Genomic DNA, 144,179 nt, shown 5'->3' on the forward strand with positions numbered 1-144,179 from the left:
GACAACAATAAGCTGGAAAGATATTCCATGCTCATGTATTGGAAAAATCAGTACTAGTATATACTACAAAAAGCAATCTACAGGTTCAATGCAATCTCGATCAAAACACTAATGGCACTCTTTAGAGAAATAGAAAACACAATCCTAAAATTTACATGGTACCACAAAATACCTAAAATAGCCAAAGCTATCCTAATGAAAAACAACAAAACTGAAGGAATCATAATACCTGACTACAAATTATGCAAAATCTATACTAACCAAAACAGCACAGTAATGGCATGAAAAGACACATAGACCAGTGGAACAGAATGCAAAACACAGAAATAAATCCATATCTACAGTGAAGTCATTTTTGACAAAGGTGCCAATAACATACATTGGGGAACGGACCGTCTCTTCAATAAATTGTGCTGGGAAAACTGGATATCCATATGCAAAAGAATGAAACCAGACCCCTTTCTCTCACCATATACAAAAGTAAAATCAAAATGGATTAAAGACTTGAATCAAACATTTTAAAGTATGAAACTACCACAAGAAAACATTGGGGAAAATCTCCAGGACATTGGCCTGGGCAAAAATTTCTTAAGCAGTACTCCACAGGCACAGGTAACCAAAGCAAAAATGGACAAATGGGATCACATGAAGTCAGAAAGCTCTGCACAACAAAGGATACAATCAACAAAGTGAAGAAACGACCCACAGAGTGGGAGAAAATCTTTGCAAACTACCTTTCTGACAAGGGTTTGAGAACCAGAATGTGTAAGGAGTTCAAACAACTCTTTAGGGAAAAATCTTATAATCCAATTAAAGAGAGAGCAAAAAAATTAAAAAGACGTTTCTCAAAAGAACACATACAAGTGGCAAACAAGCATATGAAAAGATGCTCAACATCACTGATCATCAGAGAAATACAAATTAAAACTGCAATGAAATATCATGTCACTCCAGTTAAAATGGCTTTTATCCAAAACACAGACAATAACAAATGTTGGCAAAGATGCAGAGAAAAGGGAACACTTGTACATTTTGGGTGGGGTTGTAAGTTAGTACAACCACTATGGAGAACAGTTTGGAGGTTCCTCAAAAAATAAAAATAGTGTTGCCGTATGATCCAGCAATGCTACTGCTGGATATATAACCAAAAGAAAGGAAAGCATTATATCTAAGAGATATCTGCACTCTCATATTTATTACACCACTATCAACAACAGCTGATACTTGGAAGCAATTGAAGTGTTCATCAACAAATGAATGGATAAATAAAAGGTATATATACACAATTGAGTATTATTTAGCCATAAAAAAGATTGAAATTCTGTCATTTGCAACAACATGTATGGAATTGGAGGTGACTATGCTAAGTGAAATAAGCCAAGCACAGAAACACAAACTGCACATGTTCAGGCTTATTTATGGAAACTAAAAGTTGAAACAATTGAACTCATGGAGATAGAGAGTAGAAGGATGTTTACCAGAGGTTGGAAAGGGTAATTCACTGGTGTGGGGAAGTAGGGATACTTAATTGGTACAAAAAAAAAAATTGAAAGAATGTATTAGACCTACTACTTGCTAGCACAAGAGAGTGACTATAATAAAAATAGTTTAATTATACATTTTAAAATAACTAGAAGAGTGTAACTGGATTGTTTGCAACACAAAGGAAAAATACTTTATGCTGTAGATAGCTTATTTACCCTGATGTGATTATTGTGCACTGCATCCTTGTATTAAAATGTCTCCTCTAACTCGGGGTGGGGAGGTGTTCCAAGATGGCCAAATAGGAACAGCTCCAGGCTGCAGCTCCCAGCGTGATCAAAGCAGAAGATGGGTGATTTCTGCATTTCCAACTGAGGTACCTGGTTCATCTCATTGGGACTGGTGGGAGAGTGGGTACAGCCCACAGAGGGTGAGCTGAAGCAGGGCAGGGCATCGCCTCTCCCAGGAAGTGAAAGGGGTTGGGGGATATCCCTTTCCTACCCAAAGGAAGCCATGGCAGACTACCTGGAAAAATGGGACACACCCGCCCAAATACTGCACTTTTCCCAAGGTCTTAGCAACAGGCAGACAAGGAGATTCCCATGCCTGGCTTGGTGAGTCCCAGACCCACAGAGCCTTACTCACTTCTAGTGCAGTAGTCTGAGATCGAATTGCGAGGTGGCAGCCTGACTAGGGGAGGGGCGTCCACCATTGCAGATGCTTGAGTAGGTAAATAAAGTGGCCTGGATGCTCGAAATGGGCAGAGCCCACCGCAGCTCAAGAAGGCCTACTGCCTCTAGACTCCACCTCTGTGGGCAGGACATAGCTGAACAGAAGGCAGCAGACAACTTCTGCAGACTTAAATGGCCCTGTCTGGCAGCTCTGAAAAGAGCAGTGGTTCTCCCAGCATGGTGTTTCAGCTTTGAGAACGGACAGACTGCCTCCTCAAGTGGGTCCCTGACCCCCATGTAACCTAAGTAGGAGATACCGCCCAGTAAGGGCTGACAGACACCTCATATAGGTGGCAACCCCTCTGGGACAAAGCTTCCAGAGGAAGGATCAGACAGCAATATTTGCTGTTCTGCAGCCTCCGCTGGTGATACGCAGACAAACAGGGTCTGGAGTGGATGTCCAGCAAATGCCAAAAGACCTGCAGCTGAGGGACCTGACTGTTAGAAGGAAAACTAACAAACAGAAAGGAATACCATCAACATCAACTAAAAGGTCATCTACATCAAAACCCCATCTGTAAGTCACCAACATCAAAGACTAAAGGTAGATAAAACCACAAAGATGAGGAGAAAGCAGAGAACAAAAGCTGAAAATTCTAAAAATCAGAGCGCCTCTTCTACTCCAAAGGATCACAGCTCCTCAACAGTGACAGAACTAAGCTGGATGGAGTAAGACTTTGGCAAGTTGACAGAGGTAGGCTTCAGCAGGTCAGTAATAACAAACCTTTCCAAACTAAAAGAGGATGTTCAAACTCATCGCAAGGAAGCTAAAACCCTTGAAAAAAGATTAGACAAATGGCTAACTAGAGTAACTAGTGTAGAGAAGACCGTAAATGACCTGTTGGAGATGAAAACCATGGTATGAGAACTTCGTGACACATGCACAAGCTTCAATACCCGATTCGATGAAGTGGAAGAAAGGTTATCAGTGATTGAAGATCAAATTAATGAAATAAAGCCAGAAGACAAGGTTACAGAAAAAAGTAGAAAGAAACAAAGTGTCCAAGAAATGTGGGACTATGTAAAAAGACCAAATCTGCATTTGACTGGTGTACCTGAAAGTGATGGGGAGAATGGAACCAAGTTGGAAAAGACTCTTCAAGATATTATCCAGGAGAACTTCCCCAACCTAGCTGAGGGCAGCCAGAGAGAAAGGTCGAGTTACCCACAAAAGAAAACCCATCAGACTTAGAGTGGATCTCCTGGCAGAAACCCTACAAGCCAGAAGAGAGTGGGGGCCAACATTCAACATTCTTGTAGAAAAGAATTTTCAACCCAGAATTTCATATCCAGGCAAACTAAGCTTCATAAGTGAAGGAGAAATAAAATTCTTTACAGACAAGCAAATGCTGAGAGATTTTGTCACCACCAGGACAGCCTTCAAGAGCTCCTAAAGCAAGCATGAAACATGGAAAGAAACAACTGATACCAGCCACTGCAAAGACATGCCAAATTGTAAAGACCATTGATGCTATGAAGAAACGGTATCAATTAATGGGCAAAATAACCAACTAACATCATAATGACAGGATAAAGTTCACACATAAAAATATTAACCTTAAATGTAAATGGGCTAAATGCTGCAATAAAAAGACACAGACTGGCAAACTGAATAAAGAGTCAAGACCCATCAGTGTGCTGTATTCAGGAAACCCATCTCACGTGCAAAGATGCAGAGGCTCAAAATAAAGGGATGGAGGAAGATTGACCAAGCAAATGGAAAGCAAAAAAAATTTAAAAATTTAAAAAAAGGGGTTGCAATCCTAGTATCTGATAAAACACACTTTAAACCAACAAAGATCAAAAGAGACAAAGAAGGCCATTACATAATGGTAAAGGAATCAATTCAACAAGAAGAGCTAACAATCCTAAAGATATGTGCACCTAACACAAGAGCACCCAGATTCATAAAGCAAGTCCTTAGAGACCTACAAAGAGATTTAGATTCCCACACAATAATAATGGGAGAGTTTAACACCCCACTGTCAATATTGCACAGATCAACAAGACAGAAGGTTAACAAGGATATCCAAGACTTGAACTCAGCTCTGCACCAAGCAGACCTAATAGACATCTACAGAACTCTCCACCCCAAATGAACAGAATATACAATCTTCTCAGCACCACATCATGCTTATTCTAAAATTGACCACATAATTGGAAGTAAAGCACTCCTCAGTAAAGGTAAAAAAAAGAAATCACAACAAACTATCTCTCAGACCACAGTGCAATCAAATTAGAACTTAGGATTAAGAAACTTACTCAAAACCGCACAACTACATGGAAACTGAACAACCTGCTCCTGAATGACTACCGGGTAGTAACGAAATGAAGGCAGAAATAAAGATGTTCTTTGAAACCAATGAGAAAAAAGACACAATGTATCAGAATATTGGGGACACATTTAAAGCAGTGTGTAGAGGGAAATTTATAGCACTAAATACCCACAGGAGAAAGCAGGAAAGAACTAAAATTGACACCCTGCATCACAATTAAAAGAACCAGAGAAGCAACAGCAAACACATTCAAAAGCTAGCAGAAGGCAAGAAACAACTAAGATCAGAGCAGAACTGAAGGAGATAGAGACACAAAAAATCCCTTCAAAAAAATCAATGAATCCAGGAGCTGGTTTTTTTAAAAAGATCAACAAAATTGATAGACCTCTAGCAAGACTAATAAAAAAGAAAAGAGAGATGAATCAAATAAATGCAATAAAAAATGATAAAGGGGATATCACCATCAATCCCACAGAAAGACAAACTACCATCAGATAATACTGTAAACACCTCTATGCAAATAAACTAGAAAATCTAGAAGAAATGGATAAATTCCTGGACACATACACCCTCCCAAGACTAAACCAGGAAGAAGTTGAATCCCTGAAGAGACCAAAAACAAGCTCTGAAATTGAGGCAATAATTAATAGCCTACCAACCAAAAAAAGTCCAGGACCAGACGGATTCACAGCTGAATTCTACCAGAGGTACAAAGAGGGACTGGCACCATTCCTTCTGAAACTATTCCAATCAATAGAAAAAGAGGGAATCCTCCCTAACTCATTTTATGAGGCCAAAATCATCTGGTTCCAAAGCCTGGCAGAGACACAACAAAAAAAGAGAATTTTAGACCAATATCCCTGATGAACATCGATGCAAAAATCCTCAATAAAATACTGGCAAACTGAGTCCAGCAGCACATCAAAAAGCTTATCCACCATGATCAAGTTAGCTTCATCCCTGGGATGCAAGGCTGGCTCAACATATCTAAATCAATAAATGTAATCCATCACATTAACAGAACCAAAGACAAAAACCACAGGATTATCTCAATACATGCAGAAAAGGCCTTTGACAAAATTCAACAGCCTTCCATGCTAAAAACTCTCAATAAATTAGGTAATGATGGGACGTATCTGGAAATAATAAGAGATACTTAGGACAAACCTACAGCCAGTATCACACTGAATGGGCAAAAACTGGAAGCATTCCCTTTGAAAACTGGCACAAGCAAGGATGCCCTCTCTCAGCAGTGCTATTCAACATAGCATTGGAAGTTCTGGCCAGGGCAATCAGACAAGAGAAATAAATTAAGGGTATTCAATTAAGAAAAGAGGAAGTCAAATTGTCCCTGTTTGCAGATGACTTGATTGTATATTTAGATAACCCTATCATCTCAGCCCCAAATCTCCTTTAGCTGATAAGCAACTTCAGCAAAGTCTCAGGATAGAAAATCAATGTGCAAAAATCACAAGCATTCTTATACACCATTAACAGAAAAACAGAGAGCAAAATCATGAGTGAACTCCCTTTCACAATTGCTACAAAAAGAATAAAATACCCAGGAATCCAATTTACGAGGGATGTGAAGGACCTTTTCAAAGAGAACTACAAACAAATGCTCAACGAAATAAAAAGAGGACACAAACCAATGGAAGAATATTCCATGCTCATGGACAGGAAGAATCAATATCATGAAAATGGCCATACTGCCCAAGGTAATTTATAGATTCAATGCCATCCCCATCAAGCTACAAATGACTTTCTTCACAGAATTGGAAAAAACTACTTTGAAGTTCATATGAAACCAAAAAAGAGCCTGCATTTCCAAGACTATTCTAAGCCAAAAGAACAAAGCTGGAGGCATCATGCTACCTGACTTCAAACTATACTACAAGACTACAGTAACCAAAACAGCATGGTACTGGTACCAAAAGAGAGTTATAGACCAAAGGAATAGAACAGAGCCCTCAGAAATAACACCGCATATCTACAACTATCTGATCTTTGACAAACCTGAGAAAAACAAGCAATGGGGAAAGGATTCCCTATTTAATAAATAGTGCTGGGAAAACTGGCTAGCCATATGTAGAAAACTGAAACTGGATCCCTTCCTTACAGCTTATAAAAAATTAATTCAAGATGGATTAAAGACTTAAATATTAGACCCAAAACCATAAAAACCCTAGAAGAAAACCTAGGCAATACCATTCAGGAAATAGGCATTGGCAAGGACTTCATGACTAAAACACCAAAAGAAATGGCAACAAAATCCAAAATAGACAAATGGGATCTAATTAAACTAAAGAGCTTCTGCACAGCAAAAGAAACTACCATCTGAGTGAACAGGCATCCTAGAGGATGGGAGAAAGCTTTTGCAATCTACCTTTCTGAAATGGGCTAATATCCAGAATCTACAAAGAACTCAAACAAATTTACAAGAAAAAAACAAACAACCCCATCAAAAAGTGGACAACGGATATGAACAGACACGTCTCAAAAGAAGGCATATATGCAGCCTACAGACACATGAAAAAATGCTCATCACTGGCCCTCAGAGATGTGTAAATCAAAATCCCAATATCATGTCACACCAGTTAGAATGGCAATCATTAAAAAGTCAGGAAACAACAGATGCTGGAGAGGAGGTTGAGAAATAAGAATGCTTTTACACTGTTGGTGGGAGTATAGATTATTTCAATTATTGTGGAAGAGAGTGTGGAAATTTTTCAAGGATCTAGAACTAGAATTACCATTTGGCCCAGCAATTCCCTTATTTGGTATATACCCAAAGGATTATAAATCATGCTTCTATAAAGACACATGCACACATATGTTTATTGCGGCACTATTCACAATAGCAAAGACTTGGAAACAACCCAAGTGTCCATCAATGATAGACTGGATTAAGAAAATGTGGCACATATACACCATGGAATTCTATGCAGCCATAAAAAGGATGAGTTCATGTCCTTTGCAGGGACATGGATGAAGCTGGAAATCATCATTCTCAGCAAACTATTGCAAGGACAAAAAACCAAACACCGCATGTTCTCACTCATAGATGGGAATTGAACAATGAGATCACTTGGACACAGGGTGGGGAACATCACACACCAGGACCTGTTGGGAAGTCTGGAGCTGGGGGAGAGATAGCATTAGGAGAAATACCTAATGTAAATGATGTGTTGATGGGTGCAGCAAACCAACATGGCACATGTATACCTATGTACCAAACCTGCTCATTGTGCACATGTACCGTAGAAGTTAAAGTATTAAAAAAAGTCTCTTCTAACTCATAAACATATACACCTTGTATGTACTCACAAAAAGTAAAACTTAAGAATTAAAAAAAGGTGAAGCAATAGTCTAAAATATCTACAAAAATTTAAATATGAAACATATAAAAATATAAGTAAATATTTTTAAATTAAAAGTAATATTAAATGGTGTTGGGAAAATTGGACATTCACATGCAAAAAAAGTGAAATTGGGCCTTTATCTTAGATGACATACAAAAATTAACTTTCATGGAATAAAGAAGGAATCCATAAAAATCCTAGAAGGAAACAATAGAGAAAATAACATTCACATTGGTCTTGGCAATGATTTTATGGATGTAAAACCAAAAACACAAGCATAAAAAGCAAGTGAACTACATCAAACTAGAAAACCTCTAGCAGCAAAGGAAACAATCAAAAAAAATGAAAAGCCATCTTATGGAATGGGAAAAAATATTTGCCAACCATATATCTGATAAATGTGTTAATAATCAAATATATAAGAAATGCCTACAGCTCAACAGCAAAAATTAATAATATCCCACTTTAAAAAGGAAGAAAGGACCTAACTAGACATTTTTTTCCAAGGAAAACATACAAATAGTCAAAAGGCATATGAAAGGCACTCAGCATTATTAATCATTAGGGAAATGCAAATCAAAATCACAATAACATATCACATCACAAGTGTTAGGATGGCCATTTTTTAAAAAAAATAAAAGATGACACATGTTGGTTAGGATTGTGGAGAAAACTGTACAGTTTTGATGAGAGTGTAAATTGTTACAGCTATTTGGAAAACAGTGTGATGTTTTCTCAAAAAATTAAAAATAAAACTACCATATGATTTAGTAATCCCACTTCTAGGTATTTGTCCAAAGAAATTGAAATCAGGATCTCAAAGAGTATTTGTATTTCAATGTTCATTGCAACATTATTCACAATAGCCAAGCCAGGCAACGAAAAACAAACACTATATGATCACAATTATTTGAAGAATCTAAAACAGGCAAACTCACACACACAAAAACATGGTAGTTGTTAGGGGTTGGGGGAGGAAATGGGGAGATAATCATGAAAGGGTACAAAGTTTCAGTTATGCAAGGTAAGTACGTCCTGGAGGTCTACCATACAGCATAGTGCTTATACTTACCAGTACTGTATTGTATAGTTAAAATTTGATAAGAGAATAGTTCCTATATTAAGTGATCTCACAAGAAAGAATTATTATAGTGAAGAAGACAGAAGGAAACTTTGGGAGGTGATGGATATGTCTATGGCCTTGATGGTTTCATGGATATATACTTATCCTCAGACTCATTTAGTTGTATACATTAAATATGTACAGTTTTTACATGTCAATCATACCTCAATAATGTGCAGCCATAAATTAAAATTACATTAATAGAGGCTCATAGAAAACCCAGTAGCCTAAATATGGCTGACCCTAAGTCAGTTTTCAACAAATTCTTGTTTTCCTGGACTTAAATAAAATACATGAGTTATTTCGTTTATCAAGTGGAACAGCATGGAGCCATGAAAACATTGATCATTGAGATCTGTAGATGCCTTACCAATATTAAGAATTCAGGACTTTCTTGGGATTCGGGAAGTATGTCAACAACTTCTCCTTCATTGCCAAGCCCATTAAGACTTGACTTGCAAGTATCTGAGCCTCCTAGAGAAGAGTATCCACTCCCAGAGAGTGAGTATGAAGAAGGCTCGTACTGTCCAATAGTCCTCCAGGTGAACTGTTGGAGTATTTATGAGAGAGAAGAGCTACAAACTGGCTTTTGAGACCCTACCTTTTTTTTTCACATTGCATGACTAAGTCTTTTGATTTGTCTTTTTGGTTGGTTTGTTGGTTGGTTTTTTTGTTTTCTTGTTTATTTTTGTGGGTACATAGTAGGTGTATATATTTATGAGGTATATGAAATATTTCATACAGGCATGCGATGTGAAAGAAGCACATCATAGAGAATGAGGTATCCATCCTCTCAAACATTTATCCTTTGAGTTACAAACAATCTAATTACACTCTTTTCGTTATTTGTACATGTACAATTAAGCTATTGTTAACTATAGTCACCCTGTTGTGCTATCAAATAGTAGGTCTTATTTCTTCTTTCTAACCATTTTTTTGTACCGTTAACCATCCCCCCCTCTCCACCTGCACTCCATTATCCTCCCCAGCCTCTGGAAACTATCCTTCTACTCTCTGTGTCTACGAGTTTCATTGTTTTTATTTTTAGATCCCACAAATAAGTGAGAACATGTAATGTTTGTCTTTCTGTGCCTGGCTTATAACATAATGATCTCCAGTTCCATCCATATTGTTGCAAATGACTGAATATCATTCTTTTTGTGGCTGAATAATATTCCATTGTTTATATGTACCACATTTTCTTTATCCGTTTATCTGTTGATGGGCTGTTAGGTCCCTTCCAAATCTTAGCTATGGTAAACAGTGCTGGAACAAACATATGGGTTCTGATATCTCTTTGATATACTGATTTCATTTCTTTTGGGTATATACCCAGCAGTAGGATTGCTGGATCTTATGGTAGCTCTATTTTTAGATTTGGAGGAACTTCCAAACTGTTCTTCATAGTGGTTGTACTAATTTACGCCCCCACCCAAAATGTACAAGTGTTCCCTTTTCTCTGTATCCTTGCCAACATTTGTTATTGTCTGTGTTTTGGATAAAAGCTATTTTTAACTGGAGTGGATGACATTTCATTGTAGTTTTGATTTGCATTTCTCTAATGATCAATGATGTTGAGCACCTTTTCATATTCCTGTTTGCTATTTGTATGTCTTCTTTTGAGAAATATCTATTTAAATGTTTTGATCTTTTTTTATTGAATTATAAGATATTTCCCTATATTGTTGTTTGAGCTCCATATACATTCTGGTTATTAAACCTGTGTCAGAAAGGTAGTTTGCAAAGATTTTCTCCCACTCTGTGGGTCATTTCTTCACTTTGTTGACTGTATCCTTTGCTGTGCAGAAGCTTTCTAACTTCATGTGATCCCATTTGTCCATTTTTGCTTTGGTTACCTGTGCTTGTGGAATATTGCTCAAGAAATTTTTGCCGAGGCCAACGTCTTGGATATTTTCCCCAATGTTTTCTTGTAGTAGTTTCATAGTTTAAGATGTTCGATTCAAGTCTTTAATCCGTTTTGATTTTACTTTTGTATATGGTGAGAGAAAGGGGTCTGGTTTCATTCTTTTGCATATGGATATCCAGTTTTCCCAGCACAATTTATTGAAGAGACAGTCCGTTCCCCAATGTATGTTATTGGCACCTTTGTCAAAAATGACTTCACTGTAGATGTGTGGATTTTTTTCTGGGTTTGCTATTCTGTTCCACTTGTCTATGTGTCTTTTCATGCCAGTACCGTGCTGTTTTGGTTACTATATATTTAGCATAATTTGAAGTCAGGTAATGTGATTTCTTCGGTTTTATTGTTTTTGGTTAGGATAGCTTTGTCTATTCTGCTTTTTTTTTATGGTTCCATATACATTTTGGAATAGTTTTTTCTAGTTCTGTGGGGAAGGTCTTTGGTATTTTAATAGGAATAGAGTTGAATCTCTAGATTGCTTTAGGTAGTGTGGACATTTTAACATAGTTAATTCTTCCAATTTTGAACATGGAATATTTTTCCAATTTTTAATGTTCTCTTAAATTTCTTTCATCAGTGTTTTATAGTTTTTATAATAGAGTTTTCCCACTTCTTTGGTTAATTCCTAGATATATAATTTTATGTGTGGCCATTGTAAATGGGATTACTTTTAAATATTTTTCAGACTGTTCACTGTTGGCATATAGAAATGCTACTGATTTTTGTATGTTGATTTAGTATACTGCAACTTTACTGAATTTGTTTGTCAGTTCTAATAGTTTTTTTGTGGAGTTTTTAGGCTTTTCCAAATATATGATTGTATCATCAGCAAATAAGAATAATTTGATTTCTTCCCTTCCAATTTGGATGTTCTTTATATTCTGCTTTTGTCTGATTGCTCTAGCTAGGACTTCCAGTACTAAGTATAAGAATAGCATTGACAATGGGCCTCCTTGTTGTGTTACGGATCTTCGAGAAAAGATTTTCACTGTTTTCTCATTAAGTATGATACTAGCTGTGGATCTGTCATATATGGCTTTTATTATGTTGAGGTATGTTACTTGTTTCCCCAGTCTTTTTAGGGTTTTTTTTTTATCATGAAGGGATGTTGAATTTTATTAAATGCTTTTTCAACATCAGTTGAAATAATCATATGGTTTTTCTCCTTCATTTTTTTAAGTTCCTCTGTCAGACCTTCTGTTGTCCTATGAAAGTTTCAATGTAAGTTGCCCAGCAAAATACAAAGTCAAGCTTAATCCCCATAGTATGATATTAAACTGTCTCTAGATAACAACAGTTTGATTCTAAATGGAGAGCACTGATCTGTTTCATTTTAAGGGTAACCTACCGCTTGGGGATGGGGTGACGGGAGAGTATGTGTGACATGCTTTACTGAATCTGTATTAATCACATCCTTCCCCATCTTTGTTCTAATTTTAGAAGCTGGGCAGAGAAATCGAGCTGGAAAATGACCTACAGATATTACAGTTTTATTCTGTGGAAAACGGAGGTTGTCTATTAGTGTGATGGTAACAACCAACTAATAAAATTTAGAGACTAGACTGCTTGTCATGTCTGGGGTTCACTGGAAATAAATGATTCACTGGAACAATTCTCCTGTCAAAAAAAAATATGAGGTTTGTAACTTGCCCTAAGTATAACAAGGGATATATTTTAACAATGGATGTATTTTTTCTTAAGAAGCAACCATTTCTCAGCTTATACATAATAGCAATAATAAAGGCTTTAACCTTATTAATGATTTTCTTATTTAATCTTGATTTTTACAGTTCATCACTGTATTTCATTATGGGAAGATTTAAATATTAAATAGAAACTAGCTAGCTTAGTAAAATCTGAACACAGTTAATGTCTGTCATAATGCTCATTTTAATACATTTCTATCCTTCATTCTGTTGATATTATGTATCATATTGATTGATTTGCATACATTTCACCATCATTGCATCCCAGGGATTGCACTTGGTCATGATGAATGATCTTTCTAATGTATTGTTGAATTTGGTTTGCTCGTAGTTTGATGAGGATTTTTGCATCAATATTCATTACAGATATTGGCCTGTAATTTTTTTTATGTGTCTTTGTCTGCTTTTGGAATCAGGGCAATACAAGCCTTGTGGAATGAATTTTAAAGTATTCCCTTTTCACCTATTTTTTTCTGAATAATTTGAGTAGGATTGGTGTTAGATCTTCCTTAAATGTTTGGTGGAATTCACCAGTGAAGCCATTGGGTCCCAGGATTTTCTTTACTGGGAGACTTTTTAATACAGCTTCCATCTCATGACTTATTATTCATCTGTTTGGGTTTTGGATTTTGTATTAGTCTGTTTTCAGGCTGCTAATAAAGACATACCCAAGACCGGATAACTTATAAAGGAAAGAGGTTTAATTGACTCAGTTCCACATGGCTGGGGAGACCGCACAATCATGGTGGAAAGCTAATGAGGAGCAAAGTCACGTCTTACATAACAGCAGGCAAGTGAGCTTGTGCAGGGGAACTCCCACTTATAAAACCATCAGATCTCATAAGACTTATTTACTACCATGAGGACAGTATAGGGGGAAACCTTCCCTATGATTCAATTATCTCCAGCTAGCCCTTCCCTTGACACATAGGGATTATTACAATTCGAGGTGAGATTTGGGTGGGGACACAGCCAAACCATACCATCCCACCCCTGGTTCCTTTCACATCTCATGTCCTCATATTTCAAAACCAATCATGCCTTCACAACAGTCCCCCAAAATCTTAAATCATTTTAGCATTAACTCAAAAGTCCACAGTCCAAGGTCTCATCTGAGACAACGCAAGTCCCTTCCACCTATAAGCCTGTAAAATCAAAAGCTAGTTAGTTACTTCCTAGATACAATGGGAGTACAGGCATTGGATAAATAAACCTATTCAAAATTGGAGAAATTCATGAAAACAAATGGGCTACAGACCTCATGAAAGTCTAAAATCCAATGGGGCAGTCAAATGTTAAAGCTCCAAAATGATCTCCTTTGATTCCATGTCTCATATCCAGGTTATGCTGATGCAAGAGGTGGACTCTCATGGCCTTGGGCATCCCTGCCCCTGTAGCTTCTTAGGGTACAGCCTCCCTCCTGGCTGCTTTCATGGACTGGTGTTGTGCCTGCAGCTTTTCCAGGTGCATTGTGCAAGATGTTGGTGAATCTACCATTCTGATGCCTTGAGGACAGTGGCCCTCTTGTCGCAGCTCCACTAGGCAGTGCTCCAGTTGGGACTCTGTGTGGGGGCCCCAACCCCACATTTCCCTTCCACACTGTCCTAGCAGAGTTACATGAGGGCTCTACCCATGCAGCAAACTTCTGCCTGGACATCCAAGCATTTCCATACATCCTCTTAAATCTAGGCAGAGGTTCCCAAACGTCAGTTCTTGATTTCTGTGCACCCACCAGCCCAAAACCACATGGAAGCTGCCAAGGCTTGGGGTTTGAACCCTCTGAGGCAACATCCTGAACTAGAGCTCAACATAGATATTGGCCCCTTCTAGCCATGACTGGGACACAATGCATCAAGTTCTGAGACTGCACAAAGCAGCAAGGCCCTGGGCCCAGCCCATGAAATTATTTTTTTCCTTTTAGGCCTCCAGTCCTGTGATGGGAGGGGCTGCTGTGAAGACCTCTGACATGCCCTGGAGACATTTTCCCCATTGTATTGGCAATTAACATTTGGTTTCTTGTTACTTGTGCAAATTTCTGCAGCTGGCTTGAATTTCTCCTCAGAAAATGGGTTTTTCTTTTTTATTGCATCATCAGGCTGCAAATTTTTCAAAATTTTATGCTCTGCTTCCCTTTTAAACATAAGTTCCAATTGCAAACCATATCTTTGTGAATACATAAAACTTAATGTTTTTAACAGTACTGAAGTCACATCTTGAACACTTTGCTGCTTAGAAATTTCTACTACCAGATGTCCTATATCATCTTTCTCAATTTCAAAGTTCCACAGATCTCTAGGACGGGGCAAAATGCCACCAGTCCCTTTGCTAAAGCATAACAAGAGTCACCTTTGCTCTAGTTCTCATATCCATCTGAGACCAACTGGGCTTGGACTTTATTGCCCATATCACTATCAGCATTTTGGTCAAAGCCATTTAACAAGTCTCTAGGAAGTTTCAAACTTTCCCACATTTTGCTGTCTTCTTCTGATTCCTCCAAGCTATTGAAACCTCTGCTTGTTACCCAGTTCCAAAGTTGCTTCCACATTTTTGGGTATCTTTACAGCCACACCCCACTCTACCAATACCAGTTTACTGTATTGGTCTGTTCTCATGCTGCTTACAAAGACATACCCAAGACTGGGTAATTTATAAAGAAAAGAAGTTTAATTGACTCACAGTTCCACATGGCTGGGGAAGCCTCACAATCATGGCAGAAGGTGAATGAGGAGCAAAGTCACATCTTACATCGTGGTAGGCAAGAGAGCTTGTACAGTAGAACTCCCATTTACAAAACCATCAGATCTTAGGAGAGTTATTCACCATCACAAGAACAGTATGGGGGAAACTGTCCCCATGATTCAATTATATCCACATAGCCCTGCCCTTGACACATGGGGATTATTACAATTCAAAGTGAGATTTGAGTGAAGACACAGCTAAGCCATATCAGATTTCTTTCTGGTTCAATCTTGGTAATTTGTATGTGTCTAGGAATTTGTCCATTTCTTCTAGACTTTCCAATTTATTGGCATATATTTGCTCATATTAACTACTAATGATCCTTAGAATTTCTGCAGTATCAGTTCTAATGTCTCCTTTTTCATTTCTGCTTTATTTATTTGGATCTTATTTCTTTTTTTCCTAGTCTGGCTAAAGGTTTGTCAATTTTGTTTAACTTTTTAAAAAACTAACTTTTTGTTTCACTGCTTTTTTATGCTTTAATTTTAATTTGATTTATTTCTGCTCTAATCCTTATTTTTTTTTCTACTAAGTTCTGGTTTGGTTTGCTCTTGCTTTTCTAGTTCTTTAAGATCCATTATTAGATTGTTTATTTGAAGATTTTCTTGTTTTTTGATGTGAGCACTTATAGCTATAAACTTCCCTATTATACTGCTTTTGCTGTATCCCATAGGTTTTGGTATGTTGTGTTTCCATTATCATCTGTTCTAAGAAATTTTTCACTTTTAATTTTTTCATTGATTCACTGATCATTGAAGAGCATATTTTTTAATTTCCATGTATTTGTATAGTTCCAAACTTCCTCTTTTCAATAATTTCTACATTCATTCCATTGTGTTCAGAGAAAATACTTGATATTATTTTAATTTTTAAAAAAAATTTTAAGACTTGTATGTGATCTAACATATGGTCTATCCTTGAGAATTATCCACGTACTAAAGAATAAAAATATGTATTCTGCAGCTCTTGAATAAAATGTTCTGTAAATATCTATTAGATCCATGTGGTCTACAGTGCAGATTAAGTCTGATGTTTCCTTGTTGATTTTCTGTCTAGAAGATCTGGCCAATCCTGAAAGGGGAGTGTTGAAGTCTCCAGCTATGATTGCATTGGGGTCTTTCTCTTTAGCTCTAATATTTTCTTTATATATCTGTTTGCTGTCATGTTGGGTGCATATATATTTAAAATTGTTATATCCTCTTGCTGAATTGACCCCTTTATCATTATATACTTACATTCTTTGTCTCTTCTTATATTTTTTGTCTTGAAATCTATTTTGTCTGATATTAGTATAGTTACTCCTGCACTTTTTTTGGTTTCCATTGACATGGAATATCTTTTGGCATTTTTTCATTTTCAGTCTCTGTGTGTCTTTACAGATGATGTGTGTTTCTTGTAGTCAAGAGATCCATGGGTCTCATTTTTTCATTCATTGAGCCAGTGTGTCTTTTGATTGGAGAGTTTAGTCCATTTAAATTCAATGTTGTTATTCATAAATAAGGACTTTAGCCGGGCATGGTGGTGAGTGCCTGTAATCCTAGCTCCTTGGGAGACTGAGGCAGGATAATTGCTTGAATCCATGAGGCAGAGGTTGTGGTGAGTCAAGATCATACAGCTGCACTCCAGCCTGGGTGACAGAGTGAGATTCCATCTCCAAAAAGAAAAACATAAATAAGTAAATAAGGACTTACTTTGCTATTTTATTTGTGTTTTCTCTTTTGTTTTTGTTTTTGTTGTCTTTCTACCTTCTTTCTTTCCTTCCTGTCTTTATCTAGTGAATGTGATTTTTCTCTGGTTATATGATTTTGTTTATTGCTTTTTTGTGATTCATTGTATATTGTTTGGTTTGTGGTTACCATGAGGCTTGCAAATACTATCTTATAATCTATTATTTTAACCCAATAACAGTTTAACACTGTTTCCATAAACAAACAAGCATAAATAAAACTAACAAAAACTGTACTTTTTAAGTTTGTCCTCCTGCTTTTTAATTTTTTATAGTTTCTATTTGTAACTTATTTAATGACTATGTCTTGAAAAGTTGTTGTAGTTTTTATTTTTTATTGGTTCATTGTTTATTCTTTCTACTTAAGGTAAAAGTAGTTTGCACACCACATTTACAGTGTTATAATACTCTATGTTTTTCTGTATATCTACTATTACCAGTGAGTTTTGTACCTTCAAGTGATTATTTATTGCTCATTAATGTCCTTTCCTTTTTGATTGAAGTGCTTTCTAGCATTTCTTGCATGACAGGTCTGGTATTCATGAAATTGTTCAGCTTTTTCTAGGAAAGTCTTTATTTTTTCTTCGTGTCTGAAAGATACTTTCACTAGATATGCTATTCTGGGATAAGTTTTTTTTTCTTTAGCACCTTAAATATTTCATGCCACTCTCTCCTGGCCTTTAAGGTTTCCACTGAAAAGTCTTCTGCCAGAGGAATTGGAGCTCTATTATATGTTATTTGTTTATCTTACCTTGCCACTTTTATGATTCTTTCTTTATCCTTAACCTTTGGGAGTTTGATTTTTAAATGCCTTGAGGTAGTCTTCTTTGGGTTAAATCTGCTTGGTGTTCTATAACCTACTTATACTTGGATATTGAGACCTTTATCTAGGTTTAGGAATTTATCTGTTATCCCTTTGAATAAACTTTCTACGCCTATCTCTTTCTCTACCTCCTCTTTAAGGCCAATTACTCTTAGATTTGCCCTTTTGACACTATTTTTTAGATCCTGTAGGCAAGTTTCATTTTAATTTTTTTTTTACTTCTATCTCCTCTGTATATTTTCAAATAGTCTGTCTTCAAGTTCACTAATTCTTTCTTCTGCTTGATGAATTTTGCAATTAAAAGACTCTGATGCATTCTTCAGCATGCCAATTGCATTTTTCAGCTCCAGAGTTTCTGCTTGATTCTTTTTAATTATTTCCATCTGTTTGTTAAATTTTTCTGACAGAACTATGAAATCTTTCTCTGTGGTATCTTGAATTTCCTTGAGTTTCCTCAACACAGCTATTTTGAATTCTCTGTCTGAAAGATCGCATATCTCTGTTTCTCCAGGATTGGCCATTTAGTTCATTTGGACAGGTTATGTTTTCCTATCTGGTGTAGATGCTAGTAGGTGTTCTTCGTTGTCTGTGCATTGAAGAGTTAGGTATTTATTGTAGTCTCCACTGTCTGTACTTATTTGTAGCCGTCCTATTTGGGAAGGCTTTCCATATATTTGAAAACACTTGGATGTTGTAATCTAAGCTCTGTCTGCTTTAGAGGGCACCCCAGGCCCAGTAACACTGTGATTTTTGTAGACGTGTAGAGGTAAGCCTTGATGGTCTTGGACAAGATCCAGAAGAATTCTATGGGTTACCAGGCAAAGACTCTTATTCTCTTCCCTTACTTTCTCCCAAACATACAGAGTCTCTCTGTCTCTTCTGAGCCATCTAAAGCTGGGAATGGAGTAACACAAGAACCTCTGTGACCATACTGGGTCACACCTGAAGCTACTACAGCACTGGGTCTTGCCCAAGGCCTGCCGTAACCACTCCATGGCTACTGTCTATGTTTGCTCAAGGCCCTACGGCTCTACAGTTAGAAGGTTGCAAAGCTAGCCAGGCCTGTGTCCTTTCCTGCAGGGCAGTGAGGTCCCCAGGCCCCGGGTTGATCCAGAAGTTCCGTTAAGGAGTCAGGGACTAGAGTAAAAAACCTTTGAATTCTACCTTGTGTTCTTTTGTATTCTGGCTGAGCTTGCACTCAAACCACAAGATGCAGTCCTTCCCAGTCTTTCCTTCCCTTTCCAAAGGCAAAAGATCCTCACCCTATAGCCACTGTCTCCCCAGGCCTTGAGGAGTACTGTAAGACTACCACTGATGTTCCCTTAAGGCCAAAGTCCCCTTAAGTCAGCATTTCATGGATACTGCCTAGCCTAGGACTCATCCTTCAGATTAGTGGGCTCCGCTCTGGCCAGGGCAGGTCCAGAAATATCAACCAGCAGTCACATTTTAGAATTGAGGACCCCAAGAGCCCACCTGGTTCTCTGTCTGTCTGCGGCCATGCTGGTACCTGAGGTACAAGACAAGGTCCCTTTTGCCTTTCTGTTTGCTTTTCTCAAGCAGAAGGAGTTTTGCCCTGAGGCCACCACAGCTGGTAATGTGCTGAGTCTCACCTGAGTCTAGCAAATCTCAGAGGCTCACCCAAGGCCTTCAGTGTAGTACCTGGGTATTGCTGCTGGTCATTCAGGGCCCAAGCGTACTTCATTTAGCAAGTGATAAATGCTGCTAGGCCTGGGTCCTTTTCTTCAAGGCAATTGGTTGTCTTCTGGCCCAGGATGTGTCTAGAAATGTTGTCTGGGGTCTAGGGCCTGGAATGGGGGTGTCACAACTCTGACCAGTGTCCTATCTTGCTGTGGCTAAGCTGGTACCCTAGATGCAAGACAAAGTCCACTCCACTCTTCTCTCTCCTCTCCTCAATTGAAAGGAAGGGGTTTCTTTTTTAGCTGAGAACTATATAGCCTGGTGTTTCAGGTAGGGTGATGCTTACACTCCCTTGGCTGTCCCATCTGATGTTTCAGTATGTCGTGTGCCCCCAGAATCCACTGCCTCTAGGCTTAGTTTAACTCTAGGATTCACGTAAGTGTTGCAGTCCTTATGGCCTGGATGGCCTTTCAAGTTTACTTAGAAACCTAGAGCACTTTGGCCCTCAGTGATGAGGTTTGTGGGAACTTATGTTCGAACTGCTGTGATTGGCAATTCTCTGGCTAGGGCTGGTTTAAATGCTCCTCCTGTGTATGGGTGTCAACTGAGTTTGGTCTGGTTTTTATTTCTGCTCTAACAGGACCCCACTGAGTTCAATGCCCCAAATTGCTGTTTCCCCTCTCCTAGTGCCCAGAGGCCACCACTGCTGGGTATTCAGGGAGGTGTGGCACTGGCAACTCAGGGCTGTTTTTTCTATCTCTTCAGTGTTTCTTTCAAGGATATGAAGTTAAAACCAGGTACTATGAGTGCTCACTTGATTTTTGCTCCATATGATGGTGTTTTTTTGTGTGTAGATAGTTAACTTGGTGTCCTTGCAGGGAGAGGAGAGACGATTGGTGGATCTTTCTATTGTGCCATCTTTCTCCACCTCTCAGCATGAGTAGGTCTTTTGTTCTTAAAGACATTGTTGTTAGCCTAGGCGGCCTGGAGGTGGTGTTATATTAGATTGATAAAGGATATATGTGGCCAATTGCTTTTGCTAATATCAGAGTCCTGAAGACAGTAAGATCCTGGCACTGATGCATGAAATAATTGACCATATCTGAAAATATTTCTTTGGCAGTCAGTTTCAAATAGACAGTGACCTAGTTACTAATCACCTGGTGATGCTTTATGTCACCTGGTGGTGCTTTATGGTATAGTGAAACATGCATCAGCTCTGGGATTAGTCAGAGCTATATTGGAATAGTAACTCTACCATTACTAGTTGTGTGACTTTGAGTCTCATGTTCTCATCTTTTAAAATGACCCATTTCTTTTCTTTTCTTTTTCTTTTTTTCTTTTTTTTTTTTGAGACAGTTTCATTCTTGTTTCCCAGGCTGGAGTGCAATGGTGTCATCTCAGCTCACTGCAACCTCTGCCTCCCAGGTTCAAGCAATTCTCCTGCCTCAGGCTCCTGAATAGCTGGGATTACAGGCAGCCACCACCATGTCTGACTAATTTTTTGTATGTTTAGTAGAGACAGGGTTTCACCATGTTGACCAGGCTGGTCTCTAACTCCTGACCTCAGGTGATCCACCTGCCTTGGCCTCTCAAAGTGCTGGGATAACAGGCATGAGCCACCACACCTAGCCTAAAATGACCTATTTCATATGGGTCATAGATGTAAGCATTAAATTAGGTAACATAGAGCTTAGTAGTTAATATTAAGACAACATCTGGTGGGGGGCACTTTTCACCCCAGAAGCCCCAGAAGGACTGTTACAGTCAGCACTCTTTTAGCTTTGCCATCTGCAGATGGCTTAAATGTTTAATGGCTCAGTGGACCCTCTGCCTTTTCACAAGGGCACAGGATCAGTGTGACAGGCTTCTGTATCCTAAACTTTTGCCTGGCATCCAGGAAAAATCAGGTCACACAAATGAATTGAAGGATAGTAAATTCAGGGGATTTTATTGCTGATGGAAGTGGCTCTTGGCAGGGAGGGGAGCTAGAAAGGAGATGGAGCAGGAAGGTATGCTTCCCCTGAAGTCCAGCCATCTCCAGCTGGACTCTTCTCTGAAGTCCTGCCATAAAGCCATCCCTCTGAAGTCAAACTGCTTCTCCTTGATGTTCAGTTGCTTCTTCTCTTCTCCCCTTCTCTGCTCTTTGCCAGTGAAGCCTGGAGTTTTTATGGGTACAGGATGGGGGGTGAGGGGGGCCAGATGTGGTTTTGGAAAAGGCAACATTTGAGTGGGAAAATGAGGATATAAAGTTTTCAGTTTGGGCTGATCTTCCAGGCTTGAGGGCAGGGCCCTTGCCAGGGACCCCAGCTTTTTCTGCCTAGAATTTCTCTGCTTCCTGTCCCTATCACTGTTTTAAGTACTTTGTGGATTATCTCTTTAAAACTTCACAGCAATTATATGACATGATGTTATGAACTGATTTGTGTCACACCCCTGCCTCAAATTCATATGATGAAGTCCTAATGCCCAGTATTTCAGAATGTGACCTTATTTTGAAATAGGGCTATCACAGATGTAATTAAGTTAAAAAAAAGGTGATGAGGGTGGATGGATGACCTCAGTCAATCCAATATGACTGGTATCCTTATGAAAAGGGGAAGTTTGGACACAGATACATGCTTAAAGGGATGATGTGAATAAATATAAGAAGAAGATGGCCAATAACCTTTCAAACATGAGACAATAAATGTCTGTTGTTTAAGCCAATCAGATGTGGTACTTTCCCTAGCAAACTAACACACATAAGTACTGCAAGTAGCCTCACTTTACAAGGGAAAAGACTAAAACACAGAGTGGTTAAAAAATTTACTCAGCATCACAGAGCCAGGATTGGAATCCAGGCAGTACAACTCCAAAGTCTAAACTATTAACCACTACCTTGTACTGCCTTCCTTGCATAAACATATCTTGAACCTTATAACCCATTTTATATTTGACACATAACAGGTGTTATGCTCAGCACATGTCACTATCCTTCCAATTTAGAAAACTATTGCTAAATTACGTACTATGAGACAGAGGTAAGTGGCCAAGTTGATCAGTAGACTATGAGTCTTTTGCAGACAGTGGCCAGGTCTTAATTTATTTGGAATCTCCAGAGCCTACCAAATAAGACATATCTCATATTAAGTGCTCAATAACTGTTTGCCCTGATTGTTGTTATTAAGGGAATGTAAGTGACAGCTTGAAACTACCACTGTTGCATTGGTGATCTGTATATTAAATGAGCCAGTTGTCACTATTGCAGAGATGGTTAATTAATTCAATAAGAATTAGATGGAGGATTCAGGAGAGTTTCTTGGACAAAAGATAAAACAATGCTTGGCTCCAAACTAAATAAGTCTCACTTAATTCTAAAATACTTTTGGAAGAGAGGCCCAAGTCGAGGCTCAGAAAAGTGTGTTTATATAGAGTAAAACAAGACTTGAGGTCTCCAGAAGCAATTGGTGCTCTATGAGGTTTATGTCCTCCATAGTGAGCATACTCCATAGTGAGCATACAGCTTCTCAGAAATTCACATATCCAATTGCTGGCTGGGTGCGGTGGCTCATGTCTCTAATCCCAACATTTTGGGAGGCCAAGGCAGGTGGATCACTTGAGGTCAGGAGTTCAAGACCAGCCTGGCCAACATGGTGAAACCTGTATCTACTAAAAATACAAAAATTAGCCAGGCATGATGGCCAGCACCTTTAATCCAAGCTACTCAGGAGGCTGAGGCAGGAGAATCACTTGAACCCAGGAGGTGGAGGTTCCAGTGAGCTAAGATCATGCCACTGCACTCCAGCCTAGGAGACAGGGTGAGAATCTGTCTCAAAAAAAAGAAAGAAAAGAAAACAAAAAGAAAGAAATCCACCTATCCAATTGTTTACTTGGCCTCGCCTATAAGGCACCTTAAACTCAAGTCACCCAAAACCAAATTTATAATATTCCCTCCCCAAACATGTTTCTTTTTTATTGTTTCTCAGTGAACGACACCACTATTCATCCAGTTGCTCAAGTTAGAATTCTAAGAATCACCTTAGACACTTCCCTCTCCCTCTCCTTCCGTATTCAATCTGTTCCCTAACTTTGTGGATTGGACCTCCTAAACTTATCTAAAATCAGCCTACTTCTCTTCATCTTCACTTCCCCTACCTAGTGTAGGTTGTAATCCTTTATTGCTGAAGTCCTGCACCAGCCTCCTAATTGGTCTCCTAATTGGTCTTCCCTAATTTGCCACATCCCCTTCCAATCAGTTCTCTATGATGCAACCAAAAATATGTTTTCAAAATGCATGTCTTATCATGTTGCTTCTCTGCTTAAAATGTTGAGTGGCTCCTCAACAAAGCTCTTTGTTTTAATTAATTTATTTATTTTAGAGGTCTCTTTCTGTCACTGAGCTTGGAGTGCTGCGTGATCATAGCTCACAGTAACCTTGAACTCCTGTGCTCAAGTGATCTTCCTGCCTTAGCTTCTCCAGTAGAGCATACCACCATATCTGGCTGCTGATTTATTTATTTATTTATTTATTTATTTATTTTAGCAACATCATCTTGTTATGCTGCCCAGACTGGTCTTGAACTCCTGTCTTCAAGTGATCCTCCAACCTTGACCTCCCAAAGTTTTGGGATTACAGGCATGAGCCACCACATCAAGCCAACAAAACTCTTTAGGATCACTATAAACTCCTGTATAGTGTGGCCCCTTCCTTTATCTCCAGCCTCAACTTATACTACATGTCCTCTTCCTCACTTTCCTCCAATTTTTCTGGCCTCTCCTGTTTTTGAACATGTATGGTCCCTCCTGCCACAGGGACTTTGCTTATGAGGTTCCATCTTCCTGTTCCCTCCCTGTTAGCTTTTACTCAACCTCAGGTAAGCCTTCCTTGATCTCCCTTGCTAGTTCAAATCTCTCATAGCATATAGTATGTGCCATACAGATGTCTGTTTAATAAATAGCTGGATTTCAAGAGGGAAAGGCCTTAATGTTGCTCAGAATCTGGTTCTCCTGGCCCATGGCAGCCAGGAATGTGAACGTGTGCATGACTGTTTTACAGAGGTAGTGAAAATATGTGCTGCCTACTTGGAGAGCATAACTAAGAAAAAATTAGTACTCATTGACTTCGTATCTTGGAGGCATACTCAAGAATAGTGAGCCACGTCTTGGTAATGCTTCATATGTAGCATGCATTAGAAACCAGCAATATGGTAAAAGGGCTCATTATTGGTAGTGTTTTCCTATAGAACCAAATTAGAGGTTGATTGCTTCAGGTTCCATCTAATTGGATTTGTAGAATCCAGGATTCTTCCATGCCATTCTCAATTGTACCATTTATTTATTTATTTATTTATTTATTTATGTATTTATTTATTTATTTTATTCTGAGACAGAGTCTCGCTCTGTCACCAGGCTGGAGTGCGGTGGCGCAATCTTGGCTCACTATAACCTCTGCCTCCCGGGTTCCAGCGATTCTCCTACCTCAGCCTCCCAAGTAGCTGGGACTACAAGCTCGTGCCACAACGTCCAGCTAATTTTTAAAAAATATTTTTAGTAGAGACGGGGTTTCACCACGTTGGCCAGGATGGTCTCAATCTCTTGACCTTGTGATCTGCCCGCCTTGGCTTCCCAAAGTGCTGGGATTACAGGTGTGAGCCACCACACCTGGCTGTCAACTGTACCTTTTAAAAGGCTAAAGATATTGGTTGAACTCAAGAGTTAGAGCAGAAGCAGATATTTTGACAGGCAGAACATTGAAATGGAGAAGTAAATTAGGATTGGGAATGCGGATAGATAGCAAAAAGTAAGGGGCACTACCCTGAAGAAGGATGAGTGGTGGGTAGAGGTCCAAGCTTCAGGCCCTTGGTGATAGCTGGGGTCACTTGCTGCAGACCAGGTGAGAGTGGAATCACTACTGGGGATGGAATTTGCAGAATCTCAGAAACTAGTTAGGTCAGAGATGCAACTACTGAGCAGCCATTGCATCAGTAGCACTAGTGTAAGGCAGAATCATTTGACTTGTTTTACATACCAACAGCAGAAAGGAAAACCTGTACCTATGCCTGCATCTGTGTAAAGAGGATCCAAAGATAACCTGTTCCAAGGGGCAGGGATAAAAGAACTTTGATGTTTTTGATTAAATTATTTTAGAACTCTATAAATGTCTGAGATATCAGATAAAGTATGTAAACTCACCCCTGCTACAAGCAGGAGATAGTGAGGTAATATACTTAGGCTAGAGTTCTGGGAGCTGAGCCAAGAGGTCCGGGTTAGAGTGATGGAGAGCACAGTCCTGCTCAGTAACAGATATATCTTGGGGTATGATAAAAACAGTCCTTTCGCTGGTTCAAAACATGTTCTGTGATAGGAACTCCTAAATAAATTGACTGTTTCCTGTGTACAAAACTGGCAATAAACATATCATCAGTCTCCTCTTAAAACCAGTAACTCCTCTCTTTTATTATAAGCAGATCATCATTCCATCTGAGCAATATATTATGACAATCAAAGCATGTACTAGTGATATAGTCAAACTTAGAACATAAAAGTTAACCTAACACATGTTTACTGGTACATATAATTGCTATCTTGCTTTAGAGTAACTAGTCATAAATAGTAAGGAAGGTTTAAAGACCGATGAAAAATTCAACTTTTTAATTTTACACTAAGTCCCAAAGGGGCAAATCTCCTTCTCAGAAACTATCCACTCAGATTTGTATAGCTGTAAAAGGGTTTGTGAGGATTAGGTTAGGCTCTCACCTTGAGAAAGTAGAGATGTGAGATTAAAAAAATCCATTTGGTTTAGGGAAGAGGTTAACAGCATGAGGCCAAGATCTCACAGTGGTCAAAGGAATTTGTGTTACTTCTTTTTGTTGAAATTCTCATAATATTTTTTAAACGAAATATCAAAAATAGTGTCTTCAAAATTGTGGCATATTTTAAATTTTCACACTAAACAAAACATTTTTTAACAAGCACACATAATAGAATGATATTTACAAGATGATAAAAATATTCTTATATATAAATATAAATGTCATAATGTGCTGTAGAAGTACGTGTAGTCCAATCATAGGCTCCACGTTTGAATTTGTATGATGAAATATTCTTTCAGAAAAAAAGAAATATTATTTCAATGTTGTGATTTGGCAATAAAGGCAGAAGTTTAAATTTAATAACTTTTGGGAATTTGAGGCCTTGACCAAGTGGTTTTTCAGGACCCATCTGTGATAGTCCATGAAACAAACCTCTTTTGAGGCCTCTCTGAGGAGTGGAGTATCATTAAACACAGATTATTAGTGGCCAATTATGACAGCTTCTCCAGCAGGAGGGTCTGTGCGGGCATAGAGATTATTAAAATCAAGAGGTTCTGAGCCCTAAATATTAGCAACTGGGAATGGGCCATTGCTAAAGCGCCAGGCTTGTTTCTTGACCTATACTAAAAATAACCTCCATAAATGGAAAAAATAAAAATAAAAGTACTTCTTAGCTATCACGAGGCTAGTGTCCAGAAATATTCAGATAGGGACCAGTGCTGAAGATGCCTGCTGACCCCTATCCTCTCCCCAATGTCCTCACCTTCTCCCACTTTTTCCCATCCTTGCCCCCCTACTTCAATTCAGAACTGTTGAAAGAATACAAAAATTAGCTGGGCATGGTGGCACGTGCCTGTAATCCCAGCTACTGGGAAGGCCGAGACAGGAGACTCGCTTGAACCCAGGAGGCAGAGGTTGCAGTGAGCTGATATTGTGCCACTGCACTCCAGCCTGGGCAACAGAGCCAGACTGTCTCAAAAAAAGAAAAGAAAAGCTGGTAAAAGGTTGAGACTAACTCTGAACATTGGGGGGCAGTAGAGATTACAATCTGGTATGTACTTGGCTGTAAAACAGGGATAAGAACTCAGTTCCTACTCAGGGTAAAATAGGAATCTCAACGTTGTACTGAGGAGTAAATGAAGTAATGTATGTATAGTGCTAATTTGGTAGCTATTATTATTAGATGCTTTCATAAAATGGAGATTTAAAAAATTAAAGATAGAAAATATTCCTTGTGCTAAAGATCTACAAAATGTACTTCCTGTGGATCACTTGTCGGTTTATAACACCCGTAAAGCAATAATAGAATAAGAGAATATATGTTCCTATTCCCTAAAGAGCAAGACCTAGGCCATTATACTCCAAGAATTGCAATCATTGCCATTAGTCCTCAGAATAGCAACATCAGCATCACCTGGGAATTTGTTACAAATGCAAATTATTGGGTTCCACCCCTGACCTACTCCATCAGAAACTCTGGAGGTGGGACCCTGCAATCTGTGTTTTATCAAGAACTCCCAGGAATTCTTATGCATGCTAAAGTGTGAGAACCATAAGATACTGAAGTTGGTTTGCTTTTGTTTTTGTTTTTCGTGGGTTTTTTTTTTCTTTCTTTTCTCTTCCCTTTTTTTTTTTTTTTTTTTGAGAAAAAGTCTCACTCTGTCGCCCAGGATGGAGTGCAATGGCTTGATCTCGGCTCACTGCAACCTCCGCCTCCCAGGTTCAAGCGATTCTCCTGCCTCAGCCTCCCGAGTAGTTGGGACTACAGGCATGTGCCACACACCCAGCTAATTTTTTTGTATTTTTAGTAGAGACGGGTTTCACCATGTTGGCCAGGCTAATCTCGAACTCCTGACCTCAAGTGATCCGCCCGCCTCAGCCTCCCCAAGTGCTGGGATTACTGGCATGAGCCACTGTGCCCAGCCCAGATACTGAAGTTTTAAGTGCTGTCATAGACTCTTAATTCTTTGAGAGGCACTTGTTTTTCACAAAAAAATGTGCTATTATTCACATAAGCCTTTTATTTTATCAAATGTGTTCATGTTTCTCTCACAAATGTGTATTATACAATTCTCTTATGTTTTTATTCTGCGCTTTGTCATAGTTTATATAGTTATCTGAATAAAGAATCTGACATTTTGGGTTTCCATTTTTAATATACTAATTTATATTCTTGGCAAAATAATTTAAGTTATACTTCCTTATTTGCACATAAGCATAATAAGCCATATTGATTATTTCATGGAAAAAATAAATCTGTGCATTTCTGGAGCTCTAAAATGGGAAAAATAATACTGGCTGGAATCGTCAGAACTAGTTCTGAAGTAAACTTTAAATTAAAAAATAATTCTACAGCAAATGGCTCTTTTTGGTCACCTTGGAAAAGTGCCTCCTGTTTTATTCCAACTTGGATCATGATTAGAGAGGCACCTCCCCTGGCCTTATTCCAACACAGTGTGGCCAATGACAGATATGAACATGCAAAAAGGATTGTCATTTGGCAAAACTTGTTTATAATAGTTCCTTATCCAGACCTCTAGGGTTCATTTCTGAGGATCCATGTATGTCCTATTGTGTCAGGAACTGGTGGGTTCTTGGTCTCACTGACTTCAAGAATGAAGCTGCAGACCCTCGCAGTGAGTGTTACACTTCTTAAAGGCAGCGTGTCAGGAGTTTGTTCCTTCTGATGTTCTAATGTGTTCGGAGTTTCTTCCTTCTGGTGGGTTCATGGTCTCGCTGGCTCAGGAGTGAAGCTACAGACCTTCGCAGTGAGTGTTACAGCTCTTAAGGCAGCACGTCTAGAGTTGTTCGTTCCTCCCGGTGGGTTCGTGGTCTCTCTGGCTTCAGTAGTGAATCTGGCTTCAGTAGTGAAGCTGCAAACCTTCACGGTGAGTGTTACAGCTCATAAAGGCAGTGTGGACCCAAAGAGTGAGCAGTAGCAAGATTTATTGCAAACAGCAAAAGAACAAACCTTCCACAGTGTGGAAGGGGACGAGAGGGAAGTTGCCACTGCTAGCTCAGGCAGCCTGCTTTTATTCTCTTATCTGGCCCCACCCACATTCTGCTGATTGGTCAATTTTACAGAGAGCCGATTGGTCTGTTTTACAGAGAGCTGACTGGTCCATTTTGACAGGGTGCTGATTGGTGCGTTTACAATCCCTGAGCTAGACACAAAAGTTCTCCACCTCCCCACTAGATTAGCTAGATACAGAGTGTCCACTGGTGTATTTACAAACCCTGAGCTAGACACAGGGTGCTGCTTGGTGTGTTTACAAACCTTGAGCTAGATACAGAGTGCTGATTGGTGTATTTACAATCCCTTAGCTAGACATAAAGATTCTCCAAGTCCCCACTAGATCAGCTAGACACAGAGCGCAGATTGGTGCATTTACAAACCTTGAGCTAGATACAGAGTGCCGATTGGTGTATTCACAATTCCTTAGCTAGACATAAAGATTCTCCAAGTCCCCACCAGATTAGCTAGATACAGAGTGCCCATTGGTGCATCCACAAACCCTGAGCTAGACACAGGGCCCTGATCAGTGCATCCGCAAACCCTGAGCCAGACACAGAGTGCTGATTGGTGCATTTACAATCCCCCAGCTAGACATAAAGGTTCTCCAAGTTCCCACTAGACTCAGGAGCCCAGCTGGCTTCACCCAGTGGAGCTCGCACCAGGGCGCAGGTGGAGCTGCCTGACAGTTCCGCATCATGGGCCTGCACTCCTCAGCCCTTGGGCGGTCGATGGCATTGGTCCCCGTGGAGCAGGGGGCGGCGCTCGTTGGGGAGGCTCGGTTGGCGCAGGAGCCCACGGTGGGGGCGGGGGAGGCTCAGGTATGGAGGGCTGCAGGTCCCGAGCCCTGCCCCCGGGGAGGCACCTAAGGCCGGGGGAGAAATCGAGCACAGCAGCTGCTGGCCCAGGTGCTAAGGCCCTCACTGCGGGGCTGGCGGGCCGGCCAGCGGCTCCGAGTGCGGGGCCAGCTGAGCCCACGCCCACCCGGAATTCTAGCTGGCCCACAAGTGCCACGTGCAGTCCCGGTTCCCGCCTGTGCCTCTCCCTCCACACCTCCCCGCAGGCTGAGGGAGCTGGCTCTGGCCTCAGCCATCCCAGGAAGGGGCTCCCACAGTGCAGCCGCAGGCTAAAGGGCTCCTCAAGCGCGGCCAGAGTGGGCGCCAAGGCCAGGGAGGCGCCAAGAGGGAGGGAGGGCTGCGAGGGCTGCCAGCAGGCTGTCACCTCTCACTATGGTCCATGTTCTTTGACTCCAGCTACAATCAAAACAACTGAAAAGAGTGATATGTTATGTGATCTTGGCAAACTCACTTAACTTCTCTCTGCCTCAATTTTCTCCTCTGTAAAATGGGGATAATGGTACTCATAGGAATTAAATAGCTGGTACTCATAGGAATTAAATAGCTTACTACATGTAAAGCACCTAGAACAATGACTGGCACATAGCAAGCACACTATTCACGTTAGTTATTATTACAGAAATGTAGACTAATTTCAGTCTCAAACTCTTACACCAGTTATTATTAATAGGAATAAATAACTTACTACAACCTAACCTACCCCCAACACTATGGCTCCTTGCCATCCCAGCACATTCAGAGCTTTGTAGATGAGAGAAATCAAACATGAACACTGCAATAAAAAGCAAATGAGGATATCATTTAGTTAGCCAGTCGGTGAATTTAGCAAATATTTATTGAGCAACTACTCTCTTTCAAACAATGGATCACATTTGTGAGTAAAGTTCGCCTAGATTCTGCCTTCACAGTAAGGATTCTAGTGGGAGAGACAGGCATAGAAAAAATGATCACACAAATACATAACATACCTAATTACAAAATGTGATTATTATTACTAAGCCAAATTTCTAAGCAGAGAGAAAGATGTAGCCAGGATTTGTGTACTTTGCTTTGCAAAGCATTGTCTTGAGCAAGTGGCAAATCCTGGTTGGGGAGATGAGGCTAGGGAGAAAAGCACAAGCTATTTCTGAAGCCTTTTTTGTTGTTGTTTTTTGTAGATCACATTAAGAGATTTTAGTTTTTATCTTACACTTGTTATTTTTTTTTGTCTTTTTTTTTCTTTTTGTGGAGAATGGGGTCTCACTATATTGTCCAGGCAGGTCTTGAACTCCTGGGCTCAAGCTATCCTCCTGCCTCTGCCTCCCTAAGTGCTGGGATTGCAGGAGTAAGCCATGGTGTCTGGCTTAGTTTTTATCTTGAGGGCAATGAGACACCTTTGAGAAATTTCTGATTTTGGAATGGTAAATTTTAGCTGCAGTGCATGAGGGCAGAAATGGTTAGGGAGACCAATTAGGAGGTCATTTTGATAGTGTAGGTAAGAAATGTTATGGTGGGTCTTGTTACTAGTATTACATACTCGTGCTCCTTGAGTATTCTTTCCTGAAGCTGATATGACCCAGGTAAATGAACAGTATGATAAGATGTTGCTTTAAAAATAGTTCATCTTGTTTTATCTAATTATATCAAAACTACAAATTTGTTAGAAAATTTGAAAAACAAAGAAGTGTAATAAAGGAAATAAAAACCACCATAATCCTTCAGCTACCTACAACTACAGTACTATGTCCAACTCGATTTTTTTATTATAAAAGCAATACATGATCTTTATAGAAAAATTTTTAAGTAAGATAAAATTTTCTTATAATCCTACTAGCTATCCTTTGTTTTAATGTTAAACTGTGTTTGTTTCTGTGGCAAAGATGAATGGCATGTGTGTCGGTCTAGTAAAATGTAAATGATAGTGTAACTATACTTCTATGTCCTGTTTTTATACTTAATATTATTATACAAATATTTTCTGTAGTGATTGAGAATTCTTGAAAAACTTAAATTTTAATGGCTATATAATGTCTATCTCTTACTCTGTTCCTGCTCTTATAACAAAATACCCCAGATCTGGTAATTTATACATAAAAGAAATTTATTTACCACAGTTCTGGAGATTGGAAGGTCCAAAATCAATGTGCCAGCAGATTTGGTGTCTGGTGAGGGCTCACTGCTTCCCAGATGGTGCCTTGTTGCTGCATCCTCCAGGGGGGATGAACACTGCCTCCTCACATGTAGGAAGGGACAGATGGGTAAAAAGGGGTGAACTCATTCCTTGAAGCCCTTTTATAAGGACACTATTCTCATCTTTGCAGGTGGAGCCCTCATAACCTAATCACCTTCCAAAAGGCCCTACCTCTTAATACCATCACATTGGGAGTTAAGATTTCAACATATGAATTTGAAGGGCACACATATACTTAGACCCTAGCAGTGCATCAATCATATGGGTGTACTATAATTTAGTTACCCAATATCTTATTATTAAACATTTAGATCTTTTCAATTTTTTCATTATTATATTTATATCTGGCATGACTGTCCTTTGTTTCCATCTCTGGCTTTCTGGTAATAGAGAAATTTATTCTCACCCTTGCACTTGTTTACCTGGTAAACTATATGGTAAAGCACCTTGGTCTCTGTGAGATGGCATCCCTGGCCTAGGAATCTTTATTATTTTGCTCTAATCAACCAACTATAGGTGGTAAGGGGGTATGACAACTATGTTATGCAAGAGATAGATTATGCAATCAGGCAAATTTACGGGAGAGGACAGAAGGTGAGACCTTTCAGGGATCATGACATAGAAGGAATGGACTTGTTCTATGTTTCTCCAGGGATGAGTCCCAGGACCAATAGGTGGAAATATCAAAGAGGCATATTTCAGTTCAACAAAATAATAGCAAAAATTTATATAGTGCTTGGTCTGTGGCAAGTACTCCTCTAAGCATGTTTATGTACATGTATTAAGTTACATAATTCTCTCAATATCCTGTGTGGTAAGTACTATCATTATGCTCACCTTACAAAGGAGGAAGCCAAGGCCCAGATAGGTTAAGTAACTTGTCCTAGGTCACACAGTTAGTAAGTGGCGAAGTCAGTATTCACATCCAGGCATTTGCAGCTCTAAATTATTCCATTCTACAAATTTTATTACTTGTCATATGACAGGCACTGTGTTCAGAGTTGAAAGCATAAAGATGATTGAACTACTATTAGACTCCTGGCTTCAAGGAGCTGACAGTCAAATGGATAAGACTGCCACATAAAAAGAGAGGTATACTACATTGCAGTGAGCCCTCTGAGAGAAATATGTCAGAGTGCCGTAAGAGTCAGAAGAGGGCCCATTAGCCCAAACTGGAGGTTCAAGGAAGAAGAGTAGAAGGCTTCACCTAGGCTCAGTGGAAAAATGCCATGGTTCTGTTCACAATTCTGCCATGGGCACAGGAGGAGGGGGCAAGCTTGCTTCATATTTATTGATTTCGGGGTTAAACTCTCCTCTAGACCTAGGTGTCTAAATAAGGGAACTCCTGAATTGGGAGTAAAATTTAATTCAATCATGGTTTGCTAAAGTTCAGTTATTTATGTTTTAACTTCATGATTTAGACCATATCTGAGTACTACCTATATCATTATTTACTTAATATGCTTCTTTGAATACACTGACATGTTTTACTTAAATAAATTTCATCAAAAATAGCATTACCATAAATGGAAAGCTAGTTTTACTCTCCATAAAGGTAACTATACAAATAAATATATACTATTAGAAAATATTTATCTATGTACCACCTAAATCACCTGGTATGAATGCCACTGGATGAAATAACCTCTTTGGGTCCTTCCTACACCAACATTCTGTGACTGGGTGACTAAATCTTGCTAGTATGTGTGTATGCATTGTTTTATTTTCAGTATATTTGTGTATATTCTCCCCACTTGTTCACATACTCCTGGCCATTTAGTTGTGTGTTTATATCATGTAAACTGGTATCGTTGCTTATATCCCCATAACATACTAATTAGACTCTCATCTAGGATCAAATAATTTATTTCACCTTAGGAAGTAAATTACTACTGCTAATCTGCCTGGCTTACTCTTTTAAATACCCTGCTGGCCTGACTTGAGAAGGGAATATCCTGTTATTGTGGCTCCAGGGTAAACTGCTCCAACGATATTTGTGGTATTGACTTGAGAGAAAAGGACTACCACAATGCAAGGCCATTTGGGCAAACAAAGGACAGAGGAAATGAAAAATGAGGCTGCAGTACTTCAATAGGTGTGTTGGCAGAAAGGTTTTAAGAAAGCACCAAAGACATTCTCCCCACCCTCTTTATTCTCTCCCTTTTACTTTCTGAGGGAAGTGATAAGACTGCAATGGGAAGAAGGGTGAAAGCCAATCTCCTGTTGGCTTAGGGGACAGTGAAAGATGGATACCACCCCTCTGTTGGGGAAGTGAGAGCTGCTTGTGGTAAGTAACACAAGGATGATAAGCATGAGCCTGCCTTTGGGGGCCTTCAGAGCCCTGGCGCCTCTCTGGATTAGCTCAGTGATAAAAAAGTTCCTGTTCTATTTATGCATTTCCTTAGACAATCTCATATATTTATTTGTTTAATATTAAAGCAGTAATTCAAGTCTTTTTCTTTTTGTTTTTTTGAGACAGAATCTCACTCTGTGGCCCAGGCTGGAGTGCAGTGGTGCGACCTAAGCTCACTGCAACCTCCACCTCCCAGGTTCAAGCAATTCTTTTGCCTCCCGAGTAGCTGGGACTGCAGGTGTGCACCACCATGCCTGGCTAATTTTTGTATTTTTGGTAGAGACCGGGTTTCACCATATTGGCCAGGCTGGTCTCGAACTCCTGACTTCGTGATCCATCCGCCTCGGCCTCCCAAAGTGCTGGGATTACAGGCGTGAGCCATGGTGCCCGCCTGCAAGTCTTTTTCTTGTATACACAATAGGCTCTTTCCCTGACTCAGGAATATACACTTTGGGGACAAGGCCAAGGATGTTATCCCTTTTCTGCAGGTGCAGTTTTTCTGGTTTGACTTGATTGTTGATTATAAAGTCTCTTCCCTCTTCCCTCCTCCAATTTATGGGTGTGGTGGTATCTAGGGTCTAAAATGGAGTTAAAAACCCATACATACTCAACCCCCTAGCCCCAACACACACACACACACACACACACACACACACAAACACACACACACACACACACCTACCTAGTCAAGCTCCTTGCTCATAAAGATAGCAGCCTGAGGCACAACTAAATTTATAGGACTCAGCAGGCCTGCTAGAGCTTGTCTGGGATGGTGCCGTGCCAGAATTTCAAACCCTGGCCACATGTTTCTGGCCCATTGGCCATTCCTAAACCAAATTTAATCATGCCTCTGAATGTCTCAAGCAAGCAGTTTAGTTGCTGATTTTTATAAACTGGTTTATTTATACATACAGTGGCAAGGGTTATGGGGAACACAGGAGCATGTTCTATCTATGACTAGAAAGAGACTCAACCTAAAGCTGGTAGTTTTCACAGTTGCCATTGCTATGAATATTAGTTAACCTTTACTGAGAGCTTTCTTTGTGCCAGACACTGTGCTTTGTAGGCTATAATCTCATCTGGGGCAAATCTAGGTTTTGTGGGGCTGGAAGCTTATACCACTTTGGGGACCATCTTTAAGAAAAACACAATGTTTGATCCCTCCCGGAGTCTTGGAAAGGGGCGTAAAGCTTAAGCTTCATTAATTTTACTGTAAAGCCACCTCTGCATCTTATTTAATCTTTTTGACAATTCTGTGAAGTAATAAGATATCTTTAAAAGAAATAGGTGAGGAAAGTGATGTTTAGAGATGTGAAGGCACTTGCCCAGGGTTGCACAGTTTGCAATCTAAATCATTGTTTTATCCCCGCAATCTCCTTCCAGGCTTTCTTCTCTCAGCTAACTAGATTTCCTTCTCCAAAATATCTTTATCCTTTGCTGGCAGTAACCTTAGTGCTGTCCTCTGGGACATGTGAGGAACTTAACACTGGTTCAACATTAGCAGAGGGGCAAAAGGTCTCCTTCTAGCTGAGCTCGCAGAAGGAATATGCTCTCTGGGGAACTGTGGAATAAGAAGAAAAGTGGGTGAGGAGGACAATTTTGTTCCCACTAGGTCTGAACTATGCCCTGGTTTTAGCTACATTTTTGTTGTTCCACAAACAACAGTGATTTAATGAATGCAGATTTTTCTGTTTATATATTGCTTGACTTCCCTCCCATTCCCCAGCCCAGCTTTACCCAGCTGAGGTCCTAACTCCCCTCTCATCTACCCACCCTTCCTCACTTTGCCCTGTTCTGCCCCACCTTCCTGTCAGGCCCAGCTTCTCAAGCCTTCTTTTTTTTATTGTTGTTGTTCTACTGGGAGCAGAGAGGGTGGAGTCCTCTTACTGAGGATTTTCCTCCTCCCTTCCCTCCAGCCCTCAGACTGGGCTCCACCCTGGTAGTTTGTCAGCTGGCTTTCAGGAGGAGGAGAAGCAGGATGATGAAGAGGAGAAAGAGAGGAAGGGAAGAACAGCATATGTGGGCCCAGAATCGTATCTGCATATTTCTCAGCTGCTTTTCATTAGGTTTCACACTTAATTTAATACTCTTCATCTGATTACTTGGATATATAGAGGAAAGCACAGGCTGCTTCTTCAAGCAGTCTCCCTCACACATAAGGTGGGATGGAAGGAGTTGAAAATATCGCAGGTTGCTGTTTGGTTCATGTTTATTCTAGCCAGCTAAAGAAAGGAGAGCCTGAGGTGCTTCCTAGAAGGACAGGGAAATTTATCAAAACTTCTAGTTCTCCATACCTGCTCCCTCACACCCTTTTGTGTGACATAGACAACACCAACCACATGCTGATTATTTCTATGTGTCAAGAGTAAAAGAATATAAAGGCAAACTCCCGCCTTTGACATTAACTGTGGTCATGGGTTTCATAGCTCCCTGTGAACCATCTTTGGGTCCTACTTTGAGACAGAGGCCATCTCTAAAAGACTTGAAGGGGAAATGTGGACTAATAGGCTGTGTGCGTACAGCGAAATTGAGGGTTCATCCACTGGATCCTCTTAGAATGGATGTTCTCATTCCACCGCCCCCCAACACCTAGCATTGTTCTTGATAAAGCACAGGTGCTCAATACATTTTATTGACTGAGTGGATGAAAGAACAGATGGGAAAGGACCTTGGGTTTGTTTTTCCAAGTTTCAATAACTTCAAGTTTTTCAAAAACTGAATTTGCCATCTAAGGTCTAAGTTTTCCCCACAAATAAAGTTGAGGCAGTATTTCTAAAACAAACAAAAAGCTAGAGCTTAAAATAAATTTGTTAACAAAAAAGACTTTTAATAAAATATAAACTGTTAAGCTATCTGTGTATGGATTGACCTTCTTGAAAAGCTATTTCAGGCTGAAAAAGTAACTCGATGACCTTAAGGCACACCCACTGTATTCAGGGCCAGTAGTGGCTACTCTTCAAAATGTTACTTCAGCAATCTACTCATTTTCGTCTGCACGTCACAAAAATGCATTTATTATTGATATAAACTGCTTAATGTCTTTCACACACTTGAATCTAAGAGAAAACTTTTCAGCATTGCTCAAAACAGTGCTGTAGTGGTGAGAATCCTATATTGGATAATACTCCCCAAATTTTATACATTGAGAAACAAAGGCTCCAAGGAATAAAGTAAATTTTTTAAATGAAGGCGTGGAGAGTTGTACACTTCTCTGTGTGATTCCATCTCAATATATCTTACCTTGTAAGCTTGGCAGGGGTGCAGGTGGTGGTGAAGAGATATAGTGAGATAGAGAGTTATTTATGAAACCCCTACTATAGGGACATTCTTTTATGAAACAAATACATATGCATGTGTATTTATTTAACCTGTCACTAAGTTTCCACATCTGTAAAATGGGGATAGCAATGTCTACTCATAGGATTGTCAGAAGGATTCAATGAGTTAATATACATAAGAGGCTTACAACAGAGTTTAGTACATAGTTAATGCTCAATAATTATTATTATTGTTAATAATAATATAATTTGGCATCCAAGTTACAGAAATGAGATCGTCTGGTGCTTCAGCTCAAGGACTTTATAGTTTAGTAGGGGGAGGCAATACCAACAAATATGTGCCCCGAGGTAGAGAAGGGCACAGAGGAAGCAATGGTCAGTTTTGCCTGAAGAAATTAAGTAAGGAGGGGAGATGACCGTGAGTTAGTCCTTTCAAGAAAGTGGATAGATTCATTGGAAGGACACGCAAGAAAAAAAGGTGGACAGAGAGCTTAGTCTATTTCAGTCAGAGAAAGTAAAGCAACCCAAGGCATAGAGATTGGAAACAGCTTGGAATTCCCAGGGATTTGTAATCCAGTTTAAGCCCAGGAGAACAGCGAAATCTCTGCTGCTTGAGAGGTAGACAAAGGCCAGATCACGGCAGGTTAAAGGATGAGTTCCAGGATGCTGCCTTGGATGTATGGTGGTGCCATTCAGGTAGTTGGTGAACTACAGGAGGAAGAACAGAGTGTTTTGGGGAAAGGAAGGTAGATGAGATGCACAGAAGACATTTAGGCAGAAATATCAACTAAGCAAGTAGACCTATGTGTTCGAAAGTACAGGGCTGTGGCCCTCCGTTTCCTTATTTTTTTAAAATAAAGGGCACAGAGAATATAACAGTACCTAGTTCCCAGGGTTGTTACTGGGACTAAATGGGGAAATGTTGAATGTAAAAGCATCTGGCTCAGGGACTTGCACATATTAGGTGCTGAATACGTGGCAGATATTATTATTTCTCCTGTCTCTTTGCTCTTCCTCCCTCTGCTTTTTTTCTTGTCTCTCTTCTTTTTCCTCCTCTTTAAAAGAATTGTGGTAGGGAAGAGGCACTGAAAATGGGCTGTGGTTGCTTGTGACTTCCTGGCCTCCCATCAAAATGAGCTAGAGAGAGACTTTCAGGCAAGCGTAAAGAAATCCTGGAAACATGGCTCCTATCCTGTGGATTCAGCTTTACGGGGATCTTCGCCAATGCCTGGCTGAGAGGCGGTCTCAGGGGGTTGAGAACTCTATTCTTAGAGGTCTGGTATCTGGGAGACTGAGAAAGCCTTTCTTAAGTCTCCCTGCTGGGCCACGCTGTATTCACAGATCATCTTCAACTCCTTCTTCTTCCCCACCTACTCCTTCGCCCTCACCTCCTTGGCTTATCTCTTGCTAGAAAATGCACCCAGCTCCAATCTCCGTTCCTTTTAGCTTCCTCCCTGAGAAGACACTGTGACCTCGCTGTCCTTGCTCGTGTTACCATGGAGAGGTAGGAGGATAAATATCGCTTCCAGTTGTCAGCTTTTTTGTTTTCTCCTTTCCCCATCCTTTCCCTCTTAGACAGCCCCCAGCCCCAATCCCAATACCCGTTTCACCACCCTCCCCTGGATAATTAGCATAACCGGAGTAAATAGGTAACCAAGCAGTGTGCTTGCAAGCCTTAATTTTGGGACAGATAAGGAACTGAAATTGATTGGAATTATACCTGCCGCTGCTGGAGGCTGAGGAAGGCGACCGCCGGAGGCGAGGCCAGCTCTGTCTGCCCAGGGCCCCGCCCCACCCCCTCCTTCCTCCCTCCTCCTTCTCAGCCCCACCCTTCTCCACCTCCTCCCACTTTGCACTCTCCTCTAGCGGCCGCCTGTCCTTTTTAAGGAACTCCACCCTAGGTGGAGTCCTCACGATAGTCACACCTCTCCTTTGGGCCTAGCAGGGCCAGAGAAAGACGGAATCACTCTACCCACTCAGGTTGCCCAGAGAGCACTTTAGGTTCTGACCCGCGTGGGGCGCGAGGTCCCCCGTGGGGCAGCTAGGTGCCTCCAAGAAACCCCGCCCCAGAGGACCCGCACGAGTTGCTGCCATTTTTCGCTGAAGCCCCTGCCCTGGGGCTGGTGTTCTTCTCTATGATTCTACCAATCGTCGGCATTTTTTTCCTCCCTTCTTTCTTTTTAGGAGGGCTCTGGGGTGTGCGGCGGCAACGGCGGCGGTGAAGGGATCCTCTTGTGGTATCTCCTCGTGGGTTCCTGTCTTGAAGGATTTCTTCTCCGCCTCAACTTTGTGTTCAAGTAGCGCTTTGGGGGTTGGGTTGGTTTTCATAGCCCCCACCCCCGGCCCTCTCCTTTTAAAGGGTGTGTGGAGTTCAGAGGATGGGTGGAGAGCGGGCTTGGCCGGAACTGAATTGGTGGAGGTAAAAGGGGAACGGAGGACCTTAAGCTCTGGCCACTTCGGCCCAGGGAACCCACTTTATTTTTGTCCAAGGAAAAGCTGCAGGGGGGAGGATTCTTTTTAGGAAGTCTACTCTGCCGGACCCTGATTTTTGGGTTGGATGCTTGAGAGCTTTGTTTCCCTTGTTCCGAGAGTGGCCCAGCTGGGTCTGAATCGACTCCCTCCCCTTTCGATCCCCTCCTCATTTTCCAGCCCGGAGAAATAGGGGAGTGGGGGCCCAAGAACGAGAAGACGAGAACGCGTCGCCCTGCGCTATGTCAGAATGGGGCGGGTGTGAGGGGAACAGCTCTCTTGCTATCAGCTCAGGAGTATGAGCCTCCCGGAGGACGGCATGAGTTTTGGACACTTCAGGAGTCCTCAGCTAGTGACATGGTCGGTAAGTGACTCTGGGACTAATACCCACCCACTCCCACCTCTTTCGTCTAGATTCTATCCCCCTCCCAGTCCCCCTGCTCCCCCCACACACCCCACTTGGGGTTTCAGCAGTGGGGGCGGGAGCGGAAGGTTAAGAACACTATGTGGAATCAAATGAAACTCAAGGGAAAATGACTTTGCTAAAGGGCTGGGCAAAGAAGGGCCAAGAAGGAGAGGAGAGAGCTTGGTGGAAGAAGTGAAAGGGGGCAAGGATGGATGGATTTGTCTAGTCTAGTCTTCCCTGGCTCGGCACTTCCAATACTCCTTAAGCGGTAAGGACTGTCTTTGACTTAACCCCACACAGCCAAAGTCACAACCAGAGAGAACAGGATTCACAAGGCCAAAGCTCCCAGGTAACCCCCTGAAGCCATAGCGGGTACCTAGAGAAGCTTCTGAAAAGAGGGAGGAGGGGACAGTGGTTTAAGGTGCAAAGTTAGGCTATTGGAGGCACAGAGTGAGGCCTGGAAGCAGCTGCGGGGGAGGAGCTGCTTTGGGCGTGCCAGCTCTTTAAGGAGGGGCTGAGCTTGGTTGGAGAAGGAAGCCGGAGCCTAGGCTCTGCTCCGGCCCTTTAAGACGTGGCCAAGGCAATTGGTTCGTCTGTGTAGGTGGAAGACTGATTGGGGAGTTGCTGTGATTGCTGAAGTGAATCCATTTGTTCAGCCACTTGGCGGAGCTGTCTTTTTGTGGGCTTTTTTTTTTTTTTTTTTTTTAACCTTAAGAATTTGGGAAAAAATAAATCACATCCAAACAGGTGGCCAAAGGCACGATGTCTTATTTCTTTTGGTATTGTCTTCATCGTGAAGAAAGGCATTTATTAAGCACCTGCCACCCAGTGTGGTAATAATTGAGCAAAAAGAATAATCTTTAAATTTGGATTTGAAACTGATGGAGATTGCCATGGTTTGGGGTAATCTGCTTTGAAACCCTAGTATCACCACGTATTAGCTGCATCACCCTGGGCCTTGCTTTTCTCTTCCATAGAATGCAGATTAATAATTCTATCTCAATAGATATTCGGGTGGATGAAATATCTTGTGTATGTGGCAGAGGCTGCCACTTGTATCTTAGTTTAACTTCCCTTTTCTACTCAGTTTGGAACTCTTTTTCTGGACCACTGCTGATAAAATTAGTGTTTTTCTGTCCTTAAAACACCTTCCAGATGTGGTAAAAGGAAACTTAGGAAGACTGAATTAGTTTATCCAAAGGCTGCAGCTAGAACACAGGTTTTATTTGCTTCTGATTTAACATTGTTTCTGCCAGACTTCATCACTTCTCAAAGAAAGGGCTACTAGCCTGCCTTTCCTCTCATTCTTTGGGCAACTTAACCAGAATGATATAACCAACAGGACTTTTGGACAACAGAAACAAGTGATAGATAAATGACCTCATCCCATTCTTCAGAGTTATGGGGAAGCCCTTGAGAGTTGTTGACCTTTGGCGACTGCTGGAGACACAGAGAATGGGGAGGGAGCAATGTCTTCAGGTAAGCCTGGAGGGCAGACAGGCAGAAAACATAGGAAGAGTAGAAATAATAACCTCAAAAGTAAAAATGACGGGTGCATCTATGTAGTCCACCCTCAAGACCAACTTACTTAATGGCTGTACCTTCAGAGCCCTCAGGAGCTATACATCCCTCTTGTTTAGACTTTTCAGGACACATTGGAAATTGGGAAAAAAATAACCATGTAGCAGACTACCATCACCACTCTCATTGTTCTAATACATGCATTTCTGAGATGGGGTTCTCATTGGCTAAGTGAATTCCAATAACCAAAGTAGCAAACAGAGCCTAGTCATCTTTGATCTTGCCAGATTGTCTGTGCCTGGTGCAGTGGGGGCTGTAGATGACCTTCTAAGATCTAGCTTTACAATGCCATGATTTTGTGAATGAAGGAAAACTTGATTAGGATGATTGACATAGATGATCATCTAGTATGATTACCATCTTATTGTTAAGTAGAGTATGAATAAGGGAATAACATTGTAGTATTGGGCTCATTTGTTTATTCAAAGACAGTGTGAGATCATGTTTGGTATTCTTCCTGATTTTTTTTTTTTTTTTTTTGACACGGTGTTTCGCCCTTGTTGCCCAGGCTGGAGTGCAATGGTGTGATCTCGGCTCGCCGCAACTTTCGCCTCCCGGGTTCAAGTGATTCTCCTGCCTTAGCCTCCCGAGTAGCTGAGATTGCAGGCATGCACCACCACACCTGGCTAATTTTGTATTTTTAGTGGAGACGGGGTTTCTTCATGTTGGTCAGGCTGGTCTCGAACTCCCAACCTCAGGTGATCTATCCACCTCAGCCTCCCAAAGTGCTGGGATTACAGGCATGAGCCACCGTGCCCGACCTCTCCCTGATTTTTTATGCTAATGTTTACTATCCTCAACTGAGTTTCATCATTTAGCCTCAGTTTCCTCATCTCTAAAATGATGTGATAATTTGTGATTATAAATAATGTAAGTAAAGCATTGAACCCAGTGCTTGATATCTAATATGTTTCATAAGTTGTGGTCTCATCATTTTTGTTATTTAAAAAATTTTGTTTTATTTAAATGCTGTTGTGTGTTTGCAGAAGTGAAATGTAGATTAGTGGACAGGAAGCTGGATTTAAATATATGAAAGATGCTAGATGTTCTGTATAATATACTAAAAGATGTTATTTGTGTATTTAGACAAAATAGATGTGATGTGGGCAAACCAAGCTCTAGGATTATTAAGGAGCAATAACCTAACTCAAGAGTCCAATCCAGATATTTCAAATCACTAGCAATTTGACATTTTGTTGTGACCTCACACTCACCATTTCTAATATACAGCCCATCATCACCTCTGGACTCTTCACTCATTCCTCATTCAAGACTCTTCCTTTCACTTCCCTGGTTCTGCAACTTACTATGACCATAGGAATGGTGAACTTATTTAAACTCTGTACTTTAGTTGTACCATCTGTGCATTGGGGATAATAATAGAAACTACCTCATAAGGTTGCTGTGAGGAATAAGTGTGTTAATTTTGTAAACACTTAGAAGGCGGCATGAAAGTGAAGCAGTGGGAAAATGTAGTTGTTGTGGTACTCATGTCCCTTTCCCCTCTTCCTCATTTTCTCATTTAATTAGATGCCAATGGCTGTTGTATTTTTTCCCCTTTGTATCTGGTATCTATTTCTTTATTATTATTCTAACTGCCACCACCTTAATTTAGGCGAGAGGTGCAAACAATTAGCCTACAGACCAACTAAAGCTCACACATGTGTTTTGTTTTCTCTAAAATTTAAAAACTTTCAACTAAAACATGCATTTTCAATTGGTAATGCATTCCGCGTGGCTCAAAATTCAGTATTTACTAAAGGGTGCATGGTGAAAAAAGTCTCCCTCCTATTCCTGTTCTCTAGCCACCCATTTTGCCTCACTGGAGGCAACTAATGTTATCTATTTATTAGGAATCTTTCCAGGGATATTTAGTGTATATCAAGCAATGAATGTGTATGTGTGTGTGTGTGTGTGTGTGTGTGTGTGTGTGTGTGTGTGTGAATAACATTGTAGTATTGGGCTCATTTGTTTACTCAAAGATAATGTGAAATCATGTTTGGTTTTCTATAGATAGATAGATGGATATATATATATATATATATATGGTTCAGGATCTTCTGATTATTCAAGAGAAACTGGAATTCTAGGAATTTAAGTGAAATCTGATTTTGAAATATTGGTTATCAATCAACTTTTAAAAGTGTGGGACTAGGCAACCTGACATACTGACACGAACTGAATTGTAACCCCCCCAAAAAAAATTCATACGTTGAAGACCTAATACCTAAGCTTGTGACTGTATTTGGAGATAGGGCCTTTAGGAAAGAAATTAAGGTTAAGTGAGCTCATATTATATATAATACATATATAATATTACTATATATGTAAATACCACAACAACTGTATTTTCTCACTGCTTACTTCACTTTCATGCCTTCTTCTAAGTGTTTACAAAATTAACACACTTATTCTTCACTGCAACCTTATGAGGTAGTTTCTATTATATATATATGTGTGTGTGTGTATTTTATATATATATATATATATATATATATATCCCCTTCACCTTTTATACACAGATAGTAACACATTCTGCATATTGTTCTCTACAACTTGCTTGTCTACTTAAAAATATACTTTGGAGATATATTCATATATGTACATTTTTTAAATGCCTCATTCTTTTGTATGACTGCATAGGTTTTTACTATATGAATGAGCCACAAATTTTTAAACAGTTTTCTGTTGATTGATCTTTAAGTTATTTCCAAACTTTTGCAGTGTTATTTGTAATAACAATAAAAACTTTTGTAAGCAGTGCATTAGAGAGCTCAGGCTGACATAACAAAATACCATTGACTGAGTGACTTAAACAACAGAAATGTAATTTTCTCACAGTTCTGGAGGCTGGAAGTCCATGATCAGGGTGCCAACATGGTCAGATTTTCGTGAGGACTCTTTTTCTGACCTGTAGAAGGCCACCTTTTCACTTTGTACTCATGTGACCTTTGTACAAATGGGAGGAGAAAGAGTGAATTCTCTCTGGTGTGTCTTCTTAGAAAGACACTAATCCTATCAGATCAGAACCTCACCTTTATGAGCTCATTTAACCTTAATTTCTTTCCTAAAGGCCCTATCTTCAAATATAGTCACTAGGTTAGGTCTTCTACCTATTAATTTTTTTTTGGTGAGTGGACACAGCACAAGTCAGTTCACAGCAGTGTGTCAAATTTCCTAGTCCCACACTTTTAAAAGTTGGTTGATTGCCAATATTTCAAAATCAGATTTCCCTTAAAATTCTAGAATTCTAGGCCGGGTGCAGTGGCTCACGCCTATAATCCCAGGACTTTGGGAGGCCAAAGCGGGAGGATCACCTTTCAGCAGTTCGAAACCAGCCTGACCAACATGGTAAAACCCCATGTATATTAAAAATACAAAATTAGCCGGGCGTGGTGGCGCATGCCTGTAATACCAGCTACTCAGGAACCTGAGACAAGAGAATCGATTGGACCCGGGAGGCGGAGGTTTCAGTGAGCCGAGATCACACCATTGCACTCCAGCTTGGGCAACAAGAGCGAAACTCCGTCTCAAAAGAAAACAAAAATTCTTCAATTCCAGTTTCTTTTGAATAATCAGAAGATACTGAACCAGCATTCTCTCTTGGCAGTAATTGCCTAGAGTTGATGAGCCTCTCCCTCCCTCCCCTTTAAAACAGTACTTGTATTTTTTGTTCACCACGTTACTCATCTGGCCTAGGTGGCCTTAACCTGTCTGACCCCTAGTCTAATATTGAGATTATGGCACCTATGTAAGCTCTTACCGCAGTACTCATAGAATATTGCAATAGCTTCTAGTTCTACCTTGATTCTTTCTGCCCTCTCTACTCTGAGGACAACTGCAAGGATATATTCCTTAGAACACTTTTAAAAATTATGCTGCTCTCCTTCACTCCACAGTCTTTTACTGGGTGTCTACAAAGTTCGAAGCATCATGCTAGAAACTGAGGTGATAGTGGTAAACTATCACTTTAGGTTAGGTAAACTATCAGTTTAGGTGGGACCCTTGCCTTCATGGAGTATGCAGTTTACTTTTCCTCTCATCTGGATTTCCTTTCTGTTTCTTCTTGACTGTCCTAGTTCTTCAAAGCCCACCTCAAAGCAAACCATTTATTTGAAATTTTTTCTGACTATTCCATTCTCAGTAATCTCCTCCTCTCCTAATTATTGCTCATAGCCTCAAATCATAATCCAGCAATGCAGCATCTATTATCTTGTAATATTTGATTGCTATTATTTTATGCATAATCGTTTCTCATCACATGGACCTGGGATCTCAAACTCAAATCGCCAGGGCCCAGTAAAATGAGAAAAGCATGCCCTGTCTAAAGGGGACAGCTATTGATCATCTCCAGCTAATTTTTCTCTTGTGTCAATGTACACTCTGTATTATAAAATCTCTCAGATTTTTTAGAAAAGCAAGAAATAGGATTTTTTTCTTAAAAAATATGAAATCTGCATTTGAAAGGTTGTTAGATGTTTCTGTTTTAATCTTTAACATCACTGTGAGAACCAGGCCGACATCTGCAGTGGGCTGCCAGTTTCTATCTGACCTAGACTGCAAATTTACTGAGGATAGAGGCCAGAGACCATGAAGTTTGTTTTCTTCCTTCTGGTATTACCTCCTCCCTCCTTCCCACATAATATCTACTACAGTGTTGGCTATTTAGTAGGTTCTTGGTAAAGACTTGATTATCATCAGAAAATTGCCCTTTAAGTTAACCATCATGTCTGTAAATGACATAGTAGTTCTACTTTCTCCAAATACTTAAATGTGCCTTTGAAGACAATTATCAGGCTAGCTTTCTTTTTCCCTGTCCCCCTTTTTGCCAGATGTAATCATCTACATTTCTTGATCTAGCTCCATTTTGTTTTCTTTTATAAAAATTGGTTTTTTTCTAGTTTCTTTCTTTTTTTCTGCATTTCTCTTCTATTTGCCATTTTTCTTGAAATATTGTACATCACAAATAAAGTACAGTATCTTCAGAAAGGTCTACATGATGCTGAGCATATATTTAACTTTGATTATTTGGAGCTAATTATTCCATCTCTTGTTTCTTCCTATACGTTCAATGATGCGGTTGTTTCATCTTCAGTTAGAATGGGCGGGGATGTGATGTGACTATATTTATTTCTTGTTTGTTAAACTAGTTCTGATAAATATACATAACAGCTGGTGCTAAAAGAATAATAACATACTTATTCCTTAATTTTGTAGCTAGATCCTAGAATAGATGTGTAGCGTTGAATTGGCTACTGCATTCACCTCACTTTCTGGAGCTCTACAAACTGAAATGGTCCAAGACTCTTCTAGGATGCCTTGTCTTGGTGCTCCTGAGCCACTGCTCAGTCAGTGAATAGAAAGGTTATTCAAGAGCCAAGGTCTCTTCCCTTAAGTACCTGTTGCACAAAACATTGATGAGGACCAATTGTATTGTTACAAATTATTTGTGCTTGCCACACTACCACCATGTTTAATTTATTGGAGGAGATTGTTGCATGAAATAAAGGTATGAAGTAATGAAGAGGATCACATGAGATGTTACATAATGATTCAGAGCAATGAGTTTTTGCTGCTGTGGCTCTTTGTCCCTTAGTGCCATGCTGGAGTTGTAATTCCTAGAGGTTTTGTTTTATAATTAACATAATAATTAGTGGGAATCTTTTAATACTCTGTACATATATTCAATATTAGAGTTTGCTGCAAAGATATAAAAACACCTTCATTATTATTATTTTCAAATCTAACAAACTATTTCAAAGTGCAGCGTAGTAGCAAGTACTTTAAGGAAAAAAAAGAGCTTTGGTATCAAACATCATACCTGGTTTCCAATCCCAGCTCAATAATTTACCAGTTTATGTGACCTTGGGATTATTTAATCCCACTGACTCTATTTCTTCATGTGTATAGTGGGGTCAACAGTAATACCTACCTCACAGGGCAATTGTGAAAATTAAATATGTCCCATTAGAAATGCCATGAAGTGTGCCATACGTTTACCTATGTAACAAACCTGCACATCCTGCACATGTACCTCAGAACTTAAAAATTAAAATTAAAAAAAGAAATGCCATGAAATTATATGATATCTGGGATTTGCATAAAAATATCCATTGAGGTAGGGGGAGTGGGTTGAGGTACAGATGAAACAAGGTTTACCATTAGCTGAAAATCATTGAATCTGAGAGTAGGCACATGGGGTTTTTGTCTACTTTTGTATGCATTTAAAATCACCCATAATTTTTTTTTCGAGATGGAGCCTCGCTCTTTCATGCAGAGTGGAGTGCAATGGCGTGATCTCAGTTCACTGCAACTTCCACTTCCTGAGTTAAAGTGACTCGTGCCTCAGCCTACCAAGTGGCTGGGACTACAGGCATGTGCCACCACACCTGGCTAATTTTTGTATTTTTTAGTAGAGATGGGGTTTCACCATGTTGGTCAGGCTGGTCTTGATCTCCTGACTTCAAGTGATCCACCCGCCTCGGCCTCCCAAAGTGCTGGGATTACAGGCATGAGCCACCGCGCCCAGTCATTCATAGTAATTTTTTAAATGCCATTGGAATGAGACTCAAGTTTACCTGATGGTTTGTAGACAACTTAATCCTTCTTGACATCAATCTCACAGGTTAAGCAGAAACCTGAGATGATTATTATGGATTTTCTGTCTATGTCCTTGTAATAAAATCATATATCATAGAATGTTATAAACTAGAAGGGATCTGAAAAGGACTAAGTAGTTTACTCAAAATGACACTGCTAGGTAACAGTGAAGCCTGATCTAGAATACAAGTCTCCCAGATCCTAGTTAAATGATTTTCCCATTGTTTCACATGGCCTTCTTTAATAGTAAGAGTTTTATCTGCTTATTGCATATAAGATTAATTATGGTTTAAACATAAATATATTTGTTCAATGGAGATTCAAGGCAAGGGGACTGGTTTACGCATCTGAGGTTATGTTTCTCTAATACCTTTAAATCTGTTTTGTCAATTGATTCTTACAAGTATCTTGTGAGGTGAATGAGGAGTTATTTCAACTTTCTACATAAAGTGATGAGACTTGCTCAAGGTCACACAACAATTTACTGATTAAACTAGAACTAAAACGCAGGCCTGGAGTTTATTGAGCTTCATCTCCACTTGTATTTCCAGTTTTAGACTTTTATCATAATTCCTCTTAGCTTTCATCTTTTTCCAGAATGAGGAATCTTAATCTCTAGCACATTCTAAGGTAATTTTTCATTCTGGCATATTTATTTTCTTTTTGTGGAAAAGAAAATGTAGCTTAACATCAGCATCTGAGAGAAGCGCAACTGGCTGAAAGCACTGGAGGCTATGCAGGTGATATTGTAGAACATGAACTCATGGGAGAATGGAGATAAAGATATCAAAAATCATACATAAGTTTGTTACTGGAAATGGTTTACATCTTAAGTATGTGACCGTATCTATGTACTTTTAAAAATTTTCTGACAGAAGTAATCCTAAAAACTTATATGGCTATTTTATCTTTACATCTTATAAGACATTTTTACATGTGTTATCATGATTGGTCTTCATAACAGCCATGAGTGGGGAGGGCTACACTGGTGTATTCCCTTTTTTCAAAGGAGAAAACAGACATGGAAAGGTCAAATGATTTGCCCAAAGTTATAAATCTCTTTTCTGGTATTTCTTATCACCTTATATTTTCAATACCTTACATGACTTCACTACTTCAAGTTTAGCTGGCTGTTGTAGTAATTATGTAATACTAGATTTCAGTCTTTCTGTCACTGTCATTCATACATGTTATGTGCTGTCAGCCTTCATTTATTTTTGTGGCAATATGTTTTCTCCTCTTAAATTCTGTTCTTTTTAACATCCTAGTTTGCCCCCACTTCCTTTTATCTCATTCCAGGTAAGCTAAGAAGGAAAACTACAGGGTTTTTCTGGTTTGTTTGTTTTTTCTTTCTGGTGAAAAGATACACGTAAATTTAGAATTAGTCAGCTGGACTCAGTTTAGACGACCCCAATTTTGTTGGCAACATCCAAAGCATTGTAATCAGGAGCCAGTCGAACATATGCCTTCTTCTCTCCATCAGGTCAAATCAGGGTGTTGATTTGCCACATCAATATCATAGAGCTTCTTCACAGCCTGTTTAATCTGGTGCTTGTTGGCTTTAACATCCACAATGAACACAAGTGTGCTGTTGTCTCCTATCTTCTTCATGGCCGACACAGTGGTCAGTGGAAACTTGGTGATAGCATAGTGGTCAAGCTTGTTTCTCCTGGGGGCACTCCTCTGAGGATATTTGGGCTGCCTACAGAGTCGCAGTGTCTTGGGCTACTGGAAGGTGAGGGGCGTGTGGATCTTCTTTTTTGTGTGTGTGGTTGTGGACACCTTTCAACACTGTCTTCTTGGCCTTCAAAGCCTTTGCTTTGGCTTTGACTTTAGGAGGGGCAGGAGCTTCCTTCTTCCCTTTCTGCGCCATCTTATCAGGGTTTTCTGTTTTACAGCTACTTCTGAGTACCTGCTGTGGTGGTGGTTCTTATAATTTAGACTGGGTACCTCAAGTCACTCTCCAGCTTTTGTGTATGTTGAAACTCTTGCTTGTTTTTTTTTGAGACGGAGTCTCACTCTGTCTCCCAGGCTAGAGTGCAGTGGTGCGATCTCAGCTCACTGCAACCTCCCCATCTCCTGGGTTGAAGCAATTCTCTTGCCTCAGCCTCCCAAGTAGCTGGGATTGCAGGCATGCACCACCACTCCCAGCTAATTTTTGTATTTTCAGTAGAGACAGGGTTTCACCATGTTGGCCAGACTGGTCTGGAACTCCTGACCTCAGGTGATCCGCCTGCCACGGCCTCCAGAAGTGCTAGGATTACAGGCATGAGCCACCACGCCCGGCCCAAAACTCTTGAATAGAAAAGTCATACAGAGTTGCCTGCTGAGGTGCTACAACTGGGAGTTGAGGTTGAGTTTTCCAATGGTGATAGGTGTGAGCCTGTTTGGGGGAAATGAGAGAAATTGGAGGCTCTTGCAATCTCCCTTTATTAAGTAGTTGGTTTATAGCAACCATTTATTCCCTGCTATGGAATCTGCTTAAAACAGAAGCTGGAAGATCCTACTGGTACCCAGGTAATTTCATTATAGCTGCTTTATGTCTCCAGACTACTGAGGTTTAAATCTCCTCTCTGCTGTTTACCAACTTGGTGATTTGGTGGTAAGCAACTTCATCTCTCTGTGCCTTAGTTTCCTCATTTTTAAATTTCATTAAATTCAATTTAATTTTTATTTTCTGTTTTTGAAACAGGGTCTCTCTGCACCCAGGCTAGACTGCGGTGGCACAATCATAGCTCACTGCAGCCTCTACCTTCTGGGCTCACGTGATCCTCTTGCCTCAGCCTCACACAACAACTTGCCTGGCTAATTTTTAAATTTTTGGTAGAGATGGGGTCTCACAATGTTGCCCAGGCTGTTCTCAAACTCCTGAGCTCAAGTGATCCTCCTGCCTTGGCCTCCCTAACTGCTGGAACTACAGGCATGAGCCACTGTGCCAGGCCCACTTTCTTCCTTTTCAAAATGAGGAAATAATGGTGCCTACTACTAGGGTTGTAAGGATTAAATGAAGATATCTATAGATAGATAAATAGATATAAACAGAACAGTGCCTGACACATAGTAAGCACTCAATGAATGTCGGCTGTTATAGTTCTTTTTATCACCACTCCATTATTAATGTCATGCTGTAGAGATATCCTGAAGGCTTTCCCAAAGGCCCACTGCAACACTACTCTTAATTCCTCTGGAAGATGTGCAATAAAATTGTCTGAAAATAAATGTGGACTCTAGTCTTTCTCAAAACCCTTAAGCATTGATTTTTATTTTTAAATAGTTCCAGTACTTCTTATAGGTTAGAGGCCAAAGATGAATGATATCTGCTTGATTAGTTGTGTTGTCCTTAAATATGTTCTTCTTTTAGCAGACAGTTTTTCAGAAAGAAGGTGCTCACCAGATTTGAGGTATTAGAAAGTGGTTGGGGAGCACTATAATTTGAGTCAGAGGACTAAAGTTTCAGTTCTGATTCTAGCACTTCTAAACTATGTGATCTCAGGCCTCCAAATTTATTATGTGTGAAATGGAAATTATATGAAAACTGTGTATTTCCTTACTCTAAAGCTATGTCGATGTATATAAGACATTATTTGAATTGTCCAAATGCTGTATCCTGTCAAAGCACAAGGCCCTTTCTTAGGCCTGAGTCAGGGTTTCCAGTTCTCTGCTTTCTTTTTAGTTGTAGGCTCTAATGACTCTGCTTTGCACCCCTCCTTACTTTATCTCTTCTTTTACCCCTTGTCACTTTATCTCTAGGCATTTTTCCCCTTCCAGGGTTGGCCAAAGGATGGGATGTTTTCTTCTTAGCCAGCACCTGCTCCAGTTCCTTGGAAGCACTGTTCACTTTTGTAAGACAAGCTGATCATTATAGGAAATGCCACTTTGGTATAATATACACTTGGGGACATGAGAAAAGTTACATAATTTTATCAAACTCCTGTAGTCACAGTACCTGGAATGTGGTTTGTGATGTCCTGCATATATGAGACATTGACCCACTGGCGATGGGACTCAATCTTCTTCCCTATTTCTTCCTCCTCTGTTTCCTTCTATAGTACCCCTGCCCTTAGAAGAAGGACCAGAAAGTCCAGCTTGTAGACACAAAGGCTTGAAGAGCCAATCCAAGCAGAATAATGGTTATTACCTCAAGTTGGTAATTTGCATTTCTGGTGTCCTCCTGCCTGAGTGATTCACATCTCAATGGCCCAGGCCATATATACTATAACCCCCTTTTGTATATTTCCTTACCACTTCCCTGACAGCTTCTGTGCAGCTGTCTGGTCTCTCTTAGACACTTAGAGCAGAAATTCCAACTCTAGAGAAGAGCAAGAGGCTCATAAATCCCTCTTAAAAAAAAACAGAGCCTTCTTTAAGACTTTCTGTGGGCCTTAATTTTCTTCAGTTTTCAATTTTGCCTGGGTAAATATTTTTAAAAATTAAATTTAAAAGAGGAGGTTATATACCTTCCCAGTATCTTTCCTTATAGTCATTCCTACCAATATTTAGAATGTTGGCCAGGATTACCTAATGGCTATTCCATTTGGCTGTTTTCTGGGTGAGGGCACTAACCAGAAATGGCTGAGACATTCTTAATTGTCAGCTCTCCCTCTTATACTATTTTACTAAAATATTTGTGATATAGGAGGGCCAAGAAGTATTTTTCAGGCTCCTTGATTGTTGCTATTAAAGCTTTTGAAGATGGGCAGTTATAGTTCTGGATATGGCTCTAGCTTTCCTCATTTCCATGATCATTCATTCCTTTATTCACTGGACATTAGTACACAGTGTATAGGAGATGCTCTGCTAAAAGATAGGGATACAAAAAAAGGAACAAGACTAGGTAACTATCGAAGGGCTCACCTGGTGGTGAAGGAAACAGACAGTTCCTCTTTGTGCCAGGTACTGTTGTAAATACTTGAACATATATCAACTTGATACATCCTCATAGTAACTCTGTGACCTGGTACTATTATTATTCCCATTTTACAGATGAGAAAACAGACACAGGAGGCTGGAAAAACTTTGCCAATCTTCTTACTGTTAAGAAGTCACAGAATCAGAATGTGATTCTAGGCACTCACTCCAGAGCCCACATGTTTTACTACACTTTGAGAGCAATGTGGAGTATTGACCAGAAGGGGAAGGAAGTGACTATGAAATGATGAAGGGCTAGATTTAAGAGATATATCTGTAGGAGAATTATTATAGCTGATAACCAACTGGCTGAAGATAGGGAGAGAGGAGTCAAAGATGGCTGACCCCTAGGTCTTTAGACTGATAGACTGGGTTTATGGTGGTGCTAGAAATTAAGATTAGAAATATAAGAGGTGGAGCAGGTTTGTGAACTCATGGAGTATAAAAGTCTTATTTGATACACAGGACAGATTCTTTGGGCCAGAGTTCAAGATTCTGATAATCAACAATAATAATGGTGATAATAGCTAACTGAGAGTGTTCTATATGCCAGGATTTGTTTTAAGTGTATTTACGTGTACAGTTATTCATCCCTTAATGAAGGGGATATATTCTGCAAAATACATCTTTAGACAATTTTTACATTGTGTGAATATCATAGAATGTACTAACATAAACCTAGATGGTATAATCTACTACAGCCTAGGCTATATGGTATAGCTTATTGCTCCTAGGCTACAAACTTCTATAGCATGTTACTGTACTGGATACTGTAGGCAGTTGTAGCATAATGGTGTATATTTGTGTGTCTAAACATAGAAAAGGCACAGTTAAAATATGGTATAAAAGATTTTAAAATGGTGTACCTGAGCACCACTTAACATGAAGGAAACTTGCAGAACTAGAAGTTGCTCTGAGTAAGTCACTTAGTGAGTAGCGAGTGAACGTTAAGGCCTAGGACATTACTGTACCTTACTTTAGACTTTTTAAACAGTGTACACTAGGCTACACTAAATTTATAAACAATTTTTTTCTTATAAATTAACCTTAGCTTACTATAACTTTTTTAGCTTAAAACACAAATCCTGTACAGCTGTACAAAAATATTTTATTTCTTTTTATTCTTTTATAAGCTTTTTTCTATTGTTATTTTTATTTTTTATTTTTTGCTTTTTACAAGTTTTTGTTAAAAACTAAGACACAAAGACACACATCAGCCTAGGCCTATGAGGATCAGGATCATCAATATCACTGTCTTCTACCTTATATCTTGTCCCACTGGAAGGTCTTCAGGGGTAATAACGTGCATGGAGCTGCCGTCTCCTATGACAACAATACCTTCTTCTGGGATACCTCCTGAAGGACCTGCCTGAGAATGTTCTATAATTAACTTTTTTTTAGTAAGTAGAAGGAGTACACTCTAAAATGATGATAGAATGTATAGTGTAGTAAATACAGAAAACAATAACATAGTCATTTATTATCATTGTTAAGTATTACGTACTGTATATAATTATATTGACTGACAGCACAGTCGATTTGTTTACACCAGCATGAGTAATGCTTTGCACTGTGACATTACAGCGGGTATGATGTCACTAGGTGATAAGAATTTTTTAGCTCTGTTATAATCGTATAGAATCATTGTCGTATCTGTGAGAACACTTGGACACAGGAAGGGGAACATCACACACCGGGGCCTGTCATGGGGTGGGGGGAGAGCGGAGGGATAGCATTAGGAGATACGCCTAATGTAAATGACCAGTTAATGGGTGCAGCACACCAACATGGCACATGGATACATATGTAACAAATCTGCACATTGTGCACGTGTACCCTAGAACTTAAAGTATGAGAAAAAAAAAGAATCATTGTCGTATCTGTGGGTCATTGTTGACTGAAACGTCATTACATGGCATATGAATGTATTAACATGGAATGTTCACATTAACTCTGTTAAGGCAATACCATGTTCCCCTCTTTTGGCAGGTGAAGAAACTGAGGTTCATAGAAGCTAATATCGCTTCTCAGAATCACTCTGCTTCCTCAACTCTGCTGTCTCTTAATCCATAGGAATCGAAGAACAGATTGGAGATGGCTCTCTTAAGTTGTGCTTGCTAGAAATAATGAAGCCTGTTGAAGGTGTTGTGTGAATGCAGAGGGAGAATTGAATCTTCTCCACTCCTACGGATGTTTCTGGCAGCAACAAAGAAAGCTCTCCTGGCATTTTGGTGCCCCCCTGTGGGCTGTATGAGAGTTACCTGACCTCACATTCTTTTTCCACCATCACACCTCCTTTTCCTGTCTTAGAAATCAGAAAAAGCTTAGCTACCCTCTCTACCACCTCTCACTTCATAGTTAATTACACCTCAGCCATCTTTCATGCATAAATTATCTAATTTTCTTTCGTTCTTTTTCACCCTTTTCCAGTTTCTGTACTTGAGAAAACACATTCTCTCACTCTTCTGTCACTGTCATCAAAAACCTTCGGAAATGTGATTAAACACCTACCATGTACCAGGCAATGTTCTAGGGCCTTGGAATACATTAGTGAAAAAAACAAAGACGAAAGTATCTGCCTGCAAGGAGCTCAGATTCTATTGGAAGTCAGTTTTCTTAATTCTGGCTTCTACTATTCTTATTACTTACTACAGTTCCTCCATTAACCTGTTAAAAGAGAAACTTTAGACAAATTACACTTAACAGTTTAATCGAGCAAAGAATGATTCATGAATCAGGCAGCCCCCAATAGATTCAGAGCAACTCTGGGGCTGCCACGTAGTCAGATAATATTTATGGACAGAAAATGGAAGTGAGGTACAGAAACAGCCGGATTGATTATATCTCAGTATTTGCCTTATTCAAACACTTCGAGTTGTTGACTGCCTGTAATTGGCTGAAACTCTGTGATTGGTGCAACAGTTGATTACACTGTCTACACATCCAGTTAGGTTATGGTTCATTATGGATGGGGAAACCTTTAGGCTGAACTTGAAATATGTAAGGAGGAAGCTTTAAGCTAACCTTAATTTAACAAACCCCACCCTCAAGTTCCATGGAAGCCTTAGGGCTCTGCAGAGGATAGTCTGAAATCTTTTAATCATAGATGGACAAGTTGAGGCTTAGGAAAAAAAAAGGCCTTGCCAAAGATTATGGGATGTGAGTGCTGCACATCTAACTCCCAGAAAATCTGGTTGAGGAAGAAAGCTAGTAGGTGCTTCTAGTATGAATGACTGATGGTTTAAGGCAGCTGGATTAAGACACTAATTCCTTTTTTTAAGAGGAAAAACTAAAGAGGAAAGAGAAAACTGTTTTTATTACCCCACCTGGCTTGTAGATTTAAGAGACGTAGACAGATAAAATACGTCTCTAGAGAGATTTGGCCTTGATGTGTAAATAAGTTCACTGGGGTAAATATACATATAGGAGCTTGGAACTCCTTCAAGCAAGAACTAGACCAGGAAGGTAGAATACTGAAAACTGTAGCTATGCTGATGTTCCTATGAAGGTAGAGCATGTTGGAGCAATAGGAAGAAACAGATTACCTGCACGTAGTTTGGTGGAGGGGAGCAGCTAATACTATTGGGGAAAAGTTAGGGCCATCTTGATGAGTAAAATAAATCAGAAGGTTTCAATGACTTATCAGTATCTAGTAAGTACTGAAAGATAAAGGTCATAGAACACACATAACATTAATGGCATACTTATGCATATAGTGGGTTAGATTTTATTCTGAAAGTTGTCTTTTCCTTTTCTCTTTTCCAGATATGGATAAACTCATAAACAACTTGGAAGTCCAACTTAATTCAGAAGGTGGCTCAATGCAGGTATTCAAGCAGGTCAGTTATCAGGAAAATAGGGTACTAATATTGGGCCATAATAGTATTGAATACCTGGTAGTGATTACAGAATTTAAACTCATTTTTCTTTCTATAACATGTTTGGGGATTGAGAAGAGGTGAAGGAAGACATATTTCTAGAAAGTGTATGAATGCCTTGGTTTCATGTTCAGCTGGGGAGTAGATCTGGCCTAAAAGAAACATAGCCTCTGGAATCAAGGCTATAAAGACAAGAGTAGACCTTTAGTAGACAATAGCAACTATTTATATAGCACTATTTCATATTTCAGATAGGATGAAAATTAAATGCATTGTCTTATTTAATCTTCACCATAATCCTGTTGAACAGTGTATTAATTAGTATTCTCCAGGGAAACAGAACCAACAGGATATGTGTGTATGGTGTATGTGTGTGTATGCATATATGTACATGGAGAGAGAGAGAGATTTCAAGAAATTGGCTCATTAGATTGTGGAGGCATGGCAAGTCCAAAACCCCATCAGGGGTAGGCCGGCAGGCTGAAGATTCAGAAGGAGTTACAGTTTGAGTCCAAAAGCAGATTGTGAGAAGAATTCTTTCTTGCTCTATGGAGGACAGTCTTTGTTTTACTAAGGCCTTCAACTGATTGGATGAGGACCACTCACATTATAGAGAGTAATGTGCCCTATTTAAAGTACAATGTTTTAAATGTTGGTCTCATCCAAAAAAATGTCTTCACAGAAACATCTAGAATAATGTTTGACCAAATATCTGGGCATGTGGCCCAGCCAAGTTGTCACATAAAATTAACCATCATTATTCTTAATTTCCCCATTTGATGGAAAATAAAACTGGCCTTGAACACTCCAAGAATTAGGATTCGAAACAGATTATCTGGATTTTATATCCCAGGGCTCTGTGCTAGATGTCGAAGTCCCGTCTTTCTTGGGGTTGCAAATTCACTGCATGAGTGAAACTCAAATACAGTCAAAATTAACCCTGAAAATCCTTAAATCACCTATAGACTTGAGTATACAGTGTTGTATATACAATACTTGTCTGTTTCTTTATTTAATTCATCAGATAAAGTAGGTTACATTTAGGAATCTTTTTGTTATAATTTCAACTTTTATTTTGTTTTTTGAATTTTTAAATATTTATTTATTTATTTATTTATTTATTTTATTTATTTATTTTTTTTTTGAGACGGAGTCTCACTCTGTCACCCAGGATGGAGTGCAGTGGCGCAATCTTGGCTCACTGCATCCTCTGCCTTCCAGGTTCAAGCTATTCTTCTGCCTCAGCCTCCCAAGTAGCTGGGTCTACAGGCACGCACCACCATGCCTGGCTAATTTTTGTATTTTTAGTAGAGACATGGTTTCACTATATTGGCCAGGCTGGTCTCAAACTCCTGACCTCATGATCCGCCCACCTCAGCCTCCCAGAGTGCTGGGATTATAGATGTGAGCCACCGTACCTGGCCTTATTTTTAATTTTTGTAGGTACATAGTAGGTATATATATTTATGGGATACATTGAGATGTTTTCATACAGGCATGCAATGTGAAATAATCACATTATGGAGAATGGGGTATCCATCCCTGCAGCATTTATCCTTTGTGTTACAAACAATGCAATTACACTCTTTTAGATATTTTTTAAGTGTACAATTAAGTTATTATTGACTCTAGTCACCCTATCGTGCTGTCAAATAGTAGTTCTTATTTGTTATTTCTAACTTTTTTTTTTTTTTTTTGAGATGGAGTCTCTCTCTGTTGCCCAGGCTGGAGTACAGTGGTGGCTTCTCAGCTCACTGCAACCTCCGCCTCCCAGATTCAAGCAATTCTCTTGCCTCAGCCTCCTGAGTAGCTAGGACTACAGGCACACGCCACCACGCCCAGCTAATTTTTTGTATTTTTAGTAGAGACAGAGTTTCACCATGTTGGCCAGGCTGGTCTCAAAATCCTGACCTCGGGTGATCTGCCCACGTCACCTCCCAAAGTGCTGGGGATTACAGGATACAGCCACTGCACCCAGACAATTTCTAACTATTTTTTCGTACACATTCACCATGACCACCTCCTCCTCAACACCCCACTGCCCTTCCCAGCCTCTGGTAACCATCCTTCTACTCTCTATGTCCATGAGTTCAATGGTTTCGATTTTTAGATCCCACAAATAAATAAGAACATGTGATATTTGTCTTTCTATACCTGACTTATTTCACTGAACATAATAATCTCCAGTTCCATCCATGTTATTGCAAATGACAGGATCTCATTCTTTTTATGGCTGAATAGTACTCCATCGTGTATGTGTACCACATTTTCTTTATCCGTTCATCTGTTGATGAATACTTAGGTTGCTTCCAAATCTTAGCTATTGTGAATAGTGCTGCAACAAACATGGAAGTGCAGGTATCTCTTTGATATACTGATTTCCTTTCTTTTTGGTATATACCCAGCAGTGGGATTGCTGGATCATACAGTAGCTCAATTTTCAATTTTTTTGAGGAACCTCCAAACTGTTCTCCATAGCTGCTGTACTAATTTACATTCCCACCAACAGTGCACAAGTGTTTTCTTTTCTCCACATCCTCACCAGCATTTATTATTGCCTGTCTCTTGGATAAAAGCCATTTTAAATATCTCATTGTAGTTTTGATTTGCATTTCTCTGATGATCACCGATGTTGAGCACCTTTTCATATACCTGTTTGCCATTTGTATGTCTTCTTTTGAGAAATGTCTATTCAAATGTTTTACCCATTTTTAAATTGAATTATTAGACTTTTTTCTATTGAGTTGTTTGAGCTCATTATATATTCTGGTGATTAATCGTTGTCAGATGGGTAGTTTACAAATATTTTCTCCCAATCTATGGGTTGTCTCTTCACTTTGTTGATTGAATCCTTTGCTTTGCAGAAGCTTTTTAATTGATGTGATCTCATTTGTTCCTGTTTGCTTTGGTTGCCTGTTTTTGTGGGGTATTGCTCAAGAAATTTTTGCCCAGACGAACGTCCTGGAGATTTTCCCAAATATTTTCTGCGGCAGTTTCATAGTTTGAGGTCTTAGATTTAACTCTTTAATCCATTTTAATTTAATTTTTGTATATGGTTAGAGATAGGGTTCTGGTTTCATTGTTCTGCATGTGGATATCCAGTTTTCCCAGCACCATTTATTGAAGAGACCATGCATTCCCCAATGTATGTTCCTGGCATCTTTGTAAAAAATGAATTCTTTGTAGATGTATGGCTTTATTTCTGGGTTCTCTATTTTGTTCCACTGCGCTGTATGTTTGTTTTCATGCCAATACAATGCCATTTTGGTTACTATAGCTCTGTAGTATAACTTGAAGTCAGGTAATGTGATTCCTTCAGTTTTGTTCTTTTTGCTTAGGATAACTGGCTATTCTCGGTATTTGTGGTTAGATATAAATTTTCGGATTTCGTTTTTCTATCTTTGTACATAATGTCTTTTTTTCTTTTTCTTTTTTTTTTCTTCTTTTTTTATTTTGAGATGTTGTCTCACTCTGTTGCCCAGGCCGGAGTGCAGTGGCACAATCTTGGCTCATTGAAACCTTCACCTCCTGGCTTCCAGCAATTCTTGTGCCTCAGCCACCCAAGTAGCAGGGACTATGGGCATGTGCCACCATGCCCAGCTAATTTTTTTTTTTTTTTTTTTTTTTTTTTTTTTTTTTTTTGGTAGAGACGGGGTTTCACCATGTTAACCAGACTGGTCCTGAACTCCTAACCTGAAGTGATCCACCCACCTCGGCTTCCCAAAGTGTTGAGATTACAGACATGAGCCACCATGCCCAGACAAGAATGTCATTGGTATTTTGATAGGGATTTTATTGAATCTGTATTGTGTTTTAGGTAGTATTGAAGCAGGATATTTCCCTGACCCATTCGTGGGTGGGAACTGGAGTGCACTGGTGCTGGACCTAGCTGGTGCTTTGGCACTAGCAGAGGCGAATTCCACTCACTTAAACCTGCTGTGTTCTACCCCTTGTGGGAGGGGAAGCACAGGTCAGTGGGTGCAGGAGCTGGGGTGAGTGCCTTTGGGCACCGGCAGGAGCAAAACTGTATGCGCACCCCGCAGCAGAGTCTGGGGGGTGCCTGTGACCCCTGAAGCCCCAGAAGGAGTGTTACAGTACCCTTTTAGCTTTGCTGTCTGCAGATGGCTTAAGCATTAACAGCTCACCAGAGGGTCAGTGTAACAGCCTTTTGCACCCACACTCAAGTTCTTGTCTGGCATCCAGGAGGAATGAGGTTACGCAATGAATCAAAGGTGGTTAATGTGGGGGATTTTATTGCTGATCAAAGTGGCTATCAGTGGGAGGGGGAGCTGAAAAGGAGATGGAGTGGGAAGATAATCCTCCCCTGGATTCCAGCTGTCCCCATTTGGACTCCTCTCCAAAGCTATGCCATCAAGCTGTCCCTCTGAAGTCAAGCCACTTCTCTCCAACATCCAACTATAATCTTCAACGTTCAGCTGCTTCTCCTCTTTCTGCCAGCTGAGCCTGGGTTTTTATGGGCAAGGATAGGGGGCAGGGTCAGCCATGGGTGGTTTTGGAAAAGGCAACATTCAAGCAGGAAAACGGAAATGTAAGTTCTCACTTTGGACCGTGGTTCTAGGCTTCAGGGTGGGGCCCTCACCAGGGACCTGCCCACTTCTGCCTAGAATTTCCCTGCCTCCTGTCCCTGTCAGTATGGACATTTCAACAATATTGATTCTTCCAATCCATGAGCATAGAATATTTTTCCATTTTTTGATGTCCTCTTCAATTTCTTTCATCAGTGTTTTATAGTTTTCATTGTAGATATCTCCCACTTCTTTGGTTAATTTGTAGGTATTTAATTTTATGTGTGGCTATTGTAAGCAGGTTTACTTTTTTTTTTCTTTTTCAGATTGTTCACTGTTGGCATAAAGATGCTACTGATTTGATTAGTTTGATTTTCTATACTGCAACTTTACTGAATTTGTTTATGGGTTCTAATAGTTTTTTGTGGAGTTTTTAGGTTTTTCCAAATATAGGATCATATCATCTGCAAACAAAAATAATTTTACTTCTCTTTTTCCAATTTGAATACCCTTTATATCTTTCTCTTTTCTGATGGCTCTAGCCAGGACTTCCAATACTATGTGGAATAACAGTGTTGACAGTGGGCATCCTTGACATGTGCCAGGTCTTAGAGGAAAGGCCTTCAGTTTTTCCCCATTCGATATGATACTAGCTGTGGGTCTGTTTTATATGGCTTTTATTATGCTGAGGGGTTACTTGTATCCCCAGTTTTTTGAAGGGATGTTGAATTTTATCAAATGCTTTTTCAGCATAAATTGAAATAATCATGGTTTTTAATCCTTCATTCTGTTGATATTATGTATCACATTGATTGATTTGTGTATGTTGAACTGTCTTTGCACCCAGGGATCCCACTTGGTCAGGATGAAGGATCTTTCTAATGTATTGTTGAATTCGGTTTGCCAGTAGCTTGTTGAGGATTTTTGCATCAGTATTCATCAGAGATATTGGCCTGTAATTTTCTTTTTTTGATGTGTCTTTGTCTAGTTTTGGTATCAGGGTAATACTGGCCTTGTAGAATGAGTTTGGAAATAGTCCCTCCTCTATTTTTCAGAATAGTTTCAGTAGAATTGGTATGAGCTCTTCTTTAAATGTTTGGTAGAATTCAGCTGTGAAGACATCAGGTCCTGGGCTTTTCTTTACTAGGAGACTTTTTATTATGGTTTCAATCTCATTACTTGTTATTGGTCTGTTCATGTTTTGGATTTCATGATTCAATCCTGGTAGGTTATATGTGTCTAGGAATTTGTCCATTTTTTTCTAGATTTTTCAATTCATTGACATATAATTGCTCACAGTGGCCACTAATGATCCTTTGAATTTCTGCAATATCAGTTGTAATGTCTTTTTCATTTCTGATATTATTTATTTGGATCTTCTCTCTTTTTTTCTCATTAGCCTGGCTAAAGGTTTGTCAATTTTGTTTAACTTTTCAAAGAACAACTTTTTGTTTCACAGATCTTTTGTATTGTTTTATTTCAAATTCTTTTAATTCTCCTCTCATCTTTGTTATTTCTTCTACTAATTTTGGGTTTGGTTTGCTCTTGCTTTTCTATTTTTTTTTCCAAAAGAATAAGCAGGTATCATTGCTTTTCTAGGTCTTTAAGATGAATTATTAGATTGTCTATTTGAAGTTTTTTCTGTCTTCTGATGTAGGCACTTACAGCTATAAAACTTCCCTCTTATGACTGCTTTTGCTATATTCCATAGGTTTCGATATATTGTTTTCCATTATCATTTGTTTCAAGAAATTTTTCAATTTTCTTCTTAATTTCTTCATTGACTCACTGGTCATTCAGGAGCAATTTTTGTTGTTGTTGTTTGTTTGTTTGAGACGGAGTTTCACTGGTGTTGCCCAGGCTGGAGTGAAACGGTGTGATCTCAGCTCACTGCAACTTCTGCCTCCAGAGTTCAAGTGATTTTCCTGCCTCAGGCTCACGAATAGTTGGGATTACAGGCATGCGCCACCACACCCGGCTGATTTTGTATTTTTAGTAGAGACGGGGTTTCTCCATGTTGGTCAGGCTGGTCTCGAACTCCCAACCTCAGGTGATCTGTCTGCCTCGGCCTCCCAAAGTGCTGGGATTACAGGCGTGAGCCACCACGCCTGGCAGGAGCATATTTTTTAATTTCCCTAATTAAATTAAAGTTTAATAATATTATTAAACATTAATAAATTAATGTTTTATAATACTACTGGTGTATGGTGTTTGTATAGTTTCCTAAATTCCTCTTGTTATTAATTTCTAGTTTTATTCTATTGTGGCCAGAGAAGATGCTTGATGTTATTTCAGGTTTTCTGAGTGTCTTAAGATGTGTTTTTTCACCTAACATATAGTCTGTCATTGAGAATGATCCTTGTGCTGGGGAAAATAATGTGTATTCTTCAGCCATTGGATGAAATGTTCTGTAAATATATATTGGATCCATTTGGTCTATAGTGCAGATTAAGTCTGATGTTTCTTTGTTGAGTGTCTTCAACTTTTATTTTAGATTCAGGGGATACATGTGCAGGTTTGTTACATGGGTGTATTGTGTGATGCCGAGGTTTGGGATATGGATGATCTTGTCACCATGGTAGTGAGCATAGTATTCAATGGTTTTTCAACCCTTGTTCTCCTCTCTCCCTCCTTCTTCTAGTAGTACCCAGTGTCAATTTTTGCCATCTTTATGTCCATGAGTACCCAGTGTTTAGCTCTCATAAATAAGAACATACAGTATTTGGTTTTCTGTTCCTGCATTAATTCCCTTAGGAGAATAGCCTCTAGCTGTATCCATATTGCTGCAAAAGACATGATGTTTTTCTTATTTATGTCTGCATAGTACTCCATAGTATATCTTTACCACATTTTCTTGATTCATTCCGCCATTGATGGGCGCCTACGTTGATTTCATGTCTTTGCTATTGTGAATAATGCTGTGATGAACATATAAGTGCAGGTATATTTTTGGTAGAATGATTTATTTTCTTTTGTATATATACCGAGTAATAGGATTGTTGGGTCAAATGGTAGTTCTGTATTAAGTTCCTTGAGAAATCTAGGAGTCAGTTTTAAAAATTGTTCTCAATCATTGTTTGGCCCATGGTGTATAAATGAATTTGCTTAAGTTACATATGCATATAGATGAGAATCCTTTGTACTGTTTTAATGATATTTAGCCCTATTTGATGTCCCATTTACCTTAATCATAGCTTTTGCATTTAGGAATTATTAGCACATCAAAACTTGCTAATTGTTGGAAAACTTCTGCCTGTTGCTAGAGCTTACTCATAGTTAATACCAAGAGGAAGCTGAGTATAAGTAGTAATAGATAAAAATCTATTGTACTTGTAATAAAAAATACTCTTCATTGAAATGTCGTTGAGCATGCATAGCTACCTTTGTTGTTGTTGTTGTTGTTGTTGTTGTTTTGAGATGGCGTCTCGCTCTGTCACCCAGGCTTGAGTGCAGTGGCATGATCTCGGTTCACTGCAAGCTCCGCCTCCTGCCTTCATGCCATTCTCCTGCCTCAGCCTCCCGAGTAGCTGGGACCACAGGCACCCACCACCACACCTGGCTAATTTTGTTTTGTATTTTCAGTAGAGACAGGGTTTCAACATGTTAGCCAGGATGGTCTCAATCTCCTGACCTCGTGATCCACCCGCCTCGGCCTCCCAAGGTGCTGGGATTACAGGCGTGAGCCACCGCGCCTGGCCAAAGCTACCTTATTTTGAAATCTCAGTGTACCTAAGTATAATTCTAGAAATGTTTTTCTATGCATTCTTTAGGTATACTGAACTTCCAGAATTTGGAGGCACTTTGAAATTGGTTCAATGTGTAGAAAAGTCTGGATAGTAAGGGATCTAAGCACTTTTTTTGTTTGTTTCTTGGCATTTCCAGGATATCTTATTTTTAGGAAAGCTAGACTGCTTGTGATACATGGCCACAGCACACTGGCCGTGTCTCAGGTGACAAGGGCCAGGAGTTTGTGTTCTATAACTACACAACGCTGGCAACATTCTAGTGTGGAGAAGCCTCCTGGTTTGATTCATTATAGGATTTGTTTATGTCAAAAGTTAGGACTAATGGGTGGGTGTGTAGCTCAGGGCACACATGCTGCTCTCCCTTCTCTAAATTTCCATATCAACATAACATACAGTGAAAGAGCATTTGGTAGTCACCTGCGCTTTATTTTTCGTTTCTGATTACTTCCTACAAGTGGGATGTCTTGGTCAAAATGTATGAGCAGTGTTAGGGTTAAATTTTATCATACATGTCTCTCCTTTACCCTAATTTAATACTGTTAATATTTGGCACATATTTTCACACAGCCTGATTCTCTCTCTCTCCCCCTCCATTTTATTACTATTGTAAGTTGCATCAAGAAACTTCACCCCTAAATTATTCTGCATGCATCACCTACAAATAATGACATTGTCCTACATAACTACATCAGCACTGTCAAGCCCAAGAAAATGAACAATATTTCCATGATACTATCTTTTTTTTTTTCCTTCTCTTTTTTTAAAGCTGGGCTGCATTCTCAGGGTTCATACATTTCTGTGCCACTTTTCCCCACACTGTTTTTTCTACATGGATTGTGCCTCAATGAGCTCATTGTTATTGAATAACTCCAATAACTCCAAATAACTCCAATAGCTCACCAAACTCTTTACTTTTCTTAGGGCTCAAATTCCAATTCTACCTCTTCCATGAAACATACACAGAAAACCCCAACTGTCGCGAATCTCTAGTGAACTCATGCTCCTGGAACACGAAATTGTCTGTATTAGTTACTAATGTGGTACCTGTTCTCTATTGTCAACTGCTTTATGTAAACATCTCTTTTCTCCCCAGTAATATTTTTTGTCTCCCAAACTTCAATTATTTACTTACCACTTTCACGATTTTTTGCCACATCCTTGCCATCAATATTATTTACATACTTTAAAATTATTTAAATAAATAAATAAATAAATCTATATTAGTTTTGTCCTAAGCTATCTGGAGAATTCTCGGTTTGATGTGAGGTATTACTTTCCTAGAATTGCTGACACAAACTACCACAAACTAGGTGGGTTAAAACAAGAGAAATGTGTTCTCTCACAGTTCTGGAGGCCAGAAATCTGAAATCAAGTTATTGTCAGGGTCATGCTGCCTCTGAAGGCTTTAGTGAAGAGTCTTTTCCTTGCCTCTTCCAGCTTCTGGTACATATAGGTGTTCTTTGGCTTGTAGCCCCGTCACTCCACTGTCAGCCTGCATCTTCACATTACCTTCTCCTCTGTATCTCTGTGTGTTATTCCTCTGTATGTCTCTTATAAGGACACTAGTCATAGAATTTAGGGCCCACCCAGATAATCCAGCAGGATCTCTTCAAGATCTTTAATTACATCTGCAAAGATACTTTTTCCAAGAAGACTCTGGGAATTGAGGTGTGGACGGGTGTTTTTGAGGGTCACCATTCAGCCCACTACAATGTGTTATATATATTTTCCAATGTACAGTACAATAGAGTAAGCATAAATATTAAAATAACTTCATCCATGTATTACCCAAAAACAACCTTAGATTCTTTGAGAAACAAAAACTGATTTAGTATTTTTCACATTTTCTATAGTTTTGTGCTAGGTACTAAGCAAATACCTAGTGAACAATATATGCATACATATACATATATACATACATTTGTACATTTATGATCTCATTTTGCCTGATTGTGGCTACTACTATCCCAATCTCTTAAAATTGCCGGGTTTGTTAGATTAAGTCTAGGTTTCTAATAATACCCATCTCCATCCACCTCTTCATTTTCTAATACCCAAACACATAATGCTCTTATTAGAAAAAGAATTGAGTTTTAGAAGGTTAAACAGACTTTTTGACCTAAACAATGAATGTGTACAATACATGTGTGCATATGTATCCAGGCATAAAACTAATTGGTTTAACCCAGAGCAAAGCTGGAAGGTACCTGTTTACAAAAACAGGTTTCCTCTTTCTGTTTGGGAGGAGCCTAGGCTTTATTGTGTTTCTATAACATCCCTTCCTCTCCTTCCACCTACTGTGCTGTCTATAGTATTTTGTTCTTCATTTCTAATCTTGCATTACCACTTTCAAGCTCCACATCAGAGCTGTTTCAAATACATGAAAAATGGAAACTTTGTAACAGTTGATTCCACTGATTCTCAGGGCCTCTCTACCTATCTTAATCAAATGCTTAAATATTTGTGAAATTAACCAACTTTTCTCAGAGTTTATTTCTAGAATTGAGAGGGGCGTTTCCTAAGAACCAAAACGGTCTCATCTTTAGTAATATATGAATAAATAACTCTTTTTATATTTTTTTGTCCACTCAAATTGGCTTAAGAAAACCTGATAAGGATTCTGGGTATTTGAGGAGTAGCACTGTGGAAATTAAAGCTTGTCTTCAAACCACTCCTAAGTTTCTTTGTTTTCTTTCATGCACAACCTTCTTCATAGATTCAGAAATCTGGGAATTCAGGATAAAGACTTAAAATAGCAAATGGGGAAAGTAGCTATTCTCTTTGATAGTGATTGACTAGAGAACACTTAAAAACTGAAGCCATCACACCACGCTAAAGATGAAGAAAGATTACTTTAAAAGAAAAATCTGATGACAGAACAATCCTCAGATGAGCTTTCACAGCTGAAGTGATTATATTCAATGAAGCATGAAATAGGTAGCCATCCCGAGTCATCTTAGTGAGGATTCTTAAAATCACCAAAATTCTAGGGACAAAAACTCACTCAATCAAGACTTGAAGGTCTTCTTCAGAACCTCCAAGCATAATGTGCTATCTATAAAGATAAGGTAAAAAAAATAGGGTATTGGGTTGTTTTTTTTTTAACCATAGGGAGGATTATATTCAAACTACAGAATAAGTTAGACTGTATAACAATATTTTTATTAAAATTATTTTGATCATATTGAAAAAAGAATCCTCAGTGCACACAAACAAAACTTATTCACCCTGATAGTGTGTAGATATGGAATGCTTGTCTTTAAGCCACAAAGGAAGGAACAATAAGGTCAACCTTGACACCTGCTTTTGAGAACAGTCTGTTTTCTCAAGAAAGCTTGCATTCAGAAGACAATATTTACACCCAGAAAATACTTGCTACAAGATAGATTCACTTAGACATAAGAGGCGTACTTGGGAGTGATATGTACAGAAAAAAGTATGTGATGCTATGCTTTGACGAAGTTACTGTTAAGATACTAAAACCCAAACAACTGCCCTTCCAACATTTCTCTCAAAGCCTTTTGATGGCAGGAGAGAAGTAATGATTGAAGCCCTGATGCAGACAGGGTTTGGTTAAGAATTGGCAAACCACAAAATAGGTTTAGTCTATAAAAGGACAACTAATGATGGCCTGTTGGAGCAGGACCCTGTGACACTGTATCTCATCAAGGCAATAAGAATAGACTATCAGTTCTTCAGTTTCTTGACTTTCATCAATCAGTTTCCATTTTAGATGTTCCTACGTAATGTTTTTCAATAAAATGCATACCTGCAGATCAATTATCAGCTAAGCACAAGGCCTTGAGCTAGTAACATTGTTGTAGGCAGCATCATCTCACTGAAATGGCCTTTCTTTGGCAAAAGAGAGTAAAAGTTGCCAAAGTAGTGTTTATTTTATAGTTAGGATTCAAAGCTTCAGCTTTTTCAGGTTTCTTAGTCCAAAAAGTCCGTAAAATTTAGCTAAATCTTTTCTTAATTTCAGTGGCAAGTTGTGTTTATTTATACAACTGCACCCACAACTACATTCTTACAGAAAATGATACTACAGTGAATTATTATTATTATTATTATTATTATTATTATTTTGTGTGACAGAGTCTCATTCTGTTGCCCAGGCTGGAGTGCAGTGACAATTCTCCTGCCTCAGCCTCCCGAGTAACTGGGATTACAGGTGCATGCTACCACACCTGGCTAATTTTTGCATTTTTAGTAGTGATGGGGTTTTACCATGTTGGCCAGGCTGGTCTCGAACTCCTGACCTCAAGTGATCCACCTGCCTTGGCCTCCCAAAGTGCTGGGATTACAGGCATGAGCCACCACGCCCGCCCTACACTGAACCTCTTCTTATGCTTTCTATTGTAACTCTATTTCTCACTGTTATTGACAGCAATGATAGACTATGGAAAGAGATGACATTTTTTCTTTTGAAGATTCCTTGGATTCTATCTTTTTAATCTGGGATTGGAGCTACTCAAGTGAAGAGATATGTGGGAAATGTAGGAAAAATAAGAGCTTGAGTTGATTTGGGGGATTCTGAGAACAGAGGAGTTTTATGTTCAGCAGAGCCAATCTTGACAACTTCCTCTCTCTGTCAACAGGATTCTACTCCCCCCTTATCTGGATGGGTCAAATCCACCCATGAGGGATGGGTTACATTTGCAGTATGTGAAACAGTGGGACAAATCACAGAAATCATGTCCTGGAGGAGCAGATTGAAGCAATGTTTGGACCACAAACAAGGGCTGAGTTGGGATAGGGGCTTGCAAATCAAGAAACCAAGAGTGTTGTAGCATAAAAGAAGGGAAAAGAAGATGGCAGTCTGGCTAAATTCTGGAGACAAAGCACGGATGGGTTTTTGGTGCCATTACTCATTCCCAGCCTGCTCTGAGCGTTGTTGTCATGTGTTTTTGATGCAGAGTCTTGCTCTGCCACCCTGACTGGAGTGCAGTGGTGTGATTATAGCTCACGGCAGCGCTCTGAGGGCTTTTAAAATAAAGTCAGAGCAAGAAGACACTGCCTCCCCTGCCACTTATTACTCTCTGAATTCAGACCCTGATTATCTCTCACCTAAATTTTAAAAATTAATAAGCATAACATAATTATCACACCTTAAAATTAACAATAATTCATTAATATTTTCCAATATCCAGTCAATACTCAAATATTTTTACATGTCTCATCGAGATTTTTCCACTTGCTTTCTTTTGAATATCTTTGAATCGAGTTTTATTCCTCTTTCAATGTTCATTAAGAAGCTAGTTAAATCTCACAGAAATAGTTCTTCCCTTGTTACTCCTCTCTTCCAAACAATTATCTTCTATCAGCCAACCTTTCATTGAACTTTACCTTTCCTCATCTTCCAAATATACAAAACTAAAAGTGGTTATGTTTTATATAAAGGATGTATTCCTTAACATTTTTCATAATTTAAAACTCCCATAATTCAAGTATCATGCTGATAGATAATGGAGGCATGTTTGTTTACTGGCTAAAGAGGTACCACCATCTCCAAAATCATCTTCAAGATCCAGAGTGTTGCTTGGCAGTGGCATATACAGTTTGTTATATCCTTGACCTTTGAATTCATGGAATTCTTAGAAAGTTTTTAATTAGGTTGAGGCTTTATTTCATTTATTACATATAAAGTGATCATTTATTAGTTTTTTAAAAAATTTATTAGTTTTTAATTAATTTATTAGTTTAAATCATTTATGATCATTTAGATCATTTATTAGCTTTTTTTAAATCCCAGAATTAAAAAGTTACAGAGTTCAATTTTGCATATAATACAACTAACTGTATTGCAAGTTTATTTCATAGTTTAATCTATAATTATACTGTCTGTTGTTATGGCTCTATAGACAGGAATATCTTTCTTATCTCTTATCTGCCTAGAAAATTTCTATTAATTTTCTATGACTCATCTGAAATATCACCTCCTCCTTGAAGCCTTCCCTTTCTAGTCAGAATGAGTCATTCCCTTTTGTTTTTCTAAAACGCCTTGCTTGTATGCCTGTTACATTATTTATTATGGTATGATTTATAAACTATTCACATTATTCATTATATTTAGTATGTTAGTATGTACTTATTGGCTGTACTTTATTGATGTGTGCTGCCACTGAGCTTATAGTGGATGCTCAGAAAGTGTTGACTTTAAATAATTTTGCAAGATTATTGTGAAGGTTAAATGAAATAATTTTTAACAATTGCCTGATATAGTACCTGGTACTTTCAGGTACTCAGTAAAGTTTCCTGTCTTTTTTTCTCTTTAGTTTACTCCTGCCTTATTTCTCCCAGCACCATGTATTCCTTCCATGTGAAATGAATAGAGATTTCTTTTTTACATTGCTTGCATGTCTCTTCAGGGTACTGACACTGACTTATGCATCTCTCGTTTGTTTATTTATTTAAGGTCACTGCTTCTGTTCGGAACAGAGATCCCCCTGAGATAGAATACAGAAGTAATATGACTTCTCCAACACTCCTGGATGCCAACCCCATGGAGAACCCAGCACTGTTTAATGACATCAAGATTGAGCCCCCAGAAGAACTTTTGGCTAGTGATTTCAGCCTGCCCCAAGTGGAACCAGTTGACCTCTCCTTTCACAAGCCCAAGGCTCCTCTCCAGCCTGCTAGCATGCTACAAGCTCCAATACGTCCCCCCAAGCCACAGTCTTCTCCCCAGACCCTTGTGGTGTCCACGTCAACATCTGACATGAGCACTTCAGCAAACATTCCTACTGTTCTGACCCCAGGCTCTGTCCTGACCTCTCAGAGCACTGGTGGCCAGCAGATCTTACATGTCATTCACACTATCCCCTCAGTCAGTCTGCCAAATAAGATGGGTGGCCTGAAGACCATCCCAGTGGTAGTGCAGTCTCTGCCCATGGTGTATACTACTTTGCCTGCAGATGGGGGCCCTGCAGCCATTACAGTCCCACTCATTGGAGGAGATGGTAAAAATGCTGGATCAGGTAAGTAACAATATTGCCCCTTTCCTGGCCTTCCTGAATCTATTCCCTTTTTGAGTCATCCTATCTCCTGTCTCTTTTCACTTCCTCCAATTATTCTTGCACACTGCTTCAAAAGTAATCTTTCAAAAGTACTGTTTTTTATCATTTTTTTTAATGCTTAAGAATGTACAATGACTCTTGATTAGACCATGCTTCTCAAACAAGTATGCATATCTATCAGTGACATATCAAACAACTTCCTGGAACTTCCATATTATTTGATATTAAATAATTTAAGCATTTTATATTTAAAATATGATTATCTTGTATTACAAAATGCAAAATTTAAAAACCTGTTAAGATAAACCACATACTTCAAAAATAGTTGAAGCTTACTAAAGGCATCCACTCTCAGACTCTTCAGGAGAATGTGTTCATTTTATGCCATTCAGAATGCTTTGGTGGAAAAGTTGAGAACAATATTTCTATCTCAAACATACTTAGCCAGTATTAGCTCCCGCCTCTACCAATACTTTCCCTTTTCTCTTCCCTACAAAAGAAGTAATTGAAATATTGTCATCTTCCCTGTATTCTTCCTCATTTGGCATCTATCACTTTCCATTTTACTTATTTATTTGCCTGTATCACAAGTGTCTGGGCATTATTCACAACTGAATTGTAAATTCCTGAAAAATAATACTCTATCTTAATTTTTTTTATGTATGCCTCCAGAGAACTTAACACAGTGCTAGTAGTTGTCTTGCAACAGATAATTTGATGAACAAACAAACTTGAAAATTTGTCCAAGAGAGAATTCAAATGCTATAATCTTCCATTTTATTTTATTTTAAAAATAAGTTCAGAATTCAGAAAGGTATAAATTAAGTCTCTCTTCCACCACAATCCCCCAACCACTAGTTCTCCTCCCAGAGGTGTATCTGTTTTAGTTTGTAATCAGGAATGATCAAGGAAAATTATGTGGCCTCTAAAGGAGGCTGATAATGTTTTGCATAAATCGGAAAGGCCAAGGGGTGGAAATGACTAGGAAGCAGATTTCAGCTTACTATAAAAGAGTATCTACCCTTGAAATTTGATGCCCTGTACTAAATGTAGGAGGCTGAAAAACAACATACTACTAAGCATCAAGTTGCTGAGACTCTGCACTGGTCTTCTGAATACAAATATTATCATTGACTAGTGGTTAATTGTGGTAATGATAAGTGTTCATAATCTTATTTTGAGATATGATATCCATTCCATATATGAAGGGAGAGCCAAACAAACAAACCAAAAAAAGGAAACAAACAAAAAAGGAAATAAAATTCCCCATGTGAGAGTTTGCTGAGATAAAGGCAGTGGTAGCATCAAAGGATGGTTTGAAGGAGCTTTAAATATTCCCCATAATATCATCAGTCCATCAGAGCCACTCTAAATAAACAGGATAAATTTTAAATGTGCTCAGTGTGGTTCCAAGCTAAGGGCATTGGCCCAATGGTGTCTGTATTAGTTCGTTTTCATGCTGCTGATAAAGACATACTCGAGACTGGGAAGAAAAAGAGGTTTAATTGGACTTACAGTTCCACATGGCTGGGGAGGCCTCGGAATCATGGCGGGAGGCAAAAGGCACTTCTTACATGGTGGCAGCAAGAGAAAAGGAAGAAAGAATAGTGGAAACCCCTGATAAGCCCATCAGATCTCATGAGACTTATTCAGTATCATGAGAATAGCAGGGGAAAACTGGCCCCCATGATTCAATTAACTCCTCCTGGGTCCCTCCCACAACATGTGGAAATTCTGAGAGATACAATGCAAGTTGAGATTTGGGTGGGGGCACAGCCAAACCACATCAATATCCAAAATGGGGGGCTTACTAAACCTTAGGGGGCACATATAAAACAACTGGAGTGCAAGAAGAAAGTATCAAAGTTTGTATTTTCTTACCCTTAAAAATTGACAGGTAATATTGTATGTTTTTATCATCTATAGCATGATGTTTTGAAGTACATATGCATTGTGGAATGGTTAAATCTAGCTAAATAACGAATGCATTACCTTATTATCATTTTTGTGGTGAGAACGCTTAATATCCATTCTCTTTACAATTTTAATAAATAAAATGTATCATCATTAACTATACTTGCCTTGCTATACAATAGATCTCTTGAAATGGATTCCTCCTATCTAACTATAATTATGTATCCTTTGACCAACATCTCCCCATCCCCCTCCCCACTAGCCACCCCAGCCTCTGGTAACTACCATTCTACTCTACTTGCATGAGATTAACTTTTTTAGATTCCACATATGAGTGAGATCATGCACTATTTGTCCTTCTGTGCCTGGCATATTTCACTTAACATAATGTCCTCCAGGTTCATCTATGCCCTCACAAATGGCAGGATTTTATTCTTTGTTATAGCTGAATAATATTATATTGTGTATATATATGTCGCATTTCATTTATTCATTCATTTGTTGATAGATATTTTAGATTGGTTCCACATCTTGGCTATTGTGAATAATGCTGCACTAAACAGGGATGCAGATATCTTTTGGGCATGTGATTTTATTTCCTTTGGATAGATACCCAAAAGGGAGATTGCCAGATCATACGGTAGTTCTAATTTTAATTTTTTGAGGAATCTCCATACTATTTTCCATAAAGGCTATAACTAGTTTACATTCCCATCAACAGTGCGTAAGGGTTCCCTTTTCTCCACATACTCACCAGCACTTACTGTCTTTTGTCTTTTTGATAATAGTCACTCTAACTTAAGTGAGATGACGTACTACTTTTTGTTTGTTTTCTTATAATGTGTACAAAATTGTAGGATACCAATACATGTATATCACATACATGCACAAACATGCACACCTCAAGATACATGCTTAAAACTTTTTAGTGAATGATATGCAAAGTATAGAGACAACTCTTTTAACCAAATACTTGTTCCCCACCTTATCACCACCCCCAAGTTTCTTCTCTATAGAAATTTTGAAGGTTTCACTGGATCTAGGAGACTGTTGACCACCTGATTGAGTTTTGTGAGGAATTAGAAACATCAGTGGTGATAATAAGGAATATTTGACAGCTTCTCCCAACATAGGTGGAAAGGAAGGTTGTATCAAGCACCTACTAGGTGGTAGGTGTATGTTTCATCTCATTGACTCATTTCTATTTAGGAGCAGAAAGGCCAAGGTGGATGTTCTCACATCTGGACTAATCCTAGAATTTGATTTTAGGACAGCCAGGAGCTATTCAGTGAGTTCAATTCAACACACACACACACACACACACACACACACACGTTGAAACTAACTTTTCAGCAGACCCTGTCCTGGTAGCTGGAGATAGAGAGATGAATCATACCCAGCCCATATCCTAGAGACACTCTCATTTGATACCACTCAGTGGTATCAGAACTCTTCATACTGCTCTTACTTTAAAGGCCTTTCTGTTCCCTGCTATGCAAAAAAAATAAAATGTTATTCTCTTCCTTCCATGCAAATACACTTCTTTCATCTTGTTTTTTTTTTTTTTTCTTTATTTCTCTATCTTGCTGCCACTTCTTAAGGTGGGACAAATTGGGAATCCTGAAAATGATTAAAGAGGCACATACATCCTTAGCTCACACTGCTCCCTTTCTTTGCTTTTAGTGAAAGTTGACCCCACCTCCATGTCTCCACTGGAAATTCCAAGTGACAGTGAGGAGAGTACAATTGAGAGTGGATCCTCAGCCTTACAGAGTCTGCAGGGACTACAGCAAGAGTGAGTACTTTTTGTCTTCAAGTCTGTCTTTGTGTATGTGTGTGTGTGTGTGTGTGTGTACATTTGCACATATGTATAGGTGGAACTAATGATCAGACACGAGTAAGAATTTGAGGACAAGAAGTATAGGGAGACTGCCTTTCCAGTGAAAGTATATGAGTTTGTGTGCACACATGTGCATGTACGTGCATGTTATGGTAGAGCTATGTTCTAACTGTAGATCATCAATTTTTCTTTTGAAAAATCTTCAAATTTCCCATAAAGTGTAGTTATGTACTGTTTCTCTCTGTAAGTTTAAAACAGCTTTGTCTTTCAATATTGGAACTAATTGGAAGTAGTTGGCTTGTGTTTAGCAACAACTGTTGTATGAAAAACAAATTTCTTTAAGCAGGAAAATGAAACTTATTGAAGTGAAATGCTCACACTGTTTGGGAACACAACCACTGAAGGAAACACTACCACCTCCCATGCTTTCTCTGAGCACCTGCTGAGGGACCTGTACCTACTGAGCAGAATGGCCTAGTTGACAAAATTGTTTTTACTATTCCAATTATTTCTTTTTGGGGGGACCTAGCATTAAATTCGCATAAATTAAAAGCAGATATGAGGTGGCACCAATGAATGTAAATTCATTTTTTTAGCCTTCACTTTAAAGTCACTGTTTGGCTTTATCTCTGTTTCTTTGATCAGACCAGCAGCAATGGCCCAAATGCAGGGAGAAGAGTCGCTTGACTTGAAGAGAAGACGGATTCACCAATGTGACTTTGCAGGATGCAGCAAAGTGTACACCAAGAGCTCTCACCTGAAAGCTCACCGCAGAATCCATACAGGTCTGCCCACTCCCATCTCACCCCCAACACACACACACACACACACACGAGAGAGAGAGAGAGAGAGAGAGAGAATTTCTGAGAGACAGAGAATTAAGTCTTGAAACAAAGACTGATGCAGTTATACTCGTGGGCACAGGCTCCATTCATGGTTTTTATCCCTATTTCTTGTCCCTACTCTAAGGCAGATTTTATAAAACCAGCCTAGAAAAACACTAAACTAAATCTGGTGTCTTAATAGTCATCATTCCCAGTGAGCCCCGTGGGTGTTTCTAATTGCGGAGTCAACACTTAAGCAAAGATTAAGGCATTACTCCCTTCCTTACTACCAGGGTCTCACAAGTTTTACTAAGCATGGAAAAGCAAAAGAACAATTTAAACTATGTGAAATTAAAGCAGGTTTTAATCCACTAACCATTAACGTGTCTTTATTCACATTAAAAAAAAAGGTGCACATAAATAAATAAAGCAGACCTGGTAGTGATCCTGTCAAACTGGACAGCACATACCTGATCTGAAGAAGGAGAGCTGCCACTCAAATCCATGTAGTCAGCCATCAATATTCTTAGGTTCCACATCTGTGGATTCAACCAACCACAAAAGGTATACCTAATGCTAGATGACGAGTTAGTGGGTGCAGCGCACCAGCATGGCACATGTATACTTATGTAACTTACCTGCACATTGCGCACATGTACCATAAAACCTAAAGTATAATAATAATAATAATAATAAAAATTTTTTAAACAACAAAAATAACAATACAACAATAAAAAAATACAAATTTTAAAATACAGTATAACACCTACTTACATAGCATTTACATGGTATTAGGTAACATAAGTACATCTAGAGATGACTTAAAATGTAGGAGAGAATGTGCATAGATTATATGCAAATGCTATGTTATTTTATATCAGGGACTTAAGCATCCATGGATTTTGTTATCCACCTTATGGGTGGGGTTGGGAATGTAGGTGGTTCTGAAATCAATCTCCCATGGATACTGAGGGACAACTGTATTAGTAAATTTAATTGTTAAAGAAAAGCAAAAAAAAAAAATCCAGATTATTATGTGAAATGTCCTTGATTTTGAATGTTGGCATCTAGTTCAAAAATTTTTTATAACCCCAGGAATTCAAAGAAACCTGCCTAGAAGCCAGATGCAGTTTGTCATTTATCATTGTGTGCCCTTTGCCTTGGAGACTCCTTCTCCATAGTGGTCTCCAAGCTCAGAATTGGGACTTAGACACCTTGGACAAGGAGGAAGCCCTCCTTTCTTGTAAACATCTCCTATGTTACATTTGCTGTGTTAGAATTTGTGTAGAAGGACCCAGAGCCCTAGTTGTTTTGCCTAGAGGCTATGAACAGGTGAGTGATTTCCAGGCTGCATTATTCAAACATTCCCATGACACTATTATTATTTAGTGATGTATTTGTTTGCTTCTCTTCCATGGGAGATGGATGCTGACTATATATATATTCCATATATTCCAAGTCTCCAATTAAGCTGCTGTGGGATCTGATATGTCTTCCTACCTCTTTGATCTTAGGTTCCTCAACTGTAAGATGAGGGGTTTGGACTAGGTAATCCCACTTGACTATTTTAATCTGGAACTCTATGGATTGAATTTCAATGGTAACCTATGGTGTGGCTACCTTCTAGGAGGTCCCAAGTGTAGGCAGGTTGGAAATTGCTTTATAATATACTAAAAGTCTGGCTGTCTTTCCTATGTCACCTCTCGACTCTTAAACTGAGATAACAGATACAATTTGCTTTCATTTACTTTTCAGATTTCAGTACTGTTTTTCTCCCTAGTGGTGTAAGCTTCCCATATGAAGGGAAAAAATGGCCCTAAAATATCGACAATTCTTAGCTTTGAGTGTTATAGGTGAATGCCTTACCTGATAAGAGATCATGACAGCCAGATGGCTGATGAATGGATACAACTGATGTCTACATGAATCTCAGTACATTTTTTTTTTTTGAAACAGAGTTTTGCTCTGTTGCCCAGGCTGGAGTTTAGCCTGGCGTGATCTCAGATCACTGCAACCTCTGCCTCCTGGGTTTAAGCGATTCTCATGTCTCAGCCACCCGACTAGCTGGGATTACAGGCAGTGCCACCTTGCCCAGCTAATTTTTCTATTTTTAGTAGAGATGGGGTTTCACCATGTTGGCCAGGCTGGTTTCAAACTCTTGACTTCAAGTCATCTGCCTGCCTGGACCTCCCAGAGTGTTGGGATTACAGACGTGAGTCACTGCCCCCAACCTCACTTTGTCTAGATTCGGAATTGTTCTTATTCTACTCAGTTTTTAGGATTGACCCATACCTTTGCCATGGGTATGTGACCATAAGAATACTCACTTGAAGGCATTTCACAGAAACATTTAATTTGCCCCAACTGCTTGACTTACAATAGGCTTAGTTGCTTTAGGAAATAACGTGGCAATTCTGTAAGTACCCCCATCCCTGCAGTATTGTAATAGGCCTTTCCTCACTACAATTCATTCTCCACACAGTAGCCAGAGGATTTTCATCTGTTTGCTTTTGTTTTGTTTTGTTTAAATATAAATAAGATTATATAACATCTTCTACTTAAAATCTTCCAAGGATTTCCCATCACAGTGAATGAAATCCAAATATAGTATCCTAAAAGGCCCTACAGGATCTTGCCTCTTATTAATTTTATCTCATGGCATTTCTTATCCTTTTGATCTCAATTTGAATGTCTTCTGCCCAGAAAAATCTTCCCTAAACCTATCTTAAGCAGTGTCCACTCCCAAATATCTGTATAAGAAAACCCTACTTAATTTCTTGTTAGAGTTTTCTTTTCTTTCTTTTAAAATTTTTAATAATACATATTTTAACCCAATATATCACAAATAGTATCACTTTACAACCTAATCAGTACAAACAATTATTTTTATTTTATTCTCATATTTTGTGGGTACATAGTAGGTTTATATATTTATGAGTTACATGAGATATTTTGATACAGGAATGCAATGTGTAATAGTCAAATCAGAGTAAAGGGGTGTATCTGTCCCCTCAAGCATGGGGCATCCTTTGTGTTACAAACAATCTAATTATACTCTTTTAGTTATTTTAAAGTGTATAATGAAATGATTTTTTTTACTATAATGATACTGTTATGCTATCAAATGGTAGGCCTTATTCATTCTCTCTATTTTTTGTACCCATTAACCATCCCCACTGCCCCCAACCCACTGACATCCCACCATCCTTCCCTGCCTCTGGTAACCATCCTTTTACCTCTATCTACGTAAGTTCAATTATTTTAATTTTTAGCTACCACAAATAAGTGACAACATGTGAAGTTTGTCGTTTTGTGCCTGGCTTATTTCACTTAATATAATGACCTCCAGTTTTATCCATATTGTTGCAAATAATAAGATCTCATTCTCCATGTGTGCCCTTTGCTTTGGAGACTCCTTCTCCATAGTGGTCTCCAAGCTCAGAATTGGGGCTTAGACACCTTGGACAAGGAGGAAGCCCTCCTTTCTTGTAAACATCTGCTATGTTACATTTGCTGTGTTAGAATTTGTGTAGAAGGACCCAGAGCCCTAGTTGTTTTGCCCAGAGGCTATGAACAGGTGAGTGATAAATGTCTTTTTAGCTCTTTTGCCCATATGCACCACATTTTCTTCATCCATTCATCTGTTGATGGACACCAGTTACTTCCAAATTCTGGCTATTGTGAATACTGCTGCAATAAACATGACAGTGCAGATATCTCATTGATATACTGATTTCCTTTCTTTTAGATATATAACCAGCAGTGGGATTACTGGATCTTATGATAGCTCTACTTTGTTTTCTGAGAAACCTCCGAATTGTTCTCTATAGTGATTATACTAATTTACATTCCCACCAACAGTATATGAGGGTTCCCTTTTTTTCACATTCTCATCAGCATTTGTTATTACCTGTATTTTGAATAAAAGCCATTTTAACTGAGGTGAGATGTTATCTCATTGTAGTTTTGATTTACATTTCTCCGATTATCAGTGATATTGAGCACCTTTTCATATGCCTGTTTATCTTCTTTTGATAAATGTCTTTTCAGCTCTTTTGCCCATTTTTAAATTGGATTATTAGATTTTTCTCCTATAGAGTTTTTTGAACTCTTTGTATGTTCTGGTTATGAATCCCTTGTCGATGGGTAGTTTGAAGATATTTTCTCCCCTTCTGTGAGTTGTCTCTTCACTTTGTTGATTGTTTCCTTTACTGTGCAGAAGATTTTTTTAACTTTATGGCACCCCATTTGTCCATTTTTGCTTTGATTGCCTATGCTTGTGGGATATTGCTCAACAAATCTTTGCCCAGTCCAGTGTCCTGGAGAGTTTCCCCAATATTTTCTTGTAATAGTTTCAGATCTTAGACATAAGCCTTTAATCCATTTTGATTTGATGTTTGTATATGGTGAGATATAGGGCTCTAGTTTATTCTTTTACCTGTAATTTCCAGTTTTCCCTGCACCCTTTATTGAAGAGACAGTCCATTCCCCAATGTATGATCTCAGCACCTGTGTCTAAAATGAGTTCACTATAAATGCATAGATTTATCTCTGGGTTCTCTATTCTGTTCCACTGATCTGTGTGTCTGTTATATGCCAGCACCACACTATTTTGATTACTATACCTCTGTAGTATAATGTAAAGTCACATAATGTGATTCCTTCAGTTTTATTATTTTTGCTTAAGATAGCTTTGGTTATTCTGGGTTTTTGTGGTTCCACGTAAATTTTGGGGTTTTTTTTTCTATTTATGCAGAGGAATGTCATTAATATTTTGATAGAGATTACATTAAAATTGTAGATTGCTTTGAGTAGTACAAACATTTTAACAAAATGTATTCTTCCAATCCATGAACATGGAATATCTTTCCTTTTGTTTCTGTCTTCAGTTTCTATCATCAATGTTTTATAGTATATATTGTAGAGATCATTTATTTTCATGTTTATGTTAATTCCTAGGTATTTCATTTTATTTGGAGCCATTGTAAATGAGATTATTTCTTGATTTCTTTTTCAGAATGTTCATGTGTTGGCATGTAGAAATGTTTTGGATTTTGTCTGTCAGTTTTTTATCCTATAACTTTACTAATTTTTTTTAAATCAATTCTAATAGCTCTTTTTCTGGAGGCTTTAGGTTTTTCCAAATATAAGATTATATCTTCTACAAACAAGGATAATTTGTCTTTTTCCTTTCCAATTTGGATGCCTTTTAATTCTTTTCTCATCTGACTCCTCTAGGTAGGACTTCCTGTACTATGTTGAATAAAGGTGAAATTGGGTATCCTTGTCATGTTCCCAATCTTAGAGGAAAGTATTTCAGTTTTTCCCCATTTAGTATGATACTTATGGGTCAGTAATTAATGACTTTTATTATGTTGAAGTATGTTTCTCCTATACCCAGTCTTCTGAGGATTTTTATTATGAAAAGATGTTGAATTTTATCAAATACTTTTTCAGCATCAATTGAAATGACCAAATGGTTTTTATCTTTCATTCTGTTGATATGATGTATCACATTAATTGATTTGCATATGCTGAATCATCCCCACATCTGTGGGATAAATCCCATTTGGACATGATGAATTATCTTTTCAATGTGTTGCTAGTATTTTGTTGAGGATTTTTGCATCAATATTCATCAGTGATATTGGCCTATGGTTTTCATTTTTTGATGTGTCTTTGTCTGGTTTTGGTATCGGGTAATACTGGCCTCATAGAATGAGTTTGGAGTATTTCTTCCTATTCTATTTTTCAAAATAGTTTCAGTAGAATTGATATGAGCTAATCTTTAAATATTTGTTAGAATTCGACAGTGAAGCCATCAGGTCCTGGGCTTTCCTTCCTGGGAGACCTCCCCCCAACCCCCACACCTCGCCCCCGAAACCAAGTCTCACTCTGTTGCCCAGGCTGGAGTGCAGTGGCATGATCTCAGCTCACTGCAACCTCCACCTTCTGGAAGAGTTTTAATTAGGGCTTTTGTCTCATTACTTGTTGGTTAGTCTGTTCAGGTTTTGGATTTCTTCCTGATTCTGTGTTTTTCCTTTTCCTTAATATTACCAGTGAGTTGTGTACCTTCAGATGATTTCTTATTGCTCATTAATGTCCTTTTCTTTCTGATTGAAGTACTCCCTTTAGCATTTCTTGTAGGATGAGCATGGTATTGATGAAATCCCTCAGCTTTTGTTCATCTGGGAAAGTCTTTGTTTCTCCTTCATGTTTGAAGGATATTTTCACCAGATATACTATTCTAGGGCAAAAGTTTTTTTTTCCTTCAGCATCTTAAATATGTCATGCCACTCTCTACTGAGCTTTAAGGTTTCTACTAAAAAGTCTCATCAAAGGTATTGGAACTCCAGTGTATGTTATTTCTTTCTTTTCTCTTGCTTCTTTTAGGATCCTTTCTTTATCCTTGACCTTCGGGAGTTTAATTATTAAATGCTCTGAGGTGGTCTTCTTTGGGTTAAATTTGCTTGGTGTTCTATAACCTTCTTGTACTTGGATATTGATATCTTTCCCTAGGTTGGGAAGTTCTGTGTTATTATCCCTTTGAATATTTCTACCCCTATCTCTTTATCTACTTGCTCTTTAAGGCCGATAACTCTTAGATTTGCCTTTTTGAGGCTATTTTCTAGATCCTATAGTTGTTGCTTCATTGTTTTTTATTCTTTTGTCTCCTCTCTATGCATTTTCAAATAGGCTGTCTTCAAGCTCACTAATTTTTTATTCTGCTTTATTCTATTTAATTGTTTCAATCTCTTTGTTAACTTATGGGATTCTGAATTCCTCCTCTGTATTATCTTGAATTTCTTTGAGTTTCCTCAAAACATATTTTGAATTCTCTTTCTGAATGGTCACATATCTCTCCAGGATTGGTCCCTGGTGCCTTATGTGGTTCATTTTGTTTGGTCATGTTTTCCTGGATCGTCTTGATGCTTGTAGATGTTCATTAGTGTCTGGGCATTGAAGAGTTAGGTATTTATTGTAGTCTTCACAGTCTGGGTTGGTTTGTATCCATCCTTCTCAGGAAGTCTTTCCACATATTCAAAGGGATTGGGTGTTGTGATCTAAGCCATCTCTGCATTAGGGGGCACCCCAAGCCCAGAAGCTCTATGGTTCTTGCAGACTTGTAGAGGTTCCACTTTGATGTTCTTGAATAAGATCCAGAAGAATTTTCTGGGTTACCAAGCAGAGACTCTTGTTCTTTTCTTTTACTTTATCCCAGACAAACAGTCTCTCTCTCTCTGTTCTGAGCCACCTAGACCTGAGAGTGGGTTGACACAAGCATCCCTGTGGCCACCACCACTGGGACTCTGCTGGGTCAGGCCTTAAACTAATACAGCACTGGATTTCAGCCAAGACCCGCTGTAACCACTACCTGGCTATTGCCAATGTTCACTCAAGGCCCTGGGTCTCTACAGTCACCCGTTGGTGAAGCCAGCCATACTTATGTCTTTTCCTTCAGGGCAGTGAGTTCCCCTAGGCCCTTGGTAGGTCCAGAGATGCCATCTGGAAGCCAGGAACTCGAGTCAAAAACCTTAGAAGTCCACCTGGTGTTCTATTGTACTGTGGCTGAACTGGCACTCAAACCATGAGACACAGTTCTTCACAGTCTTCCCTTCACTTTCCACCGCCAGAGGAGCCTCACCCCTTGGCTACCACTACCATAGGCTTACAGGGAGTACTGCCAGGCTATTGCTGATGTTCCCATAAGGCCCAAGGCCTCTTTATTCAGCTTATTGTGAATGCTGCTTGGCCTGGGACTCACGCTTGAGGGCAGTGGGCTCCCCTCTGGCCCTGGGCAGACCCAGAAGTGCCATGCAAGAGCATAATCCTGGAACTGGAGACCCCAATATCCTGCTTGTGCTCTATCCCTCTGTGGCCAATTGGTATCTAAGGCGCAAGACAAAGTCCCCTTTACTTTTCTTTCCACCTTTCCTAAGCTGGAGTGTCTCCCCATAGCCATCACAGCTTGGGAATGTGCTGAGTCTCATCTGAAGCCAGCAAGTCTCAGAGTCTCATCCTAGGCCCATGGTGTACTACCTGAGTTTTGCTACTGGTTATTCAGGGACCAAGGGCTCTTTAGTCAGTAGGTGATGCGTCCTGCCAGAACTTGGTTCTTCCCTTCAAGGCAACAGCTTCCCTTGTGGCCCAGGGTGTGTCTAGAAATGTCATCCATGAGCTAGGTCCTGGAAAAGAAGCCTCATGACTCTGAATGATGCCCTATCCTACTGTGGCCAAGCTTGTATCCAAGATGCAAGACAAAGTCCTTTTTACTCTGCCCTCACCTCTCTTCAAGTGGAAGGAAGGGGTCTCTTTTGAAGCTGTGAGCTGTGCATCCTAGGGTTGGGGAAGGGGTGGTGCAACCACTGTCTTATCTGATCCAGCTGATATCTTAATATGTCATATGCTCCCTGCAAGTCCACTGGCTCTGAGCCCAGTTCATCACTAAGACTCACCTAAGACTTGAAGTCCTTGTGGCCTATACTGCCTTTCAAGTTAATTCAAGGCCGCAGAGCACTTTATCTCATAGTGGTGAGTCTTCCCAGAATTCAAGTTCTGACTTCTGGGATGGGTGATTCCCCTCTGGCTCTGACTGGTTTAAATATTCCCTCCATGGGTGGGAGTCAGCAGAGTTCAGCCTAGTTTTGCTTTCTGCTGTGACAAGGCAGCACTGAATTTAATGCAGTGTCTCACAAGTGCTGTACTATCCCTGTCTGAAGCACACAGATTCTCTCTCCCCACCATGTAGGCACTGCAGAGGGATAGGTGAGGGGTGGTGTTGGTGATTCAAGACTCTTTCCTACCCTCTTTCAGTGCTTCTTTTAACAATATGAAGTTAAAACCAAGTACTGTGAGTGGTCATCTGATTTTTCGTTCTTCTTTTTTTATTATTATACTTTAAGTTTTAGGGTACATGTTTACAACTTTCATTCTTATGAAGGTCCTTTTTTGTGTAGATAGTTGTGAAATTGGTGTTCTTGTTGGGGCATGATTGGTAGAACATTCTATTTGGCCCCCTTGCTCTGCCCCCTTCATTTATTTTTCAGTTGTGTAAGTTTAAAGGGTACAAGTGCAGTTTTGTTACATGGGTATGATACGTAGTGATGAAGTCTGAATTTTTAGTGTAACTAAGGAAGTTTTTTAAAGTAGGGAGAATAACGATCATATGAGAAGGAGCAAGCTATGTAAAAAGCGTGGCAAAAGACTATTCTTGGCTAGGCAGAGTACAAAACTAGTGAGATGGGAATAAGCTTGCCTTGTTCTAATAACTGATACTAGTTCAGCTTAGCTAGGACATATTGAGTGCAGCAGTGGGTGGAGAAAGTATTGAGGTGCAAGAGTGGAAGGGGGAAGATCAGTTAAGAGGCTAATGAAGCAATCCAGGCAAAAAATGATGATAGCCCAACTAGTATGTTGCCAGTGGAGATGGAGAGAAGGAGATACATTGATGATTGAGGGGATGTTGGTGACTCTGAGGTTTCTGTTTTGGGTGACTGGGTGAATGGAGGTGCCATTTATAGAGCTAGAGAATTTGCCAATAGTTACACAGGTAGTAAATGGGTAAAGCCCCATAGGATTAGACCTTTGTACCTAACCTAGGTATACTTTTCTCTATTGCTAGTATTCCACAGGTTCCCTGGGACTGAGGCAGCTACAGAAATGCCTGATTCATTGCCCTCCAAAGATTGTGATTCATTGTTAAGGGTCCTAGAGAGTGCTGTCTCTGTCTTTGGCAGATATTCTTCCAGCAGAGAGCCATGAGACTCTTGCTTATCTGCAAACAGCAGGCATGCAGTGCAGCACTTCATCTATCCTGAGTTTGCAATCATACAAACAGGAAACACAGATATAACAATTCTTGTTAAACATACTGTGTTCATACTGTCAAGTCCCAGTATATTTATAATGGCATCACCCATTTTCCCAGGCTCCAAACGTATCATTGATTCTTACCATTATCTTTTTTTTTTTTCCCCAAGTCAGAGTCTCACTCTGTTTCCAATGCTGGAGTGCAGTAGCACAATCTTGACTCACTGCAGCCTTGCTCTCCCAGGCTCAAGCAATTCTCCCACCTCAACCTCTGGAGTAGCTGGGACTACAGGCACATGCCACCACACCTGGCTAATTTTGTTTATTTTTTTGTAGAAACGAGGTCTCACTATGTTGCCCAGGTTGGTCTCGAACTTCTGGACTCAAGTGATCCTCCCGCCTCAGCTTCCCAAAGTGGATGGGATTATAGGCATGAGCCATTAATATTCTCTTATGTCTTGAGTTATTTGTTTCTAAAGTTCCATTATTTCTTTCTAATTTTGAATAGCCTTTTTATTCATAATGGCTAAGGCTATGTATTGTGAAACTAGTGTCTTGATTTGACATCTCAGTCTGCTACTCACTGCTGAAAGTTGCTTCACCCCTCTTTACCTCAATTTCCCAATCTTGGAATATTGATAGTGTAAAATACTTAAAATAGTATCCAGCATATAGTGAATACTCAACAAATGCTAGGTTTTATTAATGTTTTTCTTTCAATTCCAATCTCGCTGTCACCTCCTTAAGTTTTATTCTTGTATTTATTATTGATTCCTTCATCAATTCAATGAAAAATTAATTTGAGCTTTATATGCCAGACAAATAGATTACCCCAGTAGGCTCCTAGTCATTGTAGTCCACCTTATACAGCATGGATAAATAATTTTAATGTACAACTTTGACCAAGTCATTCTTGAGTTAAACAGACTAACTTTTAGACTAACTTTTAGTCTGTTTTATTATTGTTTTAAAGTTCTCCATTGTCAATGCATCCCCATTATTGCTCACACCTAGGACAGACTGCTCTCACACATACCCCCTTGGGTATATCATTGCCTTTTATGCTTAAGTCCAAATTTTCTTTTTAAAAATAATCCCAAGTTTTTCATCTGTCTTTTATAATAAGGATCATCTCATAATACTCTTGTAAGGATGTTCCATGCTCCAAGACAGCTGACCCTATATGTACCATTCACTGCACTGCCTTGCCAAGACCTTGCCACCAGCTGCCTGGGTTGCTTTCTTCATCTAAAACCTACCCATACCTCCATATTTGTGCCTTCACAGTAACCCAGAGGTTATTAACTAGCCTTGGAACTTATATCACACTTATTTATTTTTTTGAAACAGTCTTGCTCTGTCACCCAGGCTGGAGTGCAGTGGTGCGATCTCAGCTCACTGCAACCTCTGCCTCCCGGGTTTCAAGCAATTCTCATGCCTCAGCCTCCCAAGTAGTGGGACTACAGGTGCACACCACCACACCTGGCTAATTTTTGTGTTTTTAGTAGAGACGGGGTTTCACTATGTTGGCCAGGCTGGTCTCGAACTCCTGACCTCAGATGATCCCTGTGCCTCAGCCTCCCAAAGTGCTGGGATTACAGGCGTGAGCCACCGCACCTGCCATGTCACACTTACTATCTTTGTCACATAGTTAATATATATGCTTTATATTATGAATTCTTTCTCTGCATATATACTTTGTTCTTTAATTCAAATGATAAGTTGATGGAGATTACAAGTTGTGTTGTATGATGTTCATTGGCACAAACAGGAGCTTGTTCAATGATAATACAAGGGTAAATGCTTTTGAAATAGGAAAATGGGCCTCACTGCTGAATTCCTTTACAATAATTTGTGTGTTCTAGAAATGAGCTCCGATCACCACAGGGTGTCACTGCTTTACAAGTCAAATTTTCCTCAATTGGTTGAGGTGTATATAGGAATTCTCAGAAGACATTCTTGAGAGATCACAACAAAATGTATAGATAGCAATGCAGCCATTGGGAGATGTGGAGATGCTACAAAATCACATAGAACAAAAAGTGAAAATTTCATTTACACCCTCTAAAAATCCCCTGAAATCCTATTATTCTGCCCTCTGTTAACAATTTGTTGTATAGCCTTCCAGATCTTTCCTCCTTGGAGAGAGAGAGACAGAGAAGGACAGGCACAAGATTTAGAAAATGTAAATGAGATCCTACTCTCCGTGAGCATGTGTGTGTGTGGTTGTTCAGTATCTGTTTTGCTTTGATAACATTTCATTGGCCATCTTTTTGTCTCATTACATCCAGCTTTATCACATTCTTCTTAGCAGCTAATGCAGCTATTTCTGAATATTGAAATGATCAGTAATTGATGTCTTTAATCTTCGAAATGTTTGCCTGGGTATAGTCCAAAGCTGTGATTCAGACTGGATTTCATTCTGTTGCTCATTATGTGAACACTATATAGTTAATTAGCAAACACTTGGGAGGGTTGGTAGGTGGTGTGTAGTAAGTTGGAAAACAGTTTATGCAAGCCAGATTGCCACCAGAATTTAGAACAGCATAAAATTAAATGCCCTAGGTAATTTACAGGGAGTAAAGGGGAAAAGACCGAGAGAAAGAGACTGTTAGAATACCAATGCATTTTTGTGTCTGCATTATTGTTTGTTTCTGATTATAAAATAATAATGCTCATTGTAGAAGATGGGAAACAGAAAAATGTATTAAGAAGAAAGCAAACATTACCCTAATCCTACAACGCAGACTTATCCACAGTTAATATTTATTGCTGCTCATATAGCTTATTTCCTTTTTTAAAATTTTTATTATACGATACAACATTATGATTTTAAAGCATTTAAAACAGTACAAAAGGGTATAAAGTAAAAATGAAAAGTTCTCTTCCCACCATCCCTGGTCCTCACTTTCCACAAAGTCATTCACTGTTAACAGTTTCTCTCATAATGTACATTTAAGTGTATTGATATTGGCTTTATTATGAGTATACAAATGTATGGTGTGTGATCTATGTACCATAATGGGGTCATACTGCGTTAATTTTTTTATACTACTGTTTTTTTCCATTTAGCTTTCTATCTTGAGCATACATATCCTATATATAATTCAAATACAACCCAAAGATTCTGGGCATGGAGCTATTTCAAAAAGTTTGGCCTGACACTGCCCCCCATGCCATTACATGCCCTTGAGTTTCTAACCTTACACAAAAGACCTGTAGCCTTAGCTGAGGGCCCTTTCCAGTGAATCACACATTCATCCTGTGTATATATGGCTCTATTTTATTTATTGTTTTGAGACGGAGTCTCGCTCTCTCCCAGGCTGGAGTGCAGTGGCGCAATCTCGGCTCACTGCAAGCTCCGCCTCCCGGGTTCACGCCATTCTCCTGCCTCAGCCTTCTGGGTAGCTGGAACTACAGGCACCCTCCACCACGCGCAGCTTAATTTGTGCATTTTTAGTAGAGACGGGGTTTCGCCGTGTTAGCCAGCATGGTCTCAATATCCTGACCTCATGATCCGTCCTTCTCGGCCTCTCAAAGTGCGGGGATTACAGGCGTGAGCCACCGCACCGGGCCATATGGCTCTGTTTTAGACTGTTTGGTAGGAGATATTAGAGGAACGGATATTATAAAGTGCCAAAGACCTGAGTTTAGATCCCAGTTGTGTTGGTTGCTAGCTATTTTTAAAAAAGAAAATGTTTTGAACAACTTTGTGATATATTTTTGTCCTTTAGAGATGAGAAAACAGAGACCAAGCCAGGGAGAAGTGATTATGTAAGATCACACAGCTAGTTTGTAGTGGAGCCGGATCACACAAAGGCCTATTTGAACAAGAGGTTATGTGCTTCCCACTCTAACATCTTGGCCTTTCTTTAGAACTCCTGTAGGTAACAATGTATTGTATTATTGAAAATCAATGAGAGAGTAGATTTCAAGTGTTCTTACCACAAAAAAAGATAAGTATATAGGTAATATGTATGTTAATTAACTCGACTTAGCCATTCCACAATGTATATACATCTCAAAACATCATGTTGTACATTTATACAGTGCTTCTCAATCAATTAATTAATTAACTTAAAAGATTTACAGGCATATGCCTTCAAGGTTATTGCCTAACCTTTTCACTAAAGCCTTGATACGAGTTATGTATTCTATTATCTTTCTAGTATGCAATCATCCTCTCTCTGATTCTCTTTTTTTTTTGTCACATTCCCTTTTTAGGAGAGAAGCCTTATAAATGCACCTGGGATGGCTGCTCCTGGAAATTTGCTCGCTCAGATGAGCTCACTCGCCATTTCCGCAAGCACACAGGCATCAAGCCTTTTCGGTGCACAGACTGCAACCGCAGCTTTTCTCGTTCTGACCACCTGTCCCTGCATCGCCGTCGCCATGACACCATGTGAGCTGCACAGGTCACACTAGAGAAGCTGCGCTGGTATCTTTCCTGTGCGTGTGCTGAGGTCGGGACAATTTTTTCCTCTTTGACTTCAGCTTGCATATGGGGTTGAAGCAGCCCACTGAGCCAAGTTGAGGAGACTGGAGGAAAAGAGAGCTGGTCTCCCGTGGGGCCCTTCATATTCTACCTTCACTTCTCCACTGTCCAGATCCGTTTTTTTCAACCTCCACATGGGTTGAATTCCAGTGTGGCACCCATGGCTGCCTTCCCATCCCCCCTGCTCTGAAATAGGACATTTTTCCTACAGTAACAAAACAGGAATCAAACTCAAGGCTGTGAACAAACATACGCTGCTTTATTCTTTCCAGTTTTTCTCTTGTTTTCTAGAACTCTTATCCATATGTTTTTTAAATAAGTACCTAAAAGTGGTTTGATAGTGTCCTAAATGACTTTTTTAACTTCCTAAATGGAAAGAGCATAACAGTGTAGTTGATTGGTAAGATTTACAGGGATTTGGTTTCTGAGTTTGAGGCACATCCCCAGTGAATAAGCTGAGTCCCATACCACACTCAAAAGGTTTTAATAAATCTAATCCTATTTCTTCTTAAAGTTTGGTTTTCAGACAGTGCTGGTACTTCTGCTTCTTAAGTTCATCAAGGGAATGAGGAGTTCTTGTCCTTCTCCTCCTCTTTTTCTTCTTTTCCACTTTCTCCTTCGGGATTAAAGATTTTGCTGCACAATTATTATTTGTTAGGTTAAATTTGGACAAATATTCAAAGCACACATAGACATATCAGTAAGGAGAAAAATGTTCCAGGAGAGTAGGTTGGGCAGTGACAGGAACAAACAGACCTAGGATGATCCTGAGAACAAATAGAGGGATTCATTTACTTGGATAGGATATCAAAAGTGCTGTTAATCACAAACCTCATTCAAATGGCAGGCTGTCGAGACAGTGTCTTGAGGGGCTGGCTGTACTGTTTATTTTTTCGTTTACACAAAGAAGCAATTGAGTATATTGCATGATGAGAAATCACACACTAGGGGCATGTTATACAGAAGTAAGGGGTTGGAAAAACGGAATGTTGTTCACTCCATGGAATTATTGGCATTCATTCCTGTGTTTCAAATGAAACATAAGATGCTTTTCATGAAAACTGACATACAAAAAGCAATTTGATGTTCTGCAACTGCTATGAAAACCTAAGCCATTTATTTTAGCTATGATAGCAGATTGCATAATATACTCATTTAGCTGCCCAATCAGATTGTTTTATAATATTACCTGGGGTACAAAATCCTCTGTTCCTGGCCCTGGACCACAGATCTACCTCCACATGGCATATTTCCTTTCCTGGGGTCAGGGGTGGGGGAGGGGGCTTTGCATCACTTGAATTTGGACTCAGCCTCTCTTTTAAAGATTGTCTTTATATTGAACACCTTTTTCTTTTCAACCCTGCTTGAATACTTTAGGTTACTATTTCCTGAGGCTGTCCATTCTTACTAAATTGTAGAATTCTAGGCACCAAGAAGGGATCCCATTAACCATCTAGTCCTACCCATCTCTCATATTTTACAGATGAGGCAAATACGGGTCACATTTTTTTCTCCAGATGTTTCTTTGAGCCCTTATACACCTGCACGCTTATTCTCCTAGGGATCACATAATTTTATTTATTTATTTTTTGAGAGACGGTTTTACTCCGTCACCCAGGCTGGAGTGCAGTGGCGTAATCTCAGCTCACTGCAACCTCCGCCTCCTGGATTCAAGTGATTCTCCTGCCTCAGCCTCCCAAATAGCTTGGATTACAGGTGCGTGCCACCACACCTGGCTAAGCTTTGTATTATTAGTAGAGATGGGGTTTCGCCATGTTGGCCAGGCTGGTCTCAAACTCCTGACCTCAAGTGATCCCCCCACCTCCGCCTCCCAAAGTGCTGGGATTACAGGCGTGAGCCACCACGCCTGGCCAGGATCACATTATTAAACCAAATTAAAGTTTATGTGATTGGTTGCAATATTTGTCTAATTTTATATGTTATTCTTCAGAAAAACTTTAGAACTCAAAAATCATTTACAGCTGATTAAATAGCAAGTAAAATGTACTTGTGGTCATTGCCGTATAACATTAGGCACACGCTTCTAACACTTCTATAATATCTAGATTTTATTTACCTCATTTTAACTTGCAATGTCTGTCTAGCTCATGAACTCTCCATAAATCCAAGAACTGCCTGTAGTTTTCAAAATGACACATGGGTTTTTACGGTTATCATTGTTATTTCGATAGGGCTTTTTCCTGATTTTGGGTATACAAGTTCCAAACTTGCATAATAATTGCCAACGCACTAGGTGATATCTAGGGCCAGTCTGTTAAAGCGGACCTCTAATGCAGCTGTAAGACAGATTGGTAAAGATGAACTAACATAAGTTTAAGCTAATAATTCAGTAGTTGATGCAGTATTTCACAGTAGAGCCCGAGCTTACTCATTTTCTTCAAAATTTGGATCCTGATACTCCTTTTTCAGAGTTCAGAACTGAACTGCTCCCCTAAGATCTCAGAATCTTTTGCATTGAGACATATGATCTATTTATAAATAAAGGTTATCAAATATCTTGTTGAACTAATTAGGTTGATCAAATTAGGATCCCAAATATTGGGGTCCCTGACATCTGAGCCTTTATCTAAAAATGTTTCTGTAACATAATGACAGCCTTTATGTTTGTTAATTGCCTATAGTAAAGAAGCAATTTTAAGCCTATTCTCATTTCCCTCTCCCCTCCAAAAAATGATAAAAGCTTTCTAATTACTTACATATGCTCTAAGAAGTGTCTCAGGATTCATTAACAGAATTTTATAGAGTACAGGAATTCAAATATAGGACAGTACAGAGTTTACCAAAAACACATAAAACTTTGCTAGATAGACAGTGAGGTGGAAAGGAACTAAAATGTATCTCTCTTGAATAGCATTTGGGGTTCTATTGAATTTGTTGTGTTTACAACAGCAAAGCACCTTTAGCCTGGACAGTTGCTTAGGGCATCGATAGGACTGGATAATATTCTGGGATTTGTTGCAGCAGAATTCCTCTATCTGATGATCAGCAGTTAAACATAAACTTCATAATTATAGTAAAATTTAGGAAAAACTATGAGTGTGAAGAGTATGAACTGATTGGGTAGATTAGGAAGAGTGCATTATGGGCAAGACAAAGGTTTTCGATATTAACTTCTTTTAAAATAAACTTTTTATTTTCAAACAGTTTCAGATTTACAGAAAAAATGTGAAGCTATTACAGAGAGGTCTCATTTACCCCACACCCAGTTTCTCCTATTATTAACATCTCACATTAGTATGTGGTATATTTGTTACAATTAATGAAACACATTGATATGTTAATATTATTAACTGAAGTCCATACTTTATTCAGGTTTCTTTAGTTTTTACCTAAGATCCTTTTTAAAGAATTGTTTCGGCCAGGCACTGTGGCTCACACCTGTAATCCCAGCACTTTGGGAGGCCGAGACCGGCAGATCACGAAGTCAGGAGTTCGAGACCAGCTTGGACAACACGGTGAAACCCCATCTCTATTAAAAATACAAAAAATTAGCCAGGCATAGTGGTGGGTGCCTGTAATACCAGCTACTTGAGAGGCTGAAGCAGGAGAATTGCTTGAACCTGGGAGGCGGAGGTTGCAGTGAGCTGAGATCATGCCACTTCACTCCAGCCCGGGTGACAGAGCGACACTCCATCTCAAAAAAAAAAAAATTGTTTCAGCATCTTGTTCAGGATTCCACATTACATCTAGTAGTCATATCTCCTTAGGATCCTTTTGATTGTGACAGTTTCTCAGACTTTGCTTGTTTTCAGTGACCTTGACAGTTTTGAGAGAGATTTTTCTCCAACTGGGATTTGTCAGTTGTCTTTCTCATGATTAGACTGAGGTTATGAGTTTTTGAGAGTAGGACCACGGAGAAGAAGTGCCATTTTCATCACATCATACAGGCATACTTTGGAGACAATGCAGATTTGGTTCCAGATCACTGCAATGAAGCAAATATTACAATAAAGCAAGTCACACAAATTTTTTGGTTTCCCAGTGCATATAAAATTTTATGTTTACACTATCCTGTAGTCTGGTAAATGTGCAATAGCATTATGTCTAAAAAACAATGTACATACCTTATTTTAAAATACTTTATTGCTAAAATGTTACTGGCACAAACACGAAGTGAGCACATGCTGTTGGAAAAATGGTGCCAATAGACTTGTTGGTCACAGGGTTGCCACAAACTTTTAATTTGTAAAAAATGCAATATCAGCAAAGTGCAATAAAGTGAAGCACAAATAAAACGAGGTATGCCTGTATTTACATGACTCATCACTGTTGTTTAACCTTGATCACCTGGCTGAAATAGTCGTTGTCAGGATTCTCCCCTGTACTCTTTTTTCCTCCCCTCCATACTGTACTCTCTGAAAGGAAATCACTATGTGCAGCCCATGCTTCTGGAACGGTAAGTTATATGCCACACCCTTCAGAGCACGTATCTTACATGAATTATTTGGAATTATTCTCTAAGGGAGATTGTCTCTTCTCCCCCATTTATCTATTTATACAATACTTTATTTATATCAGCATGGACTCATGGGTATTTATTTTATACTTCGAGTTATAATCTAATACTACTACTTTATTTTATTGCTCGAATTGTTCCAGCTTTGGCCATTGGGAGCTCTTTTGGGTGATTCTCAAGTCCTTTTGACACACCCCCATCATTTTTTTTTTAGCACATCCTTACTTTCTACCACTGCAAGATGTTCCAGGCTCATCTTGTATATTTTGTGGCCTACTCCTATAATTAGCCATTTCTTCAAGAAGTCCTGGTTTCTTTTACTGGAAACCAATATTAGAAACCAATATCTGGGCATTAGGTATGCTCGTTGTTACTGGGCTATTGTTGCTTCTAGGGTGTCTCAGCTAACAGAGCAAGGAAACATATGTGTGTATACTATCCTATGTATATGCACATTCTATAAATATTTCTATATGTAATCACCCAGAATTTTATTTAGCTAAACATGAGTTCATATTGATGTTTTCAACTCTAACCTGTTACCATGTGAATCATTCTGACTTCTTTCTGTTAGTTACATGAAGCCTACCACACTGATACTGAGAAACCTGGCTCTCAACCTCTGTCATCTATTTACTTAATTTTTCAAATTCAGTGTGCACATATAGCAGTATCTGAATTGTTAACCTGTATACCCATGGGAAACAACTTTATCAACTACAGCACAGTGTGTATGTACATAAAAATAGTAATATTTTTAGAACTCCAACAGCTCTTTGAAACAAAGTGGTCTGCAAAATTCTGGAATTAGGGATTTCTGTGATCTGAGTTCCAAGATTCTGGGGTCTATCCTGCCCCCAAAAAGTTTTCTCATGAACCAAACCATCAAGAATGTACCTAACCTTAAATAAGCCAAGGGAACTTACTGATGCTCCACAGTTTGCTAATTCTTGTATGAGGTACTGTAGAGGGATGGATACAGAAGGAACTGGATGGGCCAAATTTAAATAAACACATAGCACTATCTTTTCTCACTGTTAAATATGGCTCTCTGACAACAGTGATGCTACCCTGAGTTCTCTCTCTTCTGTATTTTCCCAGGTCTCACTTGGTTGACCTTAGGCAAGTCATATCACCTCTCTGTGCCTCAATCCATTTGCAAAATGGGGATCTCAATATCTACCTCACAGGAATGTTGTGAGGCTTCTCATAAATTGATTTTGGCAAAAATGATGAAAGATCTTTAAGTGAACAACCAAGTATTATAACCATTGTTATAATAATAGTTATAGTACCTTATATTTACCCTATGTAAAAGAGAAGATTAGGCTTCCTAGGTGATAAACAGATAAATTTGAGTAAGAAGGATAATTAAAGAGTGGCCACTGGAAGCAATATTATTTATTCTCTTACTTTCACTTTCCCTATATCTTCTTTGTTACTAACAGTAGGATTATCATCTGTTTCCATACTTGAAATGTATTAGGACCTAAAGGAAGAGGTAGGCAAAATTCATTGCTTCAAAAGCTGTATTCTTCCCCCTTTGTAACTCTGCTTGGACCACATTCCATGTCATATTCTCAGAAGCACAAAGGCAATTTTCCAGAGCCCTTTAAGCTTTGGCCAGTTCAGTTTCACCACTTATATCTTCTCTTTCCCAACTTACTTTACTCTGAATAGTATAGGTAGGAGGAGGAAGTTGGGTAGGGTGGTTGGGGGTGGGAGTGGGTTGGAAGAGGATGGGATTTATACCAGTGGCAGGATATTTGTTTTCCAAACGCTGGTTTTAATTTCCATTTCCTTTTCTGGTGTTGGGGTGGGGTCAGGGGAAGAGATACTATTTTGTTTACTGTTAAAAGCTCTCCTTCCTTTCCTAGAGTCGCTACAAGTAGCTGTGTTGGACATTACTTTATAACTATGCTGTATGCAGTGCTGTTTTCATTGTATCACAGAATTAAAAGGGGAAGAGAGTTCCTAGTGGTTTCCATCCCTGTTTTTTGACAGGCAGTTACACAGGTGAGCAGTGCCAGAAACTGGTTCTCTTTTTTGTGTTGGGGAAAGGAGCCTGCAGTGAAAGGATCAGTTGGATTTTTTGTCATTGTTAGTTTGTTTAAGTAAATTATAAGACACTATATTAAGCTTTAGTCTCTGTAACTCTTATGTTTGTGCCTCATTATTTTAGTGCTTTAGAGCAACACCTTGTTTTTCCTCTATTTTATACTAGTTCTTGCTCCAGAGGCATGGCTTTGAGGCTAGAATCATGAGCAATCTCTCATAAACAAGTCTGTTATGCACCTGGAGATACTCAAGATTTGCCTCTGTTAGCATGGCCACTTAGAGATTACTCTGTTCTACTTCAGAGACCCTCCACTATGGCATCCATGCAGGGTGTGTGCTTGGGTACTAAGCAATCTTGTTCAGTTTAATTATTGTACTTTTTTATTAATAAAAATATCTTAAACTTCAGAAATCATGGCTATTTTCTTGACTTTGTCTCCAATCTCTGTTTCTTCAGCATGACATGAGTAGATCACTTTTTTCCCCCTAGCTGGGTAAAATTGTGATGAAACTACTATGTAGTATCATGGGATAAAAAAGGAAGCCAGGTTGTCTTAAATATGACAGTTTCTCTGTTTAATCATATAAGGCCCTCCCCATTTTGGGGAATCTATTCATCCATGTCCCTGAATGGAGCTTCATGAAGGCTTTGCGCTCCTTTTGTGTATTTCCTACAAAGGATTTGATAAGAGTTTGTGGGATACAGATTCAGTTGACTAGATTTTCTTGCTCAGCTCTGTTCTCCTCACTATTTTGTTTGTGTTTTCCTAAGATGTAAGGAGGGAAAGGAGGGTGTTGGGACAGCTTTAAACCTCAAAGCCACCGCAGTAAAAATTCTAGACCTCAGTGAAGATGTGGAAGTTGCCTGACCTTTCAGAGAAACTCTGGGAGAAAAGTAGAAAGAGGGAAATTCTGTACTGGAGATTGAGGCCAAGAGCAGGAAGAACAAATTGAAAAGTGACAGTTCCTGGGTTGCCAGAATGAGATTTTCACTACAAATGATAAAAATAAGAAATCTCAACAATTTTTTAACTCATTTCTTTATTCTAAGAGCCAATGTCATCCCTTTGGGCTATAGGTGTTCTCAATTCAGTGCTACCAGTATTGACTGAAAACCTACCAATAATCCAGTCTCCTCTCTGGTTGCTATAGAGATGAATAAAACCCAGCTCCTGCTCTAAAGAAATTCACTCCCTAGTGGAAGAGACCAGCATGTGAAGAAACACAGTAGTTTTTTAAGTGTTATCTTGGAGATATGTTTAATATTCCCAAAGATTAAAAACATGTGAACAATGAAAGATACCATAAAAAAAATTTAAACATAGCTGCATATATAATGCAGGATTTCTATCCAGAATGTATTTTTTAAAATCCTACAAACCAATAAGAAAAATACAATATACAGGATATTATCCGGGAGAACTTCCCCAATCTAGAAAGGCATGCCAACATTCAAATTCAGGAAATACAGAGAACGCCACAAAGATACTCCTCAAGAACAGCAACTCCAAGACACATAATTGTCAGACTCACCAAAGTTGAAATGAAGGAAAAAATGTTAAGGGCAGCCAGAGAGAAAGGTCGGGTTACCCACAAAGAGAAGCCCATCAGACTAACAGCTGATCTCTCAGCACAAACTCTGCAAGCAAGAGGAGAGTGGGGGCCAATATTCAACATTCTGAAAGAAAAGAATTTTCAACCCAGAATTTCATATCCAGCCAAACTAAGCTTCATAAGTGAAGGAGAAATAAAATCCTTTACAGACAAGCAAATACTGAAAGATTTTGTCGTCAAAAGGCCTGCCCTAAAAGAGCTCCTGAAGGAAGCACTGAACATGGAAAGGAACAACCTGTACCAGCCACTACAAAAACATGCCAAATTGTAAAGACCTTCAAGGCTAGGAAGAAACTGCATCAACTAACGAGCAAAATAACCAGCTAACATCATAATGACAGGATCAAATTCACACATAACACTATTAACCTTAAATGTAAATGGGCTAAATGCTCCAATTAAAAGACACAGACTGGCAAATTGGATAGAGTCAAGACACATAAGTGTGCTGTATTCAGGAGACCCATCTCACATTCAGAGACACACATAGGCTCAAAATAAAAGGATGGAGGAAGATGTACCAAGCAAATGGAAAACAAAAAAAAGCAGGGGTTGCAATCCTAGTCTCTGATAAAACAGACTTTAAACCAACAAAGATCAAAAGAGACAAAGAAGGCCATTACATAGTGGTAGAGGGCTCAATTCCACAAGAAGAGCTAACTATCCTAAATATATATGTACCCAATACAGGAGCACCCAGATTCATAAAGGAAGTCCATAGAGACCTACAAAGAGACTTAGACTCCCACACAATAATAATGGCAGACTTTAACACCCCACTGTCAACAATAGACAGATCAACGAGACAGAAAGTTAACAGGGATATCCAGGAATTGAACTCAGCTCTGCACCAAGTGGACCTAATAGACATCTACAGAACTCTCCACCCCAAATCAACAGAATATACATTCTTCTCAGCACCACATTGCACTTACTTCAAAACTGACCACATAGTTGGAAGTAAAGCACTCCTCAGCAAATGTAAAATAACAGAAATTATAACAAACTGTCTCTCAGACCACAGTGCATTCAAACTAGAGCTCAGGATTAAGAAACTCACTCAAAACTGCCCAACTACATGGAAACTGAACAATCTGCTCCTGAATGACTACTGGGTACATAAAGAAATGAAGGCAGAAATAAAGATGTTCTTTGAAACCAAGGAGAACAAAGACACAACATACCAGAATCTCTGGGACACATTCAAAGCAGTGTGTAGAGGGAAATTTATAGCACTAAATGCCCACAAGAGAAAGCAGGAAAGATCTAAAATTGACACCCTAACATCACAATTAAAAGAACTAGAGAAGCAAGAACAAACATATTCAAAAGCTAGCAGAAGGCAAGAAATAACTAAGATCAGAGCAGAACTGAAGGAAATAGAGACACAAAAAACCCTTCAAAAAATCAATGAATCCAGGAGCTGCTTTTTGAAAAGATCAACAAAATTGATAGACTGCTAGCAAGACTAATAAAGAAGAAAAGAGAGAAGAATCAGATAGATGCAATAAAAAATGATAAAGGGGATATCACCACTGATCTCACAGAAATACAAACTACCATCAGAGAATACTATAAACACCTCTATGCAAATAAACTAGAAACTCTAGAAGAAATGGATAAGTTCCTTGACACATATACCCTCCCAAGACTAAACCAGGAATAAGTTGAATCTCTGAATAGACCAATAACAAGAGCTGAAATTGAGGCAATAATTAATAGCTTACCAATCAAAAAAAGTCCAGGAACAGATGGATTCACAGCCGAATTCTACCAGAGATACATGGAGGACCTGGTACCATTCCTTCTGAAACTATTGCAATCAATAGAAAAAGAGGGAATCCTCCCTAACTCATTTTATGAGGCCAGCATCATCCTGGTAACAAAGCCTGGCAGAGACAAAACACAAAAATAGAATTTTAGACCAATATCCCTGATGAACATCCATGCAAAATTCCTCAATAAAATACTGGCAAACTGAACCCAGCAGCACATCAAAAAGCTTATCCACCATGATCAAGTGGGCTTCATCCCTGGGATGCAAGGCTGGTTCAACATACACAAATCAATAAAGATAATCCGTCATATAAACACAACCAACGACAAAAACCATATGATTATCTCAACAGATTCAGAAAAGGCCATTGACAAAAGTCAACAACTCTTCATGCTAAAAACTCTCAATAAATTAAGTATTGATGGGACATATCTCAAAATAATAAGAGCTATCTATGACAAACCCACACCCAATATCATACTGAATGAGCAAAAAATGGAAGCATTCACTTTGAAAACTGGCACAAGACAGGGATGCCTTCTCTCACCACTCCTATACAGCATAGTGTTGTAAGTTCTAGCCAGGGCAATCAGGCAGGAGAAGGAAATAAAGGGTATTCAATTAGGAAAAGAGGACGTCAAATTGTCCCTGTTTGCAGATGACATGATTGTATATCTAGAAAACCCCATTGTCTCAGCCCAAAGTCTCCTTAAGCTGAGAAGCAACTTCAGCAAAGTCTCAGGATACAAAATCAATGTACAAAAATCACAAGCATTCTCATATACCAATAACAGACAAAGAGAGAGCCAAATCATGAGTGTACTCCCATTCACAATTGCTTCAAAGAGAATAAAATACCTAGGAATCCAACTTACAAGAGATGTGAATGACCTCTTCAAGCAGAACTGCAAACCACTGCTCAATGAAATAATAGAGGACACAAACAAATGGAGGAACACTCCATGCTCATGGGTAGGAAGACTCAATATCGTGAAAAGGGCCATACTGCCCAAGGTAATTTATAGATTCAATGCCATTCCCATCAAGCTACCAATGACTTTCTTCACAGAATTGGAAAAAACTACTTTAAAGTTCATATGCAACCAAAAAAGAGCCCACATTGCCAAGTCAATCCTAATCCAAAAGAACAAAGCTGGAGGCATCACACTACCTGACTTCAAACTATGCTACAAGGCTACAGTAACCCAAACAGCATTGTACTGGTACCAAACAGAGATATAGACCAATGGAACAGAATAGAGCTCTCAGAAATAATGCCATGCATCTACAACCAACTGATTTTTGACAAACCTGACAAAAACAAGAAATGGGGAAAGGATTCCCTATTTAATAAATGGTGCTGGGAAAACTGGCTAGCCATATGTAGAAAGCTGAAATTAGATCCCTTCCTTACACCTTATACAAAAATCAATTCAAGATGGATTAAAGACTTAAACGTTAGACCTAAAACCATAAAAACCCTAGAAGAAAACCTAGACATTACCATTCAGGACATAGGCATGGGCAAGGACTTCATGTCTAAAACACCAAAAGCAATGGCAACAAAAGCCAAAATTGACAAATGGGATCTAAATAAACTAAAGGGCTTCTGCACAGCAAAAGAAACTACCATCAGAGTGAACAGGCAACCTACAGAATGGGAGAAAATTTTTGAAATGTCCTCATCTGACAAAGGGCTAATATCCAGAATCTACAATGAACTCAAACAAATTTATGAGAAAAAAAAAACAATCCCATCAAAAACTGGGCAAAGGATATGAACAGACACTTCTCAAAAGAAGACATTTATGCAGCCAGAAGGCACATGAAAAAATGCTCATCATCACTGGCCATCAGAGAAATGCAAATCAAAACCTCAGTGAGATACCATCTCACACCAGTTAGAATGGTGATCATCAATTCAACAAGAAGAGCTAACTATCCTAAATATATATGCACCCAATACAAGAGCACCCAGATTCATAAAGCAAATCCTGAGTGACCTACAAGGAGACTTAGACTCCCACACGTTAACAATGGGAGACTTTAACACCCCACTGTCAACATTAGACAGATCAATGAGACAGAAAGTCAACAAGGATACCGAGGAATTGAACTCAGCTCTGCACCAAGCGGACCTAATAGACATCTACAGAACTCTCCACCCCAAATCAACAGAATATACATTTTTTTCAGCACCACACCACACCTATTCCAAAATTGACCACATAGTTGGAAGTAAAGCTCTCCTCAGCAAATGTAAAAGAACAGAAATTATAACAAACTAGCTCTCAGATCATACTGCAATCAAGCTAGAACTCAGGATTAAGAATCCCACTCAAAACCACCCAACTACATGGAAACTGAACAACCTGTTCCTGAATGACTACTGGGTACATAACGAAATGAAGGCAGAAATAAAGATGTTCTTTGAAACCAACGAGAACCAAGACACAACACACCAGAATGCCTGGAATGCATTCAAAGCAGTGTGTAGAGGGAAACTTATAGCACTAAATGCCCACAAGAGAAAGCAGGAAAGATCCAAAATTGACACCCTAACATCACAATTAAAAGAACTAGAAAAGCAAGAGCAAACACATTCAAAAGCTAGCAGAAGGCAAAAAATCACTAAAATCAGAGCAGAACTGAAGGAAATAGAGACACAAAAAACCCTTCAAAAAATTAATGAATCCAGGAGCTGGTTTTTTGAAAGGATCAACCAAATTGATGGACTGCTAGCAAGATTAATAAAGAAAAAAAGAGAGAAGAATCAAATAGATGCAATAAAAAATGATAAAGGGGATATCACCACCGATCCCACAGAAATACAAGCTACCATCACAGAATACTACAAACACCTCTACGCAAATAAACTAGAAAATCTAGAAGAAATGGATAAATTCCTCGACACATACACTCTCCCAAGACTAAACAAGGAAGAAGTTGAATCTCTGAATAGACCAATAACAGGATCTGCAATTGTGGCAATAATCAATAGCTTACCAAGCAAAAAGAGTCCAGGACCAGATAGATTCACAGCCGAATTCTACCAGAGGTACAAGGAGGAAAAGGTACCATTCCTTCTGAAACTATTCCAATCAATAGAAAAACAGGGAATCCTCCCTAACTCATTTTATGAGGCCAGCATCATCCTGATACCAAAGCCGGGCAGAGACACAACCAAAAAAGAGAATTTTAGATCAATATCCTTGATGAACATTGATGCAAAAATCCTTAATAAAATACTGGCAAACCAAATCCAGCAGCACATCAAAAAGCTTATCCACCATGATCAAGTGGGCTTCATCCCTGGGATGCAAGGCTGGTTCAGTATACGCAAATCAATAAATGTAATCCAGCATATAAACAGAACAAAAGACAAAAACCATATGATTATCTCAATAGAAGCGGAAAACGACTTTGACAAAATTCAACAATGCTTCATGCTAAAAACTCTCAATAAATTAGGTATTGATGGGACATATCTCAAAATAATAAGAGCTATCTATGACAAACCCACAGCCAATATCATACTGAATGGACAAAAACTGGAAGCATTCACTTTGAAAACTGGCAGAAGACAGGGATGCCCTCTCTCACCACTCCTATTCAACATAGTGTTGGAAGTTCTGGCCAGGGCAATTAGGCAGGAGAAGGAAATAATGGGTATTCAATTAGGAAAAGAGGAAGTCAAATTGTCCCTGTTTGCAGATGATATGATTGTATATCTAGAAAACCCCATTGTCTCAGCCAAAATCTCCTTAAGCTGATAAGCAACTTCAGCAAAGTCTCAGGATAAAAAATCAATGTACAAAAATCACAAGCATTCTTATACACCAACTACAGACAGAGAGCCAAATCATGAGTGAACTCCCATTCACAATTGCTTCAAAGAGAATAAAATACCTAGGAATCCAACTTACAAGGGACGTGAAGGACCTCTTCAAGGAGAACTACAAACCACTGCTCAATGAAATAAAAGAGGATACAAACAAATGGAAGAACATTCCATGCTCATGGGTAGGAAGAATCAATATCATGAAAATGGCCATACTGCCCAAGGTAATTTCCAGATTCAATGCCATCCCCATCAAGCTACCAATGACTTTCTTCACAGAATTGGAGAAAACTACTTTAAAGTTCATATGGAACCAAAAAAGTGCCCACATTGCCAAATCAATCCTAAGCCTAAAGAACAAAGCTGGAGGCATCACACTACCTGACTTCAAACTATACTACAAGGCTACAGTAACCAAAACAGCATGGTACTGGTACCAAAACAGCATGGTACTGGTACCAAAACAGAGACATAGATCAATGGAACAGAACAGAGCCCTCAGAAATAACGCCGCATATCTACAACTATCTGATCTTTGACAAACCTGAGAAAAACAAGCAATGGGGAAAGGATTCCCTATTTAATAAATGGTGCTGGGAAAACTGGCTAGCCATATGTAGAAAGCTGAAACTGGATCCCTTCCTTACACCTTATACAAAAATTAATTCAAGATAGATTAAAGACTTAAATGTTAGACCTAAAACCATAAAAACCCTAGAAGAAAACCTAGGCATTACCATTCAGGACATAGGAATGGGCAAGGACTTCATGTCTAAAACACCAAAAGCAATGGTAATAAAAGCCAAAATTGACAAATGGGATCTAATTAAACTAAAGGGCTTCTGCACAGCCAAAGAAACTACCATCACAGTGAACAGGCAACCTACAAAATGGGAGAAAATTTTCACAACCTACTCATCTGACAAAGGGCTCATATCCAGAATCTACAATGAACTCAAACAAATTTACAAGGAAAAAACAAACAACCCCATCAAAAAGTGGGTGAAGGACATGAACAGACACTTCTCAAAAGAAGACATTTATGCAGCCAAAAAACACATGAAAAAATGCTCATCATCACTGGCCATCAGAGAAATGCAAATCAAAACCACAATGAGATACCATCTCACACCAGTTAGAATGGCAATCATTCAAAGTCAGGAAACAACAGGTGCTGGAGAGGATGTGGAGAAATAGGAACACTTTTACACTGTTGGTGGGACTGTAAACTAGTTCAACCATTGTGGAAGTCAGTGTGGCAATTCCTAAGGGATCTAGAACTAGAAATACCATTTGAGCCAGCCATCCCATTACTGGGTATATACCCAAAGGACTATAAATCATGCTGCTGTAAAGACATATGCACATGTGTGTTTATTGCGGCATTATTCACAATAGCAAAGACTTGGAACCAACCGAAATGTCCAACAATGATAGACTGGATTAAGAAAATGTGGCACATATACACCATGGAATACTATGCAGCCATAAAAAATGATGAGTTCATGTCCTTTGTAGGGACATGGATGAAATTGGAAATCATCATTCTCAGTAAACTATAGCAAGAACAAAGAACCAAACACTGCATATTCTCACTCATAGGTGGGAATTGAACAATGAGAACACATGGGCACAGGAAGGGGAACATCACACTCTGGGGACTGTTGTGGGGTGGGCGGAGGGGGGAGGGATAGCATTAGGAGATATACCTAATGCTAGATGACGAGTTAGTGGGTGCAGCGCACCAGCATGGCACATGTATACATATGTAACTAACCTACACATTGTGCACATGTACCCTAAAACCTAAAAGATAATAATAAATAAATAAATTAATTAATTAATTAAAATAATAATAATAATAATAAAATAAAAGGTTAAAAAAAGAACGGTGATCATTAAAAAGTCAGGAAACAACAGGTGCTGGAGAGGATGCGGAGAAATAGGAACACTTTTACACCGTTGGTGGGACTGTAAACTAGTTCAACCATTGTGGAAGTCAGTGTGGCGATTCCTCAGGGATCTAGAACTGGAAATACCATTTGACCCAGCCATCCCATTACTGGGTATAGACCCAAAGGATTATAAATCATGCTGCCTTAAAGACACATGCACACGTATGTTGATTGCGGCACTATTCACAATAGCAAAGACGTGGAACCAACCGAGATATCCAACAATGATGGACTGGATTTAGAAAATGTGGCACATATACACCATGGAATTCTATGCAGCCATAAAAAAGGATGAGTTCATGTCCTTTTTAGGGACATAGATGAAACTGGAAAACCATCATTCGCAGCAAACTATTGCAAGGACAAAAAACCAAACACCGCATGTTCTCACTCATAGGTGGGAATTGAACAATGAGAACACATGGACACAGGAAGGGGAACATCACACACTGGGGCCTGTTGTGGGATGGGGGGAGTGGGGAGGGATAGCATTAGGAGATATACCTAATGTTAAATGACAAGTTCATGGGTGCAGAACACCAACATGGCACATGTGTACATATGTAACTAACCTGCACGTTGTGCACATGTAACCTAAAACTTAAATTATAATAAAAAAATAAAAAAAAATGAAAAGAAAAATAAAAAAAGAAAAATACAATATACAATAATTTAAAAAGAAATTAACAAATAATTCAGAGAAGGATTATATGTAGTCAATGAACATATAAAAAGATGTTCAATCTCATTAGTAATTAGGGAAATAAAATGAAATCGAGCTGTTTTCCATTCTTTTGACTGGAATATGTTTACAAGTTTTATAAGACCAAGTGTTAGCAAATGATTAGGAAGGAGAAATTATAAATTACTGGTTCGAGATAAAAATGGTAGTCATTTTGGAGGGGAATTTTTTCATATTTATTATGACCAAAACGGCCCTATGCCCTATGCCCTATGTCTCAGAAATTTCACATTTTGGTGTCTATGGTAGAGCAACTGTCAACTATATACAGTTTAGTCCATACACCATAAAGATGTTAATTTTAGCATTGTGTGTAATTGTGCAAAATTACAAACAACCTAAATACCTATCCAAAGGGGAATGGCTAATTAAACTATGGTATGTTATATTGTGTGATACAGTGCAGCAGTTTATAAAAATGAGGTAGATCTATATTAACTTACATGAAATGATCTTCAAATCACATTGTTGAGGAAAAAACCAAATCATATTGTTTGGGAAGAATTCATACGAACCAGATTACCATGCCTATGTATTGAGAGAAGCAAAGGGCCTGAGTTTGAGGGTTTAAAATCAGTCTGTGAGAGTTCAGGAAGGAACTCCATAGGGCTGGTGGAGGATATGGTCAAGAGAACAGTGAATGCAAAGGTACCTCTTCTCTGAAATCTGCTATTCAAAATGCTTAGGAGTTACTATGTAAACTTATGTTTGAGCACCCACAAGTGTATTAGTCTGCTTTGTCTATGAGGTTAGGAACAGTAACCTGGCAAAGAATGAGCATGGGTAGGAGACAATGGTACCAGGTACATTTTGAAAGGAATTAGGATAGGTCAGCAACAGGAAGGTACATATCCTGGTAAAAACAAAGTAAACAATCATTGCCTCTTGGCTAATGCACCCTATGAAGCCAGAACAGCTGAGGGTGAGAGGCCCAGAACACATGCTTTGTACCCCTCACCAGGTGAGGAGTGAAAGGAGAGCCTACCTGCTTGCTTGCTTCATTCTTCATGCTGGATCTCTGGATCTGCTGCTTTACAGTAACACTTGTGGGCTGTCTGTCTTCCCTTAGCATTTTCTCTAAATCATATTTCCAGTATAATGTGGCTGAACCTTGATAAAAGTGGATGATCATCTCTAAGCACTTATTTTCCTTTTCTTATTTTGGTTCTTGTCATTATGAAATATAAAAACAGAGGAACGAATAAAACATATCTACAATTGAAAGAATAATGATAGCATAAAGCCACATGTGTCCACAACTCAGGTTCAGATATAATACATTTATTGCCCAGACCTCCAGAAGCATCCAGGCACCTCTTGCTTACCACATTCTCCTCCCTCTTCTCAAAGGTAACCTCCATCTAATTTTGAGTGATAATTATTCTCTTCTTTGTGAAAAAAATTTTTTTCACCAATGATGAATGTAAACTTAAATCATAGCTTAATTTTCCATATTTTTGAACTTTAAATAGATTGAATCATATTGTATGTGTCCCTTTGTGCTTTGATAATTTTTCTCAGAAATGGTTGTACAATTAATCCATGTAGATATTTGTAGCTGTAGTTTTATTTCCATAGCTCTGTAGTATTCTATTATATAAACAACTATATTAATCACATTGAGCTTTGAAGTTCTCTTGTGTTGCTTCAAGTTTAGAGGTAACAATGTTAAGAGAAACAATATTTCTGTGAATGTTCTTTCAAATGTCTGAGGGTACACATGTGCAAGAATTTCTCTAAGGAAAATATCTAGGGGTGAAATCGCTGAGACAAAGGCATTTGCTTTTTGTTGTTGTTGTTAGCTAGATTATGCAAAATGTTTCTCAATGCAGTTGCATGAACTTGCATTTCCACCAGCAGTGTATGAGGATTTTAATTTCTCTACATCTGTGCGAATATACAGTACAGTCTTTTTTAAATTTTTACAATTTAATGGTGTATAAGTATATTTTATGGGGTTTTGGCATTTCCTTGTGGACTAATGAGCAGATAATTTTTTCATGTATTTATTGACCTTTTGGATTTTTCTGTTGAAGTGTCTGTTGAAGTCTATAGTGGATGCTATCATGTGCCACCCAGATACCTCTCTCCAGGACAGAAGCACTCATTGTCAAGCTGCTGAGAGTGTTGGCAACAGATACATCTCAGCTGAATTTCTCCCCAAGATAGGGCTTACCAAAATGTACATACCTTTCTCAGGGTCAGCCTGCATCCGATAGCTGTTTGATGTGAGTATATAAAGGCCCTGACCTCCATCCCAATTCAGGATGGCTTTGAAGGGCCATTCTAGCTCCAGAACCCCCATAGGAGTGTCTGAGGTCTTTGCTGTGACTGCATTGCAGTTCCTCCTTTCTTTCTGTCCTGTGCTGCTTCGTCCACTTCCCCATAGGTTTCGATCCTGAGATCATGTCCCAGTGCATTTTCTATGTTATTTCTAAAATCACTACATTTCTGGCCGGGCGCAGTGGCTCATGCCTGTTATCCCAGCACTTTGGGAGGCTGAGGCAGGCAGATCACTTGAGGTCAGGAGTTCAAGATCAGCCTGGCCAACATGGTGAAACCCCGTCTCTACTAATAATACAAAAGTTAGCCAAGTGTGGTGGCTCGCGCATGTAATCCCAGCTACTTAGGAGGCTGAGGCAGGAGAATCTCCTGAACCTGGGAGGTGGAGACTGCAGTGAGCTTTGATTGTGCCACTGTACTCCAGTCTGCATGAGAGTGAGACTGTGTCTCAGAAAAAAAAAAAAAAATAATCAAATCACTACATTTCTGTCTTTCAAATTTAGATCTTAATTCAGCCTGTAATTAATTTTTGTATGTGATGTGACAGAGGTCTTGTATCATTTTTTTCTACATGGATGTGCAGTTGTCCCAGCACTATTAATTGAAACACCCACCCTTTCCCCACCAATATGCAGTACTATTTCTGTTACATTAAGTAATGCAAGTGTCAATTTTGGGGCCTCCATTTTTGTTTGAATACTACACACACTTACTTATAATAGCTTTATAATTAGGCTTGATACCTGGTGGGTATCAAATCTCATGAGTATCAGTTAAACCATTAATTGAGTAGATTGTATTTTTGTAATGTTAAATCAACTTTGCATTCATAGAAAGAACTCACCTTGATCATAATGTATTATCCTTTATATGCATTGCTATCCATTTCTGAATTTGGTTTGCTAACATTTAGAACATGAATAAGATTGGCCTGTAATTTTTTTTATGAATTGTCCTTGCCAGGTTTGAGGATCAAAGTTTTATTGGTCTCATGAAATGAACATGAGACAGCTCCAGAGTTTTCTACACTTTTTGGATAAGTTTGTTTAAGACTGGAATTATTTATTCCTTGAATATCTCAAGAGTTTTTTATTGTGGGAATAATTCAGTCTATTAGCTCAACGTTTCGGATATTTTATTCTTTCTTGAGTTCATTCTAATGTTGTATTTCTTCTGGGAATTTGCTGGTTTCACTACAATTTAAAATTTACTAGCATAAAGCTGTTAATAATTCCTTCATTTATTCTACAATTTCTTTTGAAATTTTTCAAACCTATAGAGAAGTTGAAAGAATATTGCAATGAACACCCCCATACCCTTCATCCAAATTTACCAATGCTCATCATTTTGCCACGTGACTCTTACCTATTTATCTATCTATCCACATGCACACACACACACACACACACACACAAACTTTTTGTTGAACGATTTGAAAGTGAGTGGAATAGAGGTCATGACAATCGACCAATAAATACTTTTGTGTGCATTGCTTAAGAACAAATATATTCTCCTACATAACCATAATGCATTATCATAATTGAGAGAATAAAAATAATTCCATAATTTTTTTACCTACTATAAGGTTGCATTGAAATCTATCTAATTACCCCTAAAATGCCTTTGATCTTTTTTTTTTCCCAACCTGGGATTCAGTGAAGTTTTACACATTACATTTGGTTATATCTCTTTGGTGTGTTTTAATGAAAATGAAGTATCTTGGAATTTTGTTTGCTTATTCATGACACTGAATACTTTTTTAAGAGTCCAAGCCAGGTTTTATAGAATATTTCCCATTCTGGATTATTATGATTGTTTCCTTATGACATTTAGATAAAATAATTTTTGTTAAAATACTACATAAGTTATACTATGTACTTCACATTTCATCTTATCATGAGGTACATAATGTAAATTTATCCCAGTATTTGAAATGCCACTTTTGATCACTGCACTAACTGACTTTCCAGATTTCTTCATTGTAAAAGTACATTTTCCTTATGTAGTTTTTAATAAATTAATGGGATGATATTCTGTTCTCCATCAATTTCTCTGAGATTAATCCCAAGAGTAGTATATTTTAGTGAAATGCTAAATGTCTATTGAGTTTTAATCTTAGTTTTATGGTTTTATTTTTTTTTTAATTTCTAGAAATTCTATTTGGTTATTGTATAAATCTGTGGGATCATTGTTTGTAGTGTACTGTTCATTACAGATGTTTTAAGCTTATATTTTACCTCTTTAAATGTAACAAGCATAGTCATTATATGTTTTTTGTCTGAGAATTCCAACATCTGAAGTTTTTGTGGGTCTTTCTCCACTATCAGTTTGTTTATGACAGTTCTCCCTCATAGCTCCTTATTCCGCTCTGTTACTAGTTATTTTTTTGTGGTGAGCAGCCCATTCTTGAAAATTTATTTATAGGACTTCTTTAAGAGCTTAGATGATGGAACCTTTTTCCACAGGAAATTGGTATTTGCTTCTTTCAGGTCTCTTGGGGTATTATTAGTGTAGAATGACGTTAAATAACAGCTTGAGGCCTTTAGGGCCACCTAGATTATGGGGATTTGGGTTGTAATTCTCATAAGGGTGTGCTCGAGTTATAAAATCTCAGTGATGGCTTCATCCCCTGTAATGCATAGGAACCAGGCAACTTTCTTTGCAATTCTCTGGGGGTTGCTGTGGGTTAGGTATGTTTACATCTACTTCATTCTTTCACTGAAAATATAGCTCTTTAGGGTTCCAAATTTATGGAATCAGGGTCTCTTGTTAGATTTCCCATCTTACATGGAGTCCAGACTTTTGTCTTGCATCCCTTTAGAATACCAAACCCATGAAAACAAGGGTTCAATGTGCAAAAGTGGCTTTGATACTCCTGTTATTTTTGTGGACTGCCACATTTTGTAGATTTTGGCCTGAACAAAAAAATCATACTATTTTGCCAGCTCTTTATGACATAAGAATAATTTTTGTACATTATTTGCACTTTAGTTGTTTTCAGCATAAGCATTAGTCAAGATACCTAACCTACTATTTTACTGATACTGGAAGACTTATCTCTAAATACTTTAAATTTGATCCATATGTGGCTATTTGTTACCATGGAATAAGATAAACCTAAATATAGCAGTATAGCATAGTGCTTAATTACACGGTCTTAGGAATCATAGAAAAGTGGGTTTAAATTACAGCTCTTCCCCTACCTGTGTCAATTCAGCTAACTTTTAAAATTCTTCTGCTGAATTTTAATTTTTGTTTTTTCCTTTTCTCATCACCCATATTTTACTAATTTTAATCCTTTCCCATGTTTGCTTTCAGTCTTCTTTTTTAAAAACATATTTTAGGTTCAGAATTACATATGCTGGTTTGTTACATAGGTAAACTGTATGTTTGGTTTGGTTTGTAAATTGGGGTTTGGTGAAAAGATAATTTTGCCACCCAGGTAATAAAAGCATAATACATGATAGTATATGATACGGTAGTTTTTCAATCCTCACCCTCCTCCCTTCCTCTGCCCTCAAGTAGGCCCCAGTGTCTGTTGTTTCCTTCTTTGTGTCCACGTGTACTCAATATTTAGTTCCTACTTATAAGTGAAAACATGTGGTGTTGGGTTTTCTCCTCCTGTGTTAGTTCACTTAGGATAATAGCCTTTAGTTTCATCCATGTTGCTGCACAGGACATGATCTTGTTCATTTTTATGGTTGTAGAGTATTCCATTATGTATATGTATCACATTATCTTTATTCAGCCTACTATTGATGGTCATTTAGATTGATTTAATGTCTTTGCTATTTTGAATAGTGCTGCAGTGGACATACATGTGCATGTGGCTTTATGGTAAAATGATTTATATTCCTTTGGGTATATACCCAACAATGGGATTGCTGGGTCAAATGGCAATTCTGCTTTGAGTTCTTTTGGAAATTGCCAAGCTGCTTTCCACAATGGCTAAATTAATTTACATTTTCATCAGCAGTGTACAAGCATAACCTTTTCTCTGAAACCTCACCAGCATTTATTATCTTTCGACTTTTTAATAGCCATTCTGACTGGTATAAGATAGTATCTCACTGAGGTTTTGATTTGCATTTCTCCAGTGATTAGTGATGTTTAGTATTGTTTTCATGTGCTTGTTAGCCATATGTATGTCTTCTTTTGAGAAGTGTCCATTCATGTTATTTGCCCACTTTTTAATGGGGTTGTTTGCTTTTTGCTTATTGATTTGTTTAATTTCCTTATAGATTGATTTGTTTAATTTCCTTATAGATTCTGGATATTAAACGTTTGTTGGATGCATAATTTTCAGATATTTTCTCTGATTCTCTAAGTAGTCTGATTATTCTGTTGATAGTTTCTTTTGCTGTGCAGAAGCTTTTTAGTTTAATTAGGTCATATTTGTCAATTGTTGGTTTTGTTAAAATTGCTTTTGGTGTCTTTGTCATGAAATTGCTGCCAGGGCCTATGTCCAGAATGGTATTTACTGCATTATCTTCCAGGGTTTTTATAATTTTAGATTTTACATTTAAGTCTTTAATCCATCTTCAGTTAATTTATGTATATGGTATAAGGAAGGTGTCAAGTTTCAGTTTTCTGCATATGGCTAGCCAGTTATCCCAGCACCATTTATTGAATAAGGAGTCCTTTTCCCACTGCTTGTTTTTGCCAACTTCATTGAAGATCAGACAGTTATAGATGTGTTGCATTATTTCTGGGCTATTTTGTTCCATTGGTCTAATGTATCTATTTTTGTACCAGTACCATTTTGTTTTGGTTACTGTAGCTTTGTAGTACAGTTTGAAGTTGCATAACATAATGTCTCCAGCTTTGATCTTTTTGCTTTGGATTGCTTTGCCTATTCAAGCTTTTTTTTTTGGTTCCATATGAATTTTAAAAAGTTCTGTGGAGGCCAGGAGTGGTGGCTCATGTCTGTAATCCCAGCACTTTGGGGGGCCGAGGTGGGCGGATCATGAGGTCGGGAGATCGAGACCATCCTGGCTAACAAGGTGAAACCTCCTAAAAATACAAAAAATTAATCGGGCGTGGTGGTGGGTGCCTGTAGTCCCAGCTACTCGGGAGGCTGAGGCAGGAGAATGGCGAGAACCTGTGAGGTGGAGCTTGCAGTGAGCCGTGAGCCGAGATCGTGCCACTGCACTCTAGTCTGGGCGACAGAGTGAGACTCCATTTCAAAAAAAAAAAAAAAAAAAGTTCTGTGGAAAATGTCATTGGTACTATGATAGGAATAGCATTGAATCTGTAAATTGCTTTGAGCAGTATGGTCATTTTAACAACATTAATGCTTCCTATACATAAGCAGGGAATGCTTCCATTTGTTTGTGTCATCTCTGATTTCTTTGAGCAGTGTTTTGTAATTCTTATTGTAGAGAGCTTTCACCTCCCTGGTTAGCTTTATTGTATTTCTAGGTATTTTATTCTTTTTGTGGCTATTGTGTGAATGGGATTGTGTACTTGATTTTGCTCTCAGCTTGAATGTTGTTGGTGTACCGGAATCCTGCTGATATTTGTACATTGACTTTTATATCCTGAAATTTGCTGAAATTGTTTATCAGATCAAGGAGTTTTGGGGTGAGACTATGGGGTTTTCTAGATATAAAATTATATCATCTTCAACCAGGGAGAGTTTGACTTCCTCTCTTCCTGTTGGAATGCCTTTTATTTCTTTCTCTTGTTTGATTGCCCTGCTCAGGTCTTCCACTACTATGTTGAATAGGAGTGGTGAGAGAGGGCAAGAGGGCATCCTTGTCTTACCACAGTTTTCTAGGGGAATGCTTCCAGCTTTTACACATTCTCAGTATTATATTGGCCATAGGTTTGTCATAGGTAGCTCTCATTATTTCGAATTATGTTCCTTCAATCCCTAATTTGTTGAGGGTTTTTAATATGAAGAGATGTTGAATTTAATTGAAAGATTTTTCTGCACTATTCATATGTTCATGTGGTTTTTCACTTCAGTTCGTGTCGTGAATCACAATTACTGATTTGCATATGTTGAACCAACCTTGCAACCCAGGGGTAATGCCTACTTGATTGTGGTGGATGAGCTTTTGATTTGTTGTTGGACTCCATTTGCTACTATTTTGTTAAGAATTTTTGTGTGTGTCTTTGTCAAGGATATTAGCCTGAACTTTTCTTTTTTATTGTGTCTATGCTAGATTTTAGTATCAGGATGATGCTGGCCTCATAGAATGAGTTTGGGATTAGTACCTATTCCTCAGTTTTTTGGTATAGTTTCAGTAAGAATAGTACCAGCTCTTCTTTATACATCTGGTAGAAGTTGCCTGTAAATCCGTCTGGCTCTGGGCTTTTTCTAGTTGCTAGGCTTTTTATTACTGATTCAATTTTGGCATTCACTCTTGGTCTTTTCGGGGATTCCATTTCTTCCTGTTCCAATCTTTGGAGGTTGTATGCTTCCAGAAATGTATACGTTTCTTCTAGGTTTTCTAGCTGGTATGTGTAGAGGTGATTGTAGTACTTTCCGAGGTTTTTTTGTATTTCTGTGCGGTTGATGGTAATGTCTCCGTTGTCATTTCTGATTGTGTTTATTTTGATCTTCTCTCCTTTTTTTCTTATTAGTCTAGCTAGTGGTCAATCTGTCTTATTTATTCTTTCAGAGACTCAGCTACTAGGTTTGTTGATCCTTTGTATGGTTTTTCACATCTCAATTTCCTTCAACTGGGCTCTGATTTTATTTCTTGTCTTCAGTGAACTCTGTTACTGGTTTACCCTTGTTTCTGTAATTCTTCTAGGTGTGATATTAGGTTCTTAAGTTGAGTTCTATCTGACTTTTTGAGGTGAGAGTTTACCACTATAAACTAATCTTTTAATACTGCTTTAGTTTTGTCCAGAGATTCTGGTATGTTGTGTATTTGATCTCATTAGTTTAAAAAAATTTCTCAATTTTTGCCTTAATTTCTTTTTTATAAATTTACTTTAAGTTCTGGGATACATGTGCAGAACGTGCAGCTTTGTTACATAGGTATGCATGTGCCATGGTGGTTTGCGGCACCCATCAACCCATCATCTAGATTTCTAGCCCTGCATACATTAGATATTTGTCCTAATGCTCTCCTCCCCTTCCCCCCGCCCCACCCCGACAGGCCCTGGTGTGTGATGTTCCCGTCTCTGTGTCCATGTGTTCTCACTGTTCAACTCCCAATTATGAGTGAGAACATGTGGTGTTTGGTTTTCTGTTCCTGTGTTAGCTTGCTGAGAATGATGGTTTCCAGCTTCATCCATATCCCTGCAAAGGACATGAACTCATCCTTTTTTATGGCTGCATAGTATTCCGTGGTGTATTTGTGCCACATTTTCTTTATCCAGTTTATCATTGATGGGCATTTGGGTTGGTTCCAAGTCTTTGCTATTGTAAATAGTGCTGCAATAGACATACATGTGCATGTGTCTTTATAGTAGAATGATTTATAATCATTACTTTGGGTATATACCCAGCAATGGGATTGCTGAGTCAAATGGTATTTCTGGTTCTAGATCCTTGAGGAATTGCCACACTGTCTTCTACAATGGTTGAACTAATTTACACTCCCACCAACAGTGTAAAAGCATTCCTATTTCTCCATATCCTCACCAGCATCTGTTGTTTCCTGACTTTCTAATAATCACCATTCTAACTGGCGTGAGATGGTATCTCATTGTGGTTTTGATTTGCATTTCTCTAATGACCAGTGATGATGAGCTTTTTTTCATGTTTGTTTGGCCGCGTAAATGTCTTCTTTTGAGAAGTGTCTGTTCACATCCTTTGCCCACTTTTTGATTGGGTTGTTTTTTTCTTGTAAATTTGTTTAAGTTCCTTGTAGAGTCTGGATATTAGCCCTTTGTCAGATGGACAGATTGCAAAAATTTTCTCCCTTTCTGTAGGTTGCCTCTTCACTCTGCTGATAGTTTCTTTTGCTGAGCAGAAGTTCTTTAGTTTAATTAAATCCCATTTGTCAGTGTTGACTTTTGTTGCAATTGCTTTTGGTGTTTTAGTCATGAAGTCTGCCCATGCCTATGTTTTCTTCTAGGGTTTTTATGGTTTTAGATTTTATGTTTAGGTCTTTAATCCATCTTGAGTTAATTTTTGTATAAGGTGTAAGGAAGGGGTCCAGTTTCAGTTTTCTGCATATGGCTAGCCAGTTTTCCCAACACCATTTATTAAATAGGGAATCCTTTCCCCATTGCTTGTTTTTGTCATGTTTGTTGAAGATCAGGTGGTTGTAGCTGTGTGGCGTCATTTCTGAGGCCTCTGTTCTGTTCCATTGGTCTATCTCTGTTTTGGTACCAGTACCATGCTGTTTTGGTTACTGTAGACTTGTAATATAGTTTGAAGTCAGGTAGCATGGTGCCTCCAGCTTTGTTCTTTTTGCTTAGGATTGTCTTGGCTATACTGGCTCTTTTTTGGTTCCATATGAAATTAAAATAATTTTTTCTAATTCTGTGAAGAAAGTCAATGGTAGCTTGATGGGAATATCACTGAATCTATGAATTACTTTGGGTAGTATGTTTTGCCTTAATTTCATAGTTTACTCACTGGTCATTCGGAATAAGGTTGTTTAATTTTCATGTAATTGTATGGTTTTGAGTGATTTTCTTTTTATTGATTTCTATTTTCATTGTGCTGTGGTCCAAGAGTGTGGTTGGTATGGTTTTAGTTTTTGTGAATTTGGTGAAGATTTTTTTATGTCTGTGGTCGCTTCTATAGTATGTGCCACATGTGGCTGAGAAGAGTATACATTCTGTTAATTTTAGATGGAGTGTTCTGTAGATGTCTATTAGGTCCATTTGGTCAAATGTCGAGTTTAGATCCTGAATACCTTTGTTAGGTTTCTGACTCAGTGATCTGTCCAGTACCCTCAGTGGGGCATTGATGTTTCCCAGTACAGTTATGTGGAAATCTAAGTCTCTTTGTAGGTCTCTAAGAACTTACTTTATGAATCTAGGTGCTCCTGTGTTTGGTGCTTATTTATTTAGGATAGTTAGGTTTTCTTCTTGAAATGAACCGTTTACCATTTTATAATGCCCATCTTTGTCTTTTTTGATCTTTGTTGGTTTAAAGTCTGTTTTGTCTGAAATAAGGATAACAACATCTGCTTGTTCTTGTTTTCTATTTGCTTAGTAGGTTTTTCTCCATCTTTTTTTGTTTGAGGCTATTGCTGTCATTCCACGTGAGATGGGTCTCTGGAGGACAGCACGCCATTGAGTCTGGCTTCTTTATCCATCTTGTCACTCTGTGAATTTTAATTGGGGAACTCATTTCATTTACACTTTAAGTTAATATTCATATGTGTGGATTTGATCCTGTCATGTTCTTAGCTGGTTATTATGCAAATTTGATTGTGTGGTTGCTTTATAGCATCGATGGTCTGTATACTTAAGTGTGTTTATGTAGTGTCTGGTAACAGTCTGTCCCTACCATATTTAGCATTCCTTTTGGGACTTCTTGTAAAGCAGGTCTGGTAGTAAAGGAGTCCCATGGTATTTTCTTGTCTGAAAAGGATCTTATTTCTCCTTTGCATATGAAGCTTAGTTTTACTAGATATGAAATACTTGATTAGAAATTCTTTTCTTTAAGAATACTGAATATTGGCCTCCAATCACTTCTGGCTTATATGGTTTCTGCTGAAATGTCTGCTGTTAGAATGGTGGAGTTCCCTTTGTAGGTGACCTGCTTTTCCTCTCTAGCTGTCTTGAACATTATTTCTTTCATTTCAATCTTGGAGAATCTGATGACTATATGTCTTGGGGTTGACCTTGTGTAGTATCTCATAGGGATTCTCTGTATTTCCTGAATTTGAATATTGACCACTCTACCAAGTTTGGGGAAATTTTGCATGGATAATACCCTGAAATTTGTTTTTGAAGTTGCTTGCTTTCTCTCCCTGTCTTTCAAGGGCACCAGTGACTCTCAGATTTGGTGTTTTTACATAATTCCATATTTCTCAGAGGTTTTGTTCATCTTTTTGTTATTCTTTTTATTGTGGCATGAGTTAGTTCAGAGAAACAGTCTTGAAGATCTGAGATTCTTTCCTCAGCTTGATGTATTCTGTTGATAATACTTGCGATTGCACTATGAAATTCTTACAGTGTGTTTTTCAGCTCTATCATACCCATTTGGTTCTTTCTTAATATGACCATTTTTTTTTTCTATCAGCTCCTGTAATGTTCCATTGTAATCTTTAGATTTCTTGGATTGGGTTTTGACTTTCTCCTGAATCTCAATTATCTTTGTTCCTATCCATATTCTGAATTATATTTCTGTCACTTTAGCCATTTCAGCCTGATTAAGAACTTTTGCTTGGGATTTCATGCAGTCATTTAAAGGAAAAAAGACACCCTAGCTTTTTGATTTGCCAGAGTTATTGCACTGGTTCTTTCTTATTTGTGTGGGCAGGTGTTCCTTTAATTATGGTTTGATGTGAGTAGAGTTAGTTGACTTCTTGATGTTTTCAGAGGGATGGGGGCTTTGTGCAGTGTCTTTATTTGCCACTGAGTTCTTGTCCTTGATTTCACAGGGGGGAATGTTAGCAAAATATTTTTGGTGTTGAAGTTTGGGCTGTGATCCAGCAGATGGTGGTTACTCATAATGACTGGTAGGTACGCTCTTGCTGAGCCGTGTGGCTCCTCTGTATTTCCTCATGACTGCAGCCATGCTCACTCCCAATGCTCTGAAAGTGTGAACTCCTCTCCCACTCAAATGCTGGCTGAAGACTTTGGATTGGCTCTCTCAGGCTACACAATGTAGCCCTGGGGTAAGCTCAGGCTTTATGTTTCTTCCCAAGCTCGGAGGCAGCAGAAGAAGGGACATTGGTGGTGGCAGTGGTCATGGCAGGAGGCATTTCACATGTCTCTTGGGGCTCCACTGCAGAGAAATGCAGAGCCACTGACAGTAAATGCATTTGGTTTGGGGTGAGGTGGCTGCATTGTGGGCCCAAGCCAGGGGGCTCTGCTTGGTGAGGAGCAGGGTGTATGGGAGACTCATGTGGAAGACGGACTGACTTCTTCTCCTTAGGTTGGCTGAAGATTGATAGAGATGTGGCACTCAGTGTCTTTGCTCCTTTCCTAGTCTGAAGGCAGCAATGGCAGTACCACTGGCAGCCTTACATCAGAAAAACGTAGAGCCATTGGTACTGGGAATGTTCATACATGGGGTGGGGAAGCTGTACTGCTGGCCCAAGGTGGGGAGGCCACATGGTGAAGAGCAGGGGATCGAGGGCTCGGAGAGAGGAGAGACTGAGCTGATATCTGTATGGTGACTCTGTCATGCTGGAAGCATGAGTAAAGCCCTCAGGTTCTTTTGTTTCCTCAGGATCTTTTGTTTAAGGGCTTTACTCATGCTTCCAACATGACACGGTCACCATACAGACAGCACAATTTGCAATTGTAAAAATACAGAACCAGCCCAAATGCTCATAAATCAATGAGTGGATAAAGAAAATATTTTATATACATATATAAAAAACAAAATACTATATATATATAAAACAAATGTTTTATATATATAGTTTTATATATATAAAACATATGTTTTATATATTGTTTTATATATATATAGTTATATATATAAAACAAATGTTTTATATATATAGTTTTATATATATAAAACAAATGTTTTATATGTATAGTTTTATATATATAAAACAAATGTTTTATATGTATAGTTTTATATATATAAAACAAAATACTATATATATGTGTATATATATGTGTGTGTGTATATATATATAACATAATAATGAAATTCACAGCAACCTGGATGGGATTGAAGACTATTATTCTAAGTGATGTCACTCAGTAATGGAAAACCAAACATCGTATTTTCTCACTCATATGTGGGAGCTAAGCTATGAGGATGCAAAGGCATAAAAATTATACATTGGATTTTGGGGACTTGGGAGAAAGGGTGGGGGCAGTGAGAGATAAAAGACCACGCATTGGGTTGAGTGTACACTGCTCAGGTGATGGGTGCACCGAAATCTCAGAAATCACCATTAAAGAACTTATTCATGAAACCAAACATCACCTGTTACCCCAAAGCCTATTGAAATAAAAAAAAAAAAATTAAAAACAAATCAAAACAAAAAAAGATATGTGAATTACACCTATGGTTTTTATACAGCTAAAACTTGGTAAAGTATCAAAGACATCTGAATTTAATTATCAAAATGTCTGAATATTGTGTTGGTTTAAAAGTAGTAAAACACATATATACATAAATCATTTATTATATATTTATCTCATAAAATGTATGTTTATTGCCTCAATTTCAGCAAAATAAATTATGTTGTCATGATGAAATTTTTTTTATAATCAAGAATATCATATCCCTGAAGGAATAAAAAATAAAATGAAGTAACTACTAAAAGTGTAAAAAAAAAAAAACAGACCAAAGAGATATAACCAAATATAACGTGTAAAATGTCACCAGATCCTAGATTGGCCAAAAAAAAAAAACTATAAAACGCATTTTAGGGACAACTGAATAGATTTCAATACAACCTTATAGTAGGCAAAATTATGGAATTATTTTTATTCTATCAATTATGATAATGCATTATGATTATGTAGGAGAATATATTTATTCTTAAGCAATGCACACTAAACTATTTATTCGTCAACTGTCATGACCTCTATTCTACTCACTTTCAAATCATTTAACTAAAAATGTGTGTGTGTGTGTGTGTGTGTGTGTGTGTGCGCGCATGTGGATAAATAGGTAAGAGTCATGTGGCAACATGATGAGCATTGGTAAAGTTGGATGAAGTGTATGTGGTTGTTCATTGCAATATTCTTTCAACTTTTCTGTAGGTTTGAAAAATTTCAAAAGAAATTGTAGAATAAGTGAAGCATTTATTAACAGCTTTATGATAGTAAATTTTAAATTGTAGTGAAACCAGCAAATCCCCAGAAGGAATATAACATTAAAATTAACTCAAGAAAGAATAAAATATCCAAAACATTTAACTAGGAGATTAAATTATTCCGGCAAAAAAAAAACTCTGAGATATTCAAGGAATAAATAATTCCAGTCTTAAACAAACATATCCAAAAAGTATAGAAAAGTCCGGAGCTGTCTCACATTCATTTTATTTTATTTTTTTAATTTATAAACAACAGAAATTTATTGCTCATACTTCTGGAGGCTGGGAAGTCCAAGATCAAGGCAACAACACATTCAATGTCCGGTGAGATCTTGCTTTCTACTTCCAAGATGGTGCTTTCTTACTGTGACCTCGTGTGGTGGAAAGGCAAGGCAGCTCCCTTCAAATTCATTTATTAGGACAAAAATCTCATCCCCAAAGACCCCACCTCTTAATGTTATTATTACATTGGGTATTAAGTTCAAACAAATCAATTTTGGGGGAAACACCAACATTCAGATCATAGTAGGTAGAATAAATTTCAGATGAAAATTAGCTCCATCCACAAATAATTATCATATTTTATTTGATATCCCTACAGAAGCTTAATATGAATACCCATATTTACATGATTTAAAAACAAAATATCTGCTGTTTTGTAACATGCTTTTTTTTCATTAAGCAAGAATATTGGCAATACTGTCCCACGTCATTAAAGATTCTGGTATAACATCACTGAAATGTGGCATAAATATTCCATCATCTGGATGTCACATATTTTATTCAACCAAACACCTGTAATTTTCCCTAGCATTTCACTAATATAAAAGTGAGGTGGATGACATTATATAAAAATCTTTCTATACATCTCAGACAAATTCTTAGAAGTCAATAGATAATAAATTGCTAATATATATTGCAAATATGCCCTAGAAAGATAGTATCAATTCATTGTCCTATCAGCAACATTTCCCAGTAAAAATATCTGGGACTTAGAAATACAAGAATCACCTACCCTTGACTTCTTTAGCACAATTATCTCCATTACTATAGAAATGCTTCAGACTAGGCCTCTGCCTATGGACATTAGTCATTCCAAAATATTTACTTCCTTCTCTGACACTTCTGTGGAAAAAATATGCTTCACTACCTCCCTGAGTTTGGGCTTGGCCATGTGGTCCGGGCTTGCCTGGTTGTGCAGCCTCTCTTGTTTCTCTCACATTGCCATGAGTTCAGTTTCCTGTGGAAAGTGTTTAACTGAAGAAGGATGAAGCCTCAGGCAGACTTAGGTCCAATCAGCAGCTTACAGCTGCTGAGCCAAGCCCAGCCTATATCAGCCACATGTGAATGAAATCAACACCTTAGTGTTGTATGACACTGAAATGTTGTGGTTGTATATTTTGCAACAATGGCTGACTGATACTCTGGTAACTGACAACACCCATGAGAAAGGAACTGACTAGCACCTGGGGCAGGCTGCTCTGTCCCTGGCTCTTCGCACCTTTCCTTTGATCGGTCTGCGTGATTGCTCCTTAATTTCCAGGTGTCAGCAGGTGATTTGAGCTAAAGTTATTGTCCTAGTTGTGCCATTTCAGTCTTACATGTTTTTCCATTTTTACTTTCTCTTTGTTCTAAACCTCAGTCCCAATCCAGTGCAAGAGGCTAATAGAGTGTGGAACAGCATTTGGCTTCTAAAATGTTGAACTATAATGAGAAAAGGAAAACAATTATTAACAGAACAAGTCACAGGCACCCATGGGGTGAATCCTTTTATCCCACACATTGTAAAGGCAATGCAGTGAGTTTATCAGCAGAGCCTAAACATCAGATGCATGACTTCAATGGAGAAGCTGTGATACGGTTTCTTAAATGCTTAATAAAAAGGATAACTTTAGTAAAAAACAAAACAGAACAAAACAACGAGAACCATATGCAGCCTAATTAACTCTTGTAGATAAATTCCAAACATTTTATTCTAGGGACTGCTCAAGATCCTTGTTCTAGGGACAAATTTTAGCATTTTCAACGTTTTATTAACTCATGGAACTTGTGCAAAACCATTACACAGATAATGATCTCAAGACTATACTGCTTAACTCAGTCAATCAACATTTATCAGCCATGTGCAGGAATATCTGTTAAAGACCAGGGATCCAAAGACTCATATGCATGTTTCCTGTGCTCAGTAAGTTTACAACCTAGCAGAAGAAGAGAGACACAACATGTAAATCGGTCCACTTTAGAAGTGCTGTGACTGACCTATGGACAAGGTGCTATCTAAGGAGAGAGGAATGATGTAAAACCAGGCTTAACCCAGTAGTACCCTGTTTCCCATTCTATCAAACCACACTGCATTTTACATACCAGACCTTTTTAGTTTCATTTTCTGCTTTGCCTGGCTTCTTGCCACTAAGTCATATACCGTCATCCCAGTTTTTCTACATAACCCACCTCCTTTTTTTTTTTTTTTTTTGAGACGTAGTTTCACTTTTGTTGCCCAGGCTGGAGTGCAATGGTGCGATTTTGGCTCACTGCAACCTCCGCCTCCAGGGTTCAAGCGATTCTCCTGCCTCAGCCTCCTGAGTAGCTGGAATTACAGGTGCACACCACCATGCCCAGCTAATTTTGTATTTTTAGCAGAGATGGGGTTTCACCATGTTTGTCAGGCTGGTCTTGAACTCCTGACCTCAGGTGATCTGCCCGCCTCGGCCTCCCAAAGTGCTGGGATTACAGGAGTGAGCCACTGTGCCTGGCCCCCACTTCCTTTTTTTCTTTTTATTATACTTTAAGTTCTAGGGTACATGTGCACAACTTGCAGGTTTGTTACATACTAACATTCATTTTATGAGACCAATAAAACTTTGATCATTAAACCTGGCAAGGACAATTCACAAAAAAAAATTACAGGCCAATCTTATTCATGGTCTAAATGTTAGCAAACCAAATTCAGAAATGTATAGCAATGTATATAAAGGATAATACATTATGATCAAGGTGAGTTCATTCTATGAATGCAAAGTTGATTTAACATTACAAAAATACAATCCACTCAATTAATGGTTTAAACGAGAAAAACTGATACTCATGAGATTTTCTCCACCAGGTATCAAGCCTAATTATAAAACTATTATAAGTAACAGTGTGTGTAGTATTTGAACAAAAATGGAGGCCCCGAAATTGACACTTGCATTACTTAATGTAACAGAAATGGTATTGCATATTGGTGGGGAAAGGGTGGGTATTTCAATGAACAATGCTGGGACAACTGGTCATCCATGTAGGAAAAAAATGATACAAGACCTCTATCACATCACATACAAAAATTAATTACAGGATGAATTAAGATCTAAATTTGAAAGACAGAAATGTAGTGATTTGATTGATTTTTTTTTCTGAGACAGAGTCTCACTCTCGTGCAGGCTGGAGTACAGTGGCACAACGTCAGCTCACTGCAGCCTCCGCCTCCCAGGTTCAGGAGATTCTCCTGCCTCAGCCTCCTGAGTAGCTGGGATTACAGATGTGAGCCACCACACTTGGCTAACTTTTGTATTATTAGTAGAGAGGGGGTTTCACCACGTTGGCCAGGCTGATCTTGAACTCCTGACCTCAAGTGATCTGCCTGCCTCGGCCTCCCAAAGTGCTGGGATTACAGGCATGGGCCACTGCACCTGGCCAGAAATGTAGTGATTTTAGAAATAACATAGAAAATGCATTGGGACATGATCTCAGGATCGAAACTTATGGGGAAGTGGAAGAAACAGCACAGGACAGAAGGAAAGGAAGAGCTGCAATGCAGTCACAGCAAAGACCTCAGACAATCCTATGGGGGTTCTGGAGCTAGAATGGCCCTTCAAAGCCATCCTGAATTGGGATGGAGGTCAGGGCCTTTATATACTCACATCAAACAGCTATTGGATGCAGGCTGACCCTGAGAAAGGTATGTACATTTTGGTAAGCCCTATCTTGGGGAGAAATTCAGCTGAGATGTATCTGTTGCTAACACTCTCAGTAGCTTGACAATGAGTGCTTCTGTCCTGGAGAGAGGTATCTGGGCGGCACATGATAGCATCCACTATAGACTTCAACAAAGAATTCAATAGAAAAATCCAAAAGGTCAATAAATATATGAAAAAATTCTCTCATTAGTCCACAAGAAAATGCCAAAGACCCCATAAAATACACTTATACACCATTAAACTGTAAAAATTTAAAAAAGACTGTACCGTATATTTGCACAGATGTAGAGAAATTAAAATCCTCATACACTACTGGTGGAAATGCAAGTTCGTGTAACTGCATTGAGAAACATTTTGCATAATCTAGCTAACAACAACAACAAAAAGCAAATGCCTTTGTCTCAGCGATTTCACCCCTAGATATTTTCCTTAGAGAAATTCTTGCACATGTATACCCTCAGACATTTGAAAGAACATTCATAGAAATATTGTTTCTCTTAACATTGTTACCTCTAAACTTGAAACACAAGGGAACTTTAAAGCTCAACATGATGAAAACAGGCAAAACTAAACTGATTCAGGTTTGCATTCATCAGTGGCAAAAATCTTTTTTTAAACAGTATAGTACCTGTAATTTCTTTTACCATATATTATCTAGCACAGAATAGGTTCTCACGTATGCTTATTAGATTGAAGTTACTTTAGGCTCTTTGATATTTTATGGTTGAAATTGATGAAAAGATTTTTTCTGCCCTGCTTTACTCTTTAAAAATTAATGATTTATAGTTATCTTTCTGTTATAGTAAAAGGTAATCCTTGATCTAGTTGTACATAGCCTATTTTACTCCTTATTAGCTAAGAATCTCTAGCCTCCCAGAAGCAGTTGCATTACAAAGCCAAGAGGAGGTGAAATTCAAAGGAGTTTAGAAAGCCTAAGAAAATAATACTTTAAAGAGGAGGTACAATTGTTAGTTCCTTGTCCATATACAGCCCACAGAGATGTTGCATATGACCTGCAAAGTGTTTTTTTTCTGTTTTTAAGTTTATTTACCAACGTGTTAAAATAGAGATTTCCCATTTCTCTGGAAAGAGAAAATCTGACACCAGTGAGCCTGCATTCCTCCCGGGCAACAAATGAGTAGAGCTAAGTAGGGCTGCCTTCTTCCGGCAAAACAGGCATGCCTGATTCTGCTTGCTTCACTCATATACCATGGTTCTTTTACTCTGGGTCTATGGAATCCTGAGAGACTAGTGAATAGAATTCAAGGAGACCTGTGAACTTGGATGGGGAAAGAAATTATGTTGTTATTTTCATTAACCTCTAACTGAAATTTAGCATTTCTTTCTACTGTGAATATAAACAAGCCACAGTTGTATCAATAGTACTTCCTCAACAGTGTGCATTGCACACATTTTTATACCAATTTCATTTGTTGCAGATATCTGAAACATTTTTGATTCTCATTACTTTTTGAAAATTATGGAGACATCAGGAAGATGGTGGAATATGACTTTTCAGTGTTTGTTCCTCTACGGAAACATCAATTTCAACAACACTCCACACATGAAAATACCTTCACAAAAGCTAAGGAAACCTGGTGAACTATTACAAAACCTGGATGTAGCACAAAAATTAAAAAGATGCATTAAGGAATGTAGGGAGGACAGTTTTACAATACCCACATCACTCCTCTTTCATACCCAGGCAGCACAGTGTGTAGAGAGATACCCTAAGCTTGGGGTAGAAGGGGGAAGTGATCACAGGGCTTTGCCTTGGACCCCAACAGTGGGCTGACCCAAGTAAAACCTAGCACTGGGCATGCCCCCACAACCCAGACCCCAGGGCAGTACCCACAGATTAAGCTTTTAAGCCAACCCCAACACTAGGCCAAATCCCACAATCTCAGGCTCCAGGCATGCCAAAACAGATTTGGACTCTGGATCACCCTAACACCAGTTTAACTACAGTGGCCCCACACTCCAGGACTGGCCCCAGTGGTCCTGGGCTTCAAATCCACTGCAGTGCCAGGCCATTCCCCACAGACTCAGGCTCCTGGCCAGCCCCAGGAACAGACAAACCTCCAATCCTAGTCATCATGCTGATACCTGCAAGCCAGCCTCCATGTTGGCCCCTGTGTATACAAACTCTAAGATTACTCAGTACCTAGCCAGCCCCTGCATGCCCAGTTACAAGTCAGCTCCAGGTTTCAGACCAACCCAGAGTCAAGTTGGCCAACACATCCCCAAGGCTTCAGGCCCACCCCAGTGCCAAGTCAGCATCCCTGGTCTCAAGTACCATACTGGCACTTGTGGACACAGATTCTAGGCCTGCTTACTGCTAGGCTGGTCGTTGCCTCTGCACTCTCCATGCTGGCCTTACACTCCCTTGCTTTAGCAAATCCAGGGTCCAATCCTGCTCCAGAAGATCCAGAGTCCTATCAGAGAAGATCCCAGTGCTGGGCCAGACCCTACATACCTAAGCTTCAGGTCTGCCCCTATTAACTCAGGTCCCACATGAGTCCTTGTGGTCCAAGTCCAACACTTGCAGACCTAGCCTGTGGGCCAACACCCACACAGGTAGCTTTTGAGCTGGCCTCAGAATAGTCAGGCTCCAGGTCAGTCCCACAGCCTCAGGCTCCAGACCAGATCCTGTGGCTCAAGGCTCTAGGCCAGCATACATAATGCCTGGATCCACATCTTCTGCCACAGACCTAAATTCCATGCTTACCCCTGCACCAGGCTGGCTCTAGGCTAGGCCCTGTGGCCCCAGGTTCTAGTGGCCCAAGCATTCAAGCCAGCTCCATTAGACTCAAAAGTCCAGGCCTAACCCAGTGGATCCCAGTGCCAGACTGGCCTCCATGAATCAAGGCTCAGGACCATTCCTGCAGACAAGGACTTCAGGCCAACATTTATGGACCCAGGTCCTAGGACTGCCCCTATGGAGTGAGGCTTCAGACCTTTTTCAGTGGACCCAAGGGCCAGGCCTAGCCCCAGCTTAGTTCCTGGCTGGCCTCTGCAAACTCAGGCTCAAGGCCGACCCTTATGCCAGGTAAGCCCCTGTGGATACAGGACAAAGGCCCCAGGCCCACCCTCCTGGATACAAGGTCCAGGCCCACTACTGCAGACCCAATTAGCTGGTTTCTCCTGGTAGATCCAAGCTCCAAAACTCCCAAGCCAAACCCCATGGACTCAGATGCCAGGGCCTCTCACCTGCTGACTCAGACCAGGTTACCCAAGGATTTCAGCAACAAGTCCAATCATGGTCCACACTAGATGGTATTCTCATAATTACTAGATAGGCTGACTGGTAAAAGTTTTCTCAGAAAAAGTCAGTCTGCAAAGATTGAAATAATTACCTACTTATTCAAATGCATGGATATTAATATATGGCAACAAGAAACATTAAAAAATGAGATGTAACACCACCAAAAGAATACAATAATTTTCCAGTAGAAAAGCCCCCAAAATGGAGGAGATATGTGAACTGCCTGTCAAATAATCCAAAATAATTCTTTTAAGAAACTCTGGGGGGCGGGAGGAGCCAAGATGTTCGAATAGGAACAGCTCCAGTCTACAGCTCCCAGCGTGAGCGACGCAGAAGACAGGTGATTTCTGCATTTCCAACTGAGGTACCGGGTTCATCTCACTGGGGGGCGGCCATCTTTTATGGTCGAAGCTGTAGGGATGAAATAAGCCCCAGTCTCCCGTAGCGCTCCCAGGCTTATTAGGATGAGGAAATTCCCACCTAATAAATTTTGGTCAAACCGGTTGTCTGCTCTCAAACCCTGATAAGATGTTATCAATGACAATGCGTGCCCAAAACTTCATTAGCAATTTTAATTTCTCTCCGGTCCTGTGGTCCTATGATCTTGCCCTGCCTCCATTTGCCTTGTGATATTCTATTACCTTGTGAAGCACGTGATCTCTGTGACCCACACCCTATTCGTACACTCCCTCCCGTTTTGAAAATCGCTAATAAAAACTTGCTGGTTTTGTGGCTCAGAGGGCATCACGGAACCTGCTGACCTGTGATGTCTCCCCCGGACACCCAGCTTTAAAGTTTTTCTCTTTTGTACTCTATCCCTTTATTTCTCAGACCCACCGACACTTAGGGAAAATAGAAAAGAAGCTACGTGAAATATCGGGGGTGAATTTCACCCAATATCTGGCTGAATTTCCCCTGATAAAGCCTCACTACATACTCCACTAAAAGCCACAGCCTGAGGCCTGTGGAACTCTGAGGAACTCACAGACAACACTGACACTGATTATAGCTGAAGAAATTATATGAAGACTCTACTACTGTGTTTATCCAGAATCAAAGCCTAAGTGCCTTACCCAATCAACACTATAGATACATTGATATGGTTTGTATAATTGTCCCCTCCAAATTTCTTGTAAATATTTTTAAGCTCCTTGTAGACTCTGGATATTAGACCTTTGTCATATGGATAGATTGCAAAAGTGTTCTCCCATTCTGTAGGTTGTCTGTTCATCTGATGATAGCTTATTTTGCTGTGCAGAAGCTCTTTAGTTTCATTAGATCCCGTTCTTCAATTTTTACTTTTGTTGCAATTGCTTTCAGCATTTTCATCATGAAATCTTTGCCTGTGCTGCTGTCCTGAATGATATTGCCTAGATTTTCTTCTAGGGTTTTTATAGTTTCGGGTTTTACATGTAAGTCTTTAATCAATCTTGAGCTAATTTTAGTATAAGGTTTAAGGAGCAGTCCAGTTTTTAACTTTCTGCATATGGCTAGCAAGTTTCCCCAGAGCCACTTATTAAATAGGGAGTCCTTTCCCCATTGCTTGTTTTTGTCAGGTTTGTCAAAGATCACTTGGTTGTAGGTGTGTGGCCTTATTTCTGAGTTCTCTATTGTGTTCCATTAGTCTGTGTCTGTTTTTGTACCAGTACCATGGTGTTTTGGTTACTGTAGCCTTGTAGTATAGTCTGAAGTTGGGTAGCATAATGCCTCCAGCTTTGTTCTTTTTGCTTAGGGTTGTCTTGGCTATACGGGCTCTTTTTTGGTTCCATATGAATTTTAAAATAATTTTTTTTCTAATTCTGTGGAAAATGTTAATGGGACTTTAGTGGAAGTAGCATTTAATCTATGAATTACTTTGCACAGTATGGCCATTTTTATGATATTGATTCTTTCTATCCAAGAGGATGGAATGTTTTTCCATTTGTTTGTGACCTCTCTGATTTCCTTGAGCAGTGGTTTGTAGTTGTCCTTTAAGAGGTCCTTCACTTCCCTTGTAAGCTGTATTCCTAGGTATTTTATTCTCTTCGTAGCAAATGTGAATGAGAATTCATTTATGATTTGGCTTTCTGCTTGCCTGTTGTTGGTGTACAGAGATGCTCACAATTTTTGGACATTGATTTTGTACCCTGAGACATTACTGAAGTTGCTTATCTGGTAAGAAGCTTTTGGGCTGAGATGATGGGGTTTTCTAGATATAGAATCATGTCATCTGCAAACAAAGATAATTTGACTTCTTCTCTGCCTATTTGAATACCCTTTATTTATTACTCTTGCCTGATTGCTCTGGCCAGAACTTCCAATAACATGTTGAATAACAGTGGCGAGAGAAGCATCCTTGTCTCGTGCCATTATTCAAGGAGAATGCTTCCAGGTTTTGCCCATTTAGTGTGATATTGGCTGTAGGTTTGTCGTATATGGCTCTTTTGTTTTGAGGTATGATCCTTCAATACCTAGTTTATTGAGACTTTAACATAAAGGGATGTTAAATTTTATCAAAGGCCTTTTCTGCATCTATTGAGATAATCATGTGGTTTTTGTATTTAGTTCTGTTTATTTGATGAATTACATTTATTGATTTGTGTATGTTGAACCAACCTTGCATCCCGGGGATGAAGACAGTTTGTTCGTGGTGGATATGCTTTTTGATGTGTCGATGGATTCAGTTTGCTAGTATTTCATTTATGATTTTTGCATTGATGTTCATTAGGGATATTGGCCTGAAGTGTTTTGATTTTTATTTTTATCTCTGCCAGGTTTTGGTATAAGAATGATGCTGGCCTCATAAAATGAGTTAGGGAGGAGTCCCTCCATTTCAATTGTTTAGAATAGTTTCAGTAGAAATCATACCAACTTTTCTTTCTACCTCTGGTAGAGTTCAGCTTTAAATCTACCTGGTCCTAGGTTTTTTGTTTGTTTGTTTGTTTGTTTGTTTGTTCAGTAGAAATTGTACCAGCTCTTCTTCCTAACTCTGGTAAAATTGAACTGTAAATTCATCTGGTCCTGGGCTTTTTAAATTTTTGGGGGGGTTTGTAGGCTATTTATTAATGCTGGAACTTCATAACTCACTATTGGTCTATTCAGGGATTCAGTTTCCTCCTGGTTCAGTCTTGGGAGGGGGTATGTGTCAGAAATTTGTCCATTTCTTCTAGATTTTCTAGTTAATGTGCATAGAGGTGTTTATAGTATTCTATAATGGTTGTTTGTATTTTTGCGGGATCAGTGATGATATCGCTTTAATTATTTTTTATTGTGTCTGTTTGGTTCTTCTCTCTTTTCTTCTTTATTAGTGTAGCTAATTGCCTATTTATTTTATTAATTTTTTTCAAAAAACTGGCTCCTGGATTCATTGATTTTTTTGAAGTGTTTATCGTGTCTCTCCTTCAGTTCCACTCTGATCTTGGTTATTTCTTGCCTTCTACTAGCTTTGGGGTTTGTTTGCTCTTGGTTCTCTAGTTATATTAGTTGTGGTGGTAGGTTATTGATCTGACATCTTTCTAGATTTTTGATATGGGCCTTTGCTGCTATAAATTTCCCTCTTAACATTGTTTTAGGCTGGGCACGGTGGCTCATGCCTGTAATCCCAGCACTTTGGGGGACCAAGCCAGGCATATCACCTGAAGCCAGGAATTTGAGACCAGCCTGGCCAACATGGCAAAATCTCATCTCTAGTAAAAATACAAAAATTAGTTGGGTGTGGTGTCATGAGCCTGTAATCCCAGCTACTTAGGAGACTGAGGTAGGAGAATTGCTTGAACCCAGGAGGTGGAGGTTGCAGTGAGCCAAGATCATGCCACTGCACTCCAGCCTGGGAGACAGAGAAAGACTCCATCTCAGAAAACAAAAACACTGTTTAAGCTGCATCCCACAGATTCTGGTACATTGTCTTTTTTTCTCATTAGTTTCAAATAACTTCTTGATTTCTGCCTAAATTTTATTATTCATCCAGGAGTCATTCAGGATCAGGTTGTTCTATTTCCATGTAGTTGTCTGGTTTTGAGTGAGTTTATTAATCTTGAGTTTTCATTTGATTGTGCTGTGGTATAAGAGACTTTTTGTTAGGATTTCAATTTTTTTTTACATTTGCTGAGGAGTGGTTTCCTTCCAAATATATGATCAATTTTAAAGTAGTTGCCATGTGGCAATGAGAAGAATGTATATTCTGTTGTTTCGTTGTGGACAGTTCTGTAGATATTTATCAGGTCTGCTTGATCCAGAGCTGAGTTCAGGACCTCAATATCTTTGTTAATTTTCTGTCTTGCTGATCTGTGTAATACTGTCAGTCGGGTGTTAAAGTCTACCAACATTATTGGATGGGAGTCTGAGTCTCTTTGAAGGTCTCTGAGAACTTGCTTTATGAATCTGGGTACTCCTGTGTTGGGTGCATATGTACTATGATAGTTATCTCTTCTTGTTGAATTGAACCCTTTACCATTATGTAATGCCGTTCTTTCCCTTTTTTGATCTTTGTTGGTTTAAAGCCTGTTTTGATGGAAACTAGAACTTCAACGCCTGTTTTTTTTCTGTTTTACATTTGCTTAGTAAATTCTCCTCCATCCCTTTATTTTGAGCCTATGTGTGTCTTTGCAAGCGAGATGGATCTCTTGAAGACAGCAGATTGATGGGGCTTGACTCTTCATCTAGCTTGCCATTCTGTGTCTTTTAATTGGGGCATTTAGCCCATCTACATTTTCGGTTAATATTCAATATTTTTTATATGTGAATTTGAGCCTGTGGTCATGATGGCAGCTGGTTGTTTTGCAGACTGGTTTATTGAGTTGCTTCATGGTGTCACTGGTCTGTGTACTTCAGTGTGCTTTTGTAGTGGCAGATAATGGTTTCTCCTTTTATTTTTATTCTATTTTATTATTATTACACTTTAAGTTTTAGGGTATATGTGCACAACGTGAAGGTTTGTTACATATGTATACGTGTGCCATGTTAGTGTGCTGCATACATTAACTGGTCATTTAGCATTAGGTATATCTCCTAATGCTATCCCTCCCCACCACCGCCACACCACAACAGTCCCCAGTGTGTGATGTTCCCTTTCCTGTGTCCATGTGTTCTTATTGTTCAATTCCCACTTATGAGTGAGAACACGCAGTATTTGGTTTTTTGTCCTTGCGATAGTTTGCTGAGAATGATGGTTTCCAGCTTCATCCATGTCCCTACAAAGGACAAGAACTCATCGTTTTTTATGGCTGCATAGTATTTCATGGTGTATATGTGCCACATTTTCTTAATCCAGTCTATCACTGTTGGACATTTGGGTTGGTTCCAAGTCTCTGCTATTGTGAATAGTGCCGCAATAAACATACAAGTGCATGTGTCTTTATAGCAGCATGATTTGTAATCCTTTAGGTATATATCCAGTAATGGAATAGCTGGGTCAAATGGTATTTCTAGTTCTAGATCCCTGAGGAATCGCCACACAGACTTCCACAATGGTTGAACTAGTTTCCAGTCCCACCAACAGTGTAAAAGTGTTCCTCTTTCTCCACATCCTCTCCAGCACCTGTTGATTCCTGACTTTTTAATGATTGCCATTCCAACTGGTGTGAGATGGTATCTCATTGTGGTATTGATTTGCATTTCTCTGATGGCCAGTGATGATGAGCATTTTTTTATGTGTTTTTTGACTGCATAAATGTCATCTTTTGAGAAGTGTCTGTTCATGTCCTTTGCCCACTTTTTGATGGGGTTGTTTGTTTTTTTCTTGTAAATTTGGTTGAGTTCATTGTAGATTCTGGATATTAGCCCTTTGTCAGATGAGGAGATTGCAAAAATTTTCTCCCATTCTGTAGGTTGCCTTTTCACTCTGATGGTAGTTTCTTTTGCTGTGCAGAAGCTCTTGAATTTAATTAGATCCCATTTGTCAATTTTGGCTTTTGTTGCCATTGCTTTTAGTGTTTTAGACAAGAAGTCCTTGCCCATGCCTATGTCCTGAATGGTATTGCCTAGCCTTTCTTCTAGGGTTTTTATGGTTTTAGGTCTAACATTTAAGTCTTTAATCCATCCTGAATTAATTTTTGTATAAGGTGTAAGGAAGGGATCCAGTTTCAGCTTTCTACATATGGCTAGCCAGTTTTCACAGCACCATTCATTAAATAGGGAATCCTTTCCCCATTGCTTGTTTTTGTCAGGTTTGTCAAAGATCAGATAGTTGTAGATATGTGGCATTATTTCTGAGGGCTCTGTTCTGTTCCATTGGTCTATATCTCTGTTTTGGTACCAGTACCATGCTGTTTTGGTTACTGTAGCCTTGTAGTATAGTTTGAAGTCAGGTAGTGTGATGCCTCCAGCTTTGTTCTTTTGGCTTAGGATTGACTTGGCAATGTGGGCTATTTTTTGGTTCCATATGAACTTTAAAGTAGTTTTTTCCAATTCTGTGAAGAAAGTCATTGGTAGCTTGATGGGGATGGCATTGAATCTATAAATTTCCTTGGGCAGTATGACCGTTTTCACAATATTGATTCTTCCTACCCACGAGCATAGAATGTTCTTCCATTTGTTTGTATCCTCTTTTATTTCATTGAGCAGTGTTTTGTAGTTCTCCTTGAAGAGGTCCTTGACATCCCTTGTAAGTTGGATTCCTAAGTATTTTATTCTCTTTGAAGCAATTGTGAATGAGAGTTCACTCATGATTTGGCTCTCTGTTTGTCTGTTATTGGTGTATAAGAATGTTTGTGATTTTTGCAGATTGATTTTGTATCCTGAGACTTTGCTGAAGTTTCTTATCAGCTTAAGGAGATATGGGGCTGAGACGATGGGGTTTTCTATATATACCATCATGTGATCTGCAAACGGACAATTTGGCTTTCTCTTTTCCTAATTGAGTACCCTTTATTCCCTTCTCCTGCCTGATTGCCCTGGCCAGCACTTCAAACACTATGTTGAATAGAGTGGTGAGAGAGGGTATCCCTATCTCCTGCCAGTTTTCAAAGGGAATGCTTCCAGTTTTTGCCCATTCAGTATGATATTGGCTGTGGGTTTGTCATAGATAGATCTTATTACTTTGAGATGAGTCCCATCAATACCTAATTTATTAAGAGTTTTTAGCATGAAGAGTTGTTGAATTTTGTCAAAGGCCTTTTCTGCATCTATTGAGATAATCACGTGGTTTTTGTCTTTGGTTCTGTTTATATGTTGGATTACGTTTATTGATTTGAATATGTTGAACCAGCCTTGCATCCCAGGGATGAAGCCCACCTGATCATGGTGGATAAGCTTTTTGATGTGCTGCTGGATTCGGTTTGCCAGTATTTTATTGAGGATTTTTGCATCAATGTTCATCAAGGATATTGGTGTAAAATTCTCTTTTTTTGTTGTGTCTCTGCCCGGCTTTGGTATCAGGATGATGCTGGCCTCATAAAATGAGTTAGAGAGGATTCCCTCTTTTTCTATTGATTGGAATAGTTTCAGAAGGAATGGTACCAGTTCCTCCTTGTACCTCTTGTAGAATTTGGCTGTGAATCCATCTGGTCGTGGATTTTTTTGGTTGGTAGGCTATTAATTATTGCCTCAATTTCAGAGCCTGTTATTGGTCTATTCAGAGATTCAACTTCTTCCTGGTTTAGTCTTGGGAGGGTGTATGTGTGGAGGAATTTATCCATTTCTTCTAGATTTTCTAGTTTATTTACATAGAGGTGTTTATAGTATTCTGTGATGGTAGTTTGTATTTCTGTGGGATAGGTGTTGATATCCCCTTTGTCATTTTTTATTGCGTCTATTTGATTCTTCTCTTTTCTTCTTTATTAGTCTTGCTAGCAGTCTATCTATTTTGTTGATTTTTTCAAAAAACCAGCTCCTGGATTCTTGATTTTTGAAGGGTTTTTTGTGTCTCTATTTCCTTTAGTTCTGCTCTGATCTCAGTTATTTTTTTGTCTTCTCCTAGCTTTTGAATGTGTTTGCTCTTGCTTCTCTAGTTCTTTTAATGTGATGTTAGGGTGTCAATTTTAGATCTTTCCTGCTTTCTCTTGTGGGCATTTAGTGCTATAAATTTCCCTCCATACTGCTTTGAATGTGTTCCAGAGATTCTGGTATGTTGTGTCTTTTTTCTCCTTGGTTTCAAAGAACATCTTCATTTCTGCCTGCATTTCGTTATGTACCCAGTAGTCATTCAGGAGCAGGTTGTTCAGTTTCCATGTAGTTGAGTGGTTTTGAGTGAGTTTCTTTATCCTGATTTCTAATTTGATTGCACTGTGGTCTGAGAGACAGTTTGTTATAATTTCTCTTCTTTTACATTTGCTGAGGAGAGCTTTACTTCCAGCTATGTGGTCAATTTTGGAATAGGTGTGGTGTGGTGCTGAAAAACATGTATATTCTGTTGATTTGGGGTGGAGAGTTCTGTAGATGTCTGTTAGGTCCAGTTAGTGCAGAGCCGCGTTCAATTCCTGGATATCCTTGTTAACTTTCTGTCTCGTTCATCTGTCTAATGTTGACAGTGCGGTGTTAAAGTCTCCCATTATTATTGTGTTGGAGTCTAAGTCTCTTTATAGGTCTCTCAGGACTTGCTTTGTGAATCTGGGTGCTCCTGTATTGGGTGCATATATATTTAGGACAGCTAGGTCTTCTTGTTGAATTGATCCCTTTTCCATTATGTAATGGCCTTCTTTGTCTCTTTTGATCTTTGTTGGTGTAAAATCTGTTTTATCCGAGACTAGGATTGCAACCCCTGCCTTTTTACATTTTCCATTTGCTTGGTAGATCTTCCTCCATCCCTTTATTTTGAGCCTATGTGTGTCTCTGCTCGTGAGATGGGTTTCCTGAATATAGCACACTGATGGATCTTAACTCTTTATCCAATTTGCCAGTCTGTGTCTTTTAATTGGAGCATTTAGCCCATTTACATTTAAGGTTAATATTGTTATGTGTGAACTTGATCCTGTCATTTTGATGTTAGCTGGTTATTTTGCTCGTTAGTTGATGCAGTTTCTTCTTAGCCTTGATGGTCTTTACAATTTGGCATGTTTTTGCAGTGGCTGATACCGTTTGTTCCTTTCCATGTTTAGTGCTTCCTATAGGAGCTTTTTTAGGGCAGGCCTGGTGTGAGAAAATCTCTCAGCATTTGCTTGTCTGTAAAGGATTTTATTTCTCCTTCACTTATGAAGCTTAGTTTGGCTGGATATGAAATTCTGGGTTAAAAATTCTTTTCTTTCAGAATGTTGAATATTGGCCCCCACTCTCTTCTGGATTGTAGAGTTTCTGCAGTGGGATCAGCTGTTAGTCTGATGGGCTTCCCTTTTTGGGTAACCTGACCTTTCTCTCTGGCCGCCCTTAACATTTTTTCCTTCATTTCAACTTTGGTGAATCTGACAATTATGTGTCTTAGAGTTGCTCTTCTCGAGTAGTATCTTTGTGGCATTCTCTGTATTTCCTGGATTTGAATGTTGGCCTGCCTTGCAGGGGCAACATTCTCCTGCAAGGAGAATGCTTCATTTCATTCATTTCGTCTTCCATCACTGATACCTTTTCTTCCAGTTGATTGCATCAGCTACTGAGGCTTGTGCATTCCTCACGTAGTTCTGGTGGTATGGTTTTCAGCTCCATCAGGTCCTTTAAGGACTTCTCTGCATTGGTTTTTCTAGTTATTCATTCGTCTAATTTTTTTTCAAGATTTTTATCTTCTTTGCCATTGGTTTGAACTTCCTCCTTTAGCTCAGAGTAGTTTGATCTTCTGAAGCCTTCTTCTCTCAACTCGTCAAAGTCAGTCTCCATCCAGCTTTGTTCCATTGCTGGTAAGGAGCTGTGTTCCTTTGGAGGAGGAGAGGTGCTGTGATTTTTAGAGTTTCCAGTTTTTCTGCTCTGTTTTTTCCCCATCTTTGTGGTTTTATCTACCTTTGGTCTTTGATGATGGTGACGTACAGATGAGTTTTTGGTGTGGTTGTCCTTTCTGTTTGTTAGTTTTCCTTCTAACAGTCAGAATCCTCAGCTGCAGGTCTGTTGGAGTTTGCTGGAGGTCCACTCCAGACCCTGTTTGTCTGGGTATCAGCAGCAGTGGCTGCAGAACAGTGGATACTGGTGAACCACAAATGCTGCTGACTGATCATTCCTCTGGAAGTTTTGTCTCAGAGGGGTACCCAGCCATGTGAGGTGTCAGTCCACCCCTACTTGGGGTGCCTCTCAGTTAGGCTACTTGGGAGTCAGAGACCCACTTGAGGAGGCAGTCTGTGCATTCTCAGATCTCAAGCTGTGTGCTGGGAGAACCACTACTCTCTTCAAAGCTGTCAGACAGGGACATTTAAGTCTGCAGAGGTTACTGCTTCATTTTGTTTGTCTGTGCCCTGCCTCCAGAGGTGGAGCCTACAGAGGCAGGCAGACCTCCTTGAGCTGTGGTGGGCTCCACCCAGTTGGTGCTTCCTGGCACTTTGTTTACCTACTCAAGCCTTAGCAATGGCGGGCGCCCCTCCCCCAGCCTCACTGCTGCTTTGCAGTTTGATCTCAGACTGCTGTGCTAGCAATGAGCGAGGCTCCATGGGCGTAGGACCCTCCGAGCCATGTGCAGGATATAATCTCCTGGTGTGCCATTTGTTAAGCCTCTTGGAAAAGCGCAGTATTAGGGTGGGAGTGACCCAATTTTCCGGGTGCCATTTGTCACTCCTTTCTTTGAGTAGGAAAGGGAATTCCCTGACCCCTTGCACTTCCTCGGTGAGGTGATGCCTCGCCCTGCTTCGGCTCATGCACGGTGTGCTGCACCCACTGTCCGGCACTCCCCAGTCAGATGAACCCAGTACTTCAGTTGGAAATGCAGAAATCACCCATCTTCTGCGTTGCTCAGGCTGGGAGCTGCAGACTGGAGCTCCTCCTATTCGGCCATCTTGGCTCCACCCACAGTTTCTCCTTTTCATATTTCGTGTTTCCTTCAGGAGCTCTTGCAAGGCAGTTGTCATCATGACAAATTCCCTCATTATTTGCTTGTTTGACTTATGAAGCTTAGTTTGGCAAGATATAAAATTCTGGATTGTAAATTATTTTTTAAATGTTGAATATTGGCCCCCAGTCTCTTCTGGCTTGTGGGGTTTCTGTTGAGAGGTGCACTATTAGTCTAATGGGCTTCTCTTTGTAGGTGACCTGGCCTTTCTCTTTGGCTGCCCTTAACATATTTTGTCTCATTTTAACCTTGGAGAATCTGAAGATTATTTTTCTTGGGATTAACCTTGGAGTGTCTTACTGGGTTTCTCTTGGTTTCCTGAATTTAAATGTTGGTCTGTCTTGCTAGCTGGGGGAAGTTCTCCTGGATGATATTGTGATGTATGTTTTCCAACTTGCTTCTGATCTCCCCATTTCTTTCAGGTACCCCAACCAGTTGTAGCTTCAGTCTTTTCACATAATTCCATATTTCTTGGAGGTTTCGTTTATTTCTTTCCATTAGTTTTTCTCACTTCTTGTCTGCTTGTCTTATTTCAGAAAGATAGTTTTCAAGCTCTGAGATTCTTTCTTCTGCTTGCTCTATTCTGCTATTGATACTTGTGATTGCATGGTGAAATTGTTGTGTTGTGTTTTTCACCTCCATCAGGTAAGTTATGCTCCTTTTTAAACTGGCTATTCTGGTTATGAGCGCCTGTATTTTTTTTTTTATCATGATTCTTAGCTTATTTGCATTGGTTTACAACATGCTCCTTTAACTTAGCAAAGTTCATTATTACCCACCTTTCGAAGCCTACTTCTGTCAATTCAGCCATGCCAGCCTCAGCCCAGTTCTCTGTCCCTGCTGGAGAGGTGTTGCAGTCATTTGGAGGAGAAGAGGCACTCTGGCTTTTGAGTTTTCAGTGCTTTTGTGTTGATTCTTCTTTCTGGGCTTATCTACCTTTGATCTTTTAGTTTGCTGACATTTGAATAAGATTTTGTGGGGTCTTTTTGTTGATATTGTTGCTTTCTATTTATTTTTCCTTTAACAGGCCACTGTTTTGTAGAACTGCTGGGGTTTGCTGGGGGTCCACTCCAGACCCTAGTCACCTTAGCCACTCTCACACCTGCAGGTATCACTAGAGAATGCTGTGAAACAGGAAAGATAGCAGCCAGCTCCTTCCTCTGGGAGCTCCATTCCAGGGGGCGCCAGCCTGACATCAGCCAGAATTCTCCCATAGGAGGTGTCTGGAGACTCCTGTTGGGAGGTCTTACCCAGTCAGAAGGAACAGGTTTAGGAACCCACTTAAAGAAGCAGTCTGGCTGCCCGTTGGCAGAGCAGGTGTGCTACGCTGACCACCCTGACACTCCAGAGTCAGCAGGCTGGAAAAACTAAGTTAGCTGAATTGCAGAGACAGCAGCTGCCCCTCCCTTTGGGGACTCTATCCCAGGGAGCCGTAAGAGTTCTGTCCATATAACCCGGGCAGGTGTTGCTGAAATTCTTGCAGGGAGGCCACACCCAGCAATGGGGGATGTATCTGGGTCCCACTTAATGAAGCAGAGTGGCCACAATCAGGCCCAACAGCTGTGCTGTGTTGTGGAGAACTCCTCTCGGTCCCCAGTGCCAGCAAGCTAGAGCTGCTGACTGGAACTGCATAAATCATGGCCACCCCTCCACCCAGGAACTCAGTCTGTCTCAGGCCACTGCCAGCCTGCTGCCACTGGCCAGCTGGAATTCCAAGCCAGTGGGTCCGAACTTGTGAGGTGTGGTGGAAGTGGGGCCAGCAGAACATGTCACCTGGCTCCCTGAATTCAGCCCCTTCCTAGGGGAATGCACAAATGGATTTCCTGCTTTGCTAAAATTCTGAGGGCTGGGGTAGACAAAACTCCTGGGTTTCCCTGCATGCTCTGGCAAGTGAGCAAGGGCTCCACTAAGACTCCACATAGCTCTGTGTTTCAGACCCAAGACCCTAGTGGTGTGGGCTCACAATGGGATCTCCTGATCTGCGGGTTGCAAAGATGCACGGGAAAAGCATGATTTCCTGGGCAGGGTCACACAATCGCTCACCACTTCCTTTGGTTTTGGGGTGGGGACTCCCCTGGCTCCATGCCACTCCCAGGTGGGCCATCACCCCACCCTGCTTTTCCTCACGCTCTGTGGGTTGAGCTGTCTGCCTAGTCAGTCTCAATGTGAAAATCTGAATACCTCAGTTGAAGGTTCCAAATTCACCCACCGTTTCCATTGGTCTCTCTGTAAAAGTTGCAAACTGCAGCTGCTTCTAAGTGACCACCTTGGCCCCTTAGAGCTAAACTTCCTCCTTAGAACATATTTTTGCTGCATTTTATAAGATTTGGTAAGCTGTGTCTCCATTTTCATTTGCCTTAAGATTTTAAAAAATTTCTTTTAATTTTTTCTTTGAACGGTTTATTGTTCAGGAACATACAATTTAATTTTCATATATTTGTGATTTTTCTCAAATTTCTTTTGT

At 39.1% G+C, this 144,179-nt stretch overlaps 1 protein-coding gene across 5 annotated transcripts; it reads left to right on the forward strand.

Moving 5' to 3' along the window:
- Positions 1-39,839: 39,839 nt before the first annotated feature.
- Positions 39,840-94,721, forward strand: KLF8 (KLF transcription factor 8). 5 transcript variants are annotated; one of them, XM_054470938.1, is made up of 7 exons: positions 39,840-40,239; positions 40,642-40,825; positions 57,722-57,795; positions 72,522-73,083; positions 76,720-76,831; positions 77,522-77,661; positions 91,735-94,721. In XM_054470938.1, the coding sequence occupies exons 2-7, from the start codon at positions 40,819-40,821 to the stop codon at positions 91,914-91,916; spliced, it is 1,077 nt and encodes a 358-aa protein (XP_054326913.1). In that variant the 5' UTR covers positions 39,840-40,239; positions 40,642-40,818; the 3' UTR covers positions 91,917-94,721. The 5 variants fall into 5 exon arrangements, with proteins under 5 accessions (XP_054326913.1, XP_063516614.1, XP_054326912.1 ...); XM_063660544.1 differs by having other exon boundaries at positions 39,895-39,972; XM_054470937.2 differs by having other exon boundaries at positions 39,897-40,289.
- Positions 94,722-144,179: the final 49,458 nt, after the last annotated feature.

This window comes from Pongo pygmaeus, chromosome X (genome assembly GCF_028885625.2).
Source record: "Pongo pygmaeus isolate AG05252 chromosome X, NHGRI_mPonPyg2-v2.0_pri, whole genome shotgun sequence".
Taxonomy (NCBI): Eukaryota; Metazoa; Chordata; class Mammalia; order Primates; family Hominidae; genus Pongo; species Pongo pygmaeus.

What these genes read in the sequence shown, in the direction of transcription:
- KLF8 (XM_054470938.1), top strand. An exon ending in CTGCAGGGACTACAGCAAGA is followed by an intron (nt 76,832 to 77,521) that starts GTGAGTACTTTT and finishes TTCTTTGATCAG; the next exon opens with ACCAGCAGCAATGGCCCAAA. An exon ending in TCACCGCAGAATCCATACAG is followed by an intron (nt 77,662 to 91,734) that starts GTCTGCCCACTC and finishes TTCCCTTTTTAG; the next exon opens with GAGAGAAGCCTTATAAATGC.